This window comes from Eulemur rufifrons, chromosome 18 (assembly GCF_041146395.1).
Source record: "Eulemur rufifrons isolate Redbay chromosome 18, OSU_ERuf_1, whole genome shotgun sequence".
Lineage (NCBI taxonomy): Eukaryota > Metazoa > Chordata > Mammalia > Primates > Lemuridae > Eulemur > Eulemur rufifrons.
The window spans coordinates 30727293-30871471 of NC_091000.1; the positions used below are offsets into that span (position 1 = coordinate 30727293).

General features: G+C 37.9%; 1 protein-coding gene across 2 annotated transcripts; it reads left to right on the plus strand.

Moving 5' to 3' along the window:
• Window positions 1-3074: 3074 nt before the first annotated feature.
• GAB1 (GRB2 associated binding protein 1) lies at window positions 3075-121207 on the plus strand. 2 transcript variants are annotated; one of them, XM_069493111.1, is made up of 11 exons: window positions 3075-3808; window positions 83333-83627; window positions 94963-95188; window positions 99211-99812; window positions 101094-101179; window positions 101348-101651; window positions 113673-113762; window positions 115458-115551; window positions 116569-116692; window positions 119162-119284; window positions 120278-121207. In XM_069493111.1, exons 1-11 carry the CDS (start codon window positions 3737-3739, stop codon window positions 120434-120436), a joined length of 2175 nt encoding a protein of 724 aa, XP_069349212.1. In that variant the 5' UTR covers window positions 3075-3736; the 3' UTR covers window positions 120437-121207. The 2 variants fall into 2 exon arrangements, with proteins under 2 accessions (XP_069349212.1, XP_069349213.1); XM_069493112.1 differs by lacking the exon at window positions 113673-113762.
• The last annotated feature ends 22972 nt before the right edge of the window (window positions 121208-144179 follow it).

Below are 144179 nucleotides of genomic sequence, written 5' to 3' on the forward strand. Positions count from 1 at the left end.
GTCTTTCCCAACCTACCCACCCTACTCCTAGGGGGTTGATTTTCTATTATATACCTAAACAAGACTCTATATTTTTCTTCCCTAGCATTAATCAACTGTGTTATAGAAGTTATGGGGTTGTTAATTATATGTAGAAGTTTTTCTCCAGGAAAGAGATTGCAGGAACAGGTCTGGCTTTCATCTCTCTTGTATCCCAGGTCCTCAGGGACTTGCATATACTAGGCATTCCATAAGTATTTATTACATGAATAAAATTTAAGATACTTATGTATAATAGGTTTTTGCAGCATGCCTTTTACTGTATAAAGATATAAAATGTGATTTAACAGATCGCCTACAAATGACATATAATGTAAAAATAAGGCAAATTTCCTTTCTAAAATATATACAAGGAGACATATTTATCTTCAATCTCTCCTCAAGACCTTGATTTGATCTCTAGAAACACAAGTCTAAAACAACACAGAAGTTAAGACAAATACTTAAAGATTTCTTATATAGAAATAGATAATGCCTCATTTGAAATAAAGAAAAAAATTATTGGAAATTCCAAAAGTAAAATAATACAAGATATATTATAATTTTCCATTTAAAAAGGACTTTATATCAAGAGTGCAGAGTGGTAAATTTGCTAAAGTCAACAGTTAACTCCTCAGCACTGGACTAGTCTTACTAATGGTAATTATAAATACTTTTGACTCAGTGTAGACACACGCTGCCTGTGGAAGAACTGGAAAACAAATTTGATGATTTATTTTCATTTGGAGGACTTGTGGTATGATCTATGTTCACATACTTAAAAAGAATTACTTTGGATTGTTAGCTGCCATAAAAATTACACTTGCTTATGTTCTAAAAAGCCTTAAAAATTAAGAAAACAATGAACAGCAAAATCCTCCAACATCTAATATGTGCCTGACATTTGAAATTTTATCATTGCTAATTTTAAAATTCTGCAAAAATCAGTATTATTTCCCTTTCACATATCAGGAATCTGTAACTCAAAGACATTGTCATTTGCCCAAGATCATAACTACTAAATCGATGACCTGAGAAATGAATCCAGATGTGGAAGAAGCTCAGCCTTTGTGATACCTGCCAAAAGATGAAGGTTTCTAAACCCCAGTGGGAGCCAGGTTTTTTTTTTTTTTTTTTTAGGGTGTATTTTCTATTACTGATGCTCTTTACATAAGCTGAAGATAGCATTAGATTACTAGCTTTATTTTCTGATAATAAATTACTGGGTTACTTAAATAAATTACTTCTATTTTCAAGGTATTCTCTGACACTGACAAGAATAATGGAGATAGTAACCTAATGGAGAGGAACTGAATGATGAAGCCCATTCATAATAGTGTGGTGTCTCTTACCAACGTCCTAACTTAGGGACCGGAGCATGCACAATTCAGCAACCCCCCACTACTCTCCTAATGCCTCTTCCCTAACTACCTCCAGGTTCCCAGGGGTCTCTATTTGGGCTCACCATGAAGGGACCTTCTTGCTACTTCTTACTTTCAGTTCTTATGGTTACTCCCTTTACCCATCGGCAAAACAAGTCTTACTCTCCTCTTTTTCTTTACAAGCTCTTTCCAGGCTCTGGCTACATACCTCCTCAAAGAAGCGGCCTCCTCCTCCTCCCCAATTATTCTTTCACCTCACTGTGTTGATTTCCCTCAAGGCACACATTTCTCACCATCTGTAGTTTTGTTGACCCTTTCTTTGCTTACTATCCTATGCCACCACCACCTCCATGCTTTCAGGGACCTTTGTCCTGTCACCACCCAGCATCAGATCTCTTACTATAATTATGTAACATATTCAAACTCTGAGGAACTCTAGAATATGAATGTGTCAACAAGAAAATGCCTGAGGTTATTTTTTCCAGAAATGCTCATTTATCTCCTCATATTTTTAGCACTTTTATCTGATTATTTATATTATCTCCTAAAATTTATTTTGGGGCTTTGTTTTTCATAAATAAATTGGAAAAGATATTTATTTCTATTACAGAATCATGTTAAACTCAGGACCAGGTATAATAATTGTCAAACACATGACTAGGCAAATAGAACTAGGGCATCCAGTCAGTTACCCTTCTAAGTCCAACATCCCAAGGGTGGACTTTAAACAAATACGAAGTGGAGGAAGTAGGCAACAAATAGAGGCAGTGTGAGACTTTAAAATGTCCCAGAGATAGACCCAATCAAATCCTTTGGCCCCACTACGCGCTCCCACCATTCTGGCAGGACTGCTCCGGGGACCAGCCCACGCCAACCCTAGTGGGTCCCCCTGTGTCCTCCCTCCAGGCTGGTCGCCATAGAGCGCTCCCCCGCGCCCGCGCCCTCCTGGTCCTAGCCCTTCGGTCTCGCGCAGCAGGACCAGAGGGATCGTGGTCTCTCTCTCAGCCGTTTTGCTGTTCCGTCTGTCAAACACAGAAAAGCCCCGAAACTCCTGATTTTGTGCACAGTAAACTCCGAACTGACACCCAGGCTGAGTCAAGATGGCAAATCCTGGACTGATTATTCGAACGTCCCTCGCTCCTCCCCGCTCCCGACCCCCGGCGGCGCTGCCCTGGCCAAGGCCTCCGCCGCCTTCCCGAGCACGGAGCTGGCTGGGGGCCGCCGGAGGACCCTGCTCCCGCTTCCCGAACTACAGATCCCAGGGTGCCTCTCGGACTCCCGCTCCCTCCCTCTCTCGCTCCCTCCCTCCGTCCGTCTCCTCCTCCCCCAGCCCTTGTTGTTTTGGCTGGAAGCGCTCCGGAGGAGTTTCAGAGAAAGTCTGGGCAGAAACCGGAGCCGGGCCCGAACGTGGGAAGGGGAGGAGGAGAGGGAGGAGAAGGGAGCCCAGAGGCCGGGAGAGGGAGGGATCCGGACCAGGGGCCGGGCCGCTCAGAACCTGCCGCGCGCCCTGGGTGGGGGAGGCGGCGGAGGAGGAGCGCGAGGGGACGGGACAGTGGGATCCCTCCCAGGAGCCGAGCCGCCCAGCGCCTCGTTCCTCCGCGCTCCCCGCCCTCTTCGGCGGCCGCGAGAGCGGACCCACCCTCCGGCCAGACCTGAGACCTCCCCAGCGCCCGCCGTCCAGCGACGCCCCGCGCTTCGTCGCCGACTCGGGGGCTCCCTCCCGGCCCGGGACCTGCTCTGCGCCCGCTGTCCGGGGAAGCCTCGCGGCTTCCCCTTTCCTCTCCGCTTCTCGGGCGCCGCGGAGAAGTGACCCACCCTCCCCCGAGGAGAGGGAAGGAGAGGATTCGCACCGAAGCCGAGAGCCGGCGAGCGGGAATAGGCACCGCGCGAGGGCATTGTGTGTGTGCGTGCGTGTGCAGCGCCTTGTCTGTTTCGGAAAGCGCACCGGGGAGGGAGGTCCTGTCCCTAGGGGGCGGAGCGCAAGGGACAGAGGCTCCGGCTCCTTGTCAGGGCAGAGTCCCGCGGAGTCCGAGTGCTGCTGAGGCGGCCGGCGGAACCGCGCGCCTGGAGGCGAGGCGGGCTCCCAGAAGGGAGGCCGGCGCGCCCTCGGCCCCCCGGCGGCCCCTGCTCCCGTCTCTTCAGGTCCGCGGACCTGCGAAGGAGAGGCTCGAACTCGCGGAGTCAGCGCGCCGCGGAGCTTGCCCGCCCCGTCGGCCTGGGGTGCACGACCCGTAGAGCGAGGTCCTCGCCACAGCGCGCCCGGCAGGCATCGGCTGTGTCGGGAGCGCGCCCGCCGCCCCTCCGCTGCCCGGCCGGGAGCCCGAGAGGCGCGCACCATGAGCGGCGGCGAAGTGGTCTGTTCGGGATGGCTCCGCAAGTCCCCCCCGGAGAAGAAGTTGAAGCGTTATGTAAGTAAAGCTCCGGCCGCCGCTCCGCAGGCCTTTTGCGTCCACACCCCTCCCGGCCAGCTCTCGCGCGGAGCTAGTTCTTCAACTAGTCCCGGGCCCTTTCCCCTTGGCCCCTTCCCCGGCAGGCTCGGGACCTGGCCGGACAACTAACTTTCTTCCTTCAGATTCCATATGGCCTGCTTCGCGGGCCTGGTCGCCCCATGGGACGGCCCAGATTCCCAGCTAAACGCCCGCTGCATGTTTTTCTTATTCATTTTAGAAGGGGTGGGGTGCGATGGAAAGAGTAGTCTTCTCCCTTCTTTGTATCTGCATCTATTTATTACGGGCTGCTTGCTGTGTAGTGAGTTTGCCGCACGAGGAACACCGCTGAGGTTTTAGAACTCTCCAGCCCTGCCTTTTGGTTCACGCTCCCTGTCCCCCTGACCCGCGAGCTGGGTTGCGGGAAGCAGGCTGTGGACCTGAGGAATCGGTCGTAGAGACGAGCATCTCAAATGCGCGCAAAAGGGTAAGAAAGAAAAGTTATTATGCGCCCTGCCGTTTGCATAGCAGGGTGCACATTTTCGCGGTTTTGAATTGAGGGACGTTGGAGTTTGGCCCAAGAGCCGTGGCGGTTTGCTGCGAGAGGAGGGCGCTGGGGGGAGCCTAGTGGCTGGTGTTTGGGCGCTTTGGACATGCTGTCATGCCCGGCTGGAGTGGATGGCTGCAGCCGAAAGGGATTTCTGTTGTGGTCCTTTCCCAGGGCACCAAAATGGGTTAAATGGTGTTCGTGTAATTGATACAAGATGCTGATTATGCGTTAACCCGTTTTAGCTGTTAGGAAAAATATTCCTTGAAAGAGACAACCTTACTTTAGTGGAAACGTGTGTCCTCTTCAGGGGTCTGGGATTTTATTCCTATTCTCCATTGGTTCTTTTGTCGATGCCCCCTGCAAAGGAAAGAAATGACGCTTTTGTTCTGGTATCTAGAACAAATATTTTTTGTAGTAAGTTCCCCAGAGCAAAATTTATGCCCTCTTAAGTATAAATTTACTATTTGTGCTAATGGAACCTGTTTCTTGTTGGAGGATATCTACAACCTTTATCAGAGCTCAGGTTAATCCTGTTAGTCACTGTTTGCTTGCATAGAATAGAATGAAGTACAATATTTAACTTCACTGACAACTCACCAGTGAATTTATGATTTACTTTCTGCCAGAATTTATTATAGGCAAGTAATTTCACTGAAGGACTTGATGCCACAAATCATAAAAAACCTCTCCAGGCATGTTGAATCTTTCCAAATCCTGTCTCTCCATCTGTCACAGTTTACCTGAATCTCCCCGTACAGGTGCTAACTTTATTCCAAAAATATGAGAGGAAGTGGTTTTTATCAGCTCTTAGTTCTAAAAAGGTTGTGTGCATGTGAGCGAGAGAGAAGAGGGTAGAGAGAAAGATATGTTTGTTTTGAGAAGGTACAGTTTAGGAAATCCATAGATCTAAGTGATTGTGTTCTTGGAGAACTAAGGAATAATAATTTTGCTGAATTATGTAGTGATAATAGAGGTTTAATGCATTCTTTCACATGGTTAGTTTATAGCTTACTCAAAAGACACCAGGTACTGTATTAGGCACCAACTATAAGGTTAGAAAATACAATAGGAAAAAAGTCCTGCCTCTTGTGCCTGAAATGTAATGTAATATTAACCAGGAAGAAAATCAACAAAAAAGATTATGTCTTAGCAAGGACAAAAAAATAAAAATAAATGTCTCATTTGGTCATTACAACTGTTTTCTGAGGTAGGTGTTATCTCTGTTTTACAGAAGAGAAAACAGGCTACATAACCCGAACATGTGAGAGGCAGGATTTGAACCCAGATCTGCCTGCCTGACTGGACTCTAAAAGTTTAATGACTCTCATGTAGTTCATTGCAAATGTGAAGCTCAGACTAGATCATCTTTAACAGTCCCTTCAGATTATAACCTATGAGTCTATGAATTGAATATTAGTTGAGAATACAAGGAAGAGGTGGGCTATGGATCAGATGCACAGCACTAAAGACACATTAAGTCCTGGTCTTTGCCTTTAAGTAGCTTTTTGAGTCTTTGGGACCATGAGACAAGCATATGTGAAAAAGTCAGCCAACAGTGCAAAGTGGTTTATGACTGTGTACCCAAGTTGAGTGGTATGGATATTTTACGGCTGTTTTGTGGAACAGGCTCAATGTAGACTGAAGCCATGGGAACACTTAAGTGAGACTGGAGCTCCTTAAATTGGTTTCCACAGGGGGAAGCATATGCCTAACAGCTTGGGGGAAGCTAGGGTTTTTCTTGCCTGGTATTTTGTTTACACACTACTGAAGTAGATGGAGGTGGCCCAGGAAGACAGTGGACAGGGTGGCTGTCAGAGTTAAGGGAGCTCGTGGGAAGACGTGGAGTGTTATAAGTTAAGTGAGGCTTATCTTATCTTTGAGCTGTTGAGTTGGTTGCCCAGAAAATTTTGACATCCCCAAATTATTGACCTTTTGGCTTTGGTATCCATTTTAGATTGTTTTTGCTAAAGCAGCTTTGACCATCCATTATCTAGGCATGTATAAATGCATTTCCTATGCTTATTTTCTTTTCATGTAGAATCTTTATTTTCTGGATGAAAGGAAAGGATTGTTGGCCACCCAATAGGCAAAATGTTGCTGGATAATGATTTTTTAATGAATGGATTTGCTGTGAAAAGATATTTTGGATGCTGGATACTATAATTACTAAATGAGACTTCAGGGAGTTGGAGCATTGTGATTCTATTGGGAAATATTTGGCCCATGGGAATTTGACAGTTGTCTTATTGTTTATAATATTTATAGGGTAGCCCAAACACTGATTAAGATGATCCTTAAGGGCTTTTAAGTGGCAAAAAATGTTTTAGTTTTATCTTTAAGGCCATCTCAAATTGTGGCCCCCAATGAATTCCATTTGCAACTCCATTTTATGTTTGCTATTTCATAGTCATCACAAGCAGCATTGTTTTCTTTATACACTAGTGTGTTTATCTGGTATGGAAGCCTTTCTTGAATTTCCTAAAAACAATGAAAATGCCATAAAATTTTTAAAAAGTGAGAGAATGACTAGAGTAGTGAATAGATTCCCAGCCTTTTCTACTCTTTAAAATTTTTTTTAGATTTGCAAAAAGGTAAGCACTCTTGTATGTGGTTCATTCTCTGTAAAGTTTTTAAACACTACTTAAAATGGAGATAAAAATTTTTATGTTTCTCTTCAGTTTTGCTACTGCAGTGTTGCTGTTTTTTTTTTTTTTTTGTCCTGTGTTATATATTGAACAGCTGCTTTTTTACTTTGGTAAGGACCTGGAGTAGAATCATGTACAGATCACTGTTACTAGGGTTACAGAAAACAAGTAAACTCTTGGTAGTATGTGCTCAAGAGTGGTGCTCAGATTTTTAAAGAATTATTTAAAGAAATGATGGTGGAATTTTCATCAGAACTTGAAATTTGAGCTGAAATAAAATGTAAGTCTATAAACAAAGGATTGCTTCAGGCCAGCTGGCTACCACCATAGCTCTGCAGGAGGAGCTTCCCTATGGCCTGCCTCAAGCCAAACATCAAGTTTGGGCTCCTCCATGGGCCGGCTGTCAGCATTGGGCAGGTGTGCAATCTCAGCAGGAGAACCTGCTTCTGAGGCCAGAGCAAGGTGTCCTATTAGCCAACAGCCAGCCAGGGAGCAAGGCCTCAGCCAATTCTTGGGTGGGTAATCTGTACCCACCTTGGGCTCTGTCTGCTCTGCAGCTGTCAATTAACAGGGCAGTTCTTGTCTGGACTTCGAGAACACACTCCTGCTTCTGGAAATGGGCCTAGAGACAGAAATAGTCTCTCCTCCTGGGTGGGCACCTGACATCTGACATGGAGAAGGGGGGCGTGGGCAGGCAGAGTATCAGCATCTCCTTGGTTCAAGGACAGCGCAGGACCTGTACTAAGCATGAAGTCCCCGCTCAGCAGTGTCACTACAACAAAGAGAACTGTGATGTCTGGAAGCTCTTCCTGGCTTTTTGTGGCGATTACCATTAGCAATCAGTGCATTCTGTAGCTTTTGCTTACAGTGACTGAATGAGCATAATTATTCTGTTGAAGAAAATTTTTTTCTTGCTGTCCTCATGTTAGCAAACAGGCAGTTCAGATTCCTAATGTTTTCTTTTTACCTCTTCAAGTATGGCAGGAATGTTGTTTCTGTTAACAAAGATCATCAACTAGCAATTACATTAAGCCTTTATGATAGTTAATGATAGTTAATTTATTTGTTGTGCCTGAGCTTTACAAGTACAAAACTCTCCATGTTAAACTTGCAGAACCTCTAAATCTGATTGTTGCTGTTTGGGATTCAAAATTACCATTCAGAAGGTATTGCAGTTTGGAGGGTAGTTTTAGAATTCTGGTTTCTTTAAAAAATTTTTTTTGTTAAAAGAATCTTTGAACAATAATATGGCAAGAGTTATACTTGAATAATCTGCTTGGCAGCTGATTGGTTATTTCAGTGTATTTTGCCATAATAACTCTGCTTAAGAAGTATGTAAGGAATAAGTAAAATTCCATATCTTAGAGTCAACATAAAATATGTTGATAAGGTCTTGATAATTTGCAGAATGAGAAAGTTTAAGAGATAATAGATTCCAAACATACATTAAGTGCCAGCACTCCTCATTTTCTTACAGAGAGTGACAGAGGGGACCACCTAGTAGGTAGACTACTGCTTTACTTTTGAAGGGTTTTGTTTTAAAAAGTGATTAGATGTAGCCACTGATGGTTTTAGTGGATAAATTGTGTGCCCTGGGAGGAAACTCAAGCTTTGCCACTACCCACCCATACTCTCTTGATCCTCAGTTTCCTTTTCTGTAAAATGGGAGAGGGAAGGGCAGTAGATGTAGCATTCCTCTTCCCAGGCATTGTTTTTTTGGGGGGAAGGGGTAGATGGGGAGCTTCTCAGTTGGCTTCCTTTTGAGGAAATAAATCTTAGTTAATTGTTCATCTTAAATAGTTTAGTGACTGTATTGGGAGCTGCTCAAGCGGCATTCTCTGGGGACCCTCTGGTGGTGTTCCTCTTAGCGGAAGGCAGGCACCCTGAGCACCTGTGCCCCTGTGCTGGGTGCTGTGTCTCCAGCTCCCAGAGCAGCACCCGGCCAGAGTACAAGCTCAACAAGTGTCTGGTGACTGAATAATAAACAGGTATTTCAGGAGCTTTTGTAATGTGCCACATGTGAAATGCGATGGAGGGAAAGGCCCACTCCCTGCCCTTAAAGGAGTTTCTAATCTCTTTTTGAAGACAGGCTGTAATGTTGTAAGGCCATGTGTGGATAATTGCTACATGAGGGCCAATTGCCTAAGAGTTCACACTGAGAGCAGAGGGTAGGGGGCTGCCAGGGGAGACTTCACAAATGCATTTCAAGCTCTGTTCTTGGAAGAACTGAGGTACTGCTGGCACCAATAGCAAAATCATAAGGGAAGGCTGGTTTTAAAGGAAGAACAAGGACTCTGTGTCGAGTTTAGACATCCTAGTGAAAAGAACTGCTTCAGAACACCTCAGTTTCATGCATGGAGTTTGGCCGCCAACTGTAACTTCTAGTTTGAGAAGTTTTTGTTTCTGCTATGACCTAATGCTCCTGATGGGCTCCTGAGCGCAAGTGAATTTTCTGCATCAAACTAGAAACAAACAGACAAAACAACCTGTTTGGTCACCTGAACTTACTAAAATTCTGAGGGACATGTGTTATTTAAGATTTCTTTATGTCTGTTTTGAGCTAAATAATTCATTCTGGCAAGCAGTTAGTTTACAACAGAGAGGGAGCATGTTCTGGTAGGAGGAAGAATAAAAGAGCCTTTGATTCATTTGCTTCTGAGTTCCAGCAGGAGGGCCACGGCTGCCTTGGGCTAGCGTCTTATTTTGGACTTTGGAAGCCATCTTAGCCCAGCTGTGTGAGTGCCAGCTCCCGTTGGGGGGAAGAGAATATCACCATTGGATCACATTAAACCCCTTCTGACTGTTGATGGAGGGCTTTCTCTCATTTCACATTCCTCACATTAACAGGGTGGCTCATTTCCACCAAGCTAGAGCTCCATCTGAATTTGCCATTTGAACTTGGACTGAAGTCACAGTCTTTCTGTGACTCCTTTTATCTCAGTATGTCTGTCAGCTAAGTACAGAAAACTTATCAAGTCACAAGTCTCTTTATTCAAGTCTCTTGGGCTACAGTACAAATAAAATTAGCATTCTTTTCTTTATATTACTTCTGGGGAAAAATGACCCATTGTACTGTGGTTTTTCACATTTATTAAATAAGTAGCCACTTTAGTTGCCAATGGGATGGCTGTGGGAGCCTTAATGATAGATGGCAATGTTGGCCTGTAGAATTGCTGGGAAAACTCATTTTTAGGAACTGGAAGTTTTTGACCGTTCTTGGCTTATATGTGTGAGCACCTTAAGTAATACAGGAATGCCCTAACTGGAAAAAAGAACCGTTTATATTTTAACATTCTTTTTTTTTAGTTTAAATTTTTTTTTTAATTTATCATAGAGACAGGGTCTCGCTATGTTATCCAGGCTGCTTTCGAACTCCTGGCCTCAAGTGAGCCTCCTGCCTTAGCCCTCCCCAAAGTGTTGGGATTACAAGTGTGAGCTACCACACCTAGTCCAAATCTTTTATACTTCATTTATTCATAGAAACAAAATTCTCTCTAGTTGAAGAGAGTTCTCATTGCTGAATGCATATAAAGTACAGTATAACCTAAGTGCTTTTGACCCCAAGTGCTTTTGACTCTTTCTTAGCCTGCTTTATAAAAAGAGTTGAGGCTGTGCATTGTAATGCATGTTTGGTTGTTATCTCTGTTACATTAGCTCTTGGAGCATTCTGATTACAACTTGTAGCTGCCAAGCCCTGTCCTACAGTATTATCTAGAAGAAAAATTTTCCATGTGGTTGTTTTAGCAGAGCTATGATATGCGAACCGCACATGAAGATGTAAGTTGTAAAGGAATAGAGCTTCTAGAAAGAGTGATGTGAGTTATCCTAAATTTTTAATATCATATAATTGTTCTTTCCTTACCTTTGTGTGTCTTTCAGAAATGTTTATCATATTTCTAAAGTGAGTTTTATTCTTAAATATTCAAAAGAATGCCAAATTTACCAACAGTTCATATGATGGTGGTTTTTTTCTCTCAGCTTTTTATTTTGAATTCGTACTTGACCTAGGTAATTCTCTAAGTTATGTATTCAAAAAACAATGTCCTAAAAGGAAAAAAACAAATGACCACATTGTCCCATGAACTGAAAATATACAGAGAGTTCAAACATTTCTTTTCAATGTAAAAATCTTAGGCCTTTTTTTTTCTTTAAGGAAGAAAAATACTAAACTTTGCTTTAACTATCCTGTTCATTGTTTTTCCTTTCCTTTTTTATTTATTTTCTTTTGCTTTGACTCATGTAGTTTAAATTTTTTTAAAAAACAGTTTTATACATTCTTTAAGAACACTGCACTGGGGAAAAAAACAATCAAAATTCCATTTTACATTTCAAGAAAAAGGTGAGAGGAGGCCATTCTTTGGTCTGAAGAGGCGGAAAAATGTCAACATCAGGGTTTTGTAACTTGCTTTCATATTGCTTGGTTGAATTAAATGTTTATCGCTCTTGCCTACATGTATTTATTTATATGTGAAATAAACAGGTAAATGTAATTTTAATTAAGAGGCTTGTTTTTGTGAAATGAAAATGCTGGACAGTAAGTAGATCAGGAGAACTCATCCTGTTTTTGTTGTAGTTTTTATTGTTTTATTGAATGCATCAGTTAACCAGTCGCTATAAAATTTTATTTGCTGACTTTTCTAAGTGCGAGAAAGGTAAAAGCACACTTTGTCCCATAGTTTTCTATCCTCTCACTCTTTTCCTATTGGTTTCTACTTTTTCTCTGTAATATAAGCCTAGACACCAACATCACAAAGTACTCGTGTCAAAATTTTTACACACATATTCTTTCACCTTTTCTCTGAAAAGGGGGCATTACTTTGTATCACGGGTATATGGTAATCAAGAATAGAAATAATAATGTTCCACCTGGCATGTGTATTGTTTTTCTCTCCTGAAATGCAGTTTTTAGTTACCAATGTGTTGGGAAATGTGGTTAGCTAAGCCACTTTCTGACTAGCAGAACTCCTCCCTGAGATGACTCCCTGATTAAAGAATTAAGGGCCTGGTGTGCTTTCTCAGCTTCAATCCATAACACGTTCCCATCAGTGCCTTGGCCAGAGTTGTAGTAGCCAAGATTAAAGTGCTTCTGGTTGGAGGGATGACCCCTTGATTATCCAGAGAGAAGTGCTTTAATCTTTCAATTCTGGAAAAGAAACAGTTGGTAAATGCTACCTTCAGTGTTTTGAATTCCAATGGTGTTGTGTAGAGCTTGCTGAGGAATGATTACCTCATTCAGTTAGGGAGGTATTATTTGAGCCCCCTACCCTCTGGCAAAGTTATAATTGATCCCAAAGTTACATAGGAGTATTTGGACTTTATAGTTTCTCCTTAACAGTTTCAGGTTTAAATGTTTGAAGTGTTGAGAAGAGGTAAAAGGAAATCTTGAACTAGTAAGAATGCAGAATATTGGGGAAGGTAATTTGTGTCTAGTGATGGTGTTTACATAAAACCAAAGCCTTCTGAGTAATCTTCCCTGGGTATATAGGTCCTTTATCTCCAAAGGAAAAGGCATAAAATTAAACTGATTCTACTAACAATACTCTTTTTTCTTTGTCTTCCTTTAAGCAGTCACATAGTTAAGGGTCAAATTTATAAAAGTTTAATGCTCCAGACAGGAAAAGCAAGCCTACTATATATTTTCTAGTTGATTTTAATGATCTACAGTATACACAGTAAAAGGTGTAGACACATGATCTGTTTACAAAGAAAATTATGGCTTCGTTTATCATTCTTTGGTGTTTGTAGTAGGATATTTAATTTCCAGAGGACAAAGATGCCATTTGTTCTGTCTGAAATATATAGTATAGTTCCTTGCATAGTCTCTTGAACAGCATGACCAAATAATTGTAGAATTTCGAGCCCAAAATTATAAATCATCTTGTCCAATGTTTCTCAACCTTTTCTAACATACTTTTCTCTCATGTTTTGTTTGCGTGTCCTTTGGCTTTTAATACAATCTTATTTTCTTTGATTTGCATTATAAAAACAATAGCTATCTTGAATATCTTTTTCCAATTACATATATCTCCTCCACTGGTCAAGAGCACATCCTCCTCATTTTACAGGGAATGAAAACTAGCCTCAGGGAGACTAATTGATTTGTCTGAAGTCATACAACATAGCCAGCTGTTCTGTCAAGGCTGGTCTCTCACCTCCCAGGTCAAAGTCTTTCAGTCACTGAGCAAACACCTGCTGGGTACAAGACACTGTAAAGAATGCAAAAGAAGAGGACACTGTGTTCACCTTCGCAAGTTTATATGCTAGTAGGGGACATAGTGTGCACTCAGCCCTACAAGTTATATCATGACTGGTGATGTGTGAGACTGAGCTCTAGAAGAATTCAGCAGAGAGAGGTTAAATCAGGGATCTGAGGGCTTACTGAAGATGCCAAGAGATATTTCACCAGGACGTTAAAAGATGAATTCAATTTTCAAAGATGGGGCTGGAGGGAGATGGGATTTCTGTTTCTCCCATTCCCAGCCATACTCTTGAGTTGGTTGTATATACTTGCCTCCTCCTCTTCCCCACCTGCCATTCATTTCATAATGGAACACAGCCTGGGTCCTTTCTCTACCACCCTTACCTAAACGGTCCCTGCAGAGTTCCCCCAATGACCTTCTTGTTACCAAATCGTAGTGGACATATTTTAGTTCTAATTTTTCATAGAACTCTTGAGGACGTTGATGGAGATGACAAATCCCTCTTCTTTAAACACGTCCTTTCCTGTGCCTTCCTGACCTCAGGCTTTGGTTTCCTTAAATGTTGAAGTTTCTAAGGGTTTCAGTACTAGCCCTGGTTAGTCTCTCTTTTCTTCCATCTTCATTAGTGGTTCTTTATCCACGTGAGGTCCTAAACTTCTTTAAAAATTTGATTACAGCTCTGGCCTCTCGGTTTTCATAAGAATTCTTACGAAGTCACACATAGACATCATTAAAATCTGGAATGTTTCTGATCCTTAAAACCCATCCATGGCTCTTAACACCCAGTTAAATGCCCCTGAATCATATGCTGATAATTCAGACACCATATCTCAGCCCATTTCTCATTCCAGATCTATGGATCTAATCCATAACTGCTTAGATAGCCCACAGCGGTTCAAAGTCAGCATGCTCACAGCAGGTCTCATCATCCTCTCCCTAAGCCTGGTCTGCTTGGTGTTCCCTTGCCTAGTGGCTTAAGCCAGGTTTTCTCTGATTCTCCTCTCTCCCTCATTCTCCACACCCAACGACCAAACCCTGCCAGTTTCACCTTCCAAATATCTTGACTTATTAGCCCCTCTGTTGCCTGAGCTACTTTTGCCTTTCTTCTGGATTGTTGCAATATCCAGTTGGTCTCTCTGCCTCCAGTCTTGGGCTCCTCCAAACTGTCTTCATCAAGGCAGCTAGAGTGACCTTTCTGAAACACCAATCTGATAACAAATGCCATTCTATAATATGAAGCTGTTCTGCGGCATTTCTTTGCCCTTACGAATGCCTCAGCCTCTTCCCTCGGCCTGCAAGGCTCTTTGTGACATGGCACCAGCACACCCATCCAGGAGTATTTGTTGCTACCTTCTCAGTCTCTCCACTTCAGCTATCTTGAACTTTCATAGTCCACATTGGCTCTGCAGTCCTTCTTTCTGGACCTTTGCACATGCTGTCCTCCTCCTCCAGGAATTCTTCGCCCTCCTTTCCTTATCTCCGCAGTGAGGCTAACTTCTATTTATTCTCCTCCCTCTGGGAGCCTTCCCTGAATGCCACTATCACTATCACAGCTGCACACAGTCACAGTGTGCTTGGAGCATCTGTTTTGTCCTCCTGTGATGCTCTGTTATTCCCATAGCATAGTGCCTGTCACACTTGATTATATTTGCCTATTTAATTGCCTATTTCCCCTTTTATGGTGGGGCCACATTGCAACTTTTGTGAGCTTCAGGTACTTTTGCCTTCATGGGCCCCCTTCCTCTATTAAAAACATTTAAAATCACATTTTGCAACTGCGTCAGTATAAACATGAATATTTTCTAAGCTGGAATTGTTATTATATATTAACTATAATTATATCCATTTTTATTCTGATTTTAAAAGAAACGAATATTAAAATACGTTTCTTTTATTCCTAAAAGTATCATGGGATCCAGGCGCTGTACCTTCTATGTCTGAAGGATATGTTGGCTCTGTTAAATGAACAGAAATATTTTGGAGATAAAGTTGACAGCATATGTCAAGTGATTGATTGGGACTAGGAAAAGTGAGGAGTTATTTTGTTATGTGGCACTTTGTAATGGCTTAGATAGTTCACTAATACTAAAATGTTATATTTTAACCCCTGGTAATGGAAAAAATTACAGAAAAATAGGATGATATACCTAAAATGTATTTAATATATGCTCCTAAATATATATACATATACACACATATATAGGTAAAAAATCCTGAGATTTTTATGATGTCAAAAATATGTTCTATGCACTGTTTTACTAAAATGCTCATTTCTGTGTAAAGCAGTGTTTTTTTAGTGGGGATGGAGAGGTAATTTTGCTCCCTCCAGGGGACATTTGACAGTGTCTGGACTTCAGAGACATTTTTGGTCGCCACAGCTGGAAGAAGGAGTGCTTCTGGTGTCTAATGGGTAGAAGCAGGAATGCTATTAAATGTCCTGTGTTGCACAGAATTATCTGGCCCAAAATATCAATATGCTGAAGTTGAGAAACCCCCATGTAGATGATTTTATAAAGCTTGGTTCTTACATCTGTATTATTTGTTTAGTTTATTTCCCTTTGTTTTCAGTAAAAGCCATAATTCAGATGCAGGATTGTGTTGTATTACTGGAACCAAACATTTATTTTTCTGACTTCAGTAATGCGAGAAAAACAGTCATTGAGATGGCTGAGCTTTTGAACGCTAGAGGTTGTGAAGGGTTTATGTGATAAGCAAAATCTCTCTCCAACAATCTGTTGTCCTTTAAATCATTACCAAAATACTCATTTTGCCCTTGCTCTCCTAGTACAAGCAATTGTCTGGTTGGTGTCAGGGGAGATGCTGAGTCATTTATTCATACATTTTATTACCTCTTGGCTGGAATATCCCCATTCATTGTTCACAAGCTGCCCAGCTTGTTTACTTTTTATAAATTACATGTAATCAAGTCCTCTTGCAGGTCTGGCTACTATAATTGACAGTAGCCACAGAGCAGGGCTGGCAAGTCTGCATTTATGCTGATGTCTCACATTCAGTTCATGTTCCACTCTCCAAGCGTTCTTGCCTCCTTCATCTGTATTTGAAAAGGAAGGTGAAGAGAGAACTGCCACCATGTTACCTCCTCTCTGATGATCTGAGGATACTAATTTATAGCTTGGTAGAGTCCTCGTGTCCTCTGGTTGGGAAGAATCAAGGGTTTGGGGTAGTGGTCTTCAAACTTCAGGGTGGGATGGGGGCAGTATGCTTTGATGGTTAAAAAGATACGTGTTCAGCTTTTTCTGGCAGTGATAGAGATCAAACTGTCCCCCAAAGGGGACATACTTAGAGGATGACAAAAGTGAAAGTGAATTTTTAAGAAGGTTAGAATATGAGACAGTACCTAACCATCACTGAGAACCTCAAAAGATTTCATTAAATCAAGGAAGGTATTAGGTAGATATTGATTTTAAAAAAAAATGTGCATTACTGAATCAAGAGTTTATGAATGGCTTAAAGATGAAGGGGAAAGATGACATGATGGAGGATTAGCTCTTCAGCAGAAGTTCTGGTAATTCTAGTTACTGGATCTGAAAGCATGTTATTAAAGTATAGTCCAGATTTCCTGGAGTATTTCAAATTTCAAATATTCTTTCCCATTGTCTTTTTAATAACATGTCTGGTTTGCCCTAAATTTTGGTTAGTTGCATGTGGTTGATTTGTTAAAGGGCACTAAAGTGGATCTCCTTGACTAAAGAAGTTAAATTCTCGTGTTTTTCAACTCAGTGTGTGTGTGTGTGTGTGTGTGTGTGTGTGTAATTTATATATTCTAATCTATCTGTTTTAACCTAAATTTGATTTTTAAGTCCACATTAGAGAAAGACCAAGAGAGACAGACAGACTCTATTTTAGAAAATTGGTCGAGAGGTGGACCAGGTGGGAATGGTTACCTAATCCTACTAGACGAATACAGTATTTTATTTCCACCTACCTACTGAACTCTGCTTCTAGACAGCTATCTTTTTTTATTTTATTTTTTTTACTGTTTCCTTAGGGAAACTTTATAATTCCATCCAGACCTTGGAGAGAGATTTTGACCAAAAAAAATAAATAAATAAATAAAATAAAGAAAGAAAGAAAAAGAATTTTGGAAGTTTAATTATAAAAGGATGAGTATCACCAGCTTTTGTTAGATCATTAATCTTTTCTGTTTCTAACTGTCTCTGCATCAAAGTGTTCATTTTTCCATATACTTGTGCTATAAACCCACATTGTAGTTTAGAACTTTGTGCCCCTATAGTAGTACCATATTAACTAATTGGCCTAATTGCTAATCCTTCAGGGTCTCTTCCTTCTCCATCCATTTACTCAGGAATACTGCAGCCTCTTAGATATCGTGCCCATCTGCCCACAAGATCTTACAGAATCTTCATATCTGCTTTGTAAGTGTTGAGGATCATTATTGTTATTATATGAAGTGTCTACCACACCCTCTCATTGCAGTAGAGCCCAAGTAAGTTCGGTTAGCAGATCACTTTGTTCCTGAATAGGAGGAGCGAATAGAAGGGTGGTTGCTATATGCTGGTGGAGACCCAGAACCAGCTTCTACTATTTACTGTGGCAACCGAGGAAGGCTAGACTCCTGTGACTTCTACCTTGCCCTGAGAGTTGAAGGCTGGGCTCAGGACTTGCTGTCTTCATTTAAGGTGACCTTATTACTTGCTTTCTTGTGTTTTTTAAGCCATTCACTTGGTAGATCTCTTTTTTTTATGAGCCTCTTAATATTCTTAATTATTTTTTCAAATTTTTTTTCCTGTAATTTATTCTAACCCATATGTTGTTTAACATAGTGATAGGTGTTTCCAGTGACTATTTATATTTTCTGAAAACAAGTATAAATGTTCTTAGGGAGATGCATGGCATTAAATAGTCATCTAAGTGCAATTTAAAAAAATCACATAAATTTTCAGGGAGAGTATTTTAGCTTATAATTTTCAGTTTTGGGTTTAACATAGAAAAAAGGGTTATAAAATATTAGGTGAGCTGATTTATTGCCCTTTGCACAAGTTACTAAAAGGAAATGTTTCTTCAATAATTTAGTGTATAAGATTTATCATTGAACTATAATGTACATAATTAGCTTTATAATATTATATTTGAATAGAAAATGCATAGATTGACTTAAAAATCATGGTACATTGGTACTTCCATTATTTCTTTGTTTTAGGCTATAATTTTTAATACTTAGACATATTTAAATCTTTAATATCTGCCTACTTTTGCTAGTAATTCTTAAACAACTGAAAGATACTCTCTTATTGTAGATTTTATGTATACTAAATTTTTTAGCCAATATGTTTTTTTCCCCAAGTTGGAAAAATTAGTTATATGTTGAGAAACCTATACTTTCACTAAAGGAAATTGGAACATGGATATTGAAATAGTTTTCATCTTTCAAGTAAGTTCTAGCCTTGAAAATATTTGTGTCTGTTTTCAAACAGGATCTGTTGTTTCTAAACCATATATTTCCAAAGCAGAATAAATTTTCTTAACCTTGAGATATTTATTGAAACACTTAAAGGAGAAAATGACTCTAGGAAGATAAAGGCCAATTTTTCTTAAAGAAATGAAAGGAGAAAAAATTTTACTACTGTCTATTCTTAATGAGAAAAATGATGCGCTAGAGAATTTAGGCCTAAGAAATCCCGAGTCCAAGGCCAGTTGGTTCCAGCATGCAGAGGTAAGACTAGGACACAGCCATGCCCAGCCCAAAGCTGTTCCCAAGCTGCCACATCCACCTCCATCTTCAGTGGGTTGCTGTAATTTCTAAAATTCAAACCCTTGCACATTATTTCAAGAACCTTTTAGCTATTCCACAGAGCAGTTCATCCCAATCTCTCTCTCTCTTTTTCTCTTCTTTATTTTTATTTTCAACTGTGGTAAAAAAAAAAAAATGCCCCACATAGTATAAAATTGACCATTTTAACTCTTTTTAAGTGTACAGTTCAGTAGCGTCAAGTATGTTCTCATCGTTGTGCCAGCCCAGTCTCTCTTGCTCCCCTATTCAATCTCTGCAGTATTGGAAACATCGGAAGGGGCTTTGCACAAACACCTTTCAGGAAGGCATGCGCCTCACCTGTGTTTGCTCCTTCACAGTAGTAGGAAGTTAATTATGTGGGATTTGCTCACCTGATCCACACAGATGATCCTACTTTAGTGCACATTTGGCAATTCCACACCCCTTTCTTCCCTTAAGGAAAAATTGTTTCTGATCCTAGAGTCAGTGCTCTGTTTAATCTTGAGCATATGAGAATGAGTCACCATGGATAAGTGTGTAATCTCATTTATACCTTCCTTCCAATTCCCCTTTAATTTTTTAAATTTAAGATACTGGATCCTGATTTCCTACATAAGGTCTGCTGATTTGGGCACTAATTTAGGGACTGGGAGGTGTTGAGATTTTTTTGGAAACAGTGCTTTCTGTTCTGCTGAAAATGAAGCTGCATGGCCCAAGTTCTGAAATTCAGACTATGAATGGAATGTCTGTGTGGACTGAAGAAACAAGCTAATGCCTTTTGTGAGGGGGGAGGCAGGGAGAAAGACAAATGAAAATGTTAAGATAGTCTGATTTTTGTGGGGGAAATAATGAAATTTTAGGAATATGCACAAACCAACGGTGAGCAGCTAGTTGCTTTGTGATTTCATTATGTCCACAAAAGAAATACTCCATATTGTGCTAAAGAGATATTAACTGACAAAATAACTGAGTTCAGCTTTTGATTCCAGTTACCACTGTCTATACAGTGTGTAACCACTACTTCCATTTCTTCATTTGTAGAATGAAAAATATTTCACTGGGAAATTATTTTAAAAAGAGTACTTGTAAAGTACCGTGGAATATTTAAGGTACTTTGAACATGATGCTTAAAGAATGTCAATTGTTAATGCTTATGTTTTTACATTGATAGAGGAATATGGGGGTGGGAGTGACTTGAACATCAAAATGAAAATGTGTCCATTTTTAAGTACAAGGTACATTTGAGTAAAGCCCTTCTCCTTACATGCTTATTTTAAATTGGCAGTTGCTCAACCAGCAGTCAGTAATGTCACTTATCAAGTGTTTGGCACGCCTGTTTTAACCTGCACAGGTTCAGTTTACCCAAAGAAAGGGAGGGTGGGGTTCTGTGATGCAAGCACCATGTTAGCCTCATAAACATATTTTGAATAACTGTATTTGAATATTTACCAACTAAGCTAGGCTATTTGGAGGCCTGCTAAACACTAGGAGTGGGGATTTCTGAAAGGAGTGTAGAGATTTGAACCTGTAAACTTTTTGCTTTTTCTTCTTGGAAGGGAAAGATTTTAGAAAATATTATTTAGACTATTTCCCTTACCCTCCCAACAGAACCACACCTTGTTTAAAAAAAAAAAAATTCTGCAGAAATTTTGGATCTTATCTTTATACCACCTTTTATATATTTTTAAAATAGGTACTTTCGGACATATCTAACAAATACCTTTTGGTAATCTATACTAAATGAGTTTTAGTTCCTATTCAGCCTGTTTTTTGTTTTTGCAGAATTGGTCCTGAAGCTCTTTCTGTGAGTCTAGCTGGAGAACTTCTCCTGCAAGCTTATTGTGTGAACACAAATGGTTGGAACAGGACAGACAGGATAAACTAGGGTGCCTGCTGTAGAGTAAACTCCTACCTAGTGGATGCTCAGATTGCAAAGATGCCAGCCTGGTTCAACCCCATATAGTATAGAAATTGTCTTTACAAGGTTCCGGTTTTATGGTCTGGGATCTGTATCTGTCCAGAAATACTTTTTTGACTTGTCATTGATACCTGTCTGGCCGAAACCACAACTTTGGGCTCTAGAGCTAGTCAAGGGAGGAGTCATTTGAAAGCAGACGTTCTCAGATATTGTGATATACAAGGTTTTAAGGGTGAGTAGATGAGATAGCATGTTTAGTTCTCTAGTTCTCATTTTGAGGGAGAGGGAGGTCAGAATCACCAGAGAGCTTTTTCAAAAGCCATTCATTCACCTTGATTTTTTTTTTTTCCTGCTTACCTATTGTGGTGTGGGGCGGGTAGGGATGACAATGTAATGAGGTGGCGTTTGAATCTAGAATCTGCGGAAGCCGTGGGTGCTCACCACAAGGTGGTAGTTTCCATAGTCTGGGCCAGTTTGCAACCTTGCCTCACACTTACCCTTCAGAGTGGAAAGATACAGACTGGTGATACCAACTCTCACCCCTCCTATCAAAGATTTGGAAATAATACATTAAATGTACATGTAATAGGATTGCCAGGAGAGGGATTGCCCTCCCTTCTTGAGGGCTTTTTCTCTCCTTTATCTCTTTGAAAATGGTTCTTAGGACTTACTATTTTTAAATCATAAATATGAAATATCAAAAACAGGAAAGAACAAATTTGAGCAATGCTATTTTTTAATATGTTTTATAATCTTTAGTGGAAGGGAATGAAGGTACAGCTATACTGAGAAACATGTATATTCGTATAAATTACTACTTTTTTAAAAAAAGTTTTGAAAACTGAGAACCTAGGGAAGAACTGTGGTACATTAAACCAAGCCCTAAATCTTTAAGAGATATTTTAATGAGTGTATATATTTAATTTGTCCATTGGGTGTATGTATGCTTTTAAATTTCCAAATTGAAGTTATTAAATTTCAGTTCTTTTTTGTTGAACTTCAGTGATTTACTTGTAAGTTTGTCAAGATTATGTGTGATTTTTACATTTACACGACTACCATCTACTCTTAACCAATTGTATAACACAGCTTTGGTTTTTCATAGCCTTTTTTTTTTTTTACTGTTGATTTATAACAGCCTGTTTCAAAGAAAAATTTGTAGGTGATTGTAATCTTCATGAAGCAATGTGAGTGAATGAATACTTTTGGTTATCATTTGAATATTTTCCTTTTTGTTATAAAATGTTAAGTATTTCATTTGTGGAGCTTCTCTACTATGTCAATTTGTTGTACTATACGAATACTTATGGAATGTTACTAGCTCACTATTTCCTACTTCAACATGTCTGAAGTTGGTGGATATAAAATGTGTTTTTCAAACAAGTACATGTATGAAACTAAAACAATTTATTCAAGTCATAAAACAACGCTAGTGAAACTTGAGTTCTGGCACTCTGCCCACATTTAAGCTGGTGGCATGTGTCTGAGGGGGAAGAAGATACTAATTACTGATAATCTCTTTAGAATGCATCAATATTTTCAGGCCCAAATAGGAGTTATTCAGTAGATACACCAATTTTTTTTTTTTTAAAGCTACATGAAATTTAAATATTGACTTGTGTGTCTCTTAATTGCTTTTGGTGACTTACTCATTGGAATTTGTGAGGATACATATAACTTTTTTATTGGTTATTCTGTTCTCCATATTTTAGTTATAAAAGCACTACAAGGAAAAAAGTGAATGAAGAGGCTGCCTTCAGGTATAGTAAGGTTTAACTCATTTAGCCATTGTTCCAACTTGTCCCTAGCTCCCTGGCTTATTTACATATTGTATAATCCAGACTGGCTTGTCCCGTTTGGTAGGTTTGTTATAAACTGCAGAGTTAAGTAAATGTGTGATAACATTTTAAGTGTTATTAGCAGTTAAACAGTACTTAAGGAGTGACATATTAGAAGGCCCCAGCTGTCAGGTGTTCCAGGGTTGGCCTCCTTTGGGGCTATTTCTGTTTTCTCAGAGTAACAGGAAATAAACGTGAAACTGTAGTAACGCCTGGTTCAGTGACCACTCCCTCATCTAGATGACATCCAGCATGCCATGAATGATACTGAAAATGTCTGATACTAAAAGTAGATGTTAATTGTGTCCATTAGTGAGTTTTGTACGTAGGCAACACCAACCAACAAAACCCATAGGACCATTTGCATCTATCTATGCGCTGTGTGAAAACAGTGAAGCCTGAATGAATCCTGTTCTCCTACTATCTCTTGGTGGATAAGGAGAGAACATTTCCATGTGCTTTGTAATAACCATTTCTAATGGCTGCGTGATACTGTGTTTCCCCATTTATATTGGGTTTCCCAAAGTATGTACTATCCTTGAGCGTGTAACTTTATGGAAGGTGTGCCTTGTCCTCTGTGGGCGTGCTCTAAGTGAGCCCTCTGGAGGGCTGTGTGCCCGGGTTAGTGTTGAGTATGTCCTTCGCATATTCATTTATCATCAGGCCGACCAGAGATTGAGATCTAATGGTAGATGTGGAAGTTTTTCCTGGAGTACCTCTTCCCTCCATACCAGGCCTCTCTGAGATTCGCAGAGGCTCTCAGTGCCAAAAGTGTTTTTAGGCCGGGCGCGGTGGCTCACGCCTGTAATCCTAGCACTCTGGGAGGCCGAGGTGGGCGGATCGTTTGAGCTCAGGAGTTCGAGACCAGCCTGAGCAAGAGCGAGACCCCATCTCTACCAAAAATAGAAATAAATTATATGGACAGCTAAAAATATATATAGAAAAAATTAGCCGGGCATGGTGGCGCATGCCTGTAGTCCCAGCTACTCAGGAGGCTGAGGCAGGAGGATCGCTTGAGCCCAGAAGTTTGAGGTTGCTGTGAGCTAGGCTGACGCCACAGCACTCACTCTAGCCTGGGCTACAGAGCGAGACTCTGTCTCAAAAAAAAAAAAAAAAAAAAGAAAAAAAAAAAAGAACAAAAGTGTTTTTAAACCTAAAATGATGGTGTTCACCTTCCCCGTCATGGTATATACACAGTGCAGGCTCTCACTCTCTCTTGCTCCAATCTCAGGGCTCCACGGAGAATCTGGGGAACCTTAATTTAGGAGATCTCAACTTAATAGCAGCCTACTTTTTTTCATGAGTCACTCTAAAGTTCTAAATATCCTAAAAGAGGTTCTCATTTCTGTAGGTCAGGCAAGTTGCAGCCTGCTTAATTTTTTAGTAACTTTGGTTTATAATGATTTTAGAGAGTAGAAGAGGAAATGGCTCTTTTATGAATGTTGCATAAAACTATACGGCCTTGTACAAGTGATCTAATGTCATATGAATCCTGGCTTAAAGATAGAATCTTCCTTTGTATAAATAAATTCACCACTCTGTGTCCTATTCTGAAATAATGAGGGAGAAAATAATCCCATATATATATATACACACATTTAAAAAATCAGAATTGAGGAACTGGGAAAATTTTCAGTTTACGTTTTCTGATTCTGTTTTTTTTTTTTTAATTCTGTTTTAAATTTGCTTTGATTGTTTGAGAGCAAAAATACTTTCTTCTATTCTATCTTTTTTTTTTTTTGGAGGCAGAGTCTCGCTCTGTTGCCCCTGCTAGAGTGTCGTGGTATCAGCATAGCGCACTGCAACCTCAAACTCCTGGGCTCAAGGGATCTTCCTGCCTCAGCCTCCTGAGTAGCGGTAACTACAGGCTCTCACCACCACGCAGGGCTAATTTATTTTTTTCTATTTTTAGTAGCGACAGGGTCTCGCTCTTGCTCAGGGCTTAAACTCCTGAGCTCAAGCAATCCTCCCACCTCAGTTGCCCAGAGCACTAGGATTACAGGTGTGAGCCACTGTGCCTGGCCTCTAACTTTTAATTTTTGAACTAAAAGTTAAAAAAAAAAAAAACAAAAACAACTATACTTAGGAATTACCATTTTTTTCAGTGGTTAACTGTTAGATTTTATAATTAGAAGATTGAAACCTGTAAAGGACAAAATGGAAATAAAATTAGGTTTAGGATAAGGAATTCTACTTGGATATTGCAAAAATGTTAAAAAAAAAGAAAAAAGTGAATGAATAACTGGCAACACAAACTCTTTTTCCTGTAAGTTCCTTTTTCCCAAACCCTTACCATCATTCTAAAAAAAGTATTCTTGTGAGTTGATTTTTCTCAGAATCTTGCTGTTTACTGTTAAAAAGAATTTTTTTTTCATGGGCCAAAGGTTTTTTTTTTTTTTTTCATGTGACTTCTACAGCAGTTTGGGACTTACTGAAAATATTTTTTTTAAATATTAAAAAAGTATTTCTTTTACAGTGGTAAAAGAAAAATTTAGTACGGACTTCTGTACAACTTATTTACAGTGACTAGGGTAAATCAAATGCATTATCTTAGGTGACTGAAGTTAGATTATTCTAGAAATATCAATTCTAAATAAAAAATAAAGAATGAATGCTTATTTCCAGTTTTAAAAGTTACATTTTTCAATTCCTATCTAGTCTTTTTTCCAGGGTTGCATATTTTTAAGATTTCTCTATCAGGCTAACACAGGTGATGCTACTGACTGAGTCAGCTTAATGGAATGTCATCACCATTTCTTTGGCAAAGCATAAGCAGGCAGATAAAAATTCAAGTTTTTTGGAGGCATTTCTTACGTAATATGAAACCTTTCAAACATGCAAGAATGTACCTGGATGCTTTTTAGGGGAATACCAGTGCTGTACTGCATCTCTCAGTATGACAGGTAAAAAATCATATTTTAGATTACTGCTATTAAAATAGCATGGTGATATACATATTCATCCTATCATTCCTGTTAAGAAATAATTTCAGAAATGCTAATAACATCTTGCTCAGCAACTTACTCTGACTCCCTGACTTTCTGGGAAGATCTCACTGTACTTGTTTGCTCTGTAAATCTTACAATGGCCTTTGACCAAAAGCAATAAAGTGTTACCTGATCTGGCATATCACCCAGGATTCTCAGTTGCAAGCAACAGAAATCTCTGGCTCATTTAATCAGAAAACGAGTTTCTCTGAGAAAGCTGGGAACCCACCTTAGAAGCTTGTCAACCAGAAACAGTGCTGCTGAGCTGGTCCAGGAAATGTATTGCTACTGCCTCCGGGCCATGATCATAGACCTTGTGTCTTGTATTGCTAGCACCAATGACACTAGACACTGAATGCCACCACTGCTGCCTTTGGAAACTGCTTTTACTGCCCCAGCTTCTAACCAGTGTGTCTATATAGTTCTTGTTTCTTATAACCGCCTGAGATTCAAAATCTGGGTTGGATTTAGTTGGTGGAGCCAGTGTACCTAATCATGTGCCTGAACTCTGGTTGCAGGAGTTGTTGAGAAGCAATTATCTGGAGTTTTTGGCTTTTGTAGTATTAAGGTTAATAATTTTCCAAATATAGGAAGGGGAGTTCAGATGCTGGGCAACCTAAAGGAGTTATAAAAGTCCACTATACATGACGTATTGGAGACAGACATGGAAGGACAAAAGACAAGGACAACAACTCCCTTCCTACGGTAATTAAAATAACACATCGGCTAATCATAGTTATGAGAAAAAATGTTACAACAAATTTCATAATTTCTTAATATTCTCATAAAGCAGCATCCATAGACCTAGTAAGAGCAGATACTATGTTGTTGAACATCTGTTATGTGCTGGATAGTTTTTTTGTCTTTTAAATTTTATCTCTAATCTACACAACAACCTTGCAGAGTGGGCATTATTGCCCCCATTTTTTACAGTTAAACTGACGATCAGAGTTACTTCCCAAAATCGCACAGCTGGTATATGGCAGTGCTGAGTTTCTAATGCACGTGTGTCTGCTTCAGAACCTCCATTCTTGCTAGCCTACCAGCTTTCCTCCTCACAGACATTTTGTGAAAGGGCACAGATAACCTCCTTGATTTAAACCAGACATTTTGGAGGGTCCTTCTGCATCGTTTCCCTTAATCATTTATTACTCATCGTTCATCATGAGTTGCGAGACCCTGCTAGGCCCAGGAGGGTGACTGGGCCAGAGCTTCAGACTCAGGAGTCAGAAGAAGGTAAAGAGTCCCTGGGTGCTCTGGATACTGACGAGGTGGTTCGGGAGGAGCTTGTCGAGTAAGAGAAGAGGGGAACACTATAAAGGTACCAGCACAAGTTGCAGAGTGGTTTTTACTTGGTAGGAGGAGAACCGGAATAGGGACCTGTCAGGGGAGCCAAAGAGTGCAGTTTAAGAAGGAGGTTGTGGTCAGGAGCCAGAAATCAAAATAGGATCATGTGGAAAGTAGGTCCTTTGGAGTGGACTGACCAAGCAGGAAGTTATGGAGACGTTTTGTTGTTTGAAATGGTAGTCTCTGAATCTTTCCCTTTCTTGTAAATGTACCATGAGGTGCAATGATAGAAACTCTGCACTTTTCTTAGATTCACATGATAATGGGCACATACCATCTTGTATTTGAATTTTTACTTCCCTTTTTGGTGCTGCTTTGTGGCTTTGGTGGTCTTTGGGGCCACACCTATGCAATGAGCAGTCTAGATGGACTAGAATGTTCCCCACAACTCACCCTGGAGTCACATCTGTTGTTTGGAGGCTGTCATCCCTCGTGAATGGCTTAGATTACTTCCCTCTCAGTCTGTTGTTTTATATCTGCCCACACTGAAGCTCATCTGCCACTTTCCCTCCTACACCTACGGCCTTGTGAAATCTCCCTACCACTTATGCTATTTGTTTGTCTTTTTGCAAATCAAAAGAGCCTAATGTTACCTTAAAGCATCATTGTAATTAAGCTTTGGAAAGGATGAATGATTAAAATTTAGCTGTTTATAGTTTGTTATTTAATTCCTCCCTGTTTAAATAACTTCTTTAGAGTACACAGCATAGATTTAAAATTTTAGTTTCAATTAAGAATGAAGGTATTCCTGACTAGGTTATAGAAAATTATGGGGCAAATTGGACATCTGTTGGAACAGATTTTAATGTCTGTTAAATGTGAGGTTGGATGTCCGGGGTGGAGTCTCAGGTGCAGCCTCATCTTGTGCGACCTTCTCACAGTGCTGTTTCTCCTTTCTTCCGGGGTGATGGGGATTTCCTCTCTCTCGTTCCTTTCTCTTCCCTTCTCCAGCCCCAGAGTTTGCTTGTCTGCTCCCCGGACCCTAAGTTAATGCCAGTCATCTCTGTCCTGTGCCAGTTGTCATCCAGATCTGTAAAAAGGGGTAGAAATGGTTGAGATGAAAATAAAAGCCCTCTCTGTGCCGACTTTTTAGTTGTTTCTGTTCTTCATCTCTTCTCACCCCAATGATGAAATGGATGCAGAAGGAGGGAGAAATGATACCTAATGTCTCTACTATTCTTTTCCTTTTCTGCTTATCACGCCCCTACTCCCTCCCCATTCACCCTCACACCATTCTTTCTAACTCTGCAGTGTCTTCCTTCCCTATTAGCCTATAAGCTCCAGAAGGATAAAACATGTCTATGTTGTTGTCTGCTGTGTCTCCCCGGTGCCTGGCACAGAGCCTGACATATAGAAGACATTCAGAATATGTTTGCTTGGTGAATAAGTGAGGAGCAGAAGGGGAATCCAGGGGGTACACCATTGTTTCTCTAATCCGTCTTGACACCTTTACCTCTGTCTGATTTCTCACACTTGGGTGTATCCCCCAAGCTCTGAAGGGCCCTGCCTGCTGGGCAGCAGCAGGAAGATGGTTCCTGCAGTGGGGTGCTGAACCCATTTTCCCACTGCCATGGTGGTTAATGTCTGTTGGAACTATATGGTATACCTTAGGGAAACTTTTGTGGGCTGGCCAAACGCACAGCATTTTTTCTATGGGAAAATGCATTGAGTTCACATGAATGTACTTACATACAAACTTTTGGATTACAACTTTTCCATTAGTTAGGGACTGCCATTACATGTTCTCCTGTTCAGGCTTTTATTCATTACTAATATATAAATGAACAATAAGCTGTTTCTTTGGAGAAGGACCAGAGCCAGAAGTCTTTCCTTCTGAGATTATAAATCATTACATTAAAATGAGTTTCATTCATCCAACAAACATTGGTAGTTTATTTCAAATGTATTTATAGAGTGCCTGGCCCATGTAGGGCTTTGAATGAAGGATTCACACGTGAATAAAACAGGGACTCCATCCTGGTAAGGTCACAGTCAGGTTTCCGCTTAAATCAGAATTGGACTCATATAGCCCACAAGGTCACTTCCAGCTCTGAAATTCAGTAATTCTGTGATTGAATCGCTCTATTCATTTGCCCATTTTTCTTGTTGTATATAGTTCTGTTATCAAATGTATTTTTAGATAATGATACAGAAATCATATCGACATTCATGAATAACAATAGCAGTAACTCCACCTTTATGGTTTTAAAGTAATTTGTCTTTATTACAATAAATTTGTCTTTATTAGTAAGAATGAAAAATTCAGGAACAAACTACTTATTTCTGTTCTAGCTTTTTATCATAAAAAGAGTAGAGCTACATATATCATGTAATTGACAAAAGAATAGAATGATAAACTTTCAAAGTCAAGTCTCTAAATATTCCACAAGGATAATATATATGAGTACTGGGCTTACAAATATTTTTGTTTTTTTTTTTCTAAATGCTTTTCTGTAATTCTCATACTTTTTATAGCATACTTTTTATTCCCCCCACTGCCACCATCATACACATATACACATGTACACAACAATGTTTCTTCAGATAAGTATAAATATTTCACTGATATATGTTTCTTTCTCAAAATCCTTTACCCATGTATCTTCATAAGTACTTGATGAACAAAAACTAGTTTTGGGGAGCCAGAATGTGGGAAATCTGGATGTCTATGTTTAAAAATTTTCAGGTATTTATAAAATATACTTAGAACTCCTTCGGGTAAAACATAAACCTTTTTTTGAGCTTCCTGAATTGTGACTTGGAAATACTCTTTTTTGCCTTGAAACTTGGAAAAGCTATCTGGTAGTTAATTTCAAATCTGTTTTGAACCACAAACCTCTTTATTGGTGTATCTGTTTTATTCTTAGTTGAAGCCTGTAATTCAGGTAATGTATTAACTGTTTTTGGCAGGTGGATTAATGGCTGCTTCCTCCCAGGACATGGAGAGAAACAGTTACTATTTCTATTTTCTGGAGTTCCATTTACTGATTAAAGTTATGCATGGTAATCCCTGAATCAGTACTTAAACTTGAATTTTATAGAGTGTTCTTTTTCTTCTCTACGATAACTACTGATAAACTATGTATTTTATTGCCTTACTAGTTTCTTATTTGTCATCAGTTTCCTTTAATGTAAAAATCAATCTTTAGCTAGAATCCGATCCCCATAATTATGGGAAATTGAAAACCCACATTTGAGTTCAGTTTTAGTGAAAGAACAATCCATAAATTATTAATATTCGGTAATTTGCTTCTATGATCCTTTAAGAATTCTGTGCCATTCTATTTAATACAGAGTGATAACTCATGCAGGTAGACATAGCAGTGTTTCTGTTGACAGAAAAGAGACCATTATGTAGAGTTGACAAGAATCTTGAATTATTAAAACAAACTGAATGCATACTAACTTGGTTTAATCGATACTTATTGTTTTACCATTGTAGAAATTAAATGTAGAGGCACTTCCACAGTGCTTTGGAAAATTGTTTTTAAGTAAAATTTCCATTTTAGGAGAAAATCACATTATTACAGAGTAATGAATCAAATTTAAAACGAGACAAATGGTTTCTTGATAACTGGTGTATAATAGGTACACAATAAATAGTTTCATTTATGGCAAAGAAGGTAAACAGTTAGATTTAGAAAGTTGACTCAGAATCCACAGGTGTACATGTTGGAAAATATTTTCCTTCTGTTTGTCCCTTAATTATGTACAGATGGTACATAGATTTTTGTCCTTTTATGTGCAGTTGTATTATCTTTTTCACTTTCCTTTGCTTTTATTCTTAAAATGAACATTTAATTAAGCTAGGTTTTTGCTTGTGATGAGTTAAGTTTTCCTTAAACTTGAGTTTTTTCTAATTTTAAAGCACAAGATCAGAAATTTATGGTAAATATGATTCAGAAGAGGAAACTTAGCTTTCTAAAGTCTTTGAGTCTTTCTCAAAGAAAGACAGAATAAATTAAATACTAATATCAGACCAGACTATATGAATTAGGAACATATAAATGAACCAGACAACACAAAACAAATACGGGCATCTGAAAATCTCTGATTGGTCTTTTTCTTACGGTCTTCAAAAACACATACAATGGAATGCAGCCTTGAGTTTGAAAAAAAAATCCATTTGAATATTAAAATCTGATGCCATGTAAAGGACAATAATCCCTCCTACTAATATTTTATTTTGTGTTTAGGTAATTGAGCTTCATATAACTTGTGCCTATCATTAATTTTTTAATGCCTGAATTGAACCTGATTTGGAGGGTTAAAAAGAGCAAGCTGGGAGTGGTGGCTCACACCTGTAATCCTAGCACTCTGGGAGGCCGAGGAGGCAAGATTGCTTGAGATCAGGAGTTCAAGACCACCCTGAGCAAGAGCAAGACCCCGTCTCTACAAAAAAAAAAAGAAAAATTAGCTGGGAGTAGTGCTTGTGCCTGTAGGCTCAGCTGCTTGGTAGGCTGAGACAAGAGGATCTCTGGAGCCCAGGAGTTTGAGGTTGCTGTGAGCTATGATGACACTGCTGCACTCCAGCTGGAGCAACAGTGAAAATAGCAGATTCATGTTTTTTTTCTAGGAAAGTTCTAAGAATGAATCTTAAAAACTCTTAAAAGTTTCACTCTGCTGTTACATACTATGCTCTGTGTACCTGTGGCATTCTCTATACATAATACATATTTCTAAGTGAATGATATGTATAAGACACTAACCTCGGTATCAATATACTATATAAACATAAATATTAAAATGGATTAATATTATTTTTAATAGCTCTATTGATTTGTAAGTCACATATTATAAAGTTCACCCTTTTATAGTATGCAATTCAGTACTTTTTTAGCACATGCACAGAATTATGCAACCATCACCACTCTGCAATTCCAGAACATTTTCATCACACCCAAAAAAGAAGCCCCATACTTGTTAGCAGTCGCTTCTCATATCTCCCCAAGCCCTAGGTGACTGCTAATCTACTCTGTGTTTCTGTGGATTTGCCTATTCTGGATATTTTATATAATGGAATTATTTATTATATGGCCTTTTGTGTCTGGCTTCTTTCAGTTGGCATAATTTTTTTAAGGTTCATCTGTGTTGTAGCATGTATCACACAACTTCATTTCTTATTATTGCTGAAGAATAGGTTGTCTCTTTGCTCTGTTGATTATTTCCTTAGCTATGCAGAAACTTTTAAATTTAATAAAGTGTCATTTATTTATTTTTGTTGGTGGTGTGATTGGCATTGGCGTCTTCATAAATTCTTTGCCTAAGCCGATATCTAGAAGCATTTTTCCAACATTTTGTTGTAGCATTCTTACGCGTTCATTCTTTACATTTAAGTCTTTTATCCACCTTGAATTAATTTTTGTCAATGGTGAGAGAGATGGATCCTTTTTCAGTCTACTGCATGTGGCTATCCATTTCTCCCAGCACCATTTATTGAATAGGGCTTCTTTTCCCCAGTGTATATTGTTGTCTGCCTTGTCAAAGATCAGTTGGCTGTATGTGGATGGTTTTGTATCTGGGTTTCTGTTGACTATTCCATTGGTCTGTGTTGTTATTTTTGTACCAATACCATGCTGGTTTTGGTTACTATAGCCTTACAGTGTACTGTAGTTTGAAGTCTGGTAATGTGATGCCTCCAGATTTTTTCTTTTGCTTAAGATTCCTTTGGCTATTTGGGTTCTTTTCTGGTTCCAAATGAAGCATAGAATTATTTTTTCTAGATCTGTGAAATATGACATTGGTATTTCAATGGGGATTGCATTGAATCTGTAAATCACTTTGGTCACTTTGGATGATATGGACATTTTAACAGTGTTGATTCTACCAATCCCTGAGCATAATGTGTTTTTACATTTGTTTGTGTCATCTGTGATTTCTTTCTTCAGTGTTGCATAGTTCTTTTTGTAGTGATCTTTCACCTCCTTGGTTAAGTATATTCCTAGGTATTTTATTTTCATTGTGGCTATTGTGAATGGTAGTGAGTCTTTGATTTGACTCTCAGCTTGACTGTTATTGATGTATAAGAGTGCTACTGATTTGTGTACATTGATTTTTGTAACCTGAGACTTTGCTAAATTTATCTGTCAATTCCAGGAGCCTCTTGGTGGAGTCTTGGGGGTTTTCCAAATATAACATTGTATCATCAGCAAGAAGCGAAAGTTTCACCTCTTCTTTCCTGATTTGCATACCCTTTCTTTCTCCTGCCTGATTGTTCTGGTTAGGACTTCTAGCACTAAGTTGAATAGAAGTGCTGATAGTGGGCACCCTTGTCTTGTTCCAGTTCTTAGTGGGAATGCTTTCAACTTTTCTCTGTTCAGTATGATGCTAGGTGTGAGTTCGTTATATATGGCTTTTATAATTTTGATAAGTATTTCTTTTATGCCTAGTTTGTTGAGGGTTTCTGTCATGAAAAGGTGCAGAATTTATTAGAATGGTTTTTCTGCATTTATTAAGATGATCGTATGATCTTTGGTTTTGCTTCTGTTTATGTGGTGAAAGACATTTATTGATTTCCGTGCATCCCTGGGATGAGGCCCACTTGGTCATGGTGGATTTTTTTTGTTGTTGTTGTTGTGTTGTTGAATTTGGTTTGCTAGTATTTATTGAGAATTTTTGCATCTATATTCAGAAGGGATATTGGTCTGTAGTTTTCTTTTTTGTTGTGTCCTTCCTGGCTTTGGTATCAAGGTAATACTGGCTTCATAGAATGAGAAGGATTCCCTCCTTCTTGATGTTGTGGAGTAATTTCTGCAGTATGGGGACAAGCTTTTCTTTGTAGATCTGGTAAAATTCAGCTGTGAATCTACCTGGTTCAGGGCTTTTTTTTTGTTGGAAGCTTTTTTATTAGTGCTTCAATCTTGTTGCTCATTACTGGTCTGTTCAGGAATTCTATTTCTTCCTAATTGAGTCTTGGGAGGTTGTATGTTTCCAGGAATTTGTCCATTTCCTCTACATTTTTAATTTATTTGCATAGAGATTTACATAGTATTCACAGATGATATTTTGTATTTCTGGGGTATCAGGTATAATATCTCTTTTTTCATTTCTGATTGAGCTTATTTGGGTCCTTTTCTCTTGTATTCCTGGTCAGTTTAGCAAGAGGTCTATCAGTTTTGCTTATCTTTTCAAAAAACCAACTTTTTATTTCGTTGATCCTTTGTATATTTGTTTTCCATTTCATTTAGTTCTGCTCTGACCGTACTTATTTCTTTTTTTCTGCTGGCTTTGCGTTTCATTTGCTCTTCCTTTTCTAGTTCTTTGAGATGTGTCATTAGATTGTTGATTTGTGATCTTTCTGTTTGTTGTAGGCATTTAAGGCTATCAGTTTTCCCCTTAGGACTGCTTTTGATGAATCTCATAGATTTTGACAGCTTGTGTCCCCTTTATTACTCAGTTCAAGGAATCCTTTGATTTCTATCTTAATTTCATCATTGACCTAATAATCATTCAGCAGCAGGTTGTTTAATTTCCATGACTTTGTGTAGAATTGAGTGTTTGTCTTGCAGTTGAATTTTAATTTTATTCCATTGTGGTCTGAGAAGATACATGGTGTATGATTTCTGTTTTTTTGAATTTGTTGAGACATATTTTGTGGCCTAAGGTATGGTCAGTCTTGCAGAATGTTCCATGTGCTGATGAAAAGAATGTATATTCAGTAGTTTTTGGGTAAAATGTTCTGTAAATGTCTGTTAGGCCCATTTGTTTTAGAGTCCCATTTAAGTCTAGCATTTCTTCATTTATTTTCTGCTTGGATGATCTGTCTACTTCTGTCAGTTGGGTGCTGAAGTCCCTGGCACTTAAGATGCTGCTTAGATCTAGTAGGGATTGCTTTATGAATCTTGGTGCTCCTGTGATAGGTGCATAAATATTTAGGATTGTTATGTCTTCTTGTTGAATTGCTCCTTTTACCATTATATAATGACCATCTTTGTCTTTCTTTACTATTGTTGATTTAAAGTCAATTTTATCTGATATGAGAATGGTTATACCTGCTTTCTTTTGGTTTTCATTTGCATGGAATATTTTTTTCCATCCCTTTACCTCGAGTCTGTATGAGTCCTTGTGGGTTAAATGTGTTTCCTGGAGACAGTGGATAGTTGGGTTGTCTTTTTTTTATCCATTCAGCCAGACTATGTCTCTTGAGTGGAGCATTCAACCATTCATGTTCATATCATGGAATTGATATGTGGGTTGCTGTTCTGTTCATCGTGTTGTGTAGTACATTATTGCTTTGGTTTACCTTTTGTGCTATTATTTTATATGAGCTTTGAGCTTTAGCTTTTGGTTGGTTTTACACTGGTGGGTGTCTGTTGTGCTGATCCATGTATAATGTGGTTCTGAGTATTTCCTGCAGGGCAAGTCTGGTCTTGCCAAATTCCTTCAGTGTTTGCTTGTCTTGAAAAGTCTTATTTCTCCTTCATAAATGACACTTAGTTCTGTAGGATACAGAATTCTAGGGTGGCAGTTGTTCTGTTTAAGAAGACCAAAGATGGGGCCCTAATCCCTTCTGGCTTGTAAGGTCTCAGTTGAGAAGTCTGCAGTTAGCCTGATAGATTTTCCTTTGTAAGTTACTTAATGTTTTTGCCTCACAGCTCACAGGAGTTCCTCCTTCGTGTTGACTTTGGCCAGTCTGATGACTGTATGTTTTGGTGATTATCTCTTTGCAATGAATCTCCCAGGTGTTCATTGAGCTTCTTATACCTGGATGTCTGAATCTATAGCAAGACCCGGGCAGTTTTCCTCAATTATTCCCTCAAGTAGGTTTTCCACCCCTTGCATGTTTTCTGTGCCTATGATTCTTATATTTGGCTGTTTTACATAATCCCATATTTCTTGTAGGCTTTATTCATTCCTCTTAATTTTCTGTTCTTTATTTTTGACTGATTTACTTCAAAAGAGTTGTCTTCATGCTCTGAGATTCTTCTGCCTGGTCTAATCTATTCTTAAAACTTTCCACTGTGTTTTGTATTTCCTTAAATGAATTTTTCATTTCCAGAGTTTTATTTTTATTTTTTTTAACATGTGAGTCTCTTTAGTGATTTTTTTCATTTATTTCCTGAATTGTTTTTCTGGTTTCTTTGAGTTGGTTTTCCATTTTCTCTTGGATTTCATCGAGCTTCCTTACAATCCTTATTTGGAATTCTTTATCTGTCATTTCATATTTGCATTTTGGTTGTTACCCATTGCTAGAAAGCTGGTGTTCCCTTTGGGAGTGTCCTTTCACTCTGATCTTTCACAGCTCCGGAGTTCTTTTACTGATTCCTTCTCATCTGGCACAGCTGTCACTTCTTATTTTTGGATTTTCTTTTGTTTAGATGGGGCTTTCCCCCTACCCCTCTCCCCACTTGTAAAGGTGTGTCTGTAGCATATGTTGGGTAAGAACCTTTGGCTTTGCTTGTGGGTGCTTTGATGACAATCTAGGTTCTGGATGGATGCCTTGGTTATAGATATCCTTATTGTGATGGTTTTCTTGTTGGTAGTTTTTTGTAGGCTGTAGCAGTGGTGAGCTATGTGTATGGGCAGATTCCCTGTCTCTCTTTGATGAGAAAGGATGGAGGTCTTTGAAATCGTTTGTCTTTCCCCAGACCTGTGGTCTTCTTAACAGTATCAATTATATTGGCACACTCGGTTTAATCTCTGAGACAGTAGGTGGTGCTTGTGGGTAAGAATCAACCACACCCTATATGATTGAGTCAGTAAATGCTGTAAAGTGCTGTACAAATTGACCTCCCTGCCAGTAAGTGGCACTTGCTGGAAGGAACAAGCTGCAGTGTTGGTTTTGGGACCTGTGACTGGCTCTAGCCCTTCAGGAGAAGCACTCGAATGCCCCTGGTGGTGGTTGGGGGCCTGGAACATCCAGGTAAGTCTGTATTCTCCGCCACAGCAGAGGCAGGTGCGGGAGTGTGGCTGGTTGGGGCTGCGTTGGGTAAGCCTACCCTCAGACTCCACGAAAGCTCATAACATGGCTGTTTTGTCAGGGGTCAAAGATCTGCTCCCTGCTTCTGGGGAAAGCTGCCAGGGAGGGGCTGAAGTGGCCCCACCCAGCCAGAAAGTCTGCTTGTGCAGACAGGTCCGTCTGAGATTCACAGTCTGGCTGTCAGGAGCAGATTTTGCTCTTATCCCCCCCTCCTTTGCTCTGTGGTCTCCCTCTGACATCTGCCAGCAGTCAGGAGCTCGAACTAGCTGTGCTCCCCCAGGATTGCACCTCGGGCTGGGAGCTTCCCTGTCCTTGATTCCCGCCTTGGCTGACAGCTTGGCCTTCCTGTGGAGGGAGGGGTACTCCGTGAGTGTGCTGAGACTGGGACCCACACTGCGCTTTCTTTTTAGTTTTGCCAACGTGGGCTCCCTTGCCCCCCAAGATTAGTCCCCAAATCTCCCCTTTGTTCCCCTGAGCAACACGATCGAGTCTTGGGGGTACAGGATCTGGCCTGTGGGGCTGTCCCCAGGTCTCCAAAGATCAATCCGGGACGGTGCCAGGGAGAAGCGTGATGGTCCCGAGTTGCCTGTGGGGTGCTCAAGCAGGTTTGATGTCCTTCTGCTTTCAGGTGTGCCCTGCTCTGATGGAGCAGCCGGGCAAGCAGCACCAGGGAGGGCCAGTGAGCAGGAAGCTCACAGTCTGAGCACCCCTCACTCCTCTGAAGCCCCTTAAGAGGAAAAGTTTGAGCACCACTCTCTGTGGAAGCCCCGGTGTGGATCAGCAGCTCCTGAGAGCCCTGGCTGAATTTTCTCTCTCAGGAGCTGTGGGCAGGGTAGGGGAAGAGGAAAAAAGCCTGGATGAAGGAAAGCTAGCACTCTGGTCATCTCTGTCCCTCTCTCCAGAAGGCAGCTTGCCCAGAATGTCCAGACTTTGGGGGGGGTCACACAGATCCCCTGGGACTCACCAGCCCCCATGGCTCCTGCAGTCTGGGTCCCAGTTGGGAAATGTTTGTGCAGAAACAAGCAAGATGAAAACATAGGGGCTGAAGCCCCCTGGGGAGGACAAAGGCAGACGGTGGGCGGAGAAGCAATATGGTGCCTGCCATCTCGGTGCGGTCTATGGTGATTGGAAGCACCCCAAGGGGTCTGGCAGCCTGGTGCTTTGTCCTCAGGAAGCTCCCAGTTTACTGGTGGCAGCAGCTTTTGTGTTTGTGAGGGCAGAAGGGCTCTCCAGCAGCTCAGGAGCCTGCTGTCTGCCAGAGATGTGAGGCAGGGAAAAACAAACACTCCCACCTACCCTTTTCAGCGGACTCCCAGCCTCTTGGGCATTGTCCTCTGCTGATATCTTGCTCCTTCTTTCTCTGCTCTGCAACTTCTTCCTGTGGAATCTCTGGTAGGTTCTGGCACTTTTCCCTTGGAATTACACCCGATCTATGATTGTTTGCTTTTTCTTTTTCATCTAAAATTTTTCCTTCTTTCGGAGATGATCTGACAGCTGGTATCTCTGGTCAGCCATCTTGTCTCTCCCCCTGTCTCTGCTGGGAACTCTTAAGCTCACAATTTATAGTTTTATCCTAGCAATAAACTCCTTTGGGACCACTTATAGGGTGGTTGTGAAGATTAACCAGAATCAATTAATGTGAAAATCACTTGGTCAACAGTGAAATAGTAGACAAATTTAAGAATTTATTTACATATTCCTTCCAAGTCTTGCTCTTTCGGCTCTTCAGCAGCAACCTGATTTTTTTTTCCTGCAGAAAACACTGTTATCAAAACCCCAAGGGGGTTTCGGCATAGGTCCACTTGCTTACCACACAAAAATCCAATAATTTAGACAACGAGGATTTCCAAGGGAGAAAGTAATTTTTCATTATGAAAGACATCCTTGATAACGAGGTCCATGTTGATAGTGACTATGCATTTGGAACAGCTGACCTGCTGTTAACAGAATGTTTGCATGGACTGCAAAGCTTATGTGTTTGGAAAGTAGGAACCCAAATAATAAGAGTCTTGGTAAAAACCATCCAAGTTTTAAAAACATCTTCTCCTTTCATAGCCCTCCTGCTGTGGTTTCAACTCTCTTTGCGTCTTCAGATGAGTTCTGACAGAGTACAGCTTGGCCCTGTCTCAGAATGAGGCTCCACAAGGAAGGTGTGTCATGGTCCCCATGCCAGATGTCTGCCTGATTGGCAAACTGGGTTTGGTTTGCAAACAGACGGAGATGAAGACTCCCAAACGCAGTTCGCTTTTGGGCAGATGTACCCACAATTTGGCAGCAGACTAAAAGTAAATGAGGACGCCACTATTAATCCATCTGTGTAGCAAAACTAGTGCTCTTTCTTCTAGGCCCCTCACATACTGTGTATGATGTGTGACCCCCCCACCCCCGCTATTATCACCAGATTCTCTCATTTGCCTCCTTTGTGTTCTCTTTTCATCTGCCCAAAATCCGATATTGTTGCATGATAATCTGACATTGCTTCCTGTTTCTGAAGGAATGATTGGATGTAAAGCCAGCATGCTTGCTAAACTGGGAAACTGCTCTTACAGAATGCACAGGAAGTCAAGCTGCTTATGCAGTTGTGCTGAGACACAGACCCATGCATTGTGACCTGTGCATACTACATGTCTCCCCATTGTCATGCCTGTTTTGAAAACCAGCTTCAAGTAAGCAAAAAGCCTAGTGTTATTACCATAGCAGCACTAAAACTAATGAATTAGAGTTACAGAGCTGGAGGAATATAAAAAAGATATGTTTAACAATTAGAGCTCTCCAAAACCTAGTGAGTCCCCTCCCAGTCCCTGTACATGTGTAAACAGAAACTGGATGAACACCCACTTAGGTGTATCATTGGTCAGGGGCCTGGTGGGAGGCAGACAGCAAACTCGAGTCAGATAGTTTAAGGAACATTTCATAAAAAGACAACAAAAATACAGAGTGTAGTGAAAATACAATGACAAGTAAGAGGGTGTGGGGCAAGGGCCAGTACCTACACCTGAAGAGGAAAGAGGAGACAGTCTTACCAAACCACAAGAGAGATGGCTTACAGAAATGGCTGCCTTGCAGGAGCTGAGGTCTCTAGTCAAGGGAGACCATCCACTGAGGACACACGGGACTCAGCTGTCCCCTGAGGTCAGGATCTTCTCTTCTTATCTCCTGCCCTTTTTCTCCATTGGCCAAACCCAACCGAAAGCCAGAGAACAAGGGTTGATGTAGTTCTCAAACAGATTAGCCTCCTCATCCTCGGAGCAGGGAAGAACTAGGTGGAGTATGGACCTGGAAGGGTAGGTGGAAACTGTCCAGCACAGATGTTATATGGAACGGGACATCCCTATCATCCCCATTGATACTATGGAACTGATTTCTATGAAGAGTCATTGACTCCCAGAATACTTGAGGTTACCCAGTTCAAGCATCCAAAAAAATGTAGACTTCTATTCATTCCACATCTTTTTTTAACATTCTCAGTTATGGAGAACAAAATCTTACTTCAAGAAGCATCTTGTTTTGTAGTTGAACAGCTCTAATTATTAGGAAGGTTTTTCTTGCATTGAAATGTGTCTTCCACACGTGTGTGTCTTCCACACATGTGTTCTCTGTTTTGCTACTCTCTGGCCCTTTGTCTTTTGTCCTTATTATGGCTTTGTTGTTTTTTTACTAATCATTCACTTATTGAACATATATTAATATTTACTGGCCAGACATGGTGGCTCACGCCTGTAATCCTAGCACTATGGGAGGCCGAGGCGGGTGGATTGTTTGAGCTCAGGAGTTCGAGACCAGTCTGAGCAAGAGCGAGACCCCGTCTCTACTAAAAATAGAAAGAAATTATATGGACAACTAAATATATATATATATATAAAGAAAATTAGCCAGGCATGGTGGCACATGCCTATAGTCCCAGCTACTTGGGAGGCCGAGGCAGGAGGATCGCTTGAGCCCAGGTGTTTGAGGTTGCTGTGAGCTAGGCTGACACCACGGCACTCTAGCCTGGGCAACAGAGTGAGACTCTGTCTCAAAAAAAAAAAAAAAAAAAAGAAAAGAAAAAATAAATAAATATTTACTGAAGGGGCCATGACGTGTTCTCAGTGCTGGGTATCACCTGTGAACCAGACAGAGCCTCTGCCCTCATGAAGCTGACGTTGTAGTGGGTAGAGACAGACATTGAGCAAACAAATGTATAATATGATCTCTGGTGGTAATAACTGTTGAGATTAACAGCAGTTAACCATGGTCACAAGAGAAAACTGTGGTTTAAGTTGGCTATGAAGTCATGATGAGTCAACTGTGTAATGCAGTTGCCAAAAAGCCTGATTCCATCTTAGGCTGTGTGAATAGAATGCCCAACATCAGAGAGGTCATGTTTGCTTTCTTATTGTCTTATTGTCATGCTGGTCCTGGAGTATCGCATTTACATTTTGGAGAGACATTGACAAACTGGAATTTGTTCAGGGACTGTCCCAATTATAGCTTTTTAAATAGTAGAAAGCCATCATATTTCCATGTAATGTTCTTGAGGGGCCAAATCTTTCTGGTTTTATCAACAGTTTCTCATATGGTATGATTTCTATACTCTTAACTGTCCTGATCTTTCTCCAGATAATTAATTTCCTGTTAAAATGCTGTTCCCAGAATTTCACTCATCTCTCCAGATGTGGTTTTTCAACTTGGGTAATGCCTATTAGACTATTTCTTCTCTTGATCTGGTTATTTAATTTTAGTAATGCATCTGAGGATTAGATTGAATGTCTTTTTTTTTTTTTTTTTTTTTTAACAGCTACGTTACTTCTGACTCTTATTGAAGTACTGGTAAGCCAGATCTCCAGAACTTCTGTTTGTACAATTTATATATATATTTAAATATAGTACCCAACATCTATTTCTATGAAAATGTTATCTTATTACTATCTATGGAGTATTCTACATTAAGATCCTTTGGAATATTGTCTTTCATCTAACTTTATGTCATCTACAGAATTAACAAGCCCATTCTCAAACTTCATCTAGGTGATTAACGTAATTGTTTAATTAAAAAAAATAATGGCAACAGACCATTCCTTCAGATTATAGCAGCTCAAATAATTAACCCTGTTCGAGGATGACATTTCAAATAACTGTGAATAGCTTTAACTGTGTCATCCATTTCACATTTCTTCATTGTATCCAAACATTTTTTGAAAAATAAAGATGCATTCTGTTTATGGCATTTCCATCTGATACCAGGCTTACCAAAAAACATGTTAGGATAATTTGACGTGACATTAGAAATAAAATAAGCAATTGTCGCTCTCTCACACCCCTCAGTCTTTATAATCCGCCTACTTAAAAACCCAAGGTAGAATTTTGTTCGACCCGATACCAAGTCTGCCTATCTGTGGTTTATCCTTTTTGTGTTTACCCTTTCATCTTTTCTGGAATCTCTCCCTTTATGTGTAGAGAGAGAACTTGTTGGAAGTGGCTCTGTTTGTTCCGTAGGATGAGTTGAAGCTAAAATCTCAAGTGGCCTTTCCCCCGCTTTTCAGGACGGGCTGCCATTTCCAGTGTGACTTCCCTTCCTTGATCAAATCTGGAACATTGAGGTAAAATAGAAGTTGAAGAGTTCTGCCTTCTGACTTCTGTGAAAGTTGTATCATCTTCCCCAGGATTTTTACATTGCTTGTGATAAAGATTAAAAGAAAGTGGGAGAATGGCTGTGTTGCCGCAGTTGCTGTACCTGGGCTCTGTCTGGCCTTCCTAACCTTGCAGGGATGAACTCTCTTTTGCACTCAGTCTTAGTTATGTGCCCAAAACATTAGTCCATGTTTTTGATTTGCCAGCTTCGTGTAAGGTTATAGTACTTTTGGGTTTTTTGTTGTTCTTTTTTTTAAACACACCTTATTTATGGGTAGGATTCAAGACGAGGACAGTATTGACCTTATTCTTCTTGGGAATATTTTTGTTTTCCAAGGAGCTTGGTGTCCTGGTTTATAGGATTTTATGGATTAATGTATAACATCTTGCCTCCACTCAGGTGCCCAAGAGCCCATACTCTATGCTGCCAGTGTGACTCCCAAGGGAAGAGTTACTAAAGCTGTCTCTTGCCTAGTACAAGAGTGTCCATGAACCAGAATGTGGTTAAACATGCCACACCTGTACAGTCAAGTGACTTGTAACTGAGAGTTTATATTGGCTACAAGTACCAGAAATGTGCTTGTGCTGATTGGAGGATATATTAGCCAAATTTAAAGAAAAGAACCCGTATAACAATTTTTCTTGCTTTTCATGTGCTGCAGAGAAAAGGCAAAATCCCATCTGGTACACACTATTGTGGGAATCTTATACTTTAGATTCATAAACAGAATATGTTCATGTTTTCTAGATTTGGCATTTGAGTATGTTCTGTGTGTATTTTATGCTGAGTGTCAAATTTCTTTCCTTTCGACTCCACGTGATTTTTAGTTCACTAAAAAAGTAGCAATCATACTTATGTTTACTGTCTGTGGCTATTGCATGGTTCATGTGGGCATCATTGTCCAACTGAGGTTGCTTCTGAAGTGCTGCCATAGTAGCCATGGCTCTAATGGACACTTGTCCTAGTTTATACTGTTGTCCTAGAAGAATCACTTTCAAAAGTGTCTCGGTTTGAAGGAAAAATTACATGTCTCCCCTGGATATGTCCCAGAGTATCCCACAAAGCAAGCAGTTCCCACTGAGCAGTCATTGCTCTGACCTCTGGGCCTTCCTTACTCACCTTCCCAACAAAAAGAATCCCGAATGACTTGTAAGGCCAGTAAACCCAATGATCCTTGGAATACTTTTAGTCTTCTTGGAGGCCTTCTTGGAGTATATACTCCCTTAGAAGGATAGAGGTGACATCCATGACTGAGGAACAACTTTCATCATTTTGGTAAATTGGAAACATATTTTCTTAATGTGACCAAACTTTTCTAGCTGAATTGATCTGTTTAAAAACTTGCCAGTGAAGGCTTCTAAGTAATATCTGCTGATTAAATGCAGTTTCGATACCTAATGTACTTTCTAAAGAACCTGTGGGCTTCTGAAAGTCCATCGCTTCCTGCTCTGAGCAGGTACCGTGCTCGTGGGAAGGAGACCGTTCTGTCTCCTTCACTAGATGGCGGACCCTGGAAGGCAGGGACTATTACTGATTTACCTGCCTCCCAGCATTGATCATTCAGTAGCCATGGATGAGAGAAAGAGGGAGATGGGGGAGAAAGGGAGCTGTGAATAAGCCCTATTGCTTTCTGTTTCCCCTTTAGGAGTTGAAGGTCTCTTAAGCTGCCTGTCTTAGGAATATGAACGTAGCAGATACTTTAGGAAATGGCCTCCACAATTTTCTGAATATTTAGTTTCCCAAGCTTGTTACTCTACAATGGGACTTCTCAGCCTCAGCACTATTGACATTTTGGCCTGGCTGATTCTTTTTTTGGGGGGTGGGGGGTGCTGCCCTGTGCATCGTAGGATGTTAATTAACAGCATCCTTGGTCTCTACCCACGAGATGCCTGTGGCGCGCTTCACCCCCAATGTCTCCAGACATTGCCAAGTGTCCCCTGGGGGCAAAATAGCCACCCCCAGTCGAAAACCATTGCTGTACAGGAGCTCATGTCTGGGATAAATGCAGACCACAGAAATTATCAGATGATACAAATTTGGCTTTGGAAAGGAACTTGGAAATCATAAGCATATTGTGTCCTGTGGCATTCCTCGCCCACCCCCACTCCAGCACACACACCCCTTTTATACCTGAAGAAGCTGTGACCTAGGGGAATTAATGAACATAAAAAAGAAAAAAATACAAGTATGTGAAGTAATACTGTTTGGGGACTGTAGGGTTATTTGTTTAAGGTTTGGTTGCAGATCATGAATATGTATCTGCTTTCAAATAACTCAAAATAAGAAATCATAAGCTTGTAGAAATAGGTAAGTGAGGGCACAATGATTTATATCACAGAAAAACTAATGTCCAGCATCACCAAAAAGGAATTTAAGGTGTATATTGAACATTTTTCAGATTAAAAAGTGTAAAACAAACTCACTAGAATGTGGCTGACGTCCTGACTCAGCCCCGTGGAGCTGTATGAGTTTCATATTAGGCTATTTTAAGTACCTGTATCAAGAAAGAGACAGAGAAGAGTATTTAAAGTAGTAATAATTTGCCTTTTTCAAAAAACTACTTTTTATGTCTAAAAAGTAGAAATAACGATGAGAAATATCTGATGCAATATTTCTACCGTAGGTTGTTATGTTTTATAAGGGCATTTTGTATCGTACTAAGAATTCTCACATAAAGGTAAGAACATTAAATTAAATATTAGCTGCTTGTGGTTATTTTAAGACTCATCTCGGCCGGGCGCGGTGGCTCACGCCTGTAATCCTAGCACTCTGGGAGGCCGAGGTGGGCGGATCGTTTGAGCTCAGGAGTTCGAGACCAGCCTGAGCAAGAGCGAGACCCCATCTCTACTAAAAATAGAAAGAAATTATATGGACAGCTAAAATATATATATAGAAAAAATTAGCCGGGCATGGTGGTGCATGCCTGTAGTCCCAGCTACTTGGGAGGCTGAGACAGGAGGATCGCTTGAGCTCAGGAGTTTGAGGTTGCTGTGAGCTAGGCTGACGCCACGGCACTCACTCTAGCCTGGGCAACAGAGTGAGACTCTGTCTCAAAAAAAAAAAAAACAAAAAAAAAACAAAAACAAAAACAAAAAAGACTCATCTCAATAACCAAGAGAATTTCGTTCTCACACTTTGTACCTTTTGATTACGAACAGTTTTAAACAGGTTTATGTTGTACTTCATCAAAAATTATAGAGGATTGGCAGACTGAGACGCTTTGGGACTGCAATTGGGCAATTCAGAGTTTCCCATGCATGTAAGCTGCTTTTGTTTTGATCCCTATCATTCTCAGTCTGTCTTTTCAAAGATTCTGCTGGAAGGACTGTCCTGAACGAGGGCACAAGACAAAGTGGCAGGATACAGAGCCACCGAGTCACCCAATACCTGCTATTTCAGGTAGAGTAAAATCTGAAGGATTTTTTCCCAGAACTTTTGGTTGATGGTGCAATATTTAGATTTAGTCTGATGGTCCTTTCTTTGGTTTGGTTTGGTTTGGTTTAAGCTAAATATAGTCACGTCTGAACTTACACAACAAAAATGTTTCTGAAAAGTTGTGAATAAATCCATTTTCAACAAGTCAAGTAATATAAAAAGCATCAGGAAAACTTGTTAATTGAGTTTATCCTAATGTTCCTGGTCACCCATTTTCTGTAATAGACACAGTGGTCACAGCCATGCTTTATCTCTTTTATAAGTTAAGTTTTTGTTGGTGGTGGTGGTAGGGTTTTCTGTGTCTTAAACTTGGCAGCTCAATTCTCAATGAAAAAACTTTAAACCATGTATGGTTGGTGATTTGTTGACAATTCCTAACTGAAAACCTGCCACTCTGCTTGAAATTTGAAATCCCTTGGCAGGGAGATGTTTTTCTCGGAACAAATCTTTTGGTGGACCTCAAGAAGTTAATTATTCTGGCAAGAAGTCCGTTTTTTAAACTTTTTGGATCATTGCAGTATTATGCTGATTTATCTAAAAAATGGATTCTGTGTTGAATAACTGTAGAGTCCTGGCAGATATGAGCATGTCAGATGTCTTGGCACAGTTTTGGGGCAGAGGGGACTTTCCCACTTCTTTATGTAATCCGCCATCATAACGTGGGAGTTTTATGAAATTTCTTCTATTATACTGAAATACTTAGCTTTTCATACCATACATGCTGCTCATTGAAAACAAGCTTTCTGTATGTCTGTATATGTTTAAAAGAAATGAAAAAGAAAAATGAAATACAAGTAATTTCTTAAGTTTGCAGTGGTGGGTATTTTTAGCGATGTTCATGTGTTCCAAACGATCCCTTTTAAGTCAATTGATTGGAACTTGGAACAGAGCTTTCCATAGAAACAATAGTACAGTATATGTGGTTGACACAGTTTCCAGAGTAGCCCACAGATTATTTAACCCATCATATAGTAGCATGCTTTGCAGTACAAGGGGCAGGGATGGATATAACCTGTCAAAACACTGTTTAATGATGTAAAACCTGTAGTTTTAATGCTAGAAATTAAATAAAATTGAAAAATTAAAAAAATGAATAAGTAATAAATTTTATTTCTCTTAAAAAGTGGCTTTTGAGGAAAAGTAGTTTTAAAGAGACTCAGCGGTATGGTAGAAGAGGTGGCCCTAAAGATATGCTAATTAGCAGTTTGGGCATCTTGGACAAGAGAGTCATCCTCTTGAGCCTCAGTTTCTTCAGATGTCATGAGGGGTTGTGAGGATCAGAGTAGAATTTGCACATGAAGTTTGTCAACTGTAAAGTCCTATGCAAATGTACAATATACATTCTGTTTTTTATCAAAATTATGAAAGTCCTGTGTCCTGGCCTTTCTTTTTCTTGACACTCCTACATTAGTAGCAAAAGTGTTTATGCTGAACAATCAGCAAAGTCTTGTTTAGCTCACAAATACAGTAAGTGCATGTTATTTTTATTCCCATAGATGACAGAAACATTTGCTTTTTCCAGACAGTTGATTGGAACTTTCAAAGTATTCTCTCTCTTAGTTCTCATTTTCCTAGTCTCCAAATCTCTCCTGTGCCTTGTCTGAATATCTCTTTTCTTAATCACCTTCTTAAGTTTCAGGTTACAGACTAGGGCTCACACTCCAAGCTCTGGCCTCTCTTTGACCTGTGTCTCTGGCCTCAGACCAGCTCTACACCGCCAGGCCCTGCAGTTGACCAGCTCTTCTGTTCAAGGTCTATTAGAGTCCAAACAGAGGTAGCCTGTCTGGAGGGAACACAGCCTCCCAGCAGTATTTTTGATGGGACTGGAGGCACTCCCTGATGCCAGGAGTAAAACCAGATATGCTATGAGCCTAATCCCCCCAAACCCAAGGAGCTTTTCTGGTAGAAGCAGTGTTAGGAGAAGAAAGGGGGACTCGGCTGCAATTGCAGACCAAAGCTTCCCCATTCCCTGCCTTATTCATAGGGGGGTGGACTGTGGTTGGAAGGAAAGTGGAAAAGGACTTATTAAAGTATTAATTTTGTTTCAAATTATATGAACTGTTACACAGTTCAAGAAACAGAATAACAACATTGAATGTGAGGAGAGGACTTAGAGATCCAGGAAGTGCAATTTATTAATTTTGGAGTGGAGAAATATTAAGCTGGATAGGTTAACTGATTTGCTGCTACCCCTGCCTTCCAATCCTGAGTCCTTTCATAGGACACCTTAAGACAGTACTTCTGGATCTTGCCACCCTCTCTGTTCTCTGTATGAGGTTGGCACTGATTTTGCTTAACTGTATGCTGAGACCCTAGAATCTAACAGTCTGCAAAGACTAGAAATGAAGTAGGAGGTAGCCTAGTATACCAGCCACCTCTGATTCCCTCCTGCCCTCCACAGGCAGAATGGGTAATAATTCTAATCATTACTAAGCAAGGTAATTTGTAGAAGCTGTGGAGACAACTAGAAATACAGTTCCTGCAGTTTTGAAGTTTATAATATTCTGTAATTAAGTTACGTCAATAGAGGGACCCCATTCCGGACTATGCATTGAACTGAGTATTAGCATACTGGGTTCTAGTTTTATTTCTTCCATTGAATTTCTTCCAGACCCTGGTTAAGACTTAGAAAAGATCATTGAACTCTTGGGCCTCTGTTTTCTTATCCATAAAATCAGAAGATTGAATCTTGAAACCCTCATATCTGTACATTCTGAGTCACAGTCTCATGATACTTTTTAAAAATTTTAATCATCAGATTTTGGATCCTTTCTTTCTATTTCAAGATATTCTTGGCTAAGCTGTAAAAGTAAATTAATTTATATGCTGATGTATCAGGCAACTTAGCAATTCATAGAACCACAGGCTAGAAAGGGTCTTGAAATATATAATGGTTCATTTCTTCAATTTTAAGGCAGAACTACATTCCAAGCTTATGTACAATAATTTGATTATATACTCCAGTACTGTGGTCCCCAACCCCCAGGCTGCATCCCGGTACCGGTTCGTGGCCTGTTAGGAAACAGACTGCTCATCACCGCCCTAACTCTGCACCACACCCCCATGACATCCCGCTCCTAACCCCTGGTCCACGGAAAAATTGTCTTCCATGAAACTGATCCCTGGTGTCAAAAAGGTTGGGGACCACCGATCTAGTAGGTCTGCCTTAATAGAACATAACTGCTTTTGAAAATTCAAAGACAGCAAATTAGAGGATTATTACTACAAAAGAACTTTTGACTCTACAAAGGAATTTAACCACAGAATTCTTTTCAATAGTGAGTTCCTCTAGTGCATTTAAAATGTAATATGATTTGCAGATGTTTAGTTTATGTATACCAGACATATATAGTTCTGTATATTTACAGTCCCCGTAGTTCTCGGCAGCAGTGCTGAATAGATACACACCAGGCATGCTTTCTGTTAATTAATTGTGGGAATTTCCTATGGTTTGAGAGTTTTGTTGGAATTTTACTGAACTGTCTTTCCTCCCTCCCCATGTTCCTCCCAATAGTCAAAGCAGCATTCATTTGTAAAATGATTGGTTGAAATATGAGAGATCATCTCTGGCTGTTGGATAAGTCACCCTTTAGGGGATGAGCCTGTGACTGAGGAGGTAGGACTTTCTGTAGTGGCAGGAACACCAGCCACATACAAACAGATTCAAGTTCAGATGCCAGCACTACCTCTCACTAGCATTAAGTAAGTCACTGAACCCATCAGAATATGGTTTTCATCTGTAGTATAGGAATAATGATAATAATGCTTATATCATATAATAAATGAAAGCATTTGTCTTTTCTGAAGGGGCTGACACAAACAGGTACTCAATGAAAGGTAGCTTCTTGCCCTTCCCCTCAAATCCAGGGAGAAGCCATAAAGCAGTCCCAGAACTGCAGCCCTAGGAGTTGCAGTGTCTGGGGCCTCCTTGAGGTGTTAGGCAGGCAGGCTGGGGGTTCTGGGAGGATTCACTATGGTATGGCCTGGTGTGATCGTTCACCCCTTGGCCTCTGGAGCCCAAGAGCCTGTGTTCAAGTCCACTAACTCTCTGTGATCTGGAAATGTCTCTTTCAGATCAATTTCCTGATCTGTAAACTGAGGCTAGTAGCATTTACCTAATTGGGTTGTTGGAGATTGAGCGCATTAATTTGTGTAAAGTGCTTAGAACAGTCCCTGGCACGTGGCACATCTTGGTGTTTGCTCTAGTCTGTTAATGGGGAGGATCATTTTGTTGTTAAAAGTTCAAGACTATTTTTTAAAATTGTGTGGGATGACTACAGGCTTTATAAAAGACAACTGATATTTTCAGTTGAGGAAGCTCTTGTTTCTGAACAGTACTTGGCCAGTTTCTTTAACAGGAGATATTATAGCTTTGCTCCTAGAAGCCTGCCCCAGAGCCTTTCATCTCTTCCACTCTCTTTGCATGTCCACTCTGTACGGCTTTTGTTATTAATGTGCAGCAGTTGAAGTCACTGACTTGGGTGCAGGCCAGGCCAGCATTACTGAGGTCATATATTACTTTCCTAGACTCTGGCCATGAACAGGATGTTGGAAGTCAGAAGTACGGGGAAGCTGCCTTTTTAGACAGCCCACATGAAAGGTGTGTTTGCCTCCTTCATAATATTTATGCCAATAGATAAGAATCTTACTCAGTATCTTAGCAATATTTTTTTCTCTTACTCTACAACCTTTACGCTGCTGGGCTGTCCTTTTGCTTATTCTTTGGTTAAAGTGACTAATGTTCTTTTGTTATGCATCTTTCTCCATTGTTTTGTTGTTGAAAATCTCTTCAGTGAACTATTTATTTAAGGCAGGTAGAATTTCCCAATGAAGCTGTATATTTCTATAGGTTCTGTATATACAGCAAGATATTTGGGGACTGTTTTATTTTGTAAATGAAATAACCCTGTGGAGAAAGTATTTTCGCTTGCTATTCATTGAAACAGCAAGTGAAAGTGTGTTTCCCTCAGGAATAGTGTAACCGAAGAACATACTTTTATTTTTTGCTCTGCTTTTGTATTTGGGGCTTGGGAAACTACATTTCTGTTGTTTTGGAAAAGCAATGGAATTTTATCAGACATTTTCCTGAAACTCTCTACCTTCTCTTTTTCCTGAAATACTTCTTTAAAAGTCCTGTTTTGCTCTGTTAAAAGGTTCCATCATTTAAAAAGTAAAAGAGCTTGATTAGTTTACGTTGTTTTGATGATCTGCTGGCTTTATGAAAGAAGAGACTGTTTGTCAGAGGAAGATACAGTCTGAGAAACAGCACTTGGAGGATCATATGACCATTAGTGTGAAACTCCAGGCAGTGATTTGTTAGCTTGAGCAGCCAAGATTTCTTTTCAGTATCTGCAAATAAATACGCGGCCTCAGACCCTATTGTTCTTGTGATGTGTGAGGGTGGAGTGGGGGGATAACACTGAGCAGGTTTAAACTTTATTCTGACTCTGTCCTCTAATTGTGGGGATTTTCTATGGTTTTAGTAACTGCCATTGTGAAACAGAAACTGATTGCTAGTTGATTTTAGCCATTACTAAATTGTGACATGCATGCACTTCTTTTTAATTTGTTTTTTGCTGTTTTCTCAGTTTGAAAGCAGTAATTGTGAATTAGAATTCCTGGAAATATTCTTCTTCCATAATGATATGTCACAGATGTTTGAGTGCTACACACACTCCCCTCTCCATTTTTAATGTCAATTTAGTGGAGATAAAACGTGGTTAATAGCTGTGTGTTGTAATGAGTCTGGCCTCTCCCCAGAGGCTCCATATTTCAATAAGTTACGGTACCCCTCTGATCTTTCTGAAATGTCCACCATCAGATCATTGAGACAATGTGCTGTTTAATATGTGTGTCTCTGAGGTTTCTGTGTACGATTTGGACACAGAATAGCTTGCACAATTCCCAAAGCCACATTCTGCATCCTCTTACAGAACACAGGGAAGGATCATGATGTTCTTTATACTTAGTTCTTTAAAAAACATACACTTTATGATATGTTGCAGAAGATTTTGAAAATTCTTAGAAGCATAAAGAAGAAAATAAAAATCACTTGTAATTCTACCACTCAGGAGAAAAACTGCTGTTAAAATGTTGAGGTATTTACTTCCAGACTCATTTTGTATACATATTTACATAGATATATAGTTATTATTTTATAAGAATAACTATAAACTGTTTTGAAACCTGATTTTTTAAAAACATAACAATATATGTGAGCACATTTTTCACATCCCAAAATAGTCTTTGAAAATAATTTTAAGTGGCTGCATGTTCTGTATCCATTGTAGTTTGGCCCTGGAAAGAGTTGAAACTATGCCAAATAAAAAAGTCGATTTTGAGGATAAGGTCTTCCTTCCTAACTTTAAAATTAATTAGTGTAAAAGAGTAATTGAGAACATGCTAATTTTGTGCTTTACTCAAGATGGACTTATTTATTCTTAGCTATATTTCTGTAACAAAACCCAAACATTTTTCTTTAACTATATAATCCTTGGTATAGAAACAACTAGTTTAATAATTAATTTTTAATTAGCTATTCATAGCTAAACTAGTGAAGTTTTCAAAACATCAACTTTTTCCCATTAAAAAAAATAAAATAATTTTGAAACAGTTTTTTCCTTTAAATTTGAAGTAAGTTTAAAGTTTTTTGCAACAGAATTTTGGGTTCATCTACCACAATCAGTTGGTGCCATTGGCTGTGCTGTAATTTCCAGACATGACTTTCTTCAAGCCTCCCAACTATACAGGACGGGAAGGGCTGTGGTGGTCAGTGAGATGGAGCCAGATGTTCCCCCTGATGGGGGCCAAGCCCCCAGCAGAGATGGATGCTGCACCTGACAGACTAGGAACAACAGCAAATGCCGGTGGGCTTGCTCAACCTTCCGTGGAGAGAAAAGAAGCTCTGCTCCTCTGCTGGTGGATTTTGCAACTACATTTGCAGGCACTGTTCAGTCTGGTGTAGCAGTATCCAGGCAGTTAACGTCTAACGGGCAGTGAAGGAGGAGATGATGGTAGTACTTGGCTGAGTTGGTAGCCAGCAGGGTTGTCTGATGAAATCCACATTTTGGCATTCTTGAAGTCTTTCAAAGGAATCTGGGTAAGTCATTGAACCTTGAACCTTGTATCATTTTGGTTTACTTGGCTTTTAAAGGGGAGTAGTAATTAAACCGAAGGGAGCCAATAGTCAGTGGATCTTCGTGGCAGTTTTCAATTTGAAAATTGAAACCTGAAGTCACAGAGCCATTGACTAGTAAAAGTACTGTGGCTTGTTCTCTTGACACTGGGAATTGATTGGGGGAAGAGAGAGTCATGTGTCTCTGAGTTTATAAATCTGCATAGCTACTTAGGAGCAGTATCATTTTGGGCATGTTTCTTAACCTCTTTGAACCTCAGCTATAAAAATGATCATAATAATAATTGCTTTAAAGATAAGTGAGAGCTTGCATTTTATAAGTGTGTGGCACAGTTATTAGTTCCTCAGTAGATATTAGTTCCTGCGATAATGATAGACTTCTGCCACATCATCTGACCCCAATGTGTGGGTTTATGATTGATCATTGGGGTTTTGTAGCCCTGGATCAAAGTTGTTTTCCCTTCCTAATTAATTACAGTCTCATGCACTGAGCTAAACTTGAAAATGTAGATCTTTAGAAAAGATGCCCCAAATACAGTAACTTAAATAAGTTATGAGGTTTTTGGTGCTTTTCCCCTGTTTCTCTCTCAGAACAGTTCAGGTGATCCACAGTGGTCCAGGACTAGTATGGTACCTCAATAGACAAATTTCTTCCTTCTTGTTTCTCTTGCTGTCCTGTGAGGGTTGCCCTCATCTTCACAGTCAGTGATGGCTCACCAAGGTCTCATTTCAGCCCAGGAGAAGGAGGATGGGCCACAAATTGTACGGATCATTTTCACTCTTATCCTACTGGCCAGAACATGACCTCGGCTAGCTGCAAGAGAGGCTGGGAAATGTAATTATTAGCAAGCTGGACATTCTGCTAAAGCTTTTATTACTATAGATCAGGGGTCAGCAAACAACGGTCTGAGTGTCAAATCAGCCAGCCACCTGTATTTGTAAATAAAATTGTATGGGAACACAGCCATGCCCATTTGTTTATGAATTATCTGTGCCTGTTTTCACATTACAATGAAAGAATTGGGTATAAGTTATGTATCTTTTATCCAAAATGCTTGGGACCATAAGTGTTTTGGATTTCAGATTTTTTTTTTATTTTTTTTTGGTTTTGGATTATTTGCATGTACATAATGAGATGTCCTGGGGATAGGACCCAAGTCTAAACATGAAATTCAATTATGTTTCATATATATCTTAAACGTATAGCCCGAAGGTAATTTTATGTAATAGTTTTAAATAATTTTGTGCATGAAACAAAGATTTGACTGCATTTTAACGGCAACCCATCACATGAGGTCATGTGTGGAATTTTCCACTTCTGGTGTTATGTTAATGCTCAAAATTTTGGATTTTTAGATTAGGGATGCTCAACCTATAGTTGCTACAGAGACCACGTGGCCTGCAAAACCTAAAGTATTGACTGTCTGGCACTTTACAAAAGATACCTGTTGACTTCTACTATAGGCAATGGGAAAATGAATATGAGAGGAACAACTGGTGAGCCCCAGTAGAGGTCAGGGTGAGCAGGGTGAGTCCCTGCCTTGCCAATGGAGAGTTAAGACTTTGTACTTAGGAAGACTAGTAACCCATGAGGGAGTGAGCTGGCATGTAAGTGATTATGGAAGAAGTAATGTTTAGGGTTAGCTTTAAGGAGTCAGGCATGAAGTAGCCTGGTGGAGGTGAGGGGATGAGGGTGCATATGGTGGCTGACATGAGCTTCCGTCTGTAACGTGGAGCATCATAATTCAAGGACTTTCTCCCCTTCCTGCAGCTCACTGCTCTATCTTACATTCAACTCTTGTTACTCCTTTTTAAGGAACTTCCAGTGAGTCCCCATTACCTACTCAGAAAAAAGGCCAAGCTCCTTGGTTTGTCACTTAAGGTCTTCCCACTCCTTGGCCCTCATCTTCATTTCCCATCTTGTTTTCTTTCACAGACTTACATACCCTCTGGATTCCAGCCTAACAGAAGTACCTCATGCCTGCTCTGTCCTTTGCCACGTATTCGGTCTTGTCTCTTCTGCTTCACTCTGTCCAAAGGCTTCGGGGACCTGGGTCTATAGCTGGCACATGGTAGGCACATTTATGGCCGGGGCAGAGGAGGATGCTGACTTCATTTTGGTTCCTTTCACATCGTATTTCCCTCTCCAGCTGGGCCCCTACCGCCACCTTAAGAGTGAGCTCTCCCTCCTTGAGTGGTCATAGTGCTTTGTATATCTCTCTTACTGCATTGGCTACTTTCTGTTTGGGATTGTAATTATTCCTTATATATTTTGAACTTCCTTGCAGAGACTAGATCTGAGGCCAAGTCCAGGCCTGATTGAATGGTGCATTCTTCACTTTCATCTAGTACGTGCCCAGTGACTATTTTGTTGATCAATGTTACATTGATTCTGTCTACAAACAGTGCCATCTGCAAATTAGTGGCTCTCCCTAGAAATGTCATTTACCACCTGGAGGGATTTAAGTGCAAATGAAAATAGAGTTCCAATAATTGTGTTGAAAATGAGTGCCACTTAAAATCTTAAAAACCCAAAGTGATTTTTAGCTAGTTTTTAGCAAAAGTACATTTTTGAACTGTTTTCTTCAGACTTGAAGCAGTATTAGAATACATTCATATTTGGAAATTTTAAACAGTTCATTGAAAAGCCAAGGCTGAGCCAGAAATGAGACAGGGCTTTTGCAAGGCATAAGGGAGGAGCATGCGGGCAGAACCCCGCTGAGTGCAGGAGATGGGCTGCCTGCAGGAAAGCCGCCCCCTCCACTCTGCAGAGAAGGATTGAAGCATTTTCTGCACAAAGATCCATCGAAAATCACTCACATTAAACTCACAGAAGGTAGTATTTCCACAGTTTCATCTTTCCACGGTCACTAGTCAAATGTCAGAAGAGCTTTTATTTTTATAGAGATGATTTACCCTGTGAAGGAGCAACCCTTTTTCTTCCTCGATCTTTTTTGACCAAGCATAGAGTGAGGAGACTAGTATAAATAATGAAATACTTAACATATACTGGCAAAGAATTTATGGTGTTCACTCATCTCCTATTAATTAAATCTAGTGAGGTTGGCGACAGTGTTGGGAAGCAGATGGATAAACATGAATTTCAAATGTATATTTAGATCATCTGAAAAGATTGTTAGGAAAGATACCACCTAGGCAACATGGTAGGGCTTCACCCGTGAGTTCAGGTGCAGGTGCTTGTAGTGTAAATGCAGTAGTACTTTCAGCCCCCTCTGACTGAGGAATGTCTGAAAAATGAGGAAGGAAAGCAAAGAGGTCTCTCTTTTTTGTGGTTTATGCATTTTAAAATTAACAAGGAAGATTTATTCTGGAGTTTTTATTCAAGCTGAAGTTAGGATGAAGACCGTTACCAGTGTATGAAAGTTACTGCTTTTCCTCCCTCTCCTAACTCTGCTCTTACTCACTATTCTCTATCCAGCGCCTGGCGGAGTCCTCATCAGATACAAGTGCTCAATATGTATTTGTTGAATGAATAAGTAAGTGGATTCTGGCACTTGGTTATAAGAGCTTTCTGGAAGATGAAAGTATTTTTAAGCAAAATGATTTTTTAAGATGTAAAGAGAAAAGCAGCTTGTCTTCCAGTCCCCCTCTTCCCTTCACCCTGCCAGCCCTCCTCCAAGACAAGCTTCTCTGGCACCTCTCCTGGTTTTAGTTTGGGAGGAGTGAAGGTGTGTGGCCTCCTTTTACTGAAAGGAAAACCCTGGTGTTGTGTAACAGTGTCTCATGGACTGTTTCATAATAAACATAATATTAAACGCAGCTAGAGTGAGTTCATTTTGAATCCAGTATTTATAGTGTTGAATTGAGCTGCAGATCTAGGCCTTCTGTGCAACGTACTAGAATTTTAGAAATGGAGTGAAGAGGTTCATGCAGAAAACTCTTTCTTGTTGGCCTGCTGTCTGATTCCTTCAAAGTTGTGGAGTTTAACACAGATTTAGATCTTAAGCTAATAGTAAATTAAGGATATTTGTGAACAAACCCATATAATTTATGTCTCTTAATTTTGAACTCATGATATTTCTGCTCCAGGTATATAAGGGGCACGACAAAAGAAAAATCTCAATTAATTTGTAAAGTGATTAGTAGGTTTTTGTTTTGTTTAGGAAGCATAGTAGTATAGTAGTTAGGCATTTGAACTTTGCCTCATATAGACCTGCAGTTGATCGTTGTACCAACCTTCACTACTCTTTTCACTCAACCCTCCAAGTCTGTTTCTTCATCTGGAAACTGGGAATAGTAACATTACTTTCCTCAGAGGCTCATTAATGAGATAATTCATGTAAAACACTCAGAACACTGCTACATTGAGTGTTTATACCATTTATGGTAAAGCCTATGCCATTGGAACAAAGAGACCCCAAAATACAGGGAATCAAAGGAGATACAACTTTTTTTATTGCTTATATAACAAAGTGAGCATTCCAGGCTTGCAAAGCAGTCATGTGCCTTGCAAAAATTCAGGGACCCAGGTTCCTTCCACCTTGTTGCTCCACCCTCCCTACATCTCAGAGCCCATCTACATAGTCAAAGATAGGTCACAGGCATGTATGTCCCAGCTTGAGGGGAGGGGAAAGAGTGTGGAGGAAGCGTGCCCACTGTCTTTACGCCCAGACCCAGAAAAGCACACATTCCTGCTATGCACTCTCCATTGAGGAGAAAGAAGTCACATGGCCATAGAGGCTGCCAGAGAGGCTGAGAAGTATAATTTCTAGCTGGATGGCCATATACCCAGTTACAACTCATTCACTATGGACGAATGGAAGAACAGATTTGAGTGAGCAAGTAATGGTGTGCCCCAAGGTGCTTAATAAATGCAACCATTATTTATTTATTAAAAAATAGTATTTCAAGTGAAGGTCTAAATATCTTTGTTCTAGGAGAAGAGGAATTAAAGATCTGCTGTAACACAAAATTGTGTCTCCCATAAGGTATTATTTATTAAATTTCTTTTAATTTTATTTTTGGACAGGGAACCTTTAAGTATTGAACCTCAAATCCAGGTAAACCCTGAGGGAGAAAAGAAAGGGTGATAAAAAGCAGCAAAAAGGATGGGAATGTGTTAAAAGGAGTGAATGCTGATTAGCTCTGTTCTTCCTTCCTCTCAGCCAGCTACTGTACTCTGGCTCACAAGAAAGGCTTGCTCTGTAAATCAAACTTAACCCCTTATCTGACCTGGCAAGGACAAAGTACATTGGCTCCTAAAGAAGCGTTTTCTGGGAGCAAGGTAGTTATTTCAAAGCAAAATACATACATATGTACGTGCATGCAAACAGACAAGAGGGGAGTTGAGCAGAGAAACCATTTATCTTGACTTTTTTCTTTAAAAGATAAATTTTAGGGGATGGGTAAATTCACACCTAATGTGTGCGGTGCATGCTGTCTGGGGGATGGGCTTGCTTATAGTTTTGACTCGGGTGATGCAAAGGCAATTTATGTGACCAAAAAGCATTTGTACCCTTGTAATATTCTGAGAGAGATATATATAAAAGATAAACTTTGTTCTATGTAAAGAAGAAAATTACATGCATATTCAGTGAAATTATCTTTGACTTGTAACTGTTCCCAAAGAGAAAACAAAGGTGAAATACCCGAGTTTCTGCATTCAGAAGAAAGTACTTCAGGTAAAAATTAACTATTAAGTAAGCAACTTTTCTCAACATAAGAAATGCACAAATTCTTAAGGGCAGCCAAGTTGTGAGTAAAGATCTAGTGTTATAACAAATGTTTTTAAATGCTTATAAAAATTACCTCCTTAAGTTATTTTATTCTTATATTTTTAGCATCAAAAAACAATTAAAAGAAGTGAAGTGATGCCCTGAACTGCTGTGTGGTATCTTTTAAAATCTGCAGTGTTAAGCATGGCAAGTAACATATACTGCACGCTTTTGTATGCAGGTAATGCTCATATGTTTGATAATGGGGCGATCTTTAAAAGCAGGCATCTGTTTTTGTTTTTATAAGGAACTCAGTGCCTAACTGCTGAAAATAGTTGCAGTTATTTTAAACAGATGGTCCCAAGGTAATAGGGAAGAAAGTAGGTCAGTCTGTTTCTCAATTTTTATTTTTCCTCTACCGAAATGTTAAAAATAATTAACAGTATATACTTTGAATCAGTGCTATCCAAATGCTTACTTCTAGGGTGCTCCTTATCTAAGAGATGGGATTTGTGGATTAAAGTGTTTGACTTGGTAAAGTCAAAAGCCGATATCAATTGCTTAAATTCCTACTTCTTGGTTGCATTTATCAAAATGGATTGTTGGAATAGAGCTTATGATTTTTTTTTTTTTTTTTTTTTTTTTGTTGAGACAGAGTCTCACTTTGTTGCCCAGGCTAGAGTGAGTGCCGTGGCGTCAGCTTAGCTCACAGCAACCTCAGACTCCTGGGCTTAAGCGATCCTACTGCCTCAGCCTCCCGAGTAGCTGGGACTACAGGCATGCGCCACTATGCCCGGCTAATTTTTTTTCTATATAGATTTTTAGGTGTCCATATAATGTCTTTCTATTTTTAGTAGAGACGGGGTCTCGCTCAGGCTGGTCTCGAACTCCTGACCTTGAGCAATCCACCCGCCTCGGCCTCCCAGAGTGCTAGGATTACAGGCGTGAGCCACCGCGCCCGGCCCGAGCTTATGATTTTTAAGAGACAATTGTGGTAAAATACATGGAGCCTACAAAAATTCCTTTCAAAAGTTTCTAATTTTTAAGAGGGTGATAAGGGTGATGTTAATATTTTATGTGATTAAGACCGTGCCAGATAACCAGAAAGGTACAGGTTGATGACATTCATATTCTTATGATTTCCAGATTCCTCAGGGCTCTTCAGTTAATAGTTCATAAGCTACTCTTCTTTAGTTTCTGATATTGAAGATAATGAATATTTTGATAATGCAACAATGAATTAGTATTTATAAGGAACTTTGAAGAAGATGACACTTCTTTAGTATGCAGATTATAACAGTAATCATGTCTAATTGATATAAAGATGAATATCTAGGTTTTTACTTCTTAAATACTGGGCTCTTGAAGCTAAGATTTTTCTAATAATTACTTCCCATTGGTGATAATTGTACCTGGTTTGTATCTGTGAGCTGTGTTTCCTTGCATGTGTCCACAAACCAACTGTAATTCTTTGATTTTGATTTCTGCATTTTCTTTACTGGTACTGTTTCAATGACTTCCCACAATTGATAGCCCTTCGGCATTCGTGGAGTATGGATTTTAAGCCTACTTGGGAATCTTTTGCTTTTGCTTCTGTCTGAATTTGTATAAGCAAAAAAATAGTGGACTGTCTCATACGAAATAATAAAATCATAGAGCAGGGGTCCTCAAACTATGGCCTGTGGACCTGATATTGCCTAAGAAGATTGTTCATGTTTATATGGGTTGTAAAAAAAAAAAAGAAGAAGAAGAAGAATATGAGATGGAGACCACGTGTAGCCTACAAGGCCTAATATGTTTACTCTCTGGCCCTTTACAAAAACATTTGCTACCCACTGTCATAAACATGTAGTATAATGTTAAGTGTTTTAAGGGCGCGGGCTCTGGAGCCAGACTACATTGGTTCAAGTCCTGATTTTACCATTTCCAGTATGACGTTGGGCAAGTTACTTAATCTCTTTGTGACTCGTTTCTCATCTATAAATGGGAATAATTACAGCCTACCTCATAGGGCGATGATGAGGATTAAGTTAATGTATAAAGTGCTTAGAATAATGTGTAGTACATAATGAGTATTCAATAAATGTTAATAATTGTTATTATTGTGGGAAAAGTCTTGACAGATCATCTAAACTAGTTTATGCTTTTAACTGGTGAATGTCCAAATTATCAAAGACCATATTCTGATTTCTGCATCAAGAATGGAGGGCCATTTTCTTTTTAATGGTACTTGCTTTACTGAAAAAAGAAAAGTCAAGACAGACCCATACTCAAATGTAAAAAATGCTTGAAAACAAATAGAGTGATAGCTGCCTTCTAAATTTAGAAAAGGACAATCAAAGCTGATTTATTTTAATAATGATACTTAAAGCAAACACAAAAAAAACCTTTTATGGATCTAGGATAAACATAAGAAGAAATAAAGTAGAAATAAAGGATATAGAAGGCCTGGCACAGTGGCTCACACCTGCAATCCTAGCACTTTGGAAGGCCAAGGAGGCAGGAGGATCACTTGAGGCCAAGAGTTGGGGACCAGCCTGAGAAACATAGTGAGACCCCATCTCTACAAAAAGTAGAAAAATTGGCTCGTGTGGTAGCACACACTGGTAGTCCCAGCTACTCAGGAGGCTGAGGCAGGAGGATCACTTGAGCCCAGGAGTTTGAGGTTGCACTGTGCTATGATGATGCCACTGTGCTCTAGTCCAGGTGACAGAGTGAGACCCTATCTCAAAAAAAAAAAAAAAAAAAAGAGAGAGAAGACAATGTTAGAGAAGGAAGGAGAAATAAGAATAAGAGATGTAGTCAACAGAAGAGAAGAAAGATTTGGATCAAAAGGGAACCTGGAGGTTTCTCAAGGAAGTCCAGTGTTGACATCCCTCTTTCCCTTGGGAACCCACCTCAGTTATTCTCTATACCCAATTTAAATGCTCCCATTTGAAGGAAAGTGTGACTGTTTGATTATTTTCCATTGCAGAAAAAAATTTTTAACATCATGTCAAGTGATGTTTACTGAACGTACATCTTAGGTAAGGTGTATTCCCTCAGAAAACCTAGCATATATGCATACAAAATCATCGTATTTTGTATATTTATTTTTTAGGCCAAGCAGTTTTATTCCTTTTGGCCACTTGCCTTAATCATCATCATTGTTATCATCAAACATTTGTTGGGTTCCTAAATACTTTTTTTCATTTTCTCTGGATTTGCTCCACTTGCTCTTTCAAGTAGGGGAAGAACAAAATTATTTACAAAATGTAGAAAACGTGTAAAAACAAGAAAAAAATTAACAAAGTGTAGTTTGTTCTCTCTCTGTCATTTTTTGTACTCGGATTGTTTATTCTGTTGATGGATATTGGACTGGAGTGATGAGTGTTCCAGGATGGGTATTTGATGATGTCAGGGGATGCAAGTAATGGCCTTGCATGGAGATTACAACGTGAAGCCGCACATTGATTACCTCATCTTATTAGCCGATGGAGATGTTTGAGAGAGCAGGATTGCAGAGCTTTCAAGCCTATACAGCTCCCAGGATCTGATCCTAAGAGCTTGATAATTGTCATTGCCTAGAGGGACTGTGTTAAGAATAATAGTGGCTTAATCTACTGAAACATATTTTAGGAGAGTGTTATAACAGTTCCCCACATCCTTTAGATTGTTTAGATAAGGTTAGGGCTTTCAGATCAACTTGGGTTTTCCTTCATAGCGATTATAGAATTCTAAAATTAATCCTGTTTGTTTACTTATTTGTTTTTGTCTTTCTCCATTAGAATTTAAGTCTGCTGAGGAAGACGAATTTTTGTTTCTTGAACTACTACCCCTCCAGCAGTGGCACATGTAGGTGCTTAATAAATATTTTTGGATGAGTGAATGAATTAATAGAGTAAATATAGTTAATCATTATTCCAGTGACATATCCTTCCCAGATGCATACAGGTTGCCTGTTGATGTCATTTTAGATGTCTTTGTGTAAGAAGAATATTTTAAATTTTGAATGGATTTTGTTTAACAGATACACAGTTGAGTACATAAAAGGGAAACTGAACATGGAATGCATGTTTTCATGCATTAATACTTTTTGCACCTTAAATGGTAAATGATAAGATTGTTAGATGCAAGTAACCCTGGAAGTTAAGGCCTTTAGGTGTAGCTCTAAACCTCACAAAATGTTTGTGAGTGCTTTTAAAATACTGTTGTTCGCTTCATTCTAAGGGGATGCTATAATAAATACTAATCTTTGAAATTGTGTTCTTCCAAACAGAAGTGAGTTATGAAACACTATTGTTAACTACTATGCTATGTTCCCTGCTTTAAAGCATGCCTTTCATATACCCTTTCTTAGGACTTGGATGTAACAAAATGAGGAGGAAGCCAAGAAAGAGGACATGGTATGCAGGGATTGGTGGAGAGCAATGTAGGAAATCGCAGGTTGAAAGCTGCAGACCAGGCTTGTCCGCACCCATTCCTGTTGAAGGAAAAGGGAATGGGGATGGGGTTGAGAAGATTCCAGCAGAGCGGACCCAGGAAAGAAGGGAGGGGTTAGATACAATAGGAAGTGGAAGGCTTGGGGAAAGTTGAACATCTGATAAAGGGAACTAGTGAGACAAAAAAAAAGAGAGAGAGAGAGAGAGAGAGAAACCATCAGAACCTGACCCTGGGAGCATTCTCTGCTGAGCGGCATGGGGGAGTGAGTAACACTGACACTGGACAAGGAGAGAAGCAAATGTAATCCTAGCCCTTACTTGGGACTGTAGGGAAAAACACATCCATGGCCGTGATGGTGTAAATGCTGTTTATTGATTTTAATCTGTTTGTTGCAACCTTTAGAGTAAAAATCATAGAAAGTTGACCTGGTTGTAGAACAGAATTATGTTACCAACCTAGGCAATGTAAAGTATAGATATAGCAGATAGAAACTGGGCTGTGGGCAGGCATGAGGAAAAATGGAGGAAGACGATGAAAACTGATTTTTTCCAAGAAAGTTAGAAGATACACTCTGAGGCTGACAAAATAAGCAACAGCTTAAGCATGTGGCTTGAAGTCTTTCTGGTTGCGGGACTAGAACTTGTGCTGTCACTCCACTGGGATAAAGAGGGAAAGTGAGCGGTCAAGACAGGACTTCAGTAGATAGTGTTTAAAAGCAATGTCACATATATGCATATTATTTGGAAATAGGAAGTAGTAATATCTCTTTTAGTGTCCTGGTAAGAAATTGAATTCAGCCCAGATGGTTCAAATGCGGACTTTGATAAAGGGACTACTTATGGCGTGGTGGATTGGGATTAAGCAAGAGGGTCCTTACACTATTACGGTTGAGGGACAGAGGAAGAAATAATAAATGCTAATTTTTAAAACTATACACAAGCCCAGTGAGTGCTAGAACAATGGAGGAGCAGCCACCCGGGGGCACTATGGTCAAGAATGTAAGTAGCAGCTGCTGGAAATGGAGGAAATAAAGGGGAACCATACACCCTCCTCTGCCAAACACAGAGAAGGGCAGAGGATGGGTGTGGTGAGGGGAAGCAGGTAAACCAAGAACAACCAGCAGGGGAGGTAAGTAACCACAAAGAGAAGCCAAAACCAGGACATGCTTCTTGTTAGAGTAGAACTAGGGGTGAGGATGTCTGGGGTAGGGATTATTGTGTTGCCTGATCAGCTTTTCTGTACAATTTGATGTTTTACCCTCTTGTAGGTATGAATTAAAACATTTTAAGATAAATATTGCATTCAGCACCTATTATTTAATTTAATGTGCTAGGACCTTGGTGGACAGTAATGACTCAAACGGGTGTCTGCCCTCAAGTTGCTTATAGTCTGATTGGAGAGAGAAGATGCTAAAGAAACCAGCAAAAATCAGCCAGGCATAGTGAAAATCCCAGCTACTTGGGAGGCTGATGCAGGAGGCTGAGGCAGAAGGATCACTTGAACCCAGGGGTTCGAGGCTGCAGTGAGTTATGATGATGCCACTGCACTCCAGTTTGGGCAACAGACGAGACCCTGTCTCTTAAAAAAAAAAAATAATAATAAAATATAATTACAGATTGTGATTAATGCTGTAAGTTTAATTTCAGAGCACACAAAAAAGTTAGTACTGCCTGTATAAACATAATTCTTTAATAATGATACTGCAGTAATTTTTAAAGTATAATTAATTATTTGGGAACGGGAACAATTCTTTCCTGAGTAACCTGTTTTCCTCTATTTAACTATAAATACACTACATGCTGCAAATCAGATATACAGATGAAGCAGCTGCAGCTTCATTGTTTTGTTCTTGTCACTAATTTTAATGAATAATTTGAACAGATTCCAAAACATTAAATTAGATGTATAAGCATGCTTTGAGAATTATATCATAATGTTAGTATATTTAAAACTTAGTGGTGATATCATTGTCTAAATATAGTAAATTTTAAGAAAGTGAATTATTTGAGTTGTTTTACCCTCTATAAATAATTTGGCAGTAAAACAGACAAGGGATGTAAATTAACCCAGGGATCCATATCCAACTTTAGAAAGCTGGGAAAGTCCCCTGCTTCTTTCCTCCTTACATATGAACCTTGATAATTGAAGTAAATCTTTTGGTAGTCCTTGATTGAAATAATGCCTTTCCTTGCCTTTCTAGTAGATATAGGAGCGATGGCAGACACATTAGAAAAAGCATTACAAGCGTTGGAGTTTTGTTCAGTCTTCCTTGATATTTCCTGTTGCTAAAGGGTTTTGTCCAAAGGGAAGAGATAAATGAACAGAGAAAGATGGATGTCATCTCTGTCCTCATCCCTCCCACCTTCCACAGCATTCACAGCAGTCTGAGAACAGAAAAATTCAAGTCCTATGTTCCCATATCATGTTTATTAAAATAAACCTTTGAATACTATCCGCCCTGATTTAGGCTACTCACCTTCTTCCGTGGAAAAAAAGTGGGTGAGGGTGTTTTAAGCTGATACTATATACATGTAAGACATAGTCATACATCTCTGGAAGCTAACCTTTTTGAAAACCTGCCAAAATTATCATACTGATTCACTTCTATAAAGGGTACTAAAATGATTAAGTAAACTCTGTTTATTTTAGTGCCTTTATTCCAGAATATTTTTTGTATGTATTCTCTCCTTTGATTTTTAGACAGTTTTGGGCAGCAGAATTTCTAGTGATGCTGGAGGAGTTTTATATGTTCTTATACTTAAATATGGGAGAAAATCTAGAATCACCTCTATAAATCATTTTGTTTATAATAATTGTAGTTTTTATGCATTTTGGTTGCTCTAGAAATTAAGAACTACTGGATCACTTAAGGCCAGACACTGTGTCTGATACTTGTATCGCCCTCTCATGGGTCATTTTCTGATGTTTTGTGCAGTGCATGCCATTTTTATACCCTGGCTGGCTGTCTTGCAAATGTGTGTCACTAGTGGGGGGTGGGGAGAGGTGTCAGCAGGTTGATTGTTTACCTAAGTCAGTTCTAGTGCCCGTCATCTTCATATTTAAAGACCTGTGTATGTTAGTACAAACTCTAGTATAAAATGGACAGCTGTTTTAGAGGAGAGTCTGCCATCGCTGATGAGGAAATTGCAGACAAAACATACACCCCTTTCTAGACGAAAGCTCCTAGGAGAGATAAGTGTGTGTTCTCAGGGGAGTCACACAGCCACGCCTGCCGTCATCAAACCAGTGTCCTGTTTCACTTTACCCGCTCCTTGCCTTGAAGGACTGTGGAAATAAATCCTTAGATTTCCAGAATTGTCTTTATGGAAATGATTTTGTTTTAGTTATTCATGTCTAAGACATTTGAAAACCAAAAGTAAAGTGGCTGGATCACATCAACCTAGAAACTAGCACCCAGGAAATTGTCGTCTTAAATAAAGCCATATACTACTTAGACACAATCTAGAGATGTCAGCTTTTCTTTAAAAGGCAATGATCAAAAGTCCAAAGGTGCACAAGGAAATAGGTAACCTACCTATGTTTATAGAAAACTTTTGTCTTTAGGACAAAGGTCTTTAGTAGGAATTCACAAGTTACCTTTCTATACTTGAGTAACTGATTTGTAGAAGTTCGAAGTACAGATAACCTTTTTGTGCTTTGTGTTTTATTGTGTTCTGCTATGGTTTTGTTTGTTTTTCCACATTTTTGCAATGCCTGCCTTTTTTGAGGTTTCCTTGCTCATAAGCACTCCACTAGGGGGCAGACAAAAGAACGGAGAAGAAAGGACACCCATCTCAATAGGTTGTATTTGGTATGCCTGTAAGCCATATGTCTGCTGATCCTTCCGGATACTGCCAGGGAGAGTTTTTCTATTTGTATTTCCTATAATGGCATCCAGAGTGGTTTTTATTGTACTTATTTTTACATGTAAAACATAAATATACAAGTTTAATGGTAATTTTTAAATTGATTGTCATAGTATATCATTTGTTTTTCTGGTTATGTCCACTATTGAACCACTTAATAATGAACACTTAATAATTGTTTATTGATGATTATGATGACAATCCCTGTAGGATTCATCTTATACTGTGCATCAAGACCCTCATCCATTCGTTGACTCATCTGTACTCATTGAGTGTCTACTTTTGTCAGGCATTAGGTTTTTAGAATAGAGCAGTAAAGAGAAAGAGCCTACGCGACTGAGTATAAACAGATTGTTAGCTATGGCTGCCCTCTAAACCACTTGGTGAAAGGACTAGGCTTCGAGAGGAAACGGAAGGGATTCTCAATGGCTAATGCTGGGTAGTTTTTACTTCTGATTATCCCTTTCCACGGGCTCACAGTGATTAGAATGCTATATGGAGTTGGAGTGGGGGCTTCAGTTATGAGAGTAAGTCCCTCCTCTTAATTTAGGCCATGTCTAGAAAACTAGCTAAAGATGTTGTGGGTTTTGTGTTTTTTTGTTTTGTTTTGTTTTGGAGACGAGACAGAGTCTTGCTCTGTTACCCAGGCTCTAGTGCAATGGCGCAATCATGGCTCACTGCAGCCTCCAATGCATGGCTCTCTGCAGCCTTGAACTCCTGGGCTTAAGTGATCCTCTTGCCTTAGCCTCCAGAGTAGCTGGGACTACAGGCGTGCACCACCATGCCCAGCTAACTTTTCTTACTGTTCGTAGAGATAGGGTCTTGTTGTGTTGCCCAGGATGGTTTCAAACTCCTGTCCTCAGACCATCTTCCTGCCTCAGCTTCCCGAAGTGCTGGGCTTACAGGCATGAGCCACCACACCTGGCCTTTGTGGGTTTTTTCTTTTTTTAATTCTTCCTTTGTCTTTGCTCCACCAAGAAGTGAATCCAGTTACCAAAAAGTTATTTACCTCAGCCAACCTACTTTAAATGAAAATGTTATTGCTTTGCCTTTCCGTGGTCAGTTATTCAACAAAATACAGGGTGGTGTTTTTGTTTTTATTTCTTTTTAAATCTTAGTCAAATTTTAACTGTAGATGTTTTGTTTCTCCTCAACTTCCTCTCTGTTTTGGGAACAAATAGTTATCATCCTAGATAAGTGTAAGGAGGCTGTCTAGTCTTTTAAGTTTTAAAAGTTAAACATTTAAATGGCTAAGGAGTATTTTTTTTCTGAGAATGTCTTTAGGTTACAATGCCTAATGTAAGTTGAAGTATCAAGAGATTTTTTTTTTTTTTTTTGGAATAAATTCTCTACAGTTCCAAGTAGGGGCTATGATTATATTTGTTTCTCTCCTTGTCCAATGTCAGTGTCACTCACTACCTCCTGCCACTCATTTAATAAATCATTCTATATGGTATGAGATTGCAATTATTGGTAAACAAGGTGGTAACATTTCCATGGAGAGGATTACATATATCTGTTTTAGTTGTTATTTGCTTAGGGCATCAACTGCATACTGTACCAAACTGGGCAAGGCTCACGGGACATTCTTTGAGTTATAATTAAATATTTTAATTGCTAGAATGTATCTGGGATGCTGTAAGTTAGAAAGTAAATAAGTATCTAATGTTTTTACAGTCATTCAATGCATTTTTATTGAGTTTCAGAAAGCATTTCAATGAGCGTTTCACCTTTCCCTCCATAATTCTAACATGGTGAAAAATTCCTAGAAGAAGTCACCATAAGTGAAAAATTAGTGAATTTTAAACCTGCCCTCAGAAAGTTAGAAGTGTGGCTCATGAAACCAAAGATATATTCATCTTTGTTTTAAAAACTAGCTACTTGAAAGCATATATGTATATGAATGAAGATTAGATGAGAATATGAAAAATATATCTTTTAATGGTGATGGGATTATATATAATTTTTCCCTAGCTTTTCAGTTGGCCTTGTTGTTGCTAGTAGTTTGTTTATTAAAAATAAGTTTGTTAAAATGCCCATACGACTGATAGAATTTTATTCTGGAGAACACTCCTGCTTAGATACTGGACAACCTTCAGAAATGTAGATTCCCTCACAGTACTTTAAGAGACACAGACATTTGAAGTTGATGACATACAAGTGTAGACTAAGCGTGTTGCTGTAGGTTTTTCTTTTTCTTCTTTTTAACAGCTGCTAAATTTTTAAGATTTCTTAGAATTAAAGATGGGTTAAAAATTAAACCAATCCTATCCAAAAATTAATATAAAAGAATAATTTCACATAATTTATAGATACCCAATAGACTTTTTTCTACACTAATAAAATATTCCTTGGAATCCTTGATAATGTTAGTACATCCGCCGTAGGCAATCTATCTATGGTTTTTACTTGGAAAATTTTCCCTGTGTTTGATTTAGAATTATCTCACTTTTCAGGAACAGGACAAGAATTAGAATTGTTGTCTTCAACATATACTCATGTACCCGTTGGGATGGGGGGACTTTTGCATATATGCCTGTGTTCCGCTTGCCTTCCTATCTTATTTTATCTATTGCAGCAGCGTCTATAGTATTAGGAGTGAGGGAAGGGGAAAGGACCACTGGATTGGTCAGTATCTGTGTTGTGTGGAAAAATACAGGCAGAACATACCCTTTAAGAATTTTATGAAGGTCAGGTCCCTCCACAAAGAGTTGGGGGTTTGTGGTATTTTGAAGCCCTCTAATTAAATACCACCTTTTCCTTTCCTGCTTGCCTTCCCCCATTCCAAATCCACCCCCTCCTTCACTATAGTTAAATACTAGCAATTGTATATTTGAAGTAAAATACTGAAATATGAATTTCTGTGGTGAAATGTGGGATGTCCTGATGACATCTCTGAAAAGCCAAAGCCAATCCCTGTACTCCAAACTCAAGGTTTATATTTAGGAGACAGTGTGGATCCTGTATTTTTTAAATGCTGTAAACATGTTTATGTGGTTATTTTTAGCCTTTACAGACTTTAGTGAACTTCCAAGTTGGCAAGCCAGACACAGTGGGTTGTCCCCTGTTACTTTAGATGCCAGCGCTTTGTGAATGACTCCGATTGTCTCGTGGGGTTTCTAACATGTTTAAAGCAGATGAATGTATATTATCTTGTATCAACTGCATGTGGTATATGGCCGTGTATCAGTGATTGTATTTCAATACATACTTTTTGTTGTTGTTGTCCTCGTTGTTAGATTTTATGAACTGTAGAACTTGAGTAATAGTTTTGCTTGGAGTTCAAGATGAGCTGAGTCCTGCCAAATGACACTGCTATTCTTCTGGCAGAAGTTGCTAGTCATTTTTCTTTCCCCTGACCCTTCTCTCCTAGTCCTCAAGCATTAAATCATGCCTATACAAATCCTTACAGCCACTGTTATTTTCAGTTCATTGTATCTACTTCCTGTTGGCCAAAGGTTATGAGGCCTGGGTGGTGTAGAGGGAGATGGAAAGTTGACAGGAAAAAGAAAGCTAGACTCATTTTGGGGTTGACACACCATAGAATGGGCAAGATAGCACTTGGATTTATTGAAAACAAAAAGAGGTAAATGGTCAGTAGCTTTCCTTGTGTAGTGAGATCACTATCTGCATGTTGCATGAATGAAAAATCATTTTCCCCAAAGAATCATGTTTTACAAAAGGGTGACACCCCTCACCTCTCACAGGGTGGGGGTGAGCGGGAGGTGTCGTCATTTCAGCACCTGGGCCGAGCCTTCCACGTTCACCTCAGAGATCTTGATTTCATCATCTGTGGAGTCATTTTTGTCTCGCATTCAAGTTTGTATTTAGTTCTCCTCTTTGGATGAAGTTATTCATTCTTGTATATTGGACTTAACGTGTTTTATAGTCAGTGGCTCTAGAATGCATAATTTATCTCTTTGGAAGTATGTCTTTCTAAAGAAACTTTTCATTGCCATGTATCTTGTACTGGAAGCTTTAGACTGAGTTTTGCGTTTAGAAGAAAATGATATTAAGCATTATTTTGGCTTATTATCTCTGAATATAATTATGGAAATTTGAAATTTGTTTTTGTAACTCTGCAGTGCTTTCCTTCTAGTTCTTAATATGAAAGTATTGTTTTTGAACAGTGATCCAAATCTTAAAATAGCAGTGTTTTTGCTTTTTTGTAAATTGTGAATGTTCGGTAAGCAACTTAGAGGAGAAAATGGAAATGTTTTTGTATGTTTTGCTGGAAACTCAAAACAGTAGTTCTACCCAAGAAATAATTATTTTGGATTGGGTAGCTGAACAAGAAATAGAATTTAGGAATCTGTTGGTTTTATGGAAGATAAATTTTCAGTAAAAAAAAATTCTAGATTGTGATTGGTGTAATTTTTAAAAAAATACTAATTTATTTAAGCAAGCATGTTCTTTTCCTAATAACGATAATAATAACATAGACGGCATGCATTTGTGGGGTAGAGTAAGTTTGTGAAACACAGTAAAATCAGGAAATAGGTTCACATGCTTGTTAGGATCTAGGCACAACCACTTACAGGTGCATTACACAATCTAGATAGTCATTGTAGGTGTTATTATTTAGAGCTGCACCCTCTTCAGCAATTGATGTTGACTCTCCCTTAGGTTGAAGAAATGTCCTTTAAAACTGCACTGTCCATATGATAGCTTCTAGCCACATGTAGCTAAATTAAAATTGAATAAGTTAGAAAATCAGTTTCTCAGTTGCACCAGCCACTTCTCAAGTTCTCTGTAGCCATATGTGGCTCATGGCTCCTGTGATGGTCAATGAAGCCATTTCCATCATCACAGAAAGTACAAGCACTATTGGACAGCACTGCTCTAAAACTGCAATTTGTATCTGTGGAAAATTGTATGCCTTTAATTTGAGATGTGATATCAATTTCCTACCTCACAAACAATTCAAGTTCTCACATCTTGTTTTTCATTTAACCATGTCCATTGACAACATACATTATAGCATATGGCATTTTGTCCTTATCTTCTGTGATGACATTACATTCTACCGTCTGAGAGGCTGATAGTCATTATACACACACACATACATGCAACAAAGTTGTATATGCACACATATACATATAGAGGGTATATATTAATAACTATATACATAAAAATACTAAAACAAAATAATGTTCTATAAGGTATATAGACCTTCTCATAATACTGTAGGCACTGTCTGAAGTTTTAGGAGTCTAATATTAGCATATTGGAATGGTTTCAGTCCCAGAGTTCATATTGACTTGCTCCCTAACTTAGTTTCACTTTTTGTTCACTAAGCCTTGTGAGGGTAGAGATTTGATAGAGTTTATGGCTGAACTCTTACAACAATAAGAAAGCCCACTTTGTTCTATCTCCATTATACCTGAAGACCAAGTTAGTGAAGAGCTGAGATAGCATATCAGGGTCACCAGAAGACATTCATTCATGTGTTCGTTTATTCAGGTCACAGTTATCACACATGCTGTTTAGCTGCCAAGTCTTTGCATCCTATCACTATGCTAAGCACTTAGATTAAGGAGGAAGAAGACAGAGTCTAGGGGGTGAAAAGCAGCTTTACAAAAGATTGATTGAAATGCAGGAGGGGAGCACTATGATGGAGGTTTACACAAGGTGGCGTGGTCACCCTGGAGCAGTCAGCTTGACCTGGCACAGGTGACAGGTGACAGGTTATGCAGAAGGGAAGGTGTTGCTAGTACTCCTTCACACCAGATCCCACCTACTCCAAATGGAAAAGATGGGTTCCTTGCCATGCTCTCTCAGTATTTTGGAAAGTTTGCAAACCATGGGGGAGAGAGAAAATCTTAAAAATGTGATTCCTAAGTATCATTTTAATGGCCGAGTAAGACTCCTATATGGAGATGTATCATAATTTGTTTACTCAGTTCTTTACTGTGACTAGCCATCCTGGTTTGCCCAGGACTGAGGGGGTTCCCAGGATGTGGGACTTTCAGTGCTCAAACCAAGACTGTAATGGGAAAACTGGGATAGTTGTTCACCCTACCTTGTGTTGAATATTTAGATCGTTTCAGATATTCACTGAAACACCACTGTGTTGAATATTCGGTACCTAGGTATTTAGCTACATTTTACATTATTTCCTTAGGTGACGTTCCTAGAAATGGGATTAATGGCTCAATGACTGTGGGCACGTTTCGAGCTTATAATAATGCTCAAAAGATGGAGTGGACTCCCTGGCCCCGCTTTCCTGTGCCCACATTCTGACCTGAGCTCACCGACTCTTACCGTACATGGTGGTAAGAAAAGGGTGAGATCTGATGGACCCAACACGGGTGGTCTCTCTTGCCCATACAGGCTGAGCTATACTCCACCCTGCTCACATGGAACATTGCATGCATATCTCGGATCGACTCCCAGACAGGCCCTTGTCTCTCCAGCCTCCTCTTGGTTAGGGTAGGGAAGCCTGCTAAACCCCCAGAGTTAGGGTGTGAACACAGCCCTGACAAAGGGGAATATGATGAAAGAAATGAAATAGTACTTACGAGTAAAAATACACTTGGCCTGCTCCACAATGCTGTATTGAGAATTAATGCCACGAGGTGACCTACTTTCTTGTGGAACTTTAGTAACTAAATTTCCCTGGTTTGGGTCCAAGGCAGATCAGCCTCATACTAAACTGTTCTCTGATTTCAGGGGTTCTCAACATGTGCTGCAAGTGTCCTGTGAACCCCTGAAACTGTACATTACTTATGTGCTTGTTTCTAAGAAAAGGTTCCATTGCTTTTATCAGATTCTCAAAGTGGTCTGTGACCCAGAAAAGGTCTAAGAACCACTTTGTGTGTATTAAATACTACGGAGTTTTTGTCATTGCTTTTTTTTGGTTTTTGTTTGTTTTGTGTAGTACTTAACACCTGGACTTTGAGAGGTAGGCATCAATTTAGCAGTAGTTTCAAGAAGTAAATTATATGTACTGTTATTGATAATTTAAAATTCCTGAAGTTATTCCCTAGCTACTATAGTATTTTTGAGTTAAATGTGATTTTTTTTCTCTTATAAAATTGTTTTATTTCTATCTAATTTGTTTTATCCAGGCAATGTATGTAAACTCGAACATTTAAAAAAAAGTTTATGGAACAGTTGAAAGCCTAGATCTAGGCATTGTTCTGCATTATTTTTGGTGTATTCTTTTGTTTATGTTACTAAGCTAAAGTTAGCACAGATAGTACAAGGCTAGAAAATGGTGACAATGGTTTGAAAACAGGAAATTTTAGGCTTGTGTGTGTTTGGAACAGATGATCATAATGATAGAGCCAGTGGAGTGGAAACTTCCACTAAGCCTGTTTTTTCCTTATTTTGCTCTATGAGAAAAGATGGTGCTTCCTGGAAAACAACTCAAGTATTTTAAAGCAAATGGTTTTCCTTTGTCCCTGCTTCATGGTTAATTTGTTTTTCTTTATTTTATTTACCCTAGTAGTAGTATTATGGAAAGTTAGTATTTTTACTAGATAAAGTAAGTCCCAAAGCACTTATTTTAGATATTAAATACCTAAATGTATTAGCATTTACTGACATGGTTTTTTAAAAAATTAAAACAATATAAATATCATAACCACTTGACTTTTTAAGGGAAGAAGAGAATGAAAAATTTGTTCGTCTATTTTAAGTATTTCCAACTTTCCCTGTTTGTTGTTTTTAACCCCCAGAGTTCCAGTCTTTAAAACAAAGTCGTTATACTTTATCTGTCTAGCTATTTCCTGACTAAGACTCCTTCCAGATGTATCCCGGAATTCTATATTTAAAAGAAAGGTTAAATTCATTCACTAATTGCAGAGTAATAATAAATTGGTATTTCCATACATATATAAACTTTTGTGCTTATGATGCCTAGATTTTTTTTTTTAATTAATAGATTTTTAGGGCATTTTAAGCATAAACTTTTAAAATATGTAATATTTTTTGAATTGTAAAAGTAATAAATGGGAGCTTTTTGAAAAAAATCAGACACCAAGCTATATAAAATAAAAATATGAACTTTGATCCTTCCATCCCTATGCCTAGAGTCACCACAGTCAACAAATTGGTATTTATCTTTCCAGACCTGTTCTCTAAATAGTGTTTGTGTGTGTTGCATGTGTACAAACACATAATTTTTCCAGATAAAGGGAATCATACTATATGTACAGTTCTGCAATTTTTTTCATTTTATAGTTATCTTGTGGACATTTTTCATGAATAGATCTATCTCATTTTTTGAACATTTTACATAGATTTATTATATAGATGTGCTATTATTTATTATATTTAACCATTACCCTGCTGATGAAATTTAGATTAAAACCTATCTTATAAAAAATAGCATTTTCAGGCCAGGCTTGGTGGCTCATAACTGTAATCCCAGCACTTTGGGAGGCTGAAGCAGAAGGATCACTTGAGGCCAGGAGCTCGAGACCACCAGCCTAGGCAACATAGGGAGACCCCATCTCTACCAAAAAAAAAAAAAGAAAGAAAGAAAGAAAGAAATCATTTTCATCTTGTGAAACAACACACATCTGCAGCCCTAACATTTTACAGATTTCTGAGATGATACATAAATTTTGAATTCTACCAAAGAACTCACAGTAATGATCTTCCCATAAATATCAGTTGTGAAATACTTTTTAAGAGATTTCAAAATAAAAAAGTTTCACTTAACTTTTCCTCCCACACTTTCTTAGGAAAATATAGGGTAAGTAAAATTACAGTGATGGGGCTTCATGGTGGAAGGGCAGTTGGCTCAGGAATGTAGAAAATGCTGTTCTTCCTCAGCGTGTCTGGTCAAGGTGAAGTTTGTTAGGGCTAAGCAGCTACCCAGAGACCGAGATGCAGTCCTCAGAGTTTGTTGATGCAGTCGTCAGAGTTTGTTCTTAATTAAGTGCAGTGAGGGAATGGGCTTGTTAACGGGCTGCGTGGATGAGGTTGTGCCTCAACTCAGGGAAAGTTGAGGAAAGCTTGAAAGAACAGGTCTTGAGCTAGGTCTTTAGGGATGAGTTAGGAGCTCCTTGTATGAGGGTGATAAGGTGTTCAGACCAAAAAAAAAAAAAAACAAAACAAAAACGTAAATCCGTGGAGGAGTGAAAGAGCCATGCAGATGCTCAAATTATGGTTTTGAAGAACCTTGTATGCCATCCTGCTAAAGGAGTGTGGACTTCAATAACAACTTTGGACTTTTTTGTTTCCCAGAGATCTTTTCCTTCAAGTTCACAGGCTCCCTGTGATCATCGTGATGAACAGAAAACTTTAAAAGCATCTCATCATGGTCTGTGAGCACTTACAGTGTGGGGAGCGCTGATACAGATACAAAAAAAATTAATTACGGAAGAGTCTTAGCTGGGGAAATAAGTCGTAAGCATTTGGAAAGTTTGGAAATGTAAAATGACAGACTGTTCCAGTCTATCCTACGGCAATCCAAGAGACATTACAGGACAGTAATTGATCGTCGGGGTAGAGGGAGACAATTAGGAAGGATCCTTGAAGAATGGATTAGGTTCGAAAGCAGTTCAAAGACATTCGCCAGTGGGATAAATATGGTGAACAAAAATAGGAAGCTATAGACAGCATTGTCACGAGCACAAGGTATAAAAAGATAAAGAATTAGATGTGAGCTTGAAAGGACCTGTAGGTTTTTTTTTTTTTTAATTCTGTTTTAAAGAGCAACATAATTCTGTCTGTTGATTGGATCTGTGGTTCTAAGGCTTGGTGACACATTAGAATCACCTGTTGAGTGTTTACAGCTGCCTGTGCACCACCCTCCTCGCTCAACTACAATTTAGTTCTGAGTTAAGGCCCCAGACATTGTTTTTGTTGTTGTTGTTTGTTTCTTTTGGAAGCAAAATTCTCCAGATATTTCCCATGTGCGTTCAGGATTGAGAACCATTGGACTCCCCTGACTTCATCTCTGATCTTCTCTTTTGCCTGCCTATATATTGGTTATTTCCTCAATAACTAGCCCTTCATGTAAAGGTGCAGGGAAGGGATTGGGGAGCCTTGGCAAGTATTACACTAGGCCTGTGAGCTATGGGTTACCCCATAGAAAGTCCAGAAAACAACTGTGCAGCAGTTGCAGTATTGTTCTTTAAAACTGAAGCCATTTGCTAGTTAGCCTAATTAGGCAAATCTTTTGAATTTGTTAATAATAGTAAAGCAAGCATTGGTTTGGAGATAATCCACATTGAAGACTTTTTTCTTTCCATTAAATAATGGAACTCCGTCTGTCCTTTCTTGCCAGTATGTACATGCCCATACTTAGTGTGCGATAAGCCTGTCGTAAGACCTAACTTCAGTGTGACAGTTCTGTCTTCAGTTTAGCTTATCTGGTTTGCTTAATACAGAAAGGATTTAAAAGAATGGTTCTTTTAAAATAAAGTTTAAAAATACCTCTGATATTTGTAGAGCTTTAAAAACAAATTAATATATAGTTTATACACTTCTCCCCTTGTCTGACAATTCTTGAATGGGCTGGCCAGATTGCAGCACGTCCCCGCCCCTGTGATGCATAGACAGTATGAGAACTTCTGCATTTTTATTCGTGCCTCAGAAGTTTTTGGTTGCATATTCAGCAGACATTGAGCAGCACCTCCTTGGCGCTAGGCAATGGGAAAAGAAAAATGAAAGGTGAAAAGACATGGCTCCAGCACTCAAGAAGTTCAAATGTAGGGCTGTCAAGCACAAGACTAGGAACAAGGTGGAAATGGAGAGCTCAAAGCCAGCTCAGGGATGGTGCCCTGAAGAGGACTGAGCTGAATCCAGGGAATAGATTATGTGCCAAGGGGCAGCATGTGTCAGGGCCAGAGGCAGGACAGCAGAGAGTGTTCAGGGCATTGCAGGCATTTCCCATATGGTTGGAAGGCAGAGAGGTAAGAAGTGAGGCTGGAGAGATTGAGGGGTGGGGCAGGAGTTGATTGGAGGCCCCCTCTTCCCACCAGTGTGCCCTGCCGGAGAGCTTGGGCTTTATCCTTTAGGTGCAATAGGCAGTCACTGAGCACAGGGAAATGGTGTCAGAGTGGTGAGACTTTTAAGCTACTCCAAAATGCAGACTTGCTGGTGAAGTCATGCTAACAACATCATTTATTCAATTTAAAATTGGAGTGACTATTGCATATAAGAAATGACAACAAAATAAATTTTTACGTAGTTCTTCTCAACTATGCAAACTTCTTGCAAATTTCAGCCTCTCCATTACCTGTTCATAATGGAAGTCTTAATAGTTAAAATGATTTTTATATGAATTTTGTTTAAAATTGCTTAGAGTATTTGGTTTTGAAGGTTTCTAGAAAACTTACTCTTTTTGTCTGTTACTGTGCCGCAGGGTTGGCAAAGCAGTGTTCAGCTTTCTCTGGAGCTACCAAGGCAGCAAGGATAAAAATAGGACAAACTTTAAGAATCCCAGATATTTTCAGATAACAAAGACTGATTTATGTGGGCCCGTTTTGTGCTCTGACAAAACATAGAGAAGCTTTTGTGCTGTGATTAGCAAGGGTGCTGATGTCAGTTCTCTTGTCGAGCATCAAGCTTTATTCTGTGGCTAAATTGTGCTTTGTACCATAATCCAGAGAACCTTTGTATCTGCCTTATTAAAGTGTGTAGTTTATGTAATTGCTTTTGTTTTCCAGTTTAATCTGTGCCAGATTCAATGAGAGTGACTCATTTTGTGACTGAGACAAATATTCACATTTGGACCATGTTAAAAATAAATAAATAAGTGGCAGGTGCTGCTTGGCTAAATTCTGTCTTTTAATGCTGTAATTTCCTGCTGTAAGGGTTCATGTCTTGTATAATGTCTACTCAGCCTCCGTAATCACTAGCCCAGTATAGCTAGTGCACCTCAGTCATTGCTAGTCATTTCTTGGTTATTTATTTTAGTTTTTAAGGCCTTTTGAATTTTAACAATGTGATTTCAACAAGGAAGCAAAGGAATGGATCAACCAGAAGGCAGAGCGACATATAATCTGTACCAAAAGGACACGCTTCATTCTTTTCTGTTTTTGTCATTTTCCCAAGGGGTTTTGTGCATTTGTTGTGGTAAAGTTATCTTAGTTATGTTTATTTTATCATGTATGTGTTTAGTACTGGCACTCTTTTTTTTCCTCAAAGAGAAGAGGATTTGAAAGCACTCCTTTCTTTTCATTGTGGCCCATATGTCCAATCTAGTGTACTCAAGATTTTTACAACTTTTTACTCTTAGAGGAATTCTATGTATTTATTGTATACATAGTTCTATGTACTAGGCACTGTGCTATGCATTGGGTATGTAATGGCAAATAAAGTAGACATGACCACTATCTTCTTGGATTTTTCAGTCTGGTTGGGAGTTAGATGCTAAACAAATAAATAAAAAGAAAAATTGAATTGCAAAGTTATGCAAATCATTACATAGGTAAGTAATAGAGTCTCTAAAACTATGCCTTATTATACATGGGGGGTAGTTAAGTTGCAGATGGTCAGGGAAGGCCTGAAGGTCGGAGTTAGCCAGGCAAAGACTGGGGGAAAGAACATAGTGGACTTAGGAAACAGCATGTGCAAAGTCCCTGAGGCAGGAAACAGTTTAGCCTCCTATAAACCATATTATTGAAAGGGAGAAGAGACAATTGATAAAACTTAAGAGAAAAAAAGAAAACTGTATTTAAAAGATTATAGATGAAGTATAGAAGCACAGCAGGACGGCACTATGTAGTGTAAGGGCAGATAATCCTCCAAACAGCCCAACGGAGCCTCACTAAAGTGCGGTATAGAAATTGATGCTTGTAATACTTAGCCTGAACCATTGGGGAATGGGTGAATATGGTCAATGAATTATGTAGTAAGGCATTTTAGAAAGATTTCCATGGGAGACATTAAAGTTTTAAAAAGTCACTTCTGTAGTTAAAGATGGAAACCTCACTATCTGGAGAAATGACTTGCTAAAAGATAGGATTCCTTGATGGCCCTGGATAAATGACATAGTACTCTATGTTCTTTTCCCTTTACTTCGTCATTACTTTTTCGAGCTTACTGCTTGATAGAGAAGTATACATAGAGGCATAATTTTACTAAGAGATGACATTTTTTATTTTGAAGTAAATAGTTATTAAATGAACAGATTTTTATAATCCAGAAACTTGTGTTAAAGTCATGTGAATGTAACACTTTATGACTTTTCAATATTATCTAAAACATCTATAGGACTCTATCCTACCTTTTCCTTCTGGACACCAATTATTTACTTTTTCCTTTGAGCTGCAGTTAGATTGGGAAGTTAATTTATTTATTTATTTATTTATTTTTTATTTTTTTTTATTTTATTTTTTTTTTTTTATTTTTTTTTGAGACAGAGTCTCACTCTGTTGCCCAGGCTAGAGTGAGTGCCGTGGCGTCAGCCTAGCTCACAGCAACCTCAAACTCCTGAGCTCAGGCGATCCTCCTGTCTCAGCCTCCCGAGTAGCTGGGACTACAGGCATGCACCACCATGCCCAGCTAATTTTTTCTATATATATTTTTTAGCTGTCCATATAATGTCTTTCTATTTTTAGTAGAGATGGGGTCTCGCTCTTGCTCAGGCTGGTCTCGAACTCCTGAGCTCAAACGATCCACCCACCTCGGCCTCCCAGAGTGCTAGGATTACAGGCGTGAGCCACCGCGCCCGGCCTGGGAAGTTAATTTAAAATATAGATGATATTAAACAATTATTATACACAATGTTTTTCAGCCTCTGATTTTTCTAGTCATCTTGTTAAAGGATTGCATAAATTTTTTCCATAAAGGAATGCCTGTTCATTTAGCAATAGTTCTGCAGCTATTTTGCCAGGGTTGCTATATTCTCAAGTATTTTCATGTATGTTAAATATTTTCTTCACAATTAGTCAATTCCTTGAAGGTGGGAATCATGAATTACATACTTGTCTTTCTTCCCACAGTAGCATAGTATTTGCAGTATAATCAATAACATATTGATTGATTAACTCATTGATTTTCTTCTTAATGTATCCACATTTTCTTGAATGAATACAATTTAAGGAATCTCTTAAAATATTAAACCTAAAGTTATCACCAAAATTAATTCAGTTAGCATCAGTACAGTTGTCCAAATTATTAAAGACTGAGCGGGCTGGTTTATGGATCGCTCAAACCCCATAGTTTACATTTTTTCTGTCTCTGCCTCAAACCATTGTCATAGCTTCCTAGCACCTACATCGGAGAAAAGCAACTGCTCAAAAGCAATTCATGTCAGAAGTTATTATAAAATGTGGTGAAGATGGAGGCTAAGGCTAAACATTTGCTGGAGAAGGGTGTGTGTATTTTAGTTATTATTCCTTTATTCTCTTGGTCCACATGTATTTTTCAGGATAGAATGAAACTGTTTTTTAGTTGGTATTACAATAGTTTTTGTGTTACGTATGCCAAATTTTATAAAACATAACCATGGAGACCCTATCATGTCATACTATATTGCTTTTGGTAATTTTAAATTTAGTAGATATTTTCCTATAAATAGACTGATATGTTTGTTAATGAAGGCATAGAAATAGTGATTTGGGGAAATTGGCCTATTTTAACAGTACTAACAGTGTGAGCATGCATGGTCTATTAGACTGTATGTTGAACACTGAATTTGTATACTATGATGAGAATCATTTCTGAAAATGCCATAAGCATAAGTTTGGCATTATCCCAAGTTATTAGTGGAAAAGAGACATGCTATTTCTGGTTGGTTATACTTTTCTAAAACTAAAGGATTGAGATGTTGTGATTGGTGCTCAGTCATGATCTTCAAGTAAACAGAAGTGTACAGTGGCCAGTAAGCATGTTTTACTCCACTGGGGTTCATAAAATGTCTTGTTTCTCCATCCTTCCACTTCTTGGAATGTCCTCTTTAGGCGATCTTACTTCCACTGTTCAGTCTGGAGCATAGAATGTCTCTTAGTAGGTGACTGAGACTTGCTGAAATAGGTCTCCTTTCCATCTAGCTGACAGCTTGCTGGTGAGGAAGAACTTCAAAGAAGAATAAGACTTAAGTTTGTTTTGAGGCACAGAAGTTGGTTAAAGACTGATGAAGAAGACTGTCGTTTGGTTCTGCTTTTCTTACTTGGTGGATATAAATTTTAAGGAGGACGATAGTAAAAATGTATTATCCTCCAAAAAAAAAAAAAAAAAAAAAAAGCCTCCTTGGCTTTTCTAGGCATAGCATTAAACTCAAAACTTCCCAGAACTTGTGGAGGGAATATGTGGTGAGTATAGGTCCACATTGCCAATATGTGTTTGTTGGGAAGAGGAGGAAGAGGACTAAAAATAGTTGCATCCCATACTCAAGATTACAGATCTTATTTGTGTAGCCTTTAAACAACAGGCTGTCTGGCCAAAAAAAAGACACAGTCTGTGGCTTGCTTCCCAAGTGAGAAGCCAGGAAGGCTTCTAAACCTTTTACCTCCTTCGTACTCCTTGCCCCTCACACCAAAAAAAAAAAAAAAAGTAATCTAGAGTTTAAAATCTGTAAGAGCCTTACGAAGAAGCATCTTTATGTGTATTCTTTATGGCATGATATTAAGGCAGGGAAAACATTGCGTTTTAGAAAATTGTGGTAAAACAAACATAACAAAGTTTACCATCTTAACTATTTTTAAGTGTACAGTTCAGTGGCATCAAGTACATTCATGTTGTTGTGCAGCCATTCACCACCGCCAACATCCAGAACTTTCTCGTCTTCTGCAGCTGAAACTATATACCCATTAAACACTAACTCCCCACTTCCCCTCTCCCAGCTCCTAGCAACCACCATTCTGCTTTCTGTCTATGAATTTGACTGTTCTAAGTACCTCATATAAGTAGAATCATACAATATTTGTCCTTCTGTGACTGGCTTATTTTACTTAGCATAATGTGTAACTTCATTCTTTTTCATATGGTTATCCAGTTTTCCCAGCACCATTTCTTAAAACCATTGCTTTTTTATATTTAGTAAAAATCAAACCTTTCTCAGTTTATTGACTTGATACTGTATAGTAGGAAATTTAATAGATATTATATATATATATATATATCTCTCTCTAATTGAGGTGTCAGTAAACTTTGCTTTTCAGAGTGGCAGATTATGCTATGGAAAAAACTTGTGAATTTCTCCGGACAATGCATTTGATAAAATTGGTTTGATAAATGTGCATCTTCTTGAAAAATTTCTTTCAAATTAATACTAAATGGATATTTTTGTTTTGTTTCTAGGCATGGAAGAGGAGATGGTTTGTGTTACGCAGTGGCCGTTTAACTGGAGATCCAGATGTCTTGGAATATTACAAAAATGATCATGCCAAGAAGCCTATTCGTATTATAGATTTAAATTTATGTCAACAAGTCGATGCTGGATTGACATTTAACAAAAAAGAGTTTGAAAACAGCTACATTTTTGACATCAACACTATTGACCGGATTTTCTACTTGGTAGCAGACAGTGAGGAGGAGATGAATAAGTGGGTTCGTTGTATTTGCGACATCTGTGGGTTTAACCCTACAGAAGAAGGCAAGTTCAAAAGTTTTATCATTCAACCTGAGTTCACCTTTTCTGCTGAATGTTTAGAAACGTCATAAAATTCTTTGTTATTTCAGTCATGCAACATAATGTTTTGTTTTGTAATAGGAACTTGTCATTTGGAAAAAGCACTGAACGCTTTAATAAGTTCGCGGAGAAACTTTTTACAGGTTTGAGAGAGAGGAACTTAACCATTGTGGGGCAGTCTCTAAACAATTGTCCTGAGGAAGAAGGTGACAAGAAGACATGCTTATTTAAGAGCATTTATTGAGTTCTAATATAAGTATTCAACTGAATACTTGTAGTATTATAGTATTCAGTTGAACCATATAACACTATTGACATTTGACTATTTTTCACCTATTAAAAGTAGCATCATATGTGGTTCAACCCAATTCTTTTTTGGTTTTTTAAATTTATTTATTTTGCTTTTTTACTTTAGCATATTACAGGGATACAAATGTTTAGGTTATGTATATTGCCTTTGCCCCACCTGAGTCAGAGCTTCAAGCTTGTCCACCCCCCCGACAATACACACCACATCCATTAGGTGTGAATATACTCATCCCCTCCTCCCACCTCCCACCTGCCCAACACCTGATAAACGTTACTACTAAATGTGCATATAAATGTTGATCAGTGAATACCAATTTGATGGTGAGTGCATGTGGTGCTTGTTTTTTCCATTCTTGTGATACTTCCCTTATAATGGGCTCCAGCCCTAGCCAGGATAATACAAGAGGTGCTAGATCACCCTTGTTCTTTTGTGGCTGAGTAGAACTCCATGGTATACATATACCACATTTTATTAATCCACTCATGTATTGATGGGTATTTGGGTTGTTTCTACGTCTTTGGAATTGTGAATTGTGCTGCTATAAACATTCGAGTGCAGATGTCTTTTTTATAGAATGTCTTTTTTCCATTTGGATAGATGCCTAGTAATGGGATTGCTAGATCAAATGGTAGGTCTACTTGTATCTCTTTGAGGTATCTCTGTATTGCTTTCCACAAAGGTTGCACTAGTTTGCATCCCACCAGCAGTGTGTGAGTGTTCCTATCTCTCCGCATCCATGCCAACATTTGTTGTTTTAGGACTTTTTGATAATGGCCATTCTCACTGGAATTAAGTGATATCTCATTGTGGTTTTGATTTGCATTTTCCTGATAATTAGAGATGTTGAGCATTTTTTCATATGTTTATTGGCTATTAGTCTGTCTTCTTTTGAAAAGTTTCTGTTCATGCCCTTTGTCCACTTTTTAATGGGGTTATTTGATTTTTTTTCTTGCTGATTTTCCTGAGTAATATATAGATTCTAGTTATCAGCCCTTTATTGGATGTGTAGCATGCAAATATTTTCTCCCATTCTATAGGTTGTCTGTTTGCTCTCGTGATAGTTTCCTTGGCTGTGCAGAAACTTTTTAATTTGATCAGGTCCCATTTATTTATTTTTGTTGTTGCTGTGATTGACTTTGGGGTCTTCTTCATAAATTCTTTGCTTAGGCCAATGTCTATAAAAGTTTTTCCAACATTTTCTTCTAGAATTCTTATAGTTTCATGCCTTAAGTTTGTTATCCACCGTGAGTTGATTTTTTTGAGAGGTTAGAGGTATGGATCCTGTTTCAGTCTTCTACATGTGGCTATCCAATTTTCCCAGCACCATTTATTGAATAAGGATTCTTTTCCCCAGGGTATGTTTTTCTCCGTTTTGTCAAATATTAAATGGCTATATGAGGATGATTTTATATCTGGGTTCTCAGTTCTGTTCCATTGGTCTGTGTCTCTGTTCTTGAGCCAGTACTATGCTGTTTTAGTTACTATAGCCTTGTAGGATAGCATGGTAAATTGATGCTTCCCAATTTGTTCTTTTTGCTTAAGGTTGTTTTTGCTATACAGGGTCTTCTCTAGTTCCATACAAATCATAGAAAATAAAATACCTAGGAATATATTTAACTAAGGAGGTGAAAGACCTTTACCGGGAGAACTGCAAAACACTGAGGAAGGAAATAGCAGAGGACATAAACAGGTGGAAAACCATACCATGCTCATAGGTTGGCAGAATCAACATTGTTAAAATGTCTGTACTACCCAAAGTGATCTTACAGATTCAATGCAATCCCTGTTAAAATACCAACATCATTTTTTGCAGATCAACCTGATTCTTTAGGTGTTATTTTTAAAACTATATATTAGATTATGAGGTTATGAAATAGCCAAGATGATTATCACTACCTGTGAAGAGCAAATGAAAATCAGTCACAAAACACAATGAAAACAATACCAAACAAATGAGTTTACTAAACACAGGTCCTACAAGGAACATGGAGGAAGGAAGAGAAGGAATCCAGGTTTGGATAAACAGTAGTGAAGAAAAGCTTCTTAGAAGAAAACTGATCGGAAACTGGGGGCTTTTGAGGGAAGTCATATTTCTGCATAAACACGAGGAGGAATGTGCCCCAGAGATGGAATAGAATTTTACTTGACTGAAGCAGAAAGGCTCTGCGTGAAAAGCCAGGGGAAAGTTGCTTACAGATCTTGAATGAGGACCTAGGATTTGGGGTGCTTATCTTAGAAAGAGCTGAGTGGTGAGAGGGCTCAAGAAGAATTTTACCAGTGGAATTCCTTTTCAGGTACTTTCCTATCACTGTCCTGACCACTTACTGCCTTTCCTGCTTCCCTACTTCTCTTCCTTTTGAAACAAACATTAGGAACCTAGGTAGGGGACTCCAATACAAGTTTAGGTTTGTAGAGCCACGCATCAGAAATAAGGTGAACTGAAGTCTTTGACCTTATTTTCTGCAAGTGTGCATTTATAAGGTGCCTTCCAGTGCTGGGGTTGGCTCAGTGGGCTGGGGCAAACCCCTGGGTGAGGGAATCTGGAATGCTCAACTGGGAGCAGCACTGAAAGGGGGAAGGAGAGGGGCTACTGAACTAGAGATCTTCAACAGAGCTCTAGTGAGGAAAAGCCTAAAGAAATTGTTTCACAGGAGGAATTGAGGCTTCAGTGGTTTTCATGAAGTTACTAAATTTGGTCACAGCGTAAGTGACTGGGTATTACTTCTAACTGTGGTTAAATTCCTTTCCTTTCTTGTTTGCATGTATAGTCTATATCTGAGTGCAGTAGAGGATTTTAAAGTCACAAATGAGATAGCTCTCTTTTTGATTTTTATTTAACAACTAGTCAGTAATGATAATTATTGGATTTAGACACCACATTAATTTCAATATGTGATGGATTTTTAGTGAAAATAATTTGTCATCTCCTAATCTTGTTGTTCCTTTGCCTGCTGCCTTTTCAATGTAGAATTTGTGTGGGGGACCTAAGAGCAGACTTCTGTCTCCATTGGTTGCCTATATAGATTGAGCTGATCTGAAAGGCTAAATAGTAGGGGTTCTTCCATCTCTCTTTGTTCTTTTTATAAATCCTCTTGCATATATTTAACAGAGAAATGAGATGTTCTCATAGAGGGTGTACATTCTTCAGTCAAGAATGTGAATGTCTAATTTTTGGAAGCCCGCTCGTGTGGGTAGAGTCAAGAACCCACAAATAAGAATTTCTAATGCTCAGGTGTCTGAGATTAATTTTGCATGTTTTAAGGCACAGAGTCTGGTCTTTTTGACCACCTTAGAATGATTCTTATCATCCAGGAGCTTGATGAACACCCAGTCAGCTCTGGGAAGAAGAAAAGCATGGTCTGCTTTAAAAAATTGATTCATTAGTTCACCAAATTATTTGAGTTTGCTAACACTGCTAGGCTGTGGGCATTTGTTCAACAAACACATATGAGATAACTAGTTGGGGAGATAAATGGTAAACATCACAGATGTGGAACTGAACATCTAGTGGAAGAGGATTCATTAAAAGTACTGTGGAAATTTGTAAATACAGTTCTCGTCCTCATGGAGCTTACAGTCTAGTAGGGGAGACAGGCAGATAATCCAGGAATTATAACACCAGTTGAGAAGTGTTCTGCTAAAGAAAAAAAGTAAGTAGTCATAGATAGCATGAGCACCTGATTTAATTTTATGAGGGTCAGGGAAAGCCTAGGTAGTTTTAAATGGCTTTGTGAATATAACATAATGTCCTGAGAACTTTGTTTTTGTACTTAGTAGACCTTTTCAATGATTTTAGAAGTCAGAATCAGTCACAACGTCTGTTTTCACTTTATAAACCTTCTACCATATAGAGGTAGAATATACCCTATACTTCCACCTTGGTCTACATTAACATGGAAATACAGGGAGGGGTGAAGTTTCAAACCTCAAAAGCTACAGTGACCTTCTCAGTGGCAGAACTCCCAAGTCCTTATAAACCAGATTAGGAGTATATTTGGATTGCATGAAGCTCTCAGTTTGTGAACTTTTAATCTTTACAATATCCATGGTGGGGTGGTTGTAAGAAAATTCATAGTATGATTAATCAATTTTGCTATATATATAGTCTGTGAAGTGGTTATCAAGAACAGCCTCACAAATCTTTATCTGTTCGTTAGCAGAAGGCTCTAAGGACTTTAATTTGCCAATGCTTTCTGTTAATACATTTAGTTCATGAGTTTTATCTAAAACCAACTGCATTTATTTTTTTAATTTTATGATTTAGATTTTTCACAGCTTTATCCTGGCCATTTCCCCAAATAGCCACAGTTAACAATGTCTTAATATACTATATTGAAGCATATGTTGAGTTTCTTGGAATAAGTCAGTAAAAGATGAACGATTCTTCATTATGTGGTACCAAGGAACCAAAAAAATACCTTATTATACTCTCTATAATTTTGGTTTTTCATGCATAGTGGCAAAACTGCAAAAGGGCTTTCAAGTCAGCCACTGCATTTCCTTTTGTATTCATTGCTAAATGCTTTTTAAATAATCTCCATGTTTAAAGATTTGTGTCAAATTCTAAACAGGCAACTGCTGTTATCCTTTGTAATCATATTTGCATTGTTTAATATGACAAGGCACATATCAAAATGTCTTTGTTCTTCCATTAACTTGACTGCCTGTTCTATATTTCTTGCTTCCAAATAGATCTCCCCACCAATCACTAAATAATAGGTGTTTTTGTTTTTACCTCTATCTGTCCCAAACCCTGTGCTCTTCCCATTTCAGAGAGCTGAATGTGTTCCTATTCTTGGCTTGAAAATTGGCTCATAGCATTTTTCACTATACCAGTTTCAGGCTAGATAGGGAAGAAATAACCTATGCTTAGATATCACAGTCTGAGAAAATAACTCTCCCAATCCCTGTGAGGATAACTAATTTTCCCCTGAAAACAAAAGGAAGGGGGAAAAAATCTGACCTGTGTTTTGATTCCAGGAACCTCTCAAAATATCGTTACCATGTTATTTCCTCTGCCCCAGGTGACCACTGCTATTATTGAATACTCAAAATGCTGGCAGGCTATATCTGTTTTTAAATTCCAGCTCATTAAACTGTGTGTGGTTCCTATGAATGCTTTTCTTTAGCAGATTTGAGGGTAGAAACTAATTTCTTTTGTTTTTCTTGGAAAGGTACAGATTTATTTTTTGTTTCTACAACACCAAGGTGGAAGCTGTTAAATGTGCTAAACAAGTGCGAGGAAGCACACATGAAGCTCACTAACTTCAAATAAAGGCCCCTGGTCTAATTTCAGGATGCAAGATTAGAAAGTTGCCCCTGAGTTGCTTTTCTCAAAATGCCTAGGTCTTAGCGACTTAATTTTAAAAAGTATGATTTCTTGTTTGATATTCTTCCCTTTAGTAAAGTAGGTAAACTAACATACAAGAATATACATTTACTTACTTTCCTGTAAAGCAGTCTTTCTCAATTAGGGACTTTTAAAAATTTATTTTTATTTACTTTTTTATTGAGGTATAACTTACTACTATGAGAGGTGCAAATCTTAAGTGTACAGTTCAATATAATTTTATATCTCCATCTATATCTGTACATAGATATAGATATCTATGTAACTGCATGCCAGATTAAGAAATGGAACGTGTCCGCTCCTGCAGGTTTTCTCAGGTGTCTTCCCAGTAAAGCTCTCAGCCAGATATAACCCTTTTTATTTTTTTACTTTTTTGCTTCTATCACTATAAATTAGTTTTGCCTATTCTTGAACTTCATGTAAGTGAACTTCATTGAGTCTGGCTTCATTTTTCCAGTATTGTTTCCTAGGGCTCAAACTCTTGTCCCATTTGTTTTTTAAAAAATATAATATTTTGAATGTTTAGAGGCATTATCTAGGCACCCCAACTTTTGTGAGGGACACTAACACCCCAGGGCATTATGGTTCCAAATGGGATAAAACCGTACTTTAGGCTCTGGGCCTGCCTGGCTTCTGTGAGATTTACGTAGCAAGTAGCAGGAGTTCTTCATCCTGTGTAGCATTCCACTGTGTGAATGTGTGGATCTGTTTGAATACTGATGGACATTTGAGTTGTTTCCAGTTTTTAGTTAATCCAAATAAAGCTACAGAGTACATTCCTTATGTGTCTTTTGATGGACATAAAAACTTAGTTCTTTAGGGTGTATACCCATAAGTGGCATTGCTGTGTTACAGGAAATATGTATATTTAGCTTTAGGAGAGTTAGTGGCTGTAGTTTTCCAAAGTTGTTGTACTGATTGTTTTTCTACAAGCATTGTATGAGAGTTCCAGTTACTCTGCATTCTCACCAGTATTTGATATTGTCACTCTTTAATTTTAGCCATTCTAGTGGGTGTATAGTGGTATCTTGTGGTTTTAATTTGCATTTTCCTAAGAACCAATTCAACTAGAGAGTAAGTTTTTGGTTTGTTTTTTGTTTTGTTTTATGACACATTTTCAAGCTACTGCCTTTGAGATGTTGATATATTAGAGTCTCCTGTGGTGGAGCTTAGCCACCTAGATTTGTAAAATGCCCCATAAGAGATTCTGAAGCTATCATACCTCTGCATAAGAATTATACCATTTGTCAACATTGCCTATGGGTTTATTTTAAAGTCTCCAAGAATGTTTCACAGTTGTATTAAGGAGAAAGTCGTGACAAGTAAGATAATTTTTCTACTTGAAACACATTAAACAGATTGTGCTGTAATTAGGGGGTCTTCAATAGCTGATTAGATAAACTGAAGAAACTGCAGGTTGCTCCACTGAAAACTGCAACTAATGCTGTTTCTTCTTTGTATCCATTTTTTAGATTTACTTTTATAAAATGTTCTTCCATTAAAAATGTATTCAGAAGAAAATGGTTATATTAGTATTAATAATGCATACTCTTTGTAGACTTTTATTTGCTAAATTAGACAAATCTATTTGAAATGCTTGTCTTTGCATAAAGAAAAATTCTTTACACTCTATAAATCAGTTATCAATAGAAACAGAGTAACCTTGACCTATTTAGCTTTGGTTGTGAACATAAAGGTAAAGTTTTATAATAGAAACAAAAAACCTATTTTATCAGTAGATATAGCCTATCTTTGGAGAAAAGAATCTCATCTGGTCTCCTGACAAGAACATGGGCAGCACCATAGCTCTATTGCTATTAGAACATGCTCAGATACAGTAACTCAATGGTTACAAAATTAACCCATCACATCAACTTCGAAACATTCTACCTTACCAACAAAAAGAGCAGAATTGTTTCCTAGAGCTTAAAAATAATTATTTGGAATGTTTAGAGGCATTATCTAGGCGCCCGAACTTTTGTGAGGGACACTAACACAGGGCGTTATGATTCCGAATAGGATAAAACTGCATTAGGCAAGGGGTCATATGAGTCAGTTTATTATTAATATTTGTGGATCTCATCAGATGATAATCTTCTCTTCACTGAGAGCTTTTTCATTGAAAGGCTTTCCTTAGCAGTATTTAGTAGCTTTCTAAGGAAATTTCAATTAGGAGTTTGCTCCAGCAGCTTATTAGGCCTTTAATGGATGTTAATTATACTCTTCATGCCTTCTGAATTAAGAGATGGGAAACAGTTTTACACACTTAGCAAACCCTAAACCAATGTGTGGTTCTTAGAAACGATACCAGTGTTACTTAGAGCAGTAAATCAGAAACCCAAGCAAGACAGAAAGCAAAATGGTCTGTTCCGTTACTTGTAGCATAGAATAGGGGAAAATAACACGTTTTTATAATGTGGAACAGAAGTTTCTTTTTTTCAGACCAGTTGCTTAACTTCGGCCAGAAATCTTATGTTAGAGAATATTTACACACAGTGTAATGCTTGTGCTAAAATATGCAGAGCTGAGTACGTATGTAGTTAAATTAATATGAGAAAAATAATCCCAAAGGCTAAAACTTTGAAGATGGTACATTATCTGAGCCAAAATGGTAGCATGGTTCCCTCTTCCCTTTTAAAGTCCTTTGTATGCTCGTGTTGTTTGGAATGGTTGGGGTTGCTTTTCTATCTGTTTAAAGGTCTTTACTTTCATGAGCTTGCTACTGAACATAATGGAAGTTTTTCTTTAGTTATTTCCTCTTAGAAGTACATATAAATCTTCACATATTGTGAACAAGATCTATTTTTAAAAGGAAGCTTTAAATCCCAGGCCTCTTTTCAGAAAACTGAAAGGATCTTGCAGCTAAAAAGAGGGTAAAACACTTTCCTCATTCACAGGGGAGAGAAATGGAAGGTTAAAAATGAGATGGTCCCATTGTGTTAATAAAACAAGGTCAGGCAAATATGATTGCCTGGCTGGGTGATTTTCTTCTCCCACTTAAGATGAATTGCTCAATTCATTTAGTGTATAGCCATGAAGTTTAGAAAAAGCATTAAAGGAAAAGTATATCTATAAAAACAACCACCTGGAAAAGTTATTTTAGGAGTTAATAGTGCAAAGCTAGAATTCATACTATTTCATATGGTGAAGTATTTCCAATATTTTGTTTTGGGTGAGAACTAAAACTTGAACTGGTTTATTCAATTTTATTATGCCTCTACAGTAGAGGAAAAAGAAGTATATAAAACATACTTTTCAATACAGCCTATAGGATACATTAACAGCTTTCTGATCTCTCTTTTTTTTTCCTCCTTGATGTTGTATATATTTTTCTTAAGCTCTTCTTTAAAAGGTAAATTTTTTTCATAGTCTCTTAACCCACAAGGATTTACTGTGGGTCACTATTTAATCTGTGGTATTTTAAATCCTTTTAAATAAATCTCTATGTATTTGCAACTGAATCAAAGTAAAATACTTAATAGGGTATGTTACAGACACCATTTTATAATCAAGATCTATTAACATGACAACATGTATTTATGAGCACCCACTGAAATGATGGCATTATGCTGTATAAATATCCAAAAATTCATTTTCCTGTTCTCACCATTTTCTGTTCTTTCCATAAATGAGAAAGAAAAAAATGAATTCATATCTGGCATAAGGTGTTAGGTTTTATTAGATAAGCTTGTGTAAAGACTTGGTGTTGCATGAAGCATAGCAAAGGTAAAAAGTTAGAAGTTAGCTCACCTTCCATTTCCTCAGGCCATATTCTCTAATGGAAAATTTTCAAACTTAATTAGCGTCTAGGAGGGCTTACAGAGTTCTTGAGGAGTAAATCTCAAATTGCACATGCAGGTGAATGGGTCTTACAGATTTGGAAGTACCCCTTGCTTTAATCTCTTCCAACTTGACATAGAGAAAGTGCTCAGTGAGTTTCTGCCCTGTGCATGAAACATTTTTTCAGCATCTACTATATGTAAGACACTGTGAAGCATAGGAGTTCAGATCCTTTTTTGTTTTTGTTATTGGGACCTACAATTAGAGACATATTTAGCCATATTAATGTGCTGTTCAGGCTTCATAATTAGGATATGACCTTCTAGGCCGAGGAGGAAGAGTTGTGAAATGAACAAAGTAAAATTGACTGTGGTGCATGTATGAATATTATAGCTAAATACCTAAAGACGTTATCAAAAGAATGTGGATTTATTCTAAGTATTTAGAGAAGACAGAGCTGACATTTAGCCCCCTCTGGTAAGTTAATAGGCCAAATGACCTGCATTTGATTCTATTTGGTAGAACATATTAATTCCCTTACGACTTTCTGGCATCTTTTATGTAATGTTTTGTTGTGAAAAATCTGGTTCAACACAGCTTTTTCTGTTCTAATATAAACAGACAACAAACAAATTTTTTTATTCACGTATGAGCATTTGCCTTTTTCTAGATTATTTAAAGCCTTGCATTCCTAACCAGACTAACAGAGCATTTTCTTCTGTCCCTTATAATTATACTTTGTTAGGTCAGTGATTATATGGGGTTTTATTTCTAGGATTTCAACGTGGTTTCAAATTCCTTTTTCTGTACAATTTAACTAAGTTTTATATGTCCTCTCAGAACATAGGTAAGGGCTTAATAAATTACTTCTTTACTTGCTGACCCCTTTTCATGAAAATACCCCAGAAACCCACAAATTAGGCGAATGAAGCTATGAGCTTAGCGAAGAGATGATGCTTTAAAGAAGCTCTTTTGGCCGGGTGCGGTGCCTCACGCCTGTAATCCTAGCACTCTGGGAGGCCGAGGCGGGCAGATCCTTTGAGCTCAGGAGTTAGAGACCAGCCTGAGCAAGAACAAGACCCCATCTCTACTAAAAAAATAGAAATTAGCTGGACAACTAAAAATAGAGAAAAAATTAGTCGGACATGGTGGCACATGCCTGTAGTCCCAGCTACTCGGGAGGCTGAGGCAGAAGGATCGCGTAAGCCCAGGAATTTGAGGTTGCTGTGAGCTAGGCTGACACCACGGCACTCTAGCCTGGGGAACAGAGCGAGACTCTGTCTCAAAAAAAATAAAAAAAAGAAGCTCTTTCCCTGAACATGAGTAGAATTTATTTTCACCAGTCCTAGAAGTAGAAATATTTCTCTCTCGTCTGTGAAGAAGTAGAAAGAAAAGAATGAACACCAAAGTAAACATTAGGTAAAGAGACCTTAGTACTCACAGTGCTATGGGCCCGTAAGTGCCATGTAATAAAATGGGTCTCCTTGGAAGGCTGTCTTGGCTTAGGAAGCACTTTGTTTATTATCATTGGGGAAAAAGCCAGCCTCTTCTGCTAAGATGGTAAGAACACCTTCATTCCCAGTAGGCTTAAAACTAAAGACGGTTGAAGGCAAGGTTAACTATGGCTTTTTTAGAGCTTCTGGAATAGAGAAAGAGTCCTGCTCTTTAGATCTCTTTGATGAGAACCAATTACTCCCTGTCTAAATGTTGCCATTTAGGTAGCGTTTAACTGACCTTGTCAAGATTTATTCTGTTCTTCTGCATTGAAACAATTTATCTGCAAACTTTAAAGTAGCTTTGTTTAAAAAAAAAAATCTTAAAACGTGACAGACAATGATGGTTAAACTTTGGTGTTGCAGATCCTGTGAAGCCACCTGGCAGCTCTTTACAAGCACCAGCTGATTTACCTGTAGCTGTAAATACAGCACCACCATCCACCCAGGTGGATGCATCCTCCGCTGCTCTACCTCCACCATATCAGCTCATCAGCGTCCCGCCACACCTGGACGCTCTCAGACTCCAGGAGGATCCTCAAGACTACCTCTTGCTAATCAACTGTCAAAGCAAGAAGCCTGAACCCACCAGGTGAATTGTGTGATATATGCCTATGTGTGGTGTCCGTGTGTGTGTGTGTGTGTGTAGATGTGTGTGCGTGTGTGTGTGTGTGTGTGTGTGTACACACCTTTAAGACTCTTACCTTTAAATTTTTTTAACCTTGACTTGCAGGCTTAAAAGAAACCATCTATACAGGCATATGTTTCAGGCTTATAGTTCAGGTTTATATTCCACTATTAATGATTTCTGATATTGAGGCGATTTTATTGAAGAAACACAGTGTCTGCCATCTTTGGCTAAGAACAGTTGTAACCACAAGGCCTTTTTGGAAATCTATCTGCTGTTTTATAGTCTTTGTTACAGACTCACAGTATTACTTGCTTAACAGATTTCACTGATTTATAAATGGTGATCTTGCTCCATTTCTTATGTGATTGTAAACCAGCCAAGGGTCATCTTTTGTTTCTGAAGAAGGAGAGGAATACCTACTACTAGAAGATTTTGAAAGCAAAACGATTTCATTGCAGTGAGTGTGTTGTGGTTGTTTTGGATCTGTGTGAGAAATTAATCATACAGGTAAAATCCCAATATAGCAAATTCCATGGAATATACAAATTGGGTTTTAGTTAAATTTATTGAAGTAAATATATTGTTAAAAACTATGAAACTTTCAATTTTCCTACCTAGCAATGAAACACAGCTTACCCCAAGCCTTTTCTTGATACAATTTTAAGTAGAAAGAAGTATACGGAGTACAGTAGTTGGCCAGAGGGGTCCTAAAGCCTTTCCCAAATCTTTAGTTTCCCTCCCATCTCCTCCCCTGTTTCTACGCCTCTCTCTTCTTCTAAGGTAGAAGATATTTTAATTTGATCTTCCTTGTCATTTGACGCTGAGTATTTGGGAGGCTTAAAGTGACAGAGGGAGATAGAGGGCAGTTGTTTTACTATTTTAAAAAGGAATGGGGAAATAATGATGGAGAAGCCAGTCTCTGCCATTAACAGTTAGGTGACAATTAATGACATCAGTCAATTGGGCATATTTATTTACAGTATAAAAGTGAGGGTGAATTGCATAGTGGACACGAAAGATGTATCTTAAACAGGATTATAATATATTGAGCATTATTACTTTTATCACAAAAGGGTTTTTTTCTGTGGAGTGATTGTTAAACTGGGCTAAGATCAGAACATTTGTTCAAAAAAATTTTTATATAGAATTTGTTAAGATCCACAAAATAATTTCTGTGAAACATGCACTGAGATGATGGGAACAGCTCACACACATTTCAAAGATGGGTTTCTGTATATTTGTTGTAATGGGATTTTACCTGTAAGAGCAAAAAAAATCTTACAAGTCAACACTCATTAATAATACCAAATTCTAACTTGATTTTGCTTGTTTGCTGTGAGTATTTAAAATTACACACTCGCAACTTTGCTACATGTGCTACTAACTAAGATTTTTATTTTATGAAGATTCACAATTATTTTTCAGTAGCAACTTTTCAAAATCCAACAGCGTAGTGACAGTTTTCAGTACATTTTCTTTTTACAAAGTGTCTTTCGTTGATTTCACTGGCTTCACAGCTTTCCTGTTGCACTACAAATTAGGCTCAAGATCACTGCCCAGGTATATTTTGCCATCTATATTTTTGCAACAATTTGAACAGTTAAATAACAAATATTCATGTTTGTGCCCACTGTTATGCTGTGTGTTCTGAAGATATAAACTAATTATAAACAGTCACCTTTAGAGTTTACAAGTAAAGCTTGTTAAGAAGTAAAGATGTGCAAGTATTAAGTATTTATAGATGAAGATAATATATGAAAATTGCCTTGCAAACTTTTGTTCCTCCTGCAAGACTCAGCTCAGACATGTGCTCCTCTAGGAAGCATTGCCCCAAACTCTCAGGTTGGATTAAATGTCTTTCTCGGTTTTTATGGCATCCTGATTATGTCTCCATATCTCGTTTTATCACAGCATTGGAAATAGATTGATATTTTTGCTTATTATCCACTAAACTGTAAGCTGATCAGAGCCGGGAGTTTATTTATTAATCCTTACACCTCTCGCTCCTCTTAACTCTACATTTGAATTAAATGAAGTGCAAATTTTAGAATATGTGTAGGTGCATTAGAAATTCCACAAAGGGACAGTGCAAGTGTTTTTAAGATGGAAAAAACAGAAGCTTTATAGGAGGAGTAGGATTTGTACTAGACCTAGTTGTGAGAAAAGAGGAGACTATCTTTAGTAATTTGTACAAAAACAGGATGAGAGTTAGGAGAGATGAGAATGAGCGTGGTGGAGGAAGATAATGAGGAAGGAGAAAGCCTCTTGGAGGAAAGGGTTCAACCTGGGGAGTGGCAGGACAAGATATAGGACATAGAAGGTGGAGCCAGGCTATTAGTAACCTAAATGCTACGTAGATTACTCTGTGGCCTAATAGTTCCCATAGCCTGTAGGGACCCTTAATAGATTTTTCTCTGAGTAGGTGAGTGATAGAAAAACCATGCTTTGAAAATATCCCTCTTAGAGCAGAGCTGTGTAGCAGTCTGGTCCCATGAATAGATTGGAAGAGGGAGAAACTAGAGGAAAATGCAGTTAGCAGAGTTCAGTTAGGAGTCTCAGCAGGGACATGGACTTGGGGTGGTGGCAGTGGGAATAGATCAGGGGACTACGTGGGCGGGTATGGAGAAGGATTCAGTGCCTGCTTGACTATGGGGATCAAAGAGAAGGAATCAAGCTAATTGGGTTTTGAGCCTGGAGAATCTGGATAAAGTCATTTCTTTCAGGGCAAGTCAGGAAGAGCAATCAATTTGAGAAGTAAATTGGATTTGGTTTGGGGCACATAGGCAAGGTAATATTGAGGCAACCAAGTAGAAATACCAGTTTGACAATATGAGACTTAGAGTTTGATGGGGTTGTTAGCATTCAAAGAGGAAGGTGATAATGAAAAAGGATTCTCTAGTGGCAGGTGTGGTAAAGGGTTAGAGGAGTGAACTCTGTTAGCCATTCCCAGGTGGAGAGACAGAAGGAGCCGGTCAGTGAAACAAGGGAAAAATTAGGGAGGGAGAAAGAAAAAAATCCTTCATCATCTGCGTTCTCTGACACCAAAGGGGGAGAGTTAAAATGAGTAAATGCAATGCAGTGCATAGTGCCAGGTGTTACTAACAAATCAGGGAAGATAAGCTCTTTTTAAAAAACTATCATAAGTTATTTATAGAAATAATGTTTAAATTCCTATACAACTTTGGACAACATGCATAGGAAGTTCACATATCTTATTTAGCATTAAGAAAGTGAGAGAGTGTGTGCTTGTCTTGTTAGCTTTATATTGTCTTATACTCCACATTTTCTGATACCTCAAAAACAGAGACTGAAAATGTACCCAAAGCATAAAATACACTTTAATGAGATTTCTCAAGGTTAATTATCGTTTGGAGTTGGTTAACTCTGTGTCATGTATTTTGATCCTCTTTATAGTGTTGGCTAAATGTTTGTTAAAGAAAATTAGTGGAAGGGAAGATACATGAAACCTCTTGTTACCTACTTGTAGGACACATTGAATTTATTCAATACCAGGTAATCACTAGACTTTCAGTTTTACAGAACAACAAATTTTCCACAGGAAGGCTTAAGAACAATGGATCAACTTTATAAACTGTACTTTTTGCATGTTCTTCGGAGAAAATGCTTTTCCTTGTGTCTATACATTAATCATTTACCTTTCCCAGAGTTTTGTGATGTCTAATTCCAGTGCTTCAGGGATTGTGGTTTTATGTGTAGATTTAATAGTGGAGTTGGGGATGTGGGCAGGTACAGGGCAGGAATTAGAGAGAATGCTTTTGGTGGTTTTGTGGTGGCGGCTTTGTTGTCTGGTGTATAATCATAAAAACTAAAGGATATTTGTGCCTGAAATCTCATGGATCATGCAAAAAAAAATCTGATGAAAAAAGCCCTATCTTTTGATTGCTAAGCTATAAAAATATTTATTAAAAATGTATTCTTATATCTTCACCATGTTTATTCTGTCATTAACAATTTTTATTTAGAACACATGCTGATTCTGCAAAATCCACGTCTTCTGAAACAGATTGCAATGACAACGTTCCTTCTCATAAAAATCCTGCTTCCTCTCAGAGCAAACATGGAGTGAATGGCTTTTTTCAGCAGCAAATGATGTATGACTCTCCACCTTCGCGTGCTGTGTCTGTTTCTGTAGACTCCAGCCTGTATAACCTGCCCAGGAGCTATTCCCACGATGTTTTACCAAAGGTGTCTCCATCAAGTACCGAAGCAGATGGAGAACTCTATGTTTTTAATACCCCATCTGGGACATCGAGTGTAGAGACTCAAATGAGGCATGTATCTATTAGTTACGACATTCCTCCAACACCTGGTAATACTTACCAGATTCCACGAACATTTCCAGAGGGGACCTTGGGACAGACGTCAAAGCTGGACACTATTCCAGATATTCCTCCACCTCGGCCACCGAAACCACATCCAGCTCATGACCGATCTCCTGTGGAAACGTGTAGTATCCCGCGCACGGCCTCAGACACCGACAGTAGTTACTGTATCCCTGCAGCAGGGATGCCGCCATCACGGAGCAACACCATTTCCACTGTGGATCTGAACAAATTGCGCAAAGGTCAGCTCCAGTGGGCTTCTGCTCTGTTAGAGGTCAATGATAGAAAATCTGTTTTTCTGAATGTTCTTTTCGGCATAATATGTTAAATATACTATGCTGTAAAAAATAGTCCTTTTTTTTTTTTTTTTTGGCTTCAGCTCTGCAGTTACCTGCTCACGTAACCAAGATATCAGAGTCTCAGTAGATCCCTGGAAGGGTGTATACACATGCATGTGTGTTCACACATGTGTGCGTTTGTGCTCTACTGGAAGGGAGAAAGAGTTGGAGTTTTTTATCCCTGAAGAAGTATGGCCTTAGTAACGCCTTCCTGCTTCAGGAAGTATGCCCCTCTCTTTCCTACTTTCTGTAATCCTGGGTGGATAGCTCCTCTGTTGGGGCAGAGGAGCAGGAAATGGGCCAGCCACAAAGCCTCTCCGAGTCAGGCCCTTTCCTGTCTTTGTGTGCCATTATGGCTGCTCCTAAGTCACATCTGTTGGACTCTGCTTCCTTCCTTCCTACATAAGCAATTTTTACTTTGTGTCTAACAGGTGATATTCTGTTCCAATCAAGCCATTATGCTTTTTGTTTGATTTTTTTTTTTTAAAGCTGAATCTTCTCTCCCTTTATCACTAGCCACTTCTTATTGCTAGTGAGTATACTTTTTTAATACCATCTCCTAGAGCCTGCAACCGAAAGTTACAGACTTTGAGAGGAGAAAAAATGGGTCTGGGTTATTCTCTGAGATGCTCAAAGTCCTAAAAATAGAAAGTGAAAGATTTTAATGCACATACGCTAAACACTATGTGCTAATATCTCTGTATTTTGTGGGAGAGTTTTCCAGCTATCTTAAAGAAGACAAAGATTTCATGTATTGTGAATAGTACTTGCATCAATACTTGTTTAGTCATTCAAAAGAATTTCTAGCTCCCTTCTTTAAGTGACTTTGTAACCTGGCTGTAAGCTAATGAGATGTAAGTTAGGCCTAAGGTGGTACAAAAGATGAGAAAATAGAAGTATTTCTCTTCTCCACATTTGCATAAGCCATCTCATCCCAGCCTTAGACATTTACTCACTCTCATAATTATATATTGGTATTGGTTAGCATTTAAGTGAGTGTCTACATTTTCTAGTGGTTTAATATGCCAATTGAAGACATTATTCTGTGAGCAACCTTTTTAAAATCTGTGTGTGTGTGCACATGTGTGTATGCATGCTTGTGTACAGAGAGAATAGGTCATTCCTGATTGCTCTGAGAGCTGGCAAAGATAGGAAGAAATGTTGATAGTTTGTTCTTTGTTTTAGATGCTAGTTCTCAAGACTGCTATGATATTCCACGAACATTTCCAAGTGATAGATCTAGTTCACTTGAAGGCTTCCATAACCACTTTGTAAGTATACTTGACATCATTGAGTGTATTTCATTATCACAATCTTTATACTTAGTGCCCTGAGACTAAATGAGATCATAAAATAAAATGAATGGGTGTGACTTACAATTGTGTTTTCACGTTTGACAGTAGTTTTTGTTTATTAAAAGAAACATATGTGTGTTTTAGAAAACCAAAAACGTGTTGACAGTAGGAAGCGTATCAAGTGAAGAACTGGATGAAAATTATGTCCCAATGAATCCCAACTCACCACCACGACAACATTCCAGCAGTTTCACAGAACCAATTCAGGAAGCAAATTATGTGCCAATGACTCCAGGAACATTTGATTTTTCTTCATTTGGAATGCAAGTTCCTCCTCCTGCTCATATGGGCTTCAGGTCGAGCCCAAAGACCCCTCCCAGAAGGCCAGTTCCTGTTGCAGACTGTGAACCACCACCTGTGGATAGGAACCTCAAGCCAGACAGAAAAGGTAGGGAGAGCATGAAAAAGTAAAAGGATCAGTGGGGTGCCAAGTTAGATCTGTATTTAACTATCGTTAAATCCAAAACAGAATTGGGACCAAATTTTGAAATAGTTCATATTACCTTAGTCATCACCTCATTTAAGCAAAGCAGTACTGCTATTTATAAACTAATAATTATATGTTGATGTCCAGGTGAGATTATAAATCTCCTATCTGTAGAGCAGAGGTTACGAACTAAAATACCCACAGAGATTGGCAGGCAACTGGGGAGAATTAGAAGAAACTGGAATGCCCTTGCCTCATCTAAATGAAGTAACTAACTGCTACTCAGCTGTAGTCCTTTGTTGACTTGTGAATATATGCACCCATCCAGGCAAAATTTCTGGTATATCAAGAGAAGCCAGAAATGTCAGATCTCATATGTATTATTGCTTGGTTTTTAAAGTTCTATCAACTAAATTATTTTTTTAAAAAAACATTGTACTTCTGCAATGCTAGATAATGGCCTTCAGCCGCTATTTAGTAACCTCCAGAGTATATAATATCAAATCAGACAAGATTATTGATATGTACTTGAAATAATTATTTAAGAACAGTGAAGTTGTGTAATCTTCCCATTCTTTCTGTATAACAACTTCTTAAAAATTACTCTGCCTTTGCTGGGGTATATGTGAATGCTTCTAGTCTATTCTTTCCTACTGGTCTTCATAAGTAACATTAAATTCTAAGGTAGCACGTTTTGTTAAGAACTCTGTAAAAGAAACTTTTCAACCAAAGTAGGTAATATCTGCCCAGGTTTTTAAAATTTTGGTTTCAGTGGGTTAAAAACACAGACCACTTGATGTGTTGCAGCATGCTGTTAGTGTCGCTTCATCTTGACCACCACGTAAGTTAGCATAAATGTGTGGAGTGGTACAGTTTCTGGCTTACTGCAGGGGATTTCGGTACACTGAAAAGTCTCATGCTGTTACGTAGCTTTTTAAGATACCTAATGTTTGTGTAAATTTCTCATTAACCCTGGGTTCATTAATATTAGTTCTAATTAAGTTCCTGTTTTGGGGAACAGAGACTGAGACTCACTCGGTGTATCTTAAGAAAAAGGATTTGGTTTTGTTTGTTAAGTCAAGAAGGAAGGATGCACCTGCGCTGAAGCAAGAAGGTTACTGGGGACTGAGGCCGCTCTGGGGGACTGTTGCTCTGTCCTGCTCTTTCCCTGCATTTCTGTTTCACGGGAAGTCTTTCTATCTGCTTTGTTCTCTCTCGTATTCTTTTCTGTTTTCTTCTACTTTGTATCCTCTGCCTTGAATGGGTTCTTCTTTCCGAGAGCTTTGGCCTACAGTGTCCTGTGGCCTCGATTCTGCCCCTGGCTCCTTTTTATGTGCTCTGGCAGCTTCGGTGTCAGCTTTGCATCACCTATTCATTATCCGCTCCCTTCAGATTGCAGAGGTTATCTGATTGGCCTAACTTGTCCTTTCGCTCCAGGCCACGTGGTAAATTATAGGCCAGCACGTAGATTGGCTGCTGTCGGGCCAAATGCCCAGCTTTGTCCCACGGCCATAAAGATGGCATGTGTAATACTGGTAGCCTCCAAGGCTGCCCTGGCAGCAGGGCCAGCATCGGTTATTTTAGAATGGGTGTGAGCATCATAGGCTTTTTTAAATTAGATAACATTTCCTTTTGTTTATCTTTGTCCTCATTGTCTCTAAATCTACTTCAGAGATTATTACTTTTTTTTTTTTGTTTACAATATGCAAAAGTGGCCGGGCGCGGTGGCTCACGCCTGTAATCCTAGCACTCTGGGAGGCCGAGGTGGGCGGATCGTTTGAGCTCAGGAGTTCGAGACCAGCCTGAGCAAGAGCGAGACCCCATCTCTACTAAAAAAATAGAAAGAAATTATATGGACAGCTAAAAATATATATAGAAAAAATTAGCCGGGCATGGTGGTGCATGCCTGTAGTCCCAGCTACTCGGGAGGCTGAGACAGGAGGATCGCTTGAGCTCAGGAGTTTGAGGTTGCTGTGAGCTAGGCTGACGCCACGGCACTCACTCTAGCCTGGGCAACAGAGTGAGACTCTGTCTCAAAAAAAAAAAAAAAAAAAAACAATATGCAAAAGTATGTTTGGATGTGTATAGATTTATAATTGGTTCACAGATCACCGAAGGATTGCAATACAAGTGTCACAAACCCTTTGAAATATTGAAATATATATATATATATATTTTTTTTTTTGAGACAGAGTCTCACTCTGTTGCCCAGGCTAGAGTGAGTGCCGTGGCGTCAGCCTAGCTCACAGCAACCTCAAACTCCTGGGCTCAAGCGATCCTCCTGTCTCAGCCTCCCAAGTAGCTGGGACTACAGGCATGCACCACCATGCCCGGCTAATTTTTTCTATATATATTTTTAGCTGTCCATATAATTTCTTTCTATTTTTAGTAGAGATGGGGTCTCGCTCTTGCTCAGGCTGGTCTCGAACTCCTGAGCTCAAACGATCCGCCCACCTCGGCCTCCCAGAGTGCTAGGATTACAGGCGTGAGCCACCGCGCCCGGCCGAAATATATTTTTTAATGTTAAACTGGTGCTTTCCCTATTTTCCTGTAATTAGTGCATGTTAGCGGCAGATCTCTACTTTTTAACCCCAAACCTAACAATTTTATATCTTGAGGTCCCAAATGAATGTGGAGGCAGTAAGGTTTGGGTAAGGGTACAGAGCTCTGAGTCCTACCTCCTGAGCTGCCTTGGCTGCTCTTTCGTCCCCTCGGGCTCTACAGAACACAGTTTGAAAACTCCCAGTGTATTTCACGGTTAGTGATTCCACATGGTAAACATAATGTGAAATCAGAAAAGATCCCTATTTATATGTTAGGAAAGTCTTAAGATTGTAATGATACCTTTTTAGTATCATCTAGGTCTGATATAGTTCATGTATCCCATATTGTTATATATTATCTTACATATATATCATAATGTGACATACTATATATTATATATACTACATATACGTATAATTACACATCGCTATGTATATAGTGAAAGTACATGGAGCAGAGGACTGTATAAAGTGAAGGTACTGTTATTCTAGCACCCAAGAGATTATTGTCCTAGTTCTGTAAATTAACCTAAAGTGACATTACAGTAGAACAGAACAAAGTAGGCTCTTGGATACTTTCTGGAGGTAGTGTTCATTCTTTTAAAAATTAACTGTTCAGAGACAATCCTGAGCTAATTGGCCAAATTATTTATTTGGTATATTTGCTCAGATACAAAATGAACTGAGAAAGAGCTCCTGTTTTGAAATACCTGCATAGTTTTCGGCAAAATCAATAATAGATTTAATAAAACAGTAAAGAGGTTACTAAAGTCATAGTATGAAAAAAAGGTTTTTACTTTTCCTTAGTATTCTTCTACTTTTAAAATAGATATGCTGTAAGAGAGGAAGCATGAGGAAGTATTTAAAATTACAAGGCAAACTGTCAAATCACTTTAGAAAGTTAAAACTGTTCAAGAAAAAAACATTTTAAAATGCAAATTCAGATCTCAGAGCAAAGTCTGTCCTTAAAAACTTAAACTGCAAAACAAATGTCTTATTTGGCCCTAAAATTCTTCTCATTGTTCATAGCATCAGATGAGTCTATTTTAATTTCAAATTTTGTGACATCAGATGAATGACGTAATCTGTTATTCCAGCATCTCTTAAAAACTCATCGTAAGTAAATGTGGCTTTATTAGTTTCAAAGCCCTATATAACTAGTTCAATGCCCAATATAACTGTTTTTGTGATTATCTTCTTTGAAAGGATCTATAGTGAGTGACATTCTAGTCTTGTTTATATCCCTAATAATAGACATCAGCTGCTGTAGTTGGTGGTACAGATGAGTTTTTCGAATACTTCTAAGTGAAGCTGCAGAAATACATAGATGTTCTTAACACACTTACACTTAATGTATTATCATGAATGCTTTGCCTATCACGGTAGTTATATTTTCACCCTACTATTTCTGTCACTATAGTATTTGTTTTGAACCAAGTTTTGTGTATATTAATAGAAAAGAAACATATTTTGAACCTACTGTGTTAAATATTGGGAAAGCACGAGTCCTTGGAAATGGAGGACAAATTATATTTTGACCACTTCGATTGAAAGTTGTGTATTTCTAATGGAAAAGCACTTTTGTAACATTTGGGAAATTTATGTATTTGTTGTGGCTTCTCTTAAAGTAAGTCCTTACATAAAGCTGCCATATTTAATCTCCGAACTTATCCAAGCCCCCCTCACTCTATCCAGTCTCCTTCAGACATGATGCAGCAGCTGCCTGAGCCCCAAATGCTGTCTTCATGTGTTGTTGCGTTTGGCCTTGTCCATTCATGGTGCAATAGTCCTGAACATTTGTTATTGTACTGATTTTTAAAAAGCAGTGCAAGGTTTCTTACGGTGTTTATACAGCAGTCTGGTTAAAGTATCTTGAGGTGTGTACAGGTCTTTAACTTGGTGTAGGAGGATTCAGAAGACCAGTCCCAGGGAGCTTCCCTAGGTGAGCCTTTTTTGGCATAGTGATGTGTTTGCTCTATAAACATTTTTTTAAGAGATCCTCTAAAGTTTTTGAATGTGTTTAAAAATTAGCATGCTTTTTTAAAAAGCTACACTTATGTAATAAATGTTTGGAGGATGGGTGATACCAGGAGATGTAAATCGATGTTGATAAACAGGTATTAGCTTATAGTCCCAGCTACTTGGGAGGCTGAGCAGGATCCCTTTGAGCCCAGGAGCCTGAAGCAGTGAGCTCTGATGATGCCACTGAACTCTAGTCTGGGTGACAGAGTAAGACCCTATCTCTAACAAACAAACAATCAATCAATCAATAAAATTAAGTCAGGCTTTAGATTAAACTTATTACAGTTTAAAAGAAATAAATATGGAGTATTTTTACAGCATAGCCTTAACATGTGGAGTTTTTTCCCCCTAAATATTCTCTTGGCCTTCAAGTATAATTGTCATTATTACATTCCTCTTTAGACAATGAGACCATTAAAAAAAGTATACAAATTTTTCAGTAAATTTTGAATTTACTTTTTGGAATTAGCAGACAATATTATATGTTGTGATTTTTCTTCTTTCTGGACTTTGAGAGTGCTTACGGGAAATAGTAGCATCATCTTTTTGAAAGAGTAAATAATTTAGACTACACTAAGCTTGTAATAAATAATACAGAAAATAAATTTTCCACTTTGAGTTGAATTTATGTAAGTAGTTACCTATTAGAATAATGCTTAATAGTGTTGGAACTCTTCAAAAAGGATTGAATCTGCTTATTTCAAAAATGTCCTCATACAATTTTCTTGACCATATTTGAGATTACCAACTTTTGAAATACATTCATTTGTTCTTTTTTTCCTTTTAAAGGACAAGCAAAAATGTATGAGATTGATCAGATTAAACAGCATCAGCTTTAAGAGAAAGGCAGTTCATTAACATTCATTCAGCACAAATTGAAGCGCCTGTCAGTTACAGGATATACCCTTTGCTAGGCATTAGGTCTCCAAAGGCAAGGAAGGAAAAGGTCGCTCCCCTGAAGAAGCTCACTGCCGAGTGAAGGAGGTAGGAAAGTAAACACATTATCATAATTGCCATGGAAGGGGCTGTGGTTGAGGTAAGCTCTTGGCACTATTAGGAAAGCTGCCCTGAGGAAAGTCTGAGAGTGTGAGTGGCAATTAAATGATGTTAGAGGAGGCTGGCAAGGATATTCTAGTCAGAATAAACAACATACCCAGATCCTTTAAAACGAGGAAGATGAGACGGGCCCAGAGTCATGGGTGGGTTGGTGAGAGGCAGGGAAGAAAGTACCAAAGGAGGAAAGGATGCCAAATGCCTTGCGGGTGCCTGATCCTGAATGTTACAGTTTATGCTAAATGAATTTGGACTTTATTCTGAGTGCACCATTAAAGAATTTGACGCAGGCACATGACATAATCAGATTAGCCTTAGAAAGCTCACTCTGATTTAAGATTACAATAGAAAAAATAATTATATTCTTTAATGTAAAATGTTATAAAAATCACTTTTCTCCCTTGGAGAGTGCTTTGCCCGGTTTTCCAAATCCAGGATACTTGAAGCCTTGGTTGAGACAGGATCAAACGAGAACGACATAACAAAAGTCCCCTTTCTGGCTCCCACAACTTGTGGGACTGAACAGTGATTTTTAGAAGTTTTGAGGGACTCGGAATATAAGCAGAGATCATATAGCCATACAGTGCAGCTTTATCACTTTCAGAGAAACAAAACAGGTGCGTGAAGCGCACATTTTAAAAAAAGAAAAACATCAGATACAAGATTTTTTATTTTCTGGAGTGAATGTCAGAAGCATGTCCAGGCCTTCATTTTAAAAGAACACCCTTTCTGGGACAAATAGGTAACCCAAAAAACCCAAAAAGCACCCTGCTCTATGCTGCTCTGTTTCTTAGGGTTGCATGAGAGTGGTGCTGCCGCAGAGACTCTTTTTGCCTTAAGACGACTGTTTGTGAAAGGAAAGTATTTGTGCAGTTTGCAAGGCTGTTTTCTTCAGTGAACTTGGAGACAGTTCCTTGGAATGAAAATCATCTCACTTTCTGATGGGCTTTAGCTTTTAAGAGTTTGAAAGTGTCCTCCTTCTTGAACGTACAAATGATACAAGGGAGCAAAGCAAGGGAAGGCTTATGGATCATATGCTGAGCATTTTTGCTTCTAAATAGCACATATTTACTAGTTAATGGTATTTTGATATTTTTTTTCTTTTAGTAAGCCATTAAAATAGGTTACAGTGATGGGGTTGCACAGCAGTATAGTAGAAAAAATGTTAGACCAAGAATGCAAAAGGCTAGAATTGATTTCTCTTATTACCATTAACAACCACTTCCTCCCACTAAATGATGTTGGGCAAATCAGTTGACTTCTCTTTGCATATGTTTCCTTATTTTAAAATGTAAAATTAGATCATCTCTAAAATATGCATAACTAGAACACTCTTCAGTTTTAAAATTCTGTGATATATAGAACACAAATTCATGGAAGATATAAAATTGTTGCCAACTATATACCTGTGTTGTGTTACAGGTGGCTGTATCATCAGAGTACACATTAATTTATGCTTCTTGATCAGTAGGGACCACCTCACCTTTATGCTTCCTGACTCTTGATTGTAAAATGTATTTAATAAAAATTTGTCAAATAAATAAAATTCTATATCCCATATGCCTTCAGGTAATAGAGAAGCCTTATAAAAGAAAAACCTCAACTAGTAAAACATTCTTAATTTGCAAGGTGGAAATGTGGTAAAACCAAATCTAACTTTAGTTTTTGCTGTTAAGTCATATATTTGAACTTTTTGGGGGGGATCATTTCAAAATCAAATACAAGACCCCCCTTTTTTTGTCTTTTTAAATGTTGAATAAATTGGTAAAATACTCATCTAAAGTTATATTTTTAAGGAATGTGGAGGTTTTTTTCCTTAAAAGTTCTATTTACTATTTCAAACAATTAAACTTTGATTAATTTGCACCGGTCTGCTCTTTTAGATATTTTTGGTTTACTTCATTCATTTAAAGATCATCTGTTTGAATGCCTGGTACATTTAGCTATCGTGTTAGGTAATGAGAATACTAAGGTTAAAGATACATTTTGTTCTCTGCAGGAGATTTCTTTGTAATTAAAGCAAACTATTATAGTTTGAATGCCTGAGGAACATCCACATGGGGTGTTTTCTAGATATGAGGTATCTAGATTAGGATTTTAGGGAAAATATTTAGACCAGAGATTAAGATTTACCAGGTTATACTCCAAATTAGGGAGCAGATCACATAATCCAGAGATTGACATTGACAACCTGCCTATGGGTTAAAGCACAAGTGGGAATTTCACCAGTAGTCCGCGTTCTTTGCTAAATTATCTTGCATTCTTTCTTCAAACCTAGTTTAGTAAAAAGCCAAGTTGTAACTGCCTTGGATTTAAAGATTGAAGCTCAAATGAATTACACTGTTTAGTCTCAGAATTTGAGGATCAGTGTATTATATATCACCAAAGTTCATTTTTGCCTTTGCTTTAGTATTCCTATTTCTCATCTGTTTTCACACTTTTCTTCAATAACCAGAAAAAATTTGCATGTTTGCATACAGGCAGTAAAGGAGAAGAAAAAGCTAAGACGGGCCTACTTACCCCTTGGACTTATTTTTCTCCCTTCTCTCCTCATAAGTAATATTGGGCTGTTGCTTGAGTATGACTTCCATTTATGTCTGCAATGTAAATGTTGAATTGAGTTTGGAAGGACATAGAGAAATGAAGTGCCTCAGTGCAGCTTTTCTATGTTGTGGCTTTTGCCCTAAAATCAACCTAAGCTTTGCATAGAATAGAAACTATTTGTAAATTTTATCAATGCACTTTTTAAATCGCACTTAATATCATTATACCATATTTTTCTATTGAGAAAACCAAGGAATACCCTAGAAAAAGAGTACCTTTTTAGTACTCACCTTGGAAAAAAGGTAATAGAGATGAGGAATAATTTGAGTGAAAGGCTTACTGTTTTCGTGTATCTGCTTTTGGCTCATACAAAGTCTCCTTGGATAATGTGAGTTCTTTGAAAATTATTTACATCACATTGGATGCATCATTAGAATCACTTATACTTGTTTTCATTGTAACCAGTGAGAAATTACTGGTCATGGATGTGAAGCTGTCAGAGAAATGTAATGATTTTATGTATCTGTTTAATGTTTATTTAATGTTAAAATTTAGTTGGGTTGGCCGGGCGCGGTGGCTCACGCCTGTAATCCTAGCACTCTGGGAGGCCGAGGTGGGCGGATTGTTCGAGCTCAGGAGTTCGAGACCAGCCTGAGCAAGAGCGAGACCCCATCTCTACTAAAAATAGAAAGAAATTATATAGACAGCTAAATATATATATAGAAAAAAATTAGCCGGGCATGGTGGCGCATGTCTGTAGTCCCAGCTACACGGGAGGCTGAGGCAGTAGGATTGCTTGAGCCCAGGAGTTTGAGGTTGCTGTGAGCTAGGCTGACGCCACGGCACTCACTCTAGCCTGGGCAACAGAGTGAGACTCTGTCTCAAAAAAAAAAAAAAAAAAAAAATTTAGTTGGATTTACTGTACACAATAGCAAAACAATGCAAATGCTCTTCTGAGAATAATTATAGTAAGGATTCCAGACTGAAATAACTGGGCCTTTAATGCCTTTTATTGTTTCTTGTCCTTTTGGTTTGAAGATCATTCTCCCAGCTGAAGAAAACTAAAGCTAAATAAGAGTTGGGTTTTCTTGTTTATCTATTAAGATTACTTTCTCTTCCTTCCCAAACAGTAGATTTGTTCTTGCCTTGTGTTTCTTTCTTGAAAGATAGGTTTTAAAAGAGCCTCCTTGTTATTTTTCACAAGGCTAGAATCACTGGGGACTGTAGACATCAAGACAGCAGTCGTACAGGCTTAGCTCACTTTCTGATTCACCTCAACTACATGCTCCTTCCATTTTAGTGCTTCTCATTTTAAAAGTTCTTTTTGTTGCCATATTGGCAAATCATTAGCATTTTAAGACCAAATACAGAGGGTCGAAGAAGATGGACTACTAAAATATAACCCTGAGGTTTGGTGCCTGAGGATCCAGGAAATGGTGGCATTGTGAGGGCATTTGGAGGTGGAAAATGGCATTGGTTTGGAAGAGAAATGATTAGTTTCAAGTAGTGGAAGGAAAATCAGAAGAGACCGGTCAGGCAGTTGAAGCATAGGACTAGAGAAAAAGTGAGAAACCGTAACTAGGTAGATTTAGCAGTCATGCCACCTTGATTATGTAAGATACTTAGGGCTCAAAGTTGAGAAATGCAGAGTGTCCATTGGGAGACAATCACGGTGGAAAAACACAGAAAAAAGATGAAGAGCTATTGAAAATGGGTCTTTCAGAAAAGGAGGAGGACGGCAGATGGGCCAGCAAACCAGAAGCAGGTCTAAGAGCATTTTGGAATTATGAAACCTCACATAGTGTGCCAGCTGTATGTGGCATTCAAGTAGATGTAGCATCCCTGGTCACATCCATGTATGTGTTTAGAGTAATACCAGCTGTACTCATGAGTGTAGTAATTAGCACACTTCTTCCTTTCTCTCGTTGAGTTTCTTAGTTTGTGACTGTGTAGCACAGAGTGCTATAAGATCTCAGACTGCACTGAAGAGTTCAAAACTGAACTCCAAGTGCTGAGTTTCTTAAAATTCTCTGTCTCCCAAAAGGGAAATAGAGGTAAAGGCAATGTGGCATAGTGCTGGAGTATCACACGAGCAGGTGGCAGGCTAGAGGAAGACTTAATTCTGCCCCTGATTAATGTGTGACCTGAGCAAGTCACTTAACCTCTTCATTCTTCTTCCACGGTCTGTCATCCAAAAAATGAAGAAATTGAAGTTGATCGGTGAGGGCCTTTCAGATCTAAAAATAAATGTATTTTTCTAATAGTAAAACTTACCCTCTGCCTCATACTATTTTTGAAGGGTGGTGCATTATTTGGGGAAGCTTAAAAAGCTGACATTCCTCTTTTGTTTTTGTAACGTGCCCTGCTGGTGTGGGGCACTGGATACCCCTGGATGCATTAGGGTTAGGGTGTGGGTCTTGCCCCCAATTTTTTTTTTTTTTTTTGAGACAGAGTCTTGCTCTGTTGCCTAGGCTAGAGTGCCGTGGCATCAGCCTAGCTTACAGCAACCTCAAACTCCTGGACTCAAGTGATCTTCCTGCCTCAGCCTCCCAAGTAGCTGGGACTACAGTCGTGTGCCACCATGCCCGGCTAATTTTTTCTATTTTTAATAGAGACGGGTCTCGCTCTTGCTGAGGCTGGTCTCGAGCTCCTGAGCTCAAGCATTTCTCCCTCCTCGGCCTCCCAGAGTGCTAGGATTACAGGCATGAGCCACCACGCCCAGCCATTACTCCAAATTTTAATACTCACATTTTAAACTCAGCCTGCCTCATTTCTGAATAAACTTGATGTATTAATTGTCTAACTTAGGAAATTGATTAATGAGAAAATTTTCATTTTTCATAACCCAGAGAATCATATTGTAAGAAACTTAGATTTCAGTAGATAAGGTGCTAGACAGTGGAGTTTAACCAGCAAATTCTAATTTTGCCATCTAATAGATGTCAACTTTGTAAATTCCAAGAAAAAACATTTGGTGACATTAAGAATAGAGTAGCTTAAATTACTGATTCCAGTGATATTGCTACTCTGGCATCCAGACTTCTACATGGGAAAAAGCATGAAACCGACAGCTAGATGTTAGACTCATGCTCTTTGTAGGGTTTTTTCAGCGGTACTTGTATGTGGCAGAGACTGAAAGGAAAGTGATGGCAACTGAATTTATGCTTTCAAGTGGCTAAATTAAAGCTAGACAATCAGTAGTACCAGAATCCAAACATCTGATTCTTGTAAAATGAAGTCATTGGGAAGCCACTGAGTGTCCAAGGGAAAGTAATAAACGTTGGTCTTGGTTTTGGTCTTGGTTTAGCAAATAATATAGCAGCCATCTGCTCCTCTAGAACAATTTTGGTTGGAGAGGCGGGAATAGTCAGATTAAGGTTTTAAAAGCATCTCCACCAAATTAGAAGAGTAATATTATAGGAAAATAGGCCTTTGTGCTTTCTTGGGATCTGACTGAGGGATTTTATAATTTTTTAGTTGGTCTAGTTTTCTAAGACATGTTAGAAGAAAAACTAACATGGTACTTGTTTTTCCTCCATTTCCCTAAATAAAGATACAACTAACTCAGGCTGGTTATATCCCACTAAAAGCCTATCATTTTGTAACCCTTTGCTTATTACACTGTTGCATGTAACTTCTCCTTTCCATTGTGCTGAGCATGCATGTATGTAGCAAGACTGAAATAATCTCTACAGACAAACTTTTGTTTATGCTTTTGAGATGTAACATTTCTGCACAGGGCTCTGTTGCTTTTTTACAGAATCCATTTTCCAATTTAAAAATAACATTATATTAAGAGCGTCTTCTTTTTACCAATTAGGTCAAAGTCCTAAAATTTTAAGACCCAAACCCCATGGTTTAGAGCGAACTGATTCACAAACCATAGGTGACTTTGCTACAAGAAGAAAGGGTATGTACTTTAGCACCGCATGCTGTATGGGGCATTGGGAATTTATTTATTTCATAATGTTTTTTCTTAAAAAGCAAAAAAGAAGAGCCTTAAACACTACTACTGTTATAAATAAAACTTCCCAGCACGTTCTTTCTAAAGTGAATGCGTCCCATAATACATGAGTCTACTTGTTATGCCATTAACAGCAGCATGTTAGATATTTGATAGTATGTGATGTTCAGTCTTGTCCTTTTGCATTATTTGTTTAGCTTTTTAGACAATAATATATTGTTTTCTTTAAACTTATAAACCATTTGGGAGTTCCAGTTGTCTCTTATCTTCATATGTAATATATGTCTTCTGTTCTGAGACAGAATAAAGAATCATTTCCTAGGATTAATTGTGCCATTACTTAGAAATTGACCCCTGACCTAAACTGCTATTAGACTTTGGGTATCAAAAAATTAAAATGTTAAGAGTTAAAGAAATACTTTCAGTCAGCACGGTATTTTGTACATGTCTATTTTAAGTATATAGGCAAGCAAAATTATTTTAACTCAAATTTAATAAATTAATTTAGTCTTCATTATATTTGATAAAAAATACTTAGTTATGATTCTCAATCTGTATAACCCTTTAAAATGAACATCTGTTTTGTAGTTTTATGGTATTTATAATATAATTGATTAAAATTACACATACATAGACAAAGACTGTAAGGAAACCTAGAAAAATGAAAATTTTTGTTTAGAGTGGCAGGATGAAACATAACTAAAATATTTATCTAATATGTTTAAGTAGTCTTCTAAAATATAATTAATATTAACAAATAGTATTGTTTTAGTTCTTTTACTCAATCCATAAATTTCCAAAAAATGTCTCAGTCTCAACTTTAAGAAAAGGGCTAAGATCTCTGGTACCTACTACTGTAATAATTTTCTACTGCCATAATAAAGTAAGTAAGTAAAGACCACTTATAAATAAAGCTAATAAAAATACTAGCACTTAATTTTACATAACTTGGCAAAGGATTCTTTGGTTAAATTAAACTAAAAATTTAAGGTAATTGTTTATAGTAATTATGGCCTTTTCTCAGACCAGAGCTTGGATCTAAAACTATAAGTACTATTTTGTTTTGTTTGTTTCCAGACTGGGCATGCATTATCTTAAAATATTTTATCATTAATTCTTTTTTTAACTTTTGGTTTTAGCAAAGTTTTATTTTTAATTTTTCCTACACATCATTTTATATGTATGGTTATATGCTTCAATATTGAAGAATAGGAACATTTTTTACATAGATGACTAAATTCCATTTTGAAGATAAAATTAGTGAAAGAATTGGTTAATGAAATAATGAAAAGTATAAGTCAGGCACCTATAAAGGAATTGGGTCATTACTCTTTCTTGTTCTCTATAATTTATGTCATAGGTTATAGTCATAAAATATTTACTTAAGATGCAACATGTAATAAATAGAGCTTTAGACTTTGAGGTAACAATCATGAAACATTATCTGGTTTAGCTTTTGCCACCAATTATTTAGCTGTGTGTAACCTTGGGCAAATCATGTCACATCCATGAACCTCACTTCATATGTGAAACTAGCTAGTCTTAGATTTGTATCAAATACAAGTAGAGAATACATAGAGAGGATCTTGTTTGTTTTCCAGAGTTCTGTACCCTAAAATCTCTTTTTGTCTTTCTTTTCAGCCAAGCCAGCACCCTTAGAAATAAAACCTTTACCAGAATGGGAAGAATTACAAGCGCCAGTTAGGTCTCCCATCACTAGGAGTTTTGCTCGAGAGTAAGTCCTTTGTTTAAAACATGTATTAATAGTTTATTTGAGTAAGGTGGCTACCTAGAATTAGAATAGTTTATTATCATAGAAAATATTTAGAACAGTGGTTATCATTGCATAGTCTGGGGATACTCCCTTTTTGGGGTTCTGTAACGTCAAAACTATTCATTAAGATAGTAAGATATTATTTGCCTTTTTCATTCTCCTCTTATGAGTGCATAGTGGAGTCTTACAAAGGCTGTATGTGATGACATTATTGTGACAGATAATAGAACATGTATTTGTTTACTCTTGTGTTTTAAAAAGATTTCTGGCTGTGGTCCGAAGATAGTGGGTTATTTTACTTAATTGTTCACAGTCAGTTACAGATTGAACTTGATCTACTACTTTCCTCCCTTCTCACTACTGCACTTGACTAGTCTTTAAAATAAATTAATTAATTTAAAAAATAAAAAGATTTTTATTTTCATTTCTAGTATAGTAAATATCAATAGCTATAACTCATATATACAGAAATTCCTTGGGGTTTACAATGATTTTTAAATGAGAAGAGTTCACACAACCAAAAATTTCTGAGAATTACTAATCTGGAAAAATGGTAGTTTTTTAAGGGGATTATTTAATTGAGATTTATTTAAATGAAATAGGGAAATGAGAAAAATTTATGAAGTTAAAAACCTGTGTGGAACATGTGTGCTTCATGTATACATATAGCTATTTTTTTAAAATAGGAATTCTTAAATCTTTTATATCTGTGACTTTCTATTTATGCCCAAGTCACTGGTAATATTTTGTTTTACACAAGATAATTTGATGTCCAAAATATACTTTTATGGTACAGCCATAATTATTAGTTGTATGTTTGTGTGCAGCAAATTATGTTATAATAAATGTGTACAATAAATGATTGTAAACATAAGGGAATATTTCTGAAAGAATGCAAACTGTCTCATTTTTATTTTGGAAGTAATTTTAGAAGTTTTTGTCAAGATTTATGTTTGTGATGATAATTTTTGTTATTAGCTCCTCTAGGTTTCCCATGTCTCCCCGACCAGATTCAGTGCATAGCACGACCTCAAGCAGTGACTCACATGACAGCGAAGAGAATTACGTTCCCATGAACCCAAACCTGTCCAGTGAAGACCCAGTATGTAAAGTCTTCATCTTAACTTCTCCCTTTCTGAGGAGCCCTTTTAAATCATTCAAGCTAGAACTTTTCTTCCTGCCTAGAGGTTTTACCCTCACATCTTTCCTTATGTACTTAAGGAAAAACAATAAAAGACAGCTTTTTAAAATGCTTTTAAAAAATAATACTATAAAGTCTAAGGCCAATGAAAGGTCAAAATGTACTGTACATGAGTTAAAAAAACATAAAAGTTGCCAGGTGCAGTGGTACAAGCCTGTAGTCCCAGCTACTTGGGAGGCTGAGGCAAGAGAATGATCACTTGAGCCCAGGAGCTCGAGGCCAGCCTGGACAATATAGCAAGACTCTATCTCTAATTTTTAAAAAATAAAAAAATAAAAGTTTTCAGTTATATTTCATTTAACACGTACTTGAATTTTGACACTCTTCAAGAAAATATACTGAAAGTACTTTATAATGCAGTTCTGCAGGCCTGTTTCATGGCATTCTTATGGTGAAATGGTCTTATGTGGAATGTTTTTGATAATAGTACACCCTTAGATAGGCTTAAAGATTAAAGAAGACCTGTTACAAGCATAACTTGTTTCAGATTGGTTATATCACTATAAGGCATGAGAATTTTCTAATAGTAGCAGGCATTTTGTTCCCCAGAAATCAGGTAGTTGCCAGAAAATGCTTCAGATATTTAAGAATACAAACCAATTTTTAATTTTTTGATTTTTTTTATTTTAATGGACAATATTCAGGTGAAAACTAACTTTAATTTTTTTTAACATTTTGCTTTTACCTTTCCTTAAGTGGGATTTAATGCTTGCACTGTTATTTGTAGTAGGTAAGTAAGTATATCAGTTATGACTAAGTTCACTCTGAGTAACAGAAAATAAGTAACAGTGACTTAAGAGAAAAGTTTATTTCTTTGTCATATAAAAGTCCAGAGACAGTCGTCAATCCAGGGCTGGTGTGGCAGCCCTGTTGTACAGAGTCTTCAGGGATGCAGGCTTCTTCCAGCTTCCTGATCTGCTGTACCCTGGGTACGGCTCACATGCTCCTAGGGAAGATGGTGCTCCAGCCAACAGTCACATTCCAAGCTCCAGGGTGGAGGAAAGGGAGAAGCAGCAAAGGGTGTGGCCCAACTGCCTCATAAAGAAGGTTCCTGGAAACTGCTGTATACAACCATTAACCAGAACTTAGCCTGTGTGGCCATACTTAGACACAAAAGGGGCTGGAAAACAGAGCCCCTCTTTAACCAGGAAAACCTGGTTAATGGTTGGATACAGCAGTTTCTGAGGAACAGTTGACCCACCTAATCTTCACAAAAAGGTTTCATACCTGCTGTCAGCAACCTGCTACCAAATGAGAGAATAGACTCAACATTTTTCTTGCACATATCTTTTCCCTGAAGCGCAGATTTCTCTGTTTAACCTGAACAAAAAGAAATGAAATAGCAATATAAACGAATCAACAGAACCAGATGTATGTAACTTTCAAATTATTTTGTTCATCATAACAGGTATAAATTTTTAAGTTCATTAAATCATTATGAGTTTTTTATAGAAGTATGAGATAATATATGAACATTAATGTTATCAACATGGTAGAGAGTACAAGGAATGAAAGTCCCTAATGAATAATGTACAGTCTTGCATGTGAGAAGCTGGGAACATTTCTAGATGAGGTTAAAAGCAGTAAGGCATGGAAACAATGCATTTGTTGCAACACGTGTAGAAAACTGTTGTAATTAGAGTAGAGGGTGTACATAGGGACATAAAAGTTCATGCCATCCTTTTCTTTCATTTAGCATTGGTCTTCAAGTTCCTGCTAACCTATTTCTTTTTTATTTTTCTGCCCCAAGCTCTTTTATTCTTGTTGTTTACTGTTGTCATCTATCTTCCTATCTTTATCTTTTTTTAGAGAGTAGTCTTATTGCACAATTCCTTTCAGCACGGAAGAGATCAGGCTATGAGAAGGCAGGGGAAATTAAATGGTAAAAATTCTAGATGACTGAAACAAAATAGACTTTGCCAAAGGAGTCATGTGTTCATAGCCTTTAGTGAACATACTTTAAACTTTTTTAGGGTGAAAGCCTTTAAATAAAATGTAGAAAGTTGTTTCAAAATTTAACTTGAAAGTAAAGAGTATAAGAATCCTGTAGAGTAAAATTATAATTAAGTACAGATACAATTTTGATAATATTCAGGTTGAGCTATCATAGCTGACTATAGCTTGATGTCCCCATCTTAGTTTGAACCAAGTTTAACTTTGAAATGCCTTTAGCTTGCTCTAAACTAGGTTTTAATCAGTTTTTAAAATATTATTTATTTTCTTTCAATCCTAAAAGGTTATTTTCTAAGCAGACATTTCTTCAAGCTATACCATCTTAAAAACAAATAGTCTTCAGGAGATGGCAAACAAGATGAGCAGTATATGTCTCATGAATGTTCTACCGCTGATTTTGTTGTATTATACTTTCAGAATCTCTTTGGCAGTAATAGTCTCGATGGAGGAAACAGTCCAATGATCAAGCCCAAAGGAGACAAACAAGTGGAATACCTAGATCTAGATTTAGATTCTGGAAAATCCACCCCACCACGTAAGGTAAGGGAAACCCTGAAACCTGAAGAACCATCTCCTTTGGGAGAATTTTATTAGTTATATTTAATTTAAATTTAGTAGAGTCTGTCACTTAATGCCATTTCATAAATCACAAGTAACAAAGTTAAAGAGACTGATACATTTATTTTTTCCTTTCTGATAGTATGGAAGTTGTATACTTTCTACTCTTTTAGTGGTTACTATTGAAATGGTTATTTAACAAATTCTGAAGTTAACCAATGTCTTCACTCTCTTTAAAATGTTAGCTCCAATTATATGCTATTTTTGTCCCAAATTTTAATTTTCTCTTTTTGTTAAACCCACAAATTAGACAGTATTATTACTCTTGTTATTATATTGTATTGCTTATTATATTATATAATTCTTTATTTCCATTTTCCTACATGTTTACCAACTTCTGCCTTTACCATTTAGAAGCCCACCACTGTTTCTCTTACAACTTAGGTATTTCCCTTACTTTCTAGTGAGCCTCCAGCAATGCATTAATAATTATATTTGTTTTAAGTTAGTATCTCATTGGATTTTAGGAGTAAGAGGGCATGAGCCTATGTAGTTTGTCATTCTTGAAGTATTGCTTTTCAGAAAACATTTCTTAGCTCAGAAAGTAAACATTGATATTTGTTCTCAGGGCTTGAAAGAAAGTCGAGCTTAAGCTAAAAAGAATCAGGCTGTGTATTGATTGTTCATCTAAAGATGAACCAGGTATCTGGCGTCCCTATTTTGATGAATGTCATCTGTGATGGGAGCATTAATTTGAATTCTTATAGATAATAATTTTAAATTTAAGGGAAAAAATAGTGTATAGTTAGGAGAGAAACAACATTGTTAAATTGAGGTAGTTAATGTTATTTTTTTGTGACCTAACAGAATTTCAGGAACATTCACAGTGCATATATGTCTGTGTTTTAAGACTGAATTTCGCTCAGAAACATTCCATTGTATGGGGGACTTAATGTTTTTTCCTTTGTGTTCTAGCAAAAGAGCAGTGGCTCAGGCAGCAGTGTAGCAGATGAGAGAGTGGATTATGTTGTGGTTGACCAACAGAAGACCCTGGCTCTAAAGAGCACCCGGGAAGCCTGGACAGACGGGAGGCAGTCCACAGAATCGGAAACGCCAACCAAGGGTGTGAAATGAAAATATTGGTTTGCCACTTAGGAACAAAAGAGAACTAAATTGTAAAGATAAATCCTGTCTGAAGATGACTTGACACTTCTACTATAGGTAGATCCTCAAATGAGTAGAGTTGAAGTCAAAGGACCTTTCAGACATAATCAAGCAATTTAGACTTAAACATGGTGCTTTGTGGTATCTGAACAATTCATAACATGTAAATAATGTGGGAAAATAGTATTGTGTAGCTCCCAGGGAAACATTTGTTCTCTAGTTAACACACTTGTAGTATTACTGTATTTATGCACTTTTTCATTTAAAACATTGTTTTGGGTATTCCCAGTGTACATTAACATAATTCCTTTGGGAGTTCTTATTTTTCCTCACACTACTTTATATAACAGTACTAAGTTAACTAAGCTACTTTTAGATTTGGAAATTGCTGTATAAACTACAGTCTAACAGCATTAAAATGAGAGGTAGATTCACAGGTTAGCTTTCCACCGGAAGCTTCAGGTGGTAACCATTAGCTTAAACTACAGAGTATAGTTGGACTCATCATTCATTGCCTTCCACAATGCTGAGGATAATGTATGTACCAGTGTCAGGACCTAGTTCTCTGGTTCATGTGCATTTAGTTTTTAATGGTGAAACTTTGCTATATTTTGTTAATTACAGCATTTTTGGTTCATTGAGTGAAGATTCTACTGGGTAGGATCTCACGCCTTTGGAAGACTGAATAATTACACTATCAAGTAAGCCTGCAAATCATTGATGGCCTTTAGCAATGATGTGCTCTTGTACTTGTTAACATGTATTAAATGTTATTTGCAAAAGGTAGATAAATAATCAGGTACGTACCAGGCACTGATGTGCTAATACACTGATCAGGTTAGACAATGAGCTTTGGTTGTGTTCTTGTTAGTCCTAATATTGGTTTCCAGTTTGGAATTAATGAAACAATTGACATTCACTGTTAGTTATAGCAACATACTGTGATTTTTAATTAGACAGTAATTCAGATTTATTACTCTGAGAATGAAATCCTATCTTTTGACACCATAGTGCCCTTTCTATGATTTTTTTTTTTTTTTACTTAATATTCTTCTTGGCCTTATATTTAAATCCCTATGCAATTAATATTTTATATCTGCATTTTTTTAAAAAATAGATGTTATATAAGTGATTCTCATATGTAGCACCTGTTGCTTTTCCCATAAAAGAATTAAAGATTTTGTACTGTGATTTATATTCACTGCCCCAATTCAAGAAATACTGGAGCCTTGCTGTAATGTGAAATCTTATAGTCATGGACCCCTTCCAACCAAATTTCTGAAACCACCAGAAGGATGGTATAATTCTGTCTCACCTGTAACATGGTCCTGTACCATGAGTAGCAAGACCACAAATTATAGTGAGGCTACAGTTATATTCATCTGTCTTGGCTTTGCAACATAATTTAGAAAGTTGTTTGCTTGTTTTTTAACCAAGTTACATACAATCTCTTACATACTGATTTGAGACTTACTAACAGATTTAGGAGGGGGCAGATATAAGAGTGCCCACAGCTAAGGCATAGCTCCCTCCATTCAGACCTCTAACTGTTGCCTGAGTACACAGATGTGTCCTGATTTCTGGCCTCTTGGCCATAGTACTGTGCCTAATCAATGTAATAGGTTTATTTCCCCAATCCACAAACTAAAAATATTCATAACGACATGAATTGTAGACTAGTAACATGTGATGCTTTTAAATGTCTGTTTCTTTTTAAACAAAAACTAAAACCCAGAAGTGAATTTTGAGGTGAATTTTTAAATAAAAAAAAAAAAAAGATTGTTTGACTTTGGTGTGCAAGCTGTTTTATAATGAAATCACAAAATAAAATCTAAAATCATGGAAATGTGCCTAAACCAGGGGTGGGAAACCTGCGGTCTTGGGGCCACATGTGGCCTTCTGGATCCTAGAGTGCAGTCTTTTGACTGAATCCAAATTTTACTGAACAAATCCTTTTAATAAATTAAGGCAACTATCCAAACACACAACACAGTTGATATATAAAGATACTAAATTGTGTTACCTGGAGGATGAATATATTTTGAGATTTAAAACACAGTAATGTATAATTAATTTAAAAATAAACATCTTTCTTTAAAGCTGCCCATTGGAGGGGTCTCAAGCAATTATGAATGTTTTTAGTCTAATTTTTTCTTAAATTTTTATAAGTTACTCAGCATTTTTGAAGATCAGCACTCTAACTTTTAGAAATATGCCCATTTTCTGAGCAATTCAAGAATGGAAATGTATTAGGAAGACAGTTTGCTTTAGAAAACTGAATCACGTTAAACATTGTATTAATGACTTAAGTTTAAAGACAATTTCTTATATAGCGGATTTTCCAAACATTTTTTTTTTTAGCATTAGAATCTTTTCTTAAATACAACTTTATGTGTAACTCCTATACACAAAGCCTAAAAAGTTCATTTTATTACTGTAAATGTATTTTTAGTTTACATTCACGTTTACTTACTTTGATCCATTACTAAACATAATATGATTTCTGAATTATTTCTGAAAATATAAATGTGGAATTATAGATCGTTGATGAAACCAGCAGCCAGTTTATTTCTATGCCTTGTTTTATTTGCATACTATCAAGAAAATTTTGATTCATACAAATATAAGTGCAAATAATAACAGGTTTTAAACATTTATCTCAGGAGATTCTTTAATCAGAGATAGCTGAAGTTGTATTCCAAGGTCTATATAAAGATAAATTATCCTGGAAGTTAATACATAAGCAGTCTACAGTGTGGTAAAATAGTGTATGTAACACATTAGAATGTGCATTTTTATTAAGTTTTAAAATAAGCACTTATAAATTTTGAATCAAAGCCTTCTAACTTACCTCCAAGAAGGTGGATTACACCAGGAATGAGTTAAAAACCACTGGTTAAACATGGGACAGTTTTGGTGTTACAAATGAGAAGTTTTTTCATCCCACATGTTCAATGTTCTCTACCTATATGCCTTATTTTGAAAAACTAAGATGTCGTGGAGGTTTGAATGCCAAAAAGCATAGTGCTTTCAAAAATCAAAATTCAAACTTGAAGAATTTAAGCTATTTAACCCATAGAAGGTATCACTTAGTAAGCTGTTAAAGGTGTTTTTTACCTATACTCTAGCTTATACATTTTTACCTTTATCAATACTATATAAGCTACTGTGACCATTTTAGAGACTTCCTTAAAGGTACTATGAGTGTGTCTGTGTGTGTGGGTTTATATATATATATATATATATATGGAGAGAGAGAACATTGTATTTAATCATAGACTAAATTTAATTTGATTTAGAAATATTGCTATACCTGTACATTAAGGTCATAATTTCTTCTGGACTCTTTTATATTTAATTAATGGGGATCACATCTTCCCATTCATAAATGCATTTAAACTGGAAACTGAACACAAATTTGTTTGTTTTTTCTACTAGTGGGAAGTTGTCTGCTTTCCCCTTTTAGAGAAAACAGTATTTTTTATATTTTGTTAAAATATTAACTACTTTATGTTTGTATACTATGCTGTAGACACTGATCACAGTTCTTGGGTGTTCCCCAAAACTCTTAGTGCCTCTTTTTTGGCCCATTGAAAGTGTTGGTATTAGTATTTCAAGTAACTACAAAGCCTTTGATGCTTTAGAAACAACGAGGTAAGCTGATCCTTCCTGGTCCTATATTTGGGTTATTCTGGTAGGTCTTGCCCGCCACTGTCAGGTAAGCAACCAGGTATATGACAGCGACTGGACATATGACCAAATCAAGTGGATACACAGAGCGAGAAAGAGACATACATCCCATGATAACAGTTACTGTCAACATCTATTGTTATATGCAGATTTTTATATGATTTTTAAAACTGAACTATGAGCTAAAAAGCCATAGTGTAAATGAATATTGTAGACGTCATGGGCTTGATTTGATGAAAATAATTTGTCAGGTTATTGAAATAGTTGTTTTTTTGTCTGTCTAAATATGTTTATATATTACTACAGTTTGAAATAATTTAGTTTTTTCTTTAGACTTAGATTCAGTATCATTTCTGTTAGGAGTTTCAGTAAACTTTTTAGTCAAGGGATTAACATAGCTTCCACTTCCTTTACATAAAAAGATACGGTTTTGTGTGAGTTCTTGTAACCTAAATTGGTTGTTGATATCATCATCCCAAATTTCAACAGCAAAATCTTATGTATGGATTTCTCCCCTCGGGCACTTCTTTTGTAAAGTTCCAGTTGTGGATATTTTCTGCTACCAAATAAAACTTTTCAAACAGTTTGATTTCAAGACCTTATATAAACAATTGAGATACTGAGATTGTGACTGCACTTCCCATTCCCACTTGTATAGGGTCACTTATTTTCTGCAACAAAGATCTCACTAAGTCATGCCAAAATACAAGTCATGATCTGCTCCAGCTAAATAGGAAAAGCTGCCTGGATTCCATCGCCGCGTGCACATGCCCCATTCCTCCTCAGCCAGCTAGTGCTCCCAGCATTTTATTGAGTAAAATGCCCAATAAATGAGGACCTACATGCAACCTTTATCATCAGAAATTATGTTTTATACTTAAAACATGACTTGGGAAATGATTCTGTTTATTAACTGGCTGGGCTTTTTCACTTCTATGAGAGTTTCAAACATCTCCAGTACTTTATAAAATTCCAAGAATTGCTATAAGTCAGCCCTTTGGTCCCCTCAGCCTAGCATTTGGCATCTCTGACTCTCCTTAAACCATATTTGGGACTTTTGGGGAGGGTGAGGCTCTCTTCTCTGAGGTCATTTCCTTCTCATCTGTTTTTGTCACCTTGTAAATAGTGAAGCTTATGGGTATTTGCATGTAGCTTCTTTGGAGAAAAGAAACTACATCCTTTGATACAGAAACACTTTTTGGATTGCAGTTTTGTTAAGAGAGTTTTATGGAAAAATGAGTTGACAATTCTGTGACTGTTACTGCATATTTAAAAAGCCGGGTCAGTGATGGGAGGCATTTTATTAACTGTTACGATTGTGTAACATTCCCCCTTAGATTATTGATTTAATATTATACAAAGTTATTTTTTTATAAAATAACACCTATAGAAAATATGTTTCTAAGATTTTCTAAGATTTCTATATTTCATTTAAAAGGATTTTATTACTATTACTCATGATTATAGTTGGTAATTGGTTCTTAATGTGTCTCCTCTGATTTTGTGATTTTTGTGGTGCTTGGAACATTTAGAGTACTCTGTGTGGGACACAGAATGGTATAAAAAAATTTTAAAGTCAAATCCAAGAACAGCCCACTTTATCAAATATGGTATTTAATTTTATTTGCCAATTTGGCTAGGCTGTGGCACCCATGTGTTTTGTCAAATACTAGTCTAGGTTTTGCTGTGGAAGACATTTTGTAGATTAACATTTACAATCGTTTTGGGGTTTTTTTTGTTTTTTGGGGAGACAGGGTTTCACTGTTTTGCCTGGACTAGAGCACAGTGGCGCAATCATGGCTCACTGCAACCTCAAACTCCTGGGCTTAAATGATCCTCCAACCTCAGCCTCCTGAGTAGCTGAAACTACAGGCACGTACCATCACCCCCAGCTAATTTTTCTATTTTTTGTAGAGATGGGGTCTCACTATGTTGCCCAGGCTGGTCTCAAACTCCTGGCCTCGAACAATCCTCCCACATCGGCCTCCCAAAGTGCTAGGATTACAGGTGGGAGCCACTGGGTCTGGCCAATCAGTCTTAAGTAAAGCAGATTATCATCCACAATGTGGTTGGATCTCTTTCAATCATTTAAAGGTCAAGAGCAAAAACAGGTTTCCCAAAGAAGAAGGAATTCTGCCTCAAGACTATTACAAATTAATCCTGCCTGAGTTTCCAGCCTGCCGGCATGCCCTACAAATTTCAGACTTGTCAGTTCTCATAATCCTGGAGCCTTCTTTAAAATAAAGCTCAATCTTTGTCTCTCTCTTCTCTCTCTCTACACACACACATACACAATATGTATGTATACACATATGTATCTTATTGGTTCTGTTTCTCAGGAGAATCCTGACGGATATGCGTATTAATTAATCTGAGTGCCTCTTATACATATACCAAGCAATGATTTTGAAGTTTAATTTGAAATGTATTGGCGGTCTGTGCTCCAAAAAGTTTTTCTCTTTTAAAAAGTCAATGAATTTCTGAAGCCATTTGCTGACAGTGAACCATGTTTCCACTTCTGCTGGTCCTAACTTTTTGTCTTCTAGGAACCATTAAACTGGCATCTCCAATGATGGAAAACATGTGGGAAGAAGAACACAAAGATTGTTATAGCTTCTTGCTGAGTGGGGCACAGGATCCTATTAAGAACAGAATTTCATTTGTAACACCAAGTCGTAGTCTTGACCCTTGTCTGTCACATGCCATGACCCTACACATTTATTTAGTTTTCCTTGCTTTAAATTTCCCTTTCATATGTAAAACATATCGCCTTATGTACCTCTAAAACTATGGTTTATAGAGAAGAAAACCTCAGCACATAGAAACAATGAGTTTGAAAGTTGCTTATTCCAATTCTTAGACAAAGTAATTTTGGAACTCGGGCTCAGGAGAATAAAATAACTGTTGTCTCAGATTTTGATTGTACTGGATGGTGGCCTATTAAAAATGCAGTCATTTCACTACGTAGCTGCCACATGTGTTGCATTATGCAGGGTGCTGTGGGAAACAAGAAATCTACATCTTTGTCTTTACAAATTAATATTTGTATATATTACAAATATTATACAGAACAGTAAATAATTACTTTTGAGGTACCAACAATGAGCTACCAAAAGCAAAAAAAAAAAAAAAAAGACAATATATTGTAGTCAAGAGATACTTCATAGAGATGGAGATTGAGCTGAACATTGGACGATTTGCAAGGAGAGTGTCTGAGAAGAAAACAATATAAACAGCTTATTATTAGCTTGTTATTTGTTGTTTCATGAGAAGGAGAGAATAAAAAGATACAAGCAGAATATGAGAGCTGTGTATTGGGAAGGTTATGAATATTAGTTATCTAATGCATAATAGACGAGAGTGTAATGACTTAAAATAATAAATCATTTGTTCCCACAGGTTCCATGGTCAGAAATTCAGGAGTATCTTGGCTGGACAGTTGCCTCCCATAGTCTGTAATCGAATTAATGGAATTACAGTCAAATCAGGTGAAGGATCTGCTCCAAGGTGGTTCACTGACTTGGCTGGCAAGTTGGTGCTGCCCGTTGGTGGGAGCCTCTGTCCCTCTTCATATGGGCTTCTTCACACAAGTGTTTGAGTATCCTTATGACATGGCGGCTGACTTGCCCCAAAGCTGGTGATCCAAGAGATCAAGCAAAGGTGCAGTGACCTTTTGTGACTTGGCCTTAGAGGTCACACATTGTCATCTCTGCTGCACTCTAAAGGGTTGTACAGTCCACTCTCTGATCCACTGAGGGAGGAGACTGACTTACACGGGCATGGATGAAAGGAAGTGAAGATCACTGGAGCCATCTTAGAGGCCAGCTATCACAAAGGCAGAGTTAAGAGTCAAGAGATGAGGCCAAGGATGGAAGGCCTTAAGAACCAGATGGCGTTTGAGTGAATTGAGAATTAAGGACATTAAAATGCCAGAACAATAACCAAAAACGTGGAAAGAGTAGGGCACAAGAAGTCAGGAGACAGTTTTAAATCTAGGTCTATGTGTTTAGCTGTGTGTTCTTATAAATTACAAAGCTATTCAACAGTTTTTTAAATCACTGAATATAAGGATATTCTTACTTAGTACTCATAGTACTGTCAGGTAGGTACAGTTATTTTCTCCAACCCTCAATTTAAACAACTCCACAGGGATTTTTCCTGATTCTGCCGAGCAGAGGTGCTAGCTCCTTCCTCTGAATGTGTCAAAATTGGTAACTCTCTTCACATACTTTTCATATTTGGCTGCTGTGATGGTGTGTTAGTTGTCACAGAGTACCACAGATAGGCTTAGACAAGAGGCATTTATTTCTCACAGTTCAGGAGTCCAGACGTCAAAGACCAAGGCTGGCTGGTTTGGTTTCTTCTGAGGCCTCTTGACTTATAGACGGCCATCTTCATTGCCCTCACCTGTCCTTTCCTCTGTGTGCACACCCCTGGTCTCTCTCTCTTATTATAAAGACCCCAGTCAGATTAGGCTCCATCTATATGACTCATTTTACCTTAATTACCTCTTTAAAGAGCTTATCTCCAAAAACTTCACACATTCTGAGGTTATGGCTATGTTTGTATTTCATCTGTTTGCCTGTGTACCCCTTTCCTGGCAGGAAAATACAGCACACTCAAAGGGCGTAATTGAAGAGAGTTGAATGTAGGGATTATTGTATAGGTAGGGTTAAGGGAACCAACAAAGGGTGAAATCTCTACTATAAAACATTAATAATAAAGAAAATAAAAAATATTTTTTATTTTAAAAATAATTAAAAGTTTGTTGTATGGATATGCATGGATGGGGTAATTCAGTGCTGTGAAGATGGCACTTTTCCCCCAAAGTGATCCTTAAATTCAATGCAATCTCATTCAAACTCTTAGAAGGTTTTTTTATTTTTTTTTAAATGAACCTTAGATGCTAATTTTTAAGTATTTATAGAAGTGAAAAACCCCAACAATAGCTGAAACATCCTTGAAAAAGAAAAATGTGGAAGAAGTACTCTACAAGATTAATGATTATTATAAAGACATAGCAATTAATGCAATGTGATATTGGTCCAAGGAAAGGAAAATACATCAGTGGAACACAAAAGAGAACACAGAAACAGAACCATATATATGAACACTTGATTTATGACAAGGTAAGCTCTACAGAGCAGTGGAAAAACAATGTTCTTTTCAATAAATGGTGGTGGACCACATGGATAGCCATATAAATAAAAAAAGAAAATTGACCTCTGGCTCACATCCCGAACAAGTACCAATTCCTAGTGAACTGTAGATATAATTGTGAAAGGCAAAGCAATAACAAAGTTTATACAGGATAATTTTGTCATGATTTGAAATAAGAGGAAGTTTCTTAAGGAGGACGAAAAAAGAACCAAAAAAAATTGATACATTGGATATCAAAATTAAGAATATCTGTGCATCAATAGATACCAGTAAGAGAACCAAAAGCAAACACACTGTGGGATAATTGACAAAGGATTCAGAATCTGATTAGAACTCCTATAGATCAGTAGGAAAAATACAGTAATCCAAAAATGGGCAGGAAACAAGAGAAATGAACAGAATTTTCACAAACATATAAAAAGAATAAAATATATGAAATGGTTCAACCTTCCTAGTAATGGCAAAATGCAAATAAAAACCATATTATACTACTGCACATCTACACAAATGATTAAAATTTAAAAGGACCGCCAATACCAAGTGTTGCCAACGATATGTAGCAACAGTGCTAGTGGGAGTTCAAATGAATACAACCACTTTGAAAGACTCATTTTTACAAAAGTTGGACATAGGAATGCCTTATGACCCAACAGTTATATTCCTGAATTAGACCCAAATGAGATGCATGCACGTGTTCCAAGAGACAGACATAAGAACGTGTATGGTAGTATTCTTTATAAACACCAAATGTGCAAAACTAACCCAAATGCCCATCAATAGTAGAAAGGATAAATGAATTGTTTTTTCTTCTTACAATTCAAATATGTAAATGAATAAACTATGGCCATTCAAGCACATAGATGAATCTCACAAATACAATGTTGATTAAAAGAAGCTAGATACAAAAGAATACTTAACATATATGACTTTACTCACATAAAATTCAAAAACAAAAGAGTTTGAAAACTAAACCATGGTGTTTAATACATGCTTATGTGATAAAACTAAAAAGGAAGTAAGGAGTTAATTTCCATAAAGATGAGGATATTGATTTCGTTGGATGGGAAGAGGGGGAGCTGGAGGAAGGGAATATGTGTTTTGGGGGGTGCTGGCAGTATTCTGTTCGTTGACTTGGGTGGTGGTTACATAGGTATGTACACTTTGTAATAATTCATTGTGCTACATATTTTTGTTTTGTGCACTACTCTCTGTGTTTTATTTAATAATAAACACATTAAAAATGAACTATTGCCAAAAAAATTCTTGCCCTGAAGACAAGGAACAATTCAACTGACACCATGAGGAAACAATCACACAAAATATAGAGCATTCCATGTAAGACTGCTCTATATTTGCTTAGTCTCTGCAAAAAGTTGAAGTCGTTCTTTAAAAAAAACAGAATGTGCCAGAATAGAAGAGACAAAAGAAGCACAGCAACCACAATACTCAAGTAAACCTCGATGGGGGAAGAAAGTGATTTAAGACATTTTAGACACAAATAGGACATTTTAAATATAGACTAGATAATAAATGATATTAAAGAATTAACTTTCAGGGGCCGGGCGCGGTGGCTCACGCCTGTAATCCTAGCACTCTGGGAGGCCGAGGCGGGTGGATTGCTCAAGGTCAGGAGTTCGAGACCAGCCTGAGCGAGACCCCGTCTCTACTAAAAAAATAGAAAGACATTATATGGACACCTAAAAATCTATATAGAAAAAATTAGCCGGGCATAGTGGCGCATGCCTGTAGTCCCAGCTACTCGGGAGGCTGAGGCAGTAGGATCGCTTGAGCCCAGGAGTTTGAGGTTGCTGTGAGCTAAGCTGACGCCACGGCACTCACTCTAGCCTGGGCAACAAAGTGAGACTCTGTCTCAACAAAAAAAAAAAAAAAAAAAAAAAAAAGAATTAACTTTCAGGTGTGATGGTATTAGGACAACACTGTTGAATATCCTCCATCATATATACAGATGCATGCTGAAATACTTAGGGTTAGGAAACATCTGAAAATATCTGAAAAATGCACACACATATATATGTACAGAGACACATTTAAACAAATAAAACAAAATATTAACTGTTCAATCAAGGTGGTGAATTTTTATTGTACTATTCTTTCAATCTTTCTATTGAAGAGTTTGATAAAAAGTTGAAAAATTATTGAACAATTATCTTTCTTATACCTGGAAAGAAAGAGAAGAAAACAATACATATATAATACATGGGGAAATCCTTGAATTCATTAGAAGAATAATTTAAAAAAAAAAAAAAGAAAGAAAAGAAAACCTATTAGTATGAATTGACAACCATTTTTAACAGATTTGTTTTTTTTTTTTTTTTTTTTTTTTTTTGTTGAGACAGAGTCTCACTTTGTTGCCCAGGCTAGAGTGAGTGCCGTGGCGTCAGCTTAGCTCACAGCAACCTCAAACTCCTGGGCTCAAGCGATCCTACTGCCTCAGCCTCCCGAGTAGCTGGGACTACAGGCATGCGCCACTATGCCCGGCTAATTTTTTCTATATAGATTTTTAGGTGTCCATATAATGTCTTTCTATTTTTAGTAGAGACGGGGTCTCGCTCAGGCTGGTCTCGAACTCCTGACCTTGAGCAATCCACCCGCCTCGGCCTCCCAGAGTGCTAGGATTACAGGCGTGAGCCACCGCGCCCGGCCCATTTTTAACAGATTTGAATAATTTCTTTATATTTTGCATATGTTCTCCACATCCCTTTTCTTAATTTCATATATTAGTCTGAATAAGATCACAAAATAATAATTTCCCTTATAAGGCATATTTTTCTATATAATGTTTCAAATAAATAATACAATCACATGATTCCAAATACAAAAAATATAAAATATTGTACAGCAAAACATTTTCTTCTTCCCCATATCCATGTTAGGTGTTCTTCCAGAGAGATATCATACAGTCATAAGCAAATTCATATATATTAATGGACTTTTTTATTATTTTTTGGGACACAGTCTCACTGTCGCCCGGGGGGTAGAATGCAGTGGCATCATCATAACTCTCCGCAACCTCAAACTCCTGGGCTCAAGCGATCCTCCCACCTGGGCCTCCCAGAGTACTAGGATTACAGGCGTGAGCCAACGTGCCTGGCAAAGGGCTCTTAAAATTAGTTTAGTTTTTTTTGTTGTTGTTGTTGTTGTTGTTTTTGTTTTTTGTTTTTTTCTTGGTGTTACTTTGTTTTTTCCTGCTGAGATTATATACGAAAATTTCCGGCAGCCATGAACAAGTTGTTATTTGGTGGACAGCGCCCTCTTGTGCATGAAACTGAATTTTCTAGGGAAGTCCGACAAAAAGTGGAATAAATGTATATAAATATTCTTTCATAGAATTACAATTGCAAAAGTTTCTTGGAGTCATATTGTCTGCCCCCCATGCCTTCATTAAGTCAGTTATTTGGGTTTTTTTTTGGTTTGTTTTTTTGTGTTTTTTTTTGAGACAGAGTCTCACTCTTGCCGGGGCTAGAGGGCCATGGCGTCAGCCTAGCTCACAGCAACCTCAGACTCCTGGGCTCAAGCAATCCTTCTGCCTCAGCCTCCCATGTAGCTGGGACTACAGGCATGTACCACCATGCCCGGCTAATTTTTCTATATGTATTTTAGCTATCCATATAATTTTTTTCTATTTTTAGTAGAGACGGAGTCTCACTCTTGCTCAGGCTGGTCTCGAATTCCTGAGCTCAAACGATCCGCCCGCCTCGGCCTCCCAGAGTGCTAGGATTACAGGCGTGAGCCACCGCGCCCGGCCTCATTAAGTCAGTTGTTACCAGCCCCAAGTAGTAATCCTTTTCTTTAAATCCTCAAGTCTCCACACTTGTCTTAGTAATCTCATGTATTTTGTGCTTTTTGGTCTCTAAAGCATTCTCACGTACATAATGTTTTGTTTGATTATAATAGGAGTTGTCCTCATTTTCTATTGAGATATAATTCATGTACCATACAATTCGCCCATTTAAAGTATACAATTGATTTTGAGTAAATTCACAGAGTTATACAACCATCGCCACAATTAATTTTAGAGCATTTTCATCAGCCCAAAAAGAAGCTCCACACTCATTAGCAGTCACTGACCATTCCCCCAACCCTACCCCCAGCCCTAGGCAATCATGAACCTACTGGCAGACTTTACAGAATTTTCCTAGATAGTTAATAAAACTGGAATCATACAGTATATGGCATGGCCTTTAGTGACTGGCTTCTTTCATTTAGCCTAATGTGTACAAGGTTCGTCTATATTATAGGGTATACCAATACTGCCTTCCTTTTTATTGCTAAATGATATTCCATTATATGGAAATTTTAATTATTTATTCATTAGTTGATGGACATTTGGATTGTTTCCATTTTCAGGCTGTTATAAATAATTCTGCATCCAATTGTCCTCCTTTTGCAGTTGCAAAGATGGAAATCTGAGCTGAAATGATCACTGAAAGGCTCACAACATGAGAAATTCACTTTGTTCATTGCCAACACCACCACCAAAAGCACTCCTACCACCGTGGTAGCCCCTGCAGCTGAGAGCTCCTCACGTCCCCAATGCACCTGAAGTTCTCTCATCTATCATCTCCAATTCTTCACCTCCAAAATTATTAGCCCATCACCTGCCACAGTCTCCCACTTCTTCCCCTCCCTCAAGCTTTTCCTCTGGTTCTCTGAAAAGCTTTATTTCGACTTTATTCCCAGTTCGACTTGGCTTAATGTGAGCTCCCCAGAGGATACTGTTGCTGGCTTCCAAGTAGAGTTTTTTCCCAAGTTCTTGTTGCTTGAGGTGAAAAGAACTTTAGGATGTGCACCATGTAAGCCAAGCAAGTGACAGTTTTTTTTTTCTTTTTTTTAATTTAAAGCGAAAGTACACTCTAAGGGAGGAGAGTGGGCAGGCTCCAAAGAGAGCAGCTGCACTGAGAGGAAGTGCTTTTAGATTTTTTGCAGTCATTAATTGAGGAGAGGAATATTCAAGGCCAAGGGGCTGGCTTTTACTGAGAATTGGGTAAAAATTTCTAGAATTGTGTTCCCTCCCATTTTCATACTTTACATGGTTGTCTCAGAACTGTCACAGTGATTTCAATGATGGAGACATTTTAAAACCACAATGTAAATGATATTATAATTAGCCAAAGTTCATGTAAGGAGGCAGAGATAGCTGACAGGCCAGTTGAAGTGGTTCTTGCCTGTGGTTAGCAGCCCCTCTAGTTAGCTTCTGCTTAAGAGTTGTTTTACACCTACACCTGATCTTCAAGCGCCTGCATGGGGTCTCAGCCCTGTCTTAGTCTCCTACTCTAATACCACTTCCCAAGTTTTTCAAGTGAAAAACTTTCCTGTCATGGCCCAGACCCTAAGAGGAGGATATGAGACCCCTTTGTCCTCTTCCAGTTCTGCTTCAAACAAGTTCTTCTCCCTCCTCCCAAAACCTTAGCTGTAGGAGATTAAGATGTCACCTTTCTTGTCACTATATTCTAATAACTTCTCAATGTCACTTTCATCCCCTGTGGCTCAATGCCTTCCCCTCTTCTATATTCCTTTCAACTTTCTGGGTGGCTTTGTTCTCCTTGGGGGCTCTTCACTCTAGCTAGTTCCACACCCAGTCTCTCATGTGCCTCCACCATCTCTATTCACCCTCACTACTGTCAAATGAATTTTTCTCCATCACAAATCTGACCACATAACTCGCTGGCCTAATATCCCTCAGGGGCTCCGACAGCCTTAAGAATAAAATCTAATTCACTAACCACCTCTTCCCTCACACCTTTCCCACAGAGCTGCTAACACCTGTTGGCACCCTGGAGTAAAAATAAATTTTAAGTTGATACATTATTTACTTATCAATAATAACAATTACAAAAAATGTGTAAAAATATAAAATCTTCTGAACACATTATATAGATCAAATTTTGACACGAAATTATAGAAAGTTTAAAATCACGATGAAATAATTGGGAACTCTAAATCATCATGAAATAATAATGTTTTTTTAAATCAATCCTAATTAGGAACTCAAAGTGACTAGGAAATAATCAACTTTTAAAATAAAGCTTTGTTACAAAATTAATATACACAAATCAGAGGCATTTATATATGCCAATAACAGTCAATCGGAAAACCAAATTAAAGACTCAATACCCTTCAAAATAGCAACAAAGAAAATAAAATATCTAGGTATATACCTAACTAAAGAGGTAAAGGACCTTTATAAGGAAAACTGTGAAACACTGAGAAAAGAAATAGCAGAACTTGCAAATAGATGGAAAAATATACCATGCTCATGGATCGGAAGAATCAACATTGTTAAAATGTCTATACTACCCAAAGTGATCTACAGATTCAATGCAATCCCTATTAAATTACCAACATCATTCTTTACAGACGTAGAGAAAATAATTATACACTTTGTATGGAATCAAAGAAGACCCCATATAGCAAAAGCAATTTTAAGCAACAAAAACAAAATGGGAGGTATTAATTTGCCAGACCTCAAACTATACTACAAGGCCGTGGTTCTTAAAACAGCCTGGTATTGGCACAAGTTCAGGGACACAGACCAGTGGAACATAACAGAAAATCCAAATATAGAACCATCCTCATATAGTCACCTAATTTTTGACAAAGCGGGAAAGAATATACTCTGGGGACAAGAATCCCCATTCAATAAATGGTGCTGGGAGAATTGGTTAGCCACTTGTAGAAGACTGAAACAGGACCCACAGCTTTCACCTCTCACAAAAAGCAAATCACGGTGGATAACAGACTTAAACCTTAGGCGTGATACAATCAGAATTCTAGAAGAAAATGTAGGAAAGACTCTTACAGACATTGGCCTAGGCAAAGAATTTATGAAGAAGACCCCCAAGGCAATCACAGCAGCAACAAAAATAAATGAATGGGACATGATTAAATTAAAAAGCTTCTGCACAGCCAAAGAAACAGTCACGAGAATAAACAGACCACCTACAGAATGGGAAAAAATTTTTGCATACTACACATCAGATAAAGGACTGATAACAAGAATCTATTTAGAACTCAGGAAAATCAGCAAGAAAAAAATCAAGCAACCCTATCAAAAAGTGGGCAAGTGACATGAATAGAAACTTCTCAAAAGAAGAGGAAAGAATGGCTAACAAACATATGAAAAAATGCTCAACATCCCTAATCATCAGAGAAATGCAAATCAAAACCACAATGAGATATCACTTAACCCCAGTGAGAATGGCCTTTATCAAAAAACCCCAAAACAACACATGTTGGCGTGGGTGTGGAGAGACAGGAACACTAATACACTGCTGGTGGGACTGCAAACTAGTGCAACCCCTGTGGAAAGCATTATGGAGGTATCTTAAACAGATTCAAGTAGACCTGCCATTGACCCAGCAATCCCATTACTGGGCATATACCCAAAGGAAAAAAGGTCATTCTGTAACAAAGACACATGTACCCGAATGTTTATAGCAGCACAATTCACAATAGCAAAGATGTGGAAACAACCCAAATGCCCATCAATACATGATTGGATTAGTAAGCTGTGGTATATGTATACCATGGAATATTACTCAGCTATAAGGAATGATGAAGATACAACATCTCTATGGTTCTCCTGGAGAGAGTTGGAACCCATTATATTAAGTGAAGTATCCCAAGAATGGAAAAACAAGTATCACATGTACTCACCAGAAAATTGGTTTCCCTGAACATCACCTAAATACACATCTGGGAACGACACCAATCGGATATCAGACTGAGGTGGGGGTCGGGGAGGGGATGGGTGTATGCCTACACAATGAGTGCATTGCGCACCGTTTGGGGAATGGTAATGCTTGAAGGTGCTGACTCGGGAAGGGGGGGTGGGGAAGGGAGGGATATATACCTACATGATGGGCGCAACGCGCACTACCTGGGGAACAGACACGCCTGGAGCTCTGACTTGGGAGGAAAGGCGGTACATGGGCAACGTATGTAACCTGCAATTCTGTATCCCCCATAACAATAAGATGAAATAAAAAAAATAAATTAAAAAAATGTAAAAAAAATAAATAAATAAATAAAATAAAATAAAGCTTTGTTAAAATCATAGATATAAAGTTCTGTAGGACTATTTCAGGGCTTACATACCCTAATATCTTGTTTTCTTCAGAAATAGTCACCAGATTTGCAGATCTTTATTGTAATATTGTAGATCTTAAGTGGTTTTTAAAAATTTTTAACTTCAAGAGGGTACATTTTCAGTGGCATATTTTAGTAACTCAATAGAATTCATAGATTTTAGAAAATAACTTAAGGTTTTCAGATATACATCAATGAACCCTGGCTGTCACATTTATGCAATCAGAATCTATAACACTTTTTAATATGATTCCCCGAGGTGATTCACATGTATATTAAAGTTTGAGAAGCACTGAACTGGAAAAGTTGCTATACTTCAATATTGTAAACTTTTCTTATTTTGAAAAAATAAGCTTTATTATATAATTCATGTATATGTAACTACACATACTTTAAGTATATAAATTGATGAATTTTGCCATATGTATACATCTAGGAAGTCATCACAATCTATCTTTTAAAGATTATATTGTTGTCTCTAATGTAGAAACAAAGAAAATAAATGTGTTATTTGATGTTGGATCAAAGAGGGCTTGATTTTGACCTTGGCAGCCAAACTAAAAATTCTTACTCTTTTAGATTTTCTATGCTGGAAAAATTGGCACCAGTATCAAGAGACTTTGTTTAGAATTTATAATATACGCTTTTTTAATGTGGTAAAAAACACATTACATAAAATGGACCATCTTGACCATTTTTAATGTACAGCTCAGTAGTGTTAAGTATATTCACATTGTTGTGTAACAGATTTTCAGAACTTTTTCATCTTGCAACTCTGAAACTGTATAGTCATTAAACAACATCTGTTTCATTCTAATTTTAGTTTATGTGCTGCCAAAGCAAACACCATAACATATGCTTTTGTAAATATTATCACTTTACTTATCTGTGTAGAATTTGTTAATTCCTTTGATATTTTCCAGGGCATTATTTACATTTAACTTAGTCCTGGATCATTTTCATTATACTATTTTGACTTAAAATATTATGCAAAATTAGTCCCAAGAAAATAAGTTTAAAGTGGATATTTTCAATATATTTCTATATCTTAAGCTCTAGATTCCACATCTGTGTTGATATCATTAATAATTTCTACAAAACGATTGCATACTACCTATAATTGAGTTGTTAGCAGCCTGACAGTATCATCTCAACTTTCCCATCATGTATTGACGATAGTTTCAAATTTGTGTGTTTTTTGTTTGTTTCGTTTTGTTTCTGAGACAGAATCTCACTCTGTCACCCCAGCTAGAGTGCAGTGGTGTCATGACAGCTCATAGCAACATCAAACTCCTGGGCTAAAGCAATCCTCCTGCCTCAGTTTCCTAAATAGCTGGGACTACAGGTGCATGCCACTGTGCCTGGCTAATTTTTGTATTTTTTGTAGAGACGAGGTCTCACTCTTTCTATGACTAGTCTCAAACTTCTGACCTCAAGCAATCCTTCCACCTTGGCCACCCAGAGTGCTAGGATTACAGGCATGAGCCGCCACACCTGGCCAAACTTGTGTTTAATAAATGTGTTTTTGATGCATTCAACATGTTGTTAAAACTAAAAAGTAGTTGTATAATTATTGGGTAATATAAAGAAATTCAGCATGTCAAAACAGATTCTTTTGTTGCTTCACCCATTACCAAGTTTAAAGAGTGAACAGAACAAAGAAAGAGACAGATTTGAGGCAGCTTCTCCCTGTTCTCTCAACAAGATGTCTGTCACATTAAAAATTCCTTTCTTCTTTGGCAAGCCTCGTTGCCTCTATAATTGGATCTTTGTGCGACCAGTAACTATACCTAGGCTGAAACTCTCTTGCAGTCTTGCAGTTTCCACAACAACTCGGTAGGTCTCCCGACTGGTAACAGAGTCAAGGCACAGGGCTCCCCGCTTACAATACTCTCCGGAGCATTGACCATATACAGAAGATTGAGTTCAACACTTAGGCAGAACACCTAGTTTGAGATAAATCAAAAACTGAAAAGAATGGTCTTTTTAGAATTTATAAGATACTAAGTTCATATCTTCGTTCATGATGAGTTATTATAGAATAATAACTACATACTTAAAAGTGTAAGAATCAAATTTTCAAAAGGCTGAAATTAATATCCAACTCTCACAAAAACATATTTCAATAACATTTTAACTAAATTTCAAGTGTAATTGAGCTTCAAATTGGCACCTTTGATGAAAATTGAACCATGAATGAAAATTAAAAGGATTATAGTGTTTGAACAGGAACATAAACAGATTTTTCTGTAAAAGTTAGGTTACTTTCTGTGACATACATGGATCATAAACATAGGCTGGGGATGTCAGTCAATGCTCTGCACCCACCCACTCTTCTTTCTAAGAGAACCAGCCTCAATTCCTGGTTCCTGCTCAAGAGGTGACCTAGGTAGCCCCATTTATACCCATGACTCGATCCCTATGCACACCTAATGATCTGGGATGGGCAACTGATCTAAACTGAACCAATCTGTCTCCCAACCTTGGGAATTTGGCATTGAAACACTGACAGTCATCTTTGAAGTAATACCATAAAGCACAGCCAATTGCAGCTGGAGCAGACTAAATGGGATTCACTTATTTGGGACGAAAGAAAAGAACTTTCATCTGAGGAGTGTGAGACCGTTCAAATTATTAAGCCCAGAGAGACATTAAAATGAGATTGCAGTTATGTCCTATCCTTCTGAGCTATGTATTCATCTTTTGAAGCTGCTTGCTGTTGCCACAGTAGTTGTAAATTAATCTAATAATACTACCCAGACTCTATAACCCACACTCTATAGATTAACAATATATAGCCAATCACTAATCAATGTTATTTCTGTAAACCAATGAGAATTCCCGACAAAAAAACTTTTTGTCAGCTCACTCTCTGCCCCCTTTTTTGCCTTTAAATATCTACTTGTAACTGCTGCTATTTGGAGGGTAAGTTCCGGGCAACTTGAATCTATGCTCCTGGGTTGCAATCCTCAAGCTTGCCCCCCCAAAACTCTCTACTTATATTAATTTTTACCTCAGCTTCTTCCTTTTAGGATGACATATTGGAGCAGAGAAACCAAGAGAAAACAAAGAAAGTTATTCTAGAGAGATGCAGGAGAATGAAAAAAAATATGCTGCAGTGGTTACCAGCATGGACATGGGTTGAATTTCAGTTCTTCCACTTAGTGTAAAATAAAGACAAATTAACCAGTTAGTAGGGTACTTACTAGTGCAAATAAGATTTACAATAAAATTAAAACAACAGTGTATAGTGGAAAATACGTGCTTCAGTAGAAAATCATGAATTGTCTTGACTCTACAGGACAAACTGGTTTTTCCGACTCTGTGGGAGCTATTTTACAACTCTGTAAATAATAAATAACTTATACAAGTGCAAAATAATGCTTGCCTATAGATATGCAAATGATGTCCTACTCAGTAGAAGGAAAATTGACTTCCTTTCCCCAGCATGGAAGAAGCTGGTTTTAACTCCATTTGTACATCATTTCAACATTCCTTTACCCAATATCAATTTGTGTGTGTTTTTTAATTCTTTAAATTGGTTTTAACACCTCATTAATTTCCTCATTAATGAGTTAAATAAAATTTTTAACATGTGTTCTCTTTTATATATGTATGAGAATCATAATTGTACTTTTATGAAAAAAATTTTTTTAACAGTTTCAGAGGTCTTCCATGAACATGTCCAGCAGATTTACTTAACAGAACCAGGTAAACTCTGTCACCAGAGAAGTGCATCTTAATGGGTAGCTTAAGACCTATGTGTCCTTTCTTGGCTTCCAGAAGTGAATCCAAGCAACAGACATTTGCTGATGCTGTATTTTTTTTTTTTTAATTTTCCTGTCTACTAATTTTGTGTTTTGTTTTTGATTCTTTTGTAGCTAATAAATTATTTTCCAATGGTGCCGGCAATCATTGGCAATTTGGTTTTATGATCTGACCATTTGGTGATCTCTGTTGAAGAATTAGTGGCTTATAGATCTATTCTCTGCTGAGTAAGAGATAACCAAGTGTTGAATTTGTTAGCCTGTTTGTTTGTTTGTTTGTTTGTCTACCTATCCATTTATAATTCAAATCAGTTAAGAATTTTCTGCCTACCAGGAAGAACAGCTCTTTAGAATCTGGACTGGAGGGCTATTGTTATGTTGTGCTTCCTCTTGACCTATGGCTGAAATTTTAGAATTAAAACTCTAAATGCTCTCTATTTCTGGCTAACAGAAGCATTTACATGGATTGTGTATTCCTAAAATCCCAGGAAAAAAACGAACTTTTAATGCTTTAAATGTGCTAGAATCTAAAAGGAAACAAAAGCATTCTTACTGAAACTAACAAGTAACATTTTAAGAAATCAAGCTTGCAAAATTTAGGTGAATTTTTGGCAAAAAAGACTAATTTAATATTTTTGGTTTAACAAAGCCAGCTATGTCCTCTTTGACTTATCAGTGTTAAGTATCACATAATCCTATATAAATTTTAGTTGGGACTGTTTTTCCTAAATTTATGCTGGTTTATTGATCAAATAAGCTAGCATTACTTCCACTTTATATTTAAGATTATAAAAAATATAAATTTGTATTTAGCCAAATTGAATCATTATTCTGATTTTCCACAATGGCTTTATTTTATAGTATATCAGCTTGAAGATAATTTCTTTGAATCACTTAAAACTTTGGATTTATACTAGTGTTTAGATATTCATCTTATGCCTAGATATTTCTAAGTAAGATACGGCACTGAGGCTATTTCCTTGGGTCTGTTGATCAATGTGCTTATTTTTGCTATTTTGAGAAGCTGTATAAAGACATGAACACAGTATGTCTGTCCATTTATTTAGATCTTTGATTTCTGTCATTAGCATTGTGTAGTTTTCAGTGTACACGTCTTGTGCATGTTTTGTCATGTTCACACATAAGTATTTCATTTTTTTGAGCAATTGTAACTGATATTGTAATTTTAATTTCTGAGGCCATGTGTTCACTGGTAGTATATAGAAATACTTTTGGTTCCTGAATGTTTATATTGGAAACTGAAACTTTGCAGAACTCACTTATTAGGTCTAGAAGTTTTAAACATAGATTTCTTGGGATTTTCTATGTAATCATGTCATCTACAAATAGGAACAGCTTTATATATTTCCTTTCTAGTGAAATATGAATTCTGTGAGCAGACATCCTTGCCAATTTCTGAGCTTAAAGAGAAAGCATTGAGCAGGTATTTTGTACGTGCTCTTTATCAAAACTAGGATGTTCCCCTATATTTCTGTTTGTTTTTCTTTTTCTGAGAGTTTCACCATGGATGGATGTTGAAATTTTGTGAAACGCTGCTTCTACATCAATTGATAAAATCGTGAGTTTTCTTCTCTAGCCTGTTAATCTGGCAGATAACATTGATTAATTTTCAAATATTGAATCAGGCTTGTATCTCTAGAATAAATTATATTTGGTCAAGGTGCATAATTCTTCTTACATATTGCTTAATTGTATCTGCTAATATTTTTAGGACTTTTGCAACTCTATTTGTTAATGATATTGGTCTGCCATTTTCTTTTTTTGTGATGTCTTTGTCTGATTTGGTATCAGGGTTACAGTAACTTTACCAAATGAATTGGGGAGTATAACTTCCTCTTCTATTATCTGTAGGAGATTGTGTAGAATTGGTGTTAATTCATCTTTAAATATTTGGCAGAATTCTCTATCTGTGCCTGAAGATTTCTTTTGGGGAGTTTTAAATTATGAATTTAATTTCCTAAATAGTTACAGTGCTATTCAAATGGTTTATTTCATATTATCTAAGGAGGCTGGTATTTTTCAAGAAAGTAGTCTATTTAAGTTGTCAAATTTATGTATGTAGTTTCCCTTATTATTCTTTTGATGTTTTCGGGATCTATAGTGATAGGTCCTGTTTCATTTCTGATATTGGTGATTTCTGTCTTTCTCTTTTTGTTTTCTCTCTTCCTTCTTTCATTGGCCCTCCTAGAAGTTTGTCAATTTTATGTATATTTCAAAGAACCAGCTCTTTGTTTCAGTTTATGTTCTCTGTTTTTCTGTTTTTAATTTCATTGACTGCTGTTCTTACCTTTAATATTTTCTTTCTTTGGCTTACTTTGAGTTTACTTTTGCTATTCTCTTTCTAGGTTTTTGAGATGAAAGCTTATATATGACACTGTTCCTTTTTCTGAATGCAAGCATTTAATGCTGTAATTTCCCTCTAAGCACTACTTCAGCTGTGTTCCACACATTTTGATATATTATATTATCATTCAGGTCAATTTACTTTTTGATTTCTTATGAGACCTCCTCTTTGACCCATGGATTGCTTAGAAGTGTCTCATTTAGTTTGGAGATATTCCTTGTAACATTTGGTTATTGATTTCTAGTTTGATTCCATTGCAATTGGAAAATATACTATGTATGATTTCAATTTTAAAAAATTTGTTGACATTTATATTATGGTGTATCTTGCTATATTTCTATGGGTTCTTGAAAAGAATCTGTATTCTCCTAGTTTTGTCTGGAGTGTTCTATAATTGTCAATTAGATTCTATTGGTTGGTGGTGGTGTTGAGTTCTTCTATATCCTTGCTGGTTTTCTGTCTAGTTCTTCTATTAATTGTTGAGAGATACTGCAGCTTCCAATATAATTGTGGATTTGTTATTTTTCACTTCAGTGTCAGTTTTTACTTCACAAATTTTGCAGCTCTGTTGTTTTTGGTACATACACATTTAGAATTTCTATGTCTTCTTGGTGAATTGGCA

Excerpts from the sequence above, each read along its gene's own strand:
- GAB1 (XM_069493111.1), top strand. The coding sequence starts at position 3,737 with ATGAGCGGCGGCGAAGTGGTCTGTTCGGGATGGCTCCGCAAGTCCCCC. Across the intron at positions 95,189-99,210 it reads AAGAAGCCTGAACCCACCAG|AACACATGCTGATTCTGCAA; the intron begins GTGAATTGTGTG and ends ATTTTTATTTAG. Across the intron at positions 119,285-120,277 it reads AATCCACCCCACCACGTAAG|CAAAAGAGCAGTGGCTCAGG; the intron begins GTAAGGGAAACC and ends TTTGTGTTCTAG.